Source organism: Panthera leo, chromosome E1, assembly GCF_018350215.1.
Source record: "Panthera leo isolate Ple1 chromosome E1, P.leo_Ple1_pat1.1, whole genome shotgun sequence".
Lineage (NCBI taxonomy): Eukaryota > Metazoa > Chordata > Mammalia > Carnivora > Felidae > Panthera > Panthera leo.
The window spans coordinates 10,500,369-10,622,264 of NC_056692.1; the positions used below are offsets into that span (position 1 = coordinate 10,500,369).

The following is a 121,896-nucleotide window of genomic DNA, read 5'->3' on the forward strand; positions in this document are numbered from 1 at the left end:
GGCAATAAGGAGGGCACTTGTTGGGGTGAGCACTGGGTATTGTATGTAAGTGATGAATCACAGGAATCTACTCCTGAAGCCAAGAACACACCGCATATACTATTTGTTAGCTAACTTGACAATAAATTCTATATTTTTAAAAAGTATATCAAATGAATGGGACAATATCAAAATCATATAAACAAAAATTCTAACAAGTACCTCTAGAGAAGATTATATAACTCTGGGAAGGAGATGTTCACTCTTTCTATACATTTCTATTTACTTATCTATGTTTTTACAAGTTTGCTACCCAATCATCATGGTATGAGAGTGCCTGGGACCCTTACTCCTTTCTCATGGCCTTTGGTGGGATTAAATACAGAGACCAAACTTTTAATGTTTATTTATTTTTGAGACAGAGAGAGACAGAGCATGAACAGGGGAGGGGCAGAGAGAGAGGGAGACACAGAATCGGAAACAGGCTCCAGGCTCTGAGCTGTCAGCACAGAGCCCGACGCGGGGCTCGAACTCACGGACCGTGAGATCATGACCTGAGCCGAAGTCGGACGCTTAACCGACCGAGCCACCCAGGCGCCCCGAGACCAAACTTTTAAACCATGAATGGATGTTACACTTACACAAGTGCATCTGTTTTTCTGCATCTGTTGAAATGATCATATTGGTCTCTTGCTGATGTGATAGGTCATGTTGATGCATTTACGAATATTGAACAACCTTGCATCCCAGGAATAAATTCCACCTAATTGTTGTGAATAATTTTTTTAATGTATTGTTACATTTGATTTGCTTATATTTTGTTGATGATTTTTGCATCCATGTTCACCAGAGATATTGGCTTCTCTCTCTCTCTCTCTCTCTTTGATAGTGTCTTTACTTGGTTTTGGTATCAGAGTAATTCCAGTTTCATAGAATGAAATTGGAAGCTTTCCTCCCTCTTTTTTGGAAGAGTTTGAGAAGAATAGGCATTCACTCTTCTTTAAATGTTTTGTAGAATTCACCTGTGAAGCCATTTGGTCCTGGACTTTTCTTTGTTGGGAATTTTTTGATTACTGATTCAATTTTGCTGCAACATAGCTGGAATTCTTAGCTACAGAAATTAGGCAATAAAAAGAAATAAAAGACATACAAATTGGAAAAAGAGAAGTAAAACGTCATCTGTTTGCAGATGACATAATCATATGTATGGAAGATCCTAAAGACTGAGGCAAAAAACCTTAGACCTAATAAGCAAATTCAGCAAAGCTGCAGGATGCAAAATCAATACTCAAAAATCAGCTACATTTCCATACACTAATAATGAGCAGATCAAAAAGGAAATTAAGAAAACTATTCTTTCTATTGACAATAGCATCAAGAAGAACAAAATACCATGGAGGCAAAAAAAACAAACAAACCCAAAAAAACCCTTATACACAGAAAGTTATAAAACATTTGCCAAAAGAAATGAAAGAACACATGCACACAAATGGAAAAACATTTCCTGTTCATGATTGAAGGAGTTAATATTGGGGGCACCTGGGTGGCTTATTTGATTAATTGTCTGACTCTTGATTTCGGCTCAGGTCATGATCTCACAGCACCCCCCCACCCCATGTCAGGCTCTGCACAGAGCCTGCTTGGGTTTCTCTCTCCCTCTCTGCCTGCCCCCAAAATAAATAAATAAACATTTACAATAACAATAAAAAGAAAGAATTATTGTTGTTTAAATAATGTCAATACTTACCCAAAGCAATCTATAGATTCAATTCAATTCAATCCTTATTAGAATCCCAATGGCATTCCCCCCCACCCCCCGCCGGAAATAGACAAAAACATCCTAAAATTCACACAGAATTTCAAAGGACCCTGAATAGCCAAAACAATGTTGAGAAAGACCAAAGCTAGAGACCTCACACTTCATAATTACAAAATACATTACAAAGTTACAGTAATCAAAACAGTATCAGACTGACATAAAGACAGACATATAGGTCAATAGAATAGAAGAAGAGTCCAGAAATAAACTTTCATGTATATGGTCAAATGTCTTCAAAAAGGGTATTAAGAATACACAGAGGGGAAAGGATAGTCTCTTCAACAGATGGTTCTGGGAAAACTGAATATCCCCATGCTGGAGAATGAAATCGGTCTCTTATCTCGCACCATATACAAACATTGGCCAAAGTGGATTAAAGACCTAAAATCAGACCTGAAACCATAAAACTACTAAAATAAAACATAGGGAAAAAGCTTCTTGACATGGGTCTTTGCAGTGATGTTTTTGGATATGATGCTAAAAATACAGGCAACAAAAGCAAAACTAGACAAGTGGAATTGCATCAAACTAAACAAACAAACAAACAAAAACCAAACTTCTGCACCACAAAGGAAACCACAGAGTGAAACAGCAGGGAATGGAGAAAATATTTGCAAACCCTACGTTGATAAGGGGTTCATATCCAAAACATAGAAGGGATTCACACAACCCCGCAGCAAAAACAGAACAAAAACCAAATAATCCAATTAAATGAGCAAAGGACTGGAATAGATATTTCTGAAAATAAGACATACAAAAAGTCAGCAGGTCCATGGGGAGGTGTGCTCAGCCTCACTTGTCATCGGGAGAACGCAAATCAAAACCTCAGTGAGATCACCTCACACCTGTCAGAAGAGCTGGTATCAAAACGACAGCGGACACTCACAAGCGTTGGTGAGGACGCGGAATAAAGGGAACCTTTCGACAATGCTGACGGGAATGTGAGTTGGCACAACCATTACGGGAAGTAGTGTGGAGGTTCCTAAAAAAATAAAAATTAAAAAAAAAGCACTACCCTGTGATCCAGCAATTCCATTTCTGGGTAGATCGACAAAGGAATTGAAGTCATCATCTCAAACACCTATCTGCACCCATATTTCCAGTTGGGGCAGGCCTTCTTTCTTCTGTAAGTAAAACTTGAATCTGAAGACATTCGTGTGATCTGACTACCGAAATTGCTCTAATGTCTCTTTGCTTTTGAGAGAGAGCGCAGGAGAGGGGCAGAGAGAAAGGGAGAGAAGAGCCAAAGCGGGCCCTGCACGGACAGCAGAGAGCCCCGTGTGGGGCTCAAACTCACCCACTGTGAGATCATGACCTGAGCTGAGGTCAGACTCTCAACCGACTGAGCCATCCAGATGCCCCTGACTATAGGATTTTTTTTTTTTTTTAAACAAACAGGCATTTAAGGCTAAGATAGCAAGGAATTTCTCTGAATTTCTAACTCGGAAGTAACGATCACAGGGAAATCTGCTTTATTTTAGTATTCTGGGGTCAGTTTTTCCGCAACTGGTCCAGTTGGAGGAAGACAGAGGTAAAGAGATAAAGAAATAATTGTATAATGACAAAATAGATGAACGTCCTGAAGACAGAGTTTTATTCAAGAGGACAGGCGGGGAGAATGGAAAGGAATGGGACTCAATGTTGAGTTCAGAGAAGGGATTTCCAAGGAATTAACATTGAAACTAAGGCTGAAAGAAAATGGGAATGGGATGAGAATATGTCTGTGGGACTTGAGTGGAAATGAAGGATGTCAACAGGGCTCGGTGTAGAGACAACACCAACACTTAATTGTATTTGCATAGTTCTGAGAAGGGTTGCAAAGACTGATCCCTGGGTGCCTATCTAGGGACATTATTAACTAAGATTAGTAACTAAAGGAAGAAGATGTTTTACTTGTTTGGGGAGAAGGTAATGGCTTCACTATATGACAGATTTCATTTTAGGTTTCTATAGCACAAACACGTAGGGATTGAAACTCAGAAATGAAATCCATACAAAAGTTATGGACGCTGTTATAGAGAGACAGTGATGGAATAAATAGAAGAATATTCTGGATACTAAGCCCTTACTAAATAAATGATTTGAAAATATTTTCTCACCTTCTTTGGGTTGTCTTCACTCTCTTGATAGTGTCCTTTGATGCACAAAACCCTTTAATTTTGGTGAAGTCCTATTTATCTCATTTATCTTTTGTGGCTTGTGCTTTTAGTGTCGTATCTAAGACTCCATTGCCAAATTGAAGGCCATGAAGGTTTACCTCTATTTGTTTTTCCAAGACCTTTACACTTTTTAGCCCTTATATTTAGAGACTGATTCCATTTTTAGTTGATTGGTATGAGGTAAGGGCTGAACTGCATTCTCTGTATATGAATATGAAGTTGTCCCATCCTCTTTTGATGAAAAGTCTATTCTTTCTGCACTGAAGAGACTTGACATCTTGTCAAAAATCACTGACTAAAGATAAATGAGTTTATTTCTGCCCCGTAAATTCTATTCCATTGATTGATATATCTATCCTTATGCCAATACCACACTGTTTTGATTACTATAGCTTGGTAGTAAGTTTTGAAATTAAGTGTAAATCCTCTACCTTTGCTGTTCTTTTCCAAGATTTTTTTGGCTATTCAGGGGCCCTTGAAATTCCATATGAAAAATGTTTTAAAGCTTTATTGAGGTATAATTCACATACTACACAAGTTACCAATTTAAAGTGTATAATTCAGTAGATATTAGTATATTCACAAATATGTGCAACCATCACAATTTTAGAGCATTTTGTCACCTCAAAAAAAACCCTATACTCTTTAGATTTTACTCTCATACAATTGTGCACACTTGCATGCACACACATGCGCGTGCGCACACACACACACACACACACACACATCTGGCCCAGGAAACAATTATGTATTATGTTTCAACCTATTTGTATCTTCAAATCTAAAGTCTATCTCCCAGGGGTGCCTGGGTGGCTCAGTCCGTTAAGTGTCTGACTCTTGATTTCAGCTCAGGTCATGATCCCCAGGTTGTGGGATCAAGCCCTGTGTAAGGCTGACCATGGAGCTTGCTTAAGATTCTCTCCCTCTGCCCCTCTCCCCTGCTCATGCTCTCTCTCTAAAATACAATGAAATAAATACGATGTGGAGCACCCGGGTGGCTCAGTCAGTTAAGTGTCCGACTTTGGCCACTTTGGCCACTTTGGCCACATTTTCTTTATCCATTCATCAGTTGATGGACACTGTTTCCATGTTTTGTCTATTGTTGATAATGCTGCTATAGCCATTAGTATGTATGTGTCCCTTCGAATTAGTATTTTTGTGCCCTTTGGGTAAATACCTAGTAGTGCAATTGCTAGATCATGTAGTTCAATTTTTAACTTTTGTTATTGAGTTGTAATAACCCTATATATTCAAGATACAAGTCCCTTGTCAGATATATGATTTGCAGATATATGATTTGCAACTAACGTCTCCCAATCTGTGGGAGATATTCAGGGCTAATGTCCTTTGAAGCACACAAATTTCTAATTTTTTTTGAAGTCTAGTTTATCTAGTTTTCTTTTGGTGCTTGTGCTTTTGCTGTCATCTATAAGAATTCATTGAAAAATTCAACTTCCTGAAAATTTACCACTTTTTTCTTCTATTTTTCAATTTTTTCTTTCTTTCTTCTACCAATTCTTTCTCCATTTATAGTCTTGGCTCTTACATTTAGGTCTTTGATCCATTTTGACTTAATTTTGTATATGGTGTGAGGTAGGGATCCAAATACATTCTTTGGCATGTCAATATCCAGTACCATATGTCAAATAAATATATACATATATATACATATATATACATATACATATATATATATATGTATACATATATACATATACATGTATATATATGTATATTACATATACATATCCTGATCCCAGCTGACGTCCTCGCAGAAATTGAGATGCTTAGTAAAAAATTCATAGGAATTGCCAGGGGCAACCAATAGACAAAGACACGGTAACTGAATATATATACAATACTGTATATATACAATATACACTGAATATTACAATATATAATGGTGTGTGTATATATATATACACACACATATATATAATGGAATATTACTCAGCCCTAAAAAAGGATGAAATCTTGCCATTTGCAATGACATGGATGGAGCTAGAGAGTATTATGCTAAGTGAAATAAGTCGGTCGGAGAAAGACAAATACCAAATACTATTTCACTCATATGTGGAATTTAAGAAAAAAAAATGGTCATAGAGGAAAAATGATCATAGAGGATCCTCTCTGATCATAGAGATCAAAGAGGAAAACCAGGAAACAGACTCCTAAATTCAGAGAACAAATTGATGGTCACCAGAGGGGAGGTGGGGAGATGGGTAAACGGGCAATGGGGATTAAGGAGGGCACTTGTCATGCGCACCCAGGGTTGTATGTGAGTGTTGAATCACTAAATTGTACACCTGAAACTAATATTACAGTGTATGTTAACTAACTGCAATTTAAACAAAAACTTGAAAAAAAGAGAAAGAAGGGCACCTGGGTGGCTCTGTTGTTTGAGCATCTAACTTTTGATTTTTGGCTCAGGTCATGATCCCAGGGTCATGGGATTGAGCCCCGTGTTGGGCTCCACGTTGGGAATGAAGCCTGTTTAAGATTCTCTCTCCCCCTCTACCCCTCTCCCCTGTTTGTGCAGTCTCTCTCTCTCAAATTTAAAAAAGAGAGAAAGAAAGAAAAGGCATCCAAATCAGTAAGGAAGAAGTAAAGACTTTCACTGTTTGCATACGACACGATATTACATAGAGCAAAATCAAAAGACTCCACCAAAAAATTGCTAGAAATAATAAATGAACTCAGTAAAATTACAGGATACAGAAATCAATGTCCAGAAACCCTCTGCCGTTCTATACGCCAATAATGAAACAGCAGAAAGGCAATTTAAGAAAACAATCCCATTTACAACTGCATCAAAAGCCAAAGAGGCGAAAGATCCATACTCTGCAACTATAAAACACTGATGAAAAAAATTGAAGATGATACAAAGAAATGGAAAGACATTTCATGCTTATGGACTGGAAGAACAAATATCGTTAAAATGTCTTTACTACCCAAAGTAATCTATACATTTAATGTAATCCCTATCAAAATATCAACAGCGTTTTTCACAGAACTAGAACAAACCTAAAACTTGTATGGAACCACAAAAGACCCGGAATGGCCAAAGCATTCCTGAAAAAGAAAAACAAAGCTGGAGGCGTCACAATTCCGGACCTCAAGTGATAGCTGTAGAAATCAAAACAGTATGGTACTGGCACAAATACAGACACATAGATCAATAGAACAGAATAGAAAACCTAGAAATAAATCCACAGCTATATGGTCAATTAATCTTCAACAAAGCAGGAAAGAATATTCAGCGGGGAAAGGACAGTCTCTTCAAAATGGTGTCAGGACAACTGAACAGCGACGTGGAAAAGAATGAAAATGGACCACTTCCTTACAGCATACACAAAAATAAATCCAAAACAGATGAAAGATCTAACTGTGAGACCTGAAGCCATAAAAATCCTAGAAGAGAACACAGGCGCTAACCTCTTTGACATCAGCCGTCGCAACTTTTTTCTAGATATGTCTCCCAAGGCGAGGGAAACAAAAGCAAAAATAAACTCCTGGGACTACATCAAAATAAAAAGCTTCTGCACAGTGAAGGAACAATCAGCAAAACAAAAAGGCAACTATGGACTAGGAGAAGACAGTTGCAAATGACATATCTGATATAAAGGGTTAATACCCAAAATTTATAAAGAACTTATAAAACTCAACACCCCCCAAAAACAAATAATCTGATGAAACTCAGTGTCTTTTAAAGAAGCTTAGAGAAGAAAGGAGAACAAGTATATATTTATCACTTTAGTCATAATAACCTTCTATTTATCTTTTCTGCTTATCTTTATTTGTTCTTGTAAATTCAAGTTACCATCTGGACTCATTTCCTTTTGCCATTCACCTCTGTTAAAATAAAAAACAAATGGACACCAGCCTTGAAAATTCCCTGAGCAGACAAAACCCGTTTAGTCATACAAACAAAGCTTAATTTAGCTTATTATGCAATGCTAACTTGACCAGGGTCACTTTTGCTTATGCCTCTGGAAATCATAAGCAAAACTTCAACTGTTTCCCAAGACTGATATAAGGTAACCACTGACCAATTCCCTATCATTTAAGGAAATTCTAATATTATAACCAATCACTGTGAAAAGTAAACAGTCACTGCTTTCTCTCCATATATAGGCTGCTTTATCACAATATACCTCTGAGCCTCATTGACATGTTTTCGTTTGTGTGCTCCTGGCTTGCAAACTGTCTTTTTGGTGTGTGCACAATAAACTTACTGATTACTGCTTCAGCGATTCATGGTTTTGCTTCTGTTATTTCTGAACTTTTGGCACCTTTAGCCAATAACATATCACATTTTTTTTTTTTTTGTTACAGGCCTAAGAGTACATTATGTATGTATTGCTTTATATAATGTCTCTCTAAATAAGAGATTAAAGGAGAAAAATGTGCATCTATGCTATTCTAATTACATAGTTGCCTTTACTTTTGCTCTTTGCTTTTTCATGTGGATCTGAATTACCATCTGGGATCACTTGCTTTCAATTTATTAAATTTTTTTTAAACGTTTATTCATTTTTGAGAGACAAAGTGTGAGTGGGGGAAGGGCAGAGACAGAGGGAGGCACAGAATCGGAAGCCCGCTCCGGGCTCCGAGCTGTTGGCACACATGGGGAGGGCTTGAACCCATGAACTGTGAGATCACGACCTGAGCTGAAGTCAGATGCTTAACCAACTGAGCCACCCAGGTGCCCCGTCCCTTGCTTTCAATTTAAAGAATTTCCTTTAGAATTTCATGTAAGTTTAGTCTGCTAGTAACAAATTCTCTATTTTTGTTTAGGTGGAAATGTCTCATTTCGCTTTCATTTTTGAAAAAAAGCTTTTACAGTGTTCATGGTTGACTGTAGTTTTCTTTAAGCACTTGGAATGTTATCCCACTTCTTTCTAGTATTGTTTCCTGGGAAGAAGTTAACTGCTAATCTTACCGGGGTTCTCTTGTAAGGGATGTGTCTTTTCTTCTCTTGCTGCTTTTTCAAGATTTTCTCTGTGGTTTGCTTTCAGCATTTTTGCAATGATGTGTCTGTTTACGGATCTCTTTCCATTTATTCTACTTTGAGTTTGTTGAGTCCACTGAACATTCTTCCCCCCACCCCAAGGAATTTGGGAAGTTTTAGCTATCATTTCTCAGATGATTTTTTTTTTTTTTTTTTTTTTTTTTTTACCGTTGTGCAGCCCTAGTGATTTTTAAATTTCAGATAGTGTCCTTTAAATGCCAGAATATCCAGGGGCGTCTGGGCGGCTCAGTCAGTTGAGCGTCCAACTTCGGCTCAGGTCACGATCTCACAGGTTGTGGGTTCGAGCCCCGCGTCGGGCTCTGTGCTGACAGCTCAGAGCCTGGAGCCTGTTTCAGATTCTGTGTCTCCCTCTCTCTCTCTGCCCCTCCCCCGTTCATGCTCTGTCTCTCTCTGTCTCAAAAATAAATAAAACGTTAAAAAAAATTTAAAAAAAATAAAAACAAAAAAAATAAATGCCAGGATATCCATTTGATCCCTTTTTCAAACAATTTCCATCTCTTTGTTTATATTCTCTATTTGACACAGTACCTTTATGACACCTTCCTTTAGTCCTTGAACCTACTTATAATGGCTACTTGAAGGCTTTATCTGTTAAAACCAACATCTGTTCTTATTCACCGGCGGTTTCTGTCCTTGCTTTTTTTATTTTCCTGGTATATGGATCAAACTTTCCAGTTTTTTGGCATGTCTTTTTTTTTTTTTTTTTTTTTTTTTTTGGACCCTGGACGTTTTGGACAATACATTGCAGTCACTCTGGGTACTGGTCCTCCTCCCGGGCACGTTATTGTTATTTGCTTATTGTTTCATTTAGTGACTGGCTGGGTTATTTTTGTGGCGTCTATTTCCATCCCTGCAGTGGTAAGCCTGGGATGTTGCTTCTCAGTGGGCACAGCCTTGGCCGTATCTACTCACAGTTGCCTTGGAATGACACTGGTCTGGGCAGGGCTCTCTTTTCTCTTTTCCTAACTACATCCAGCTGTTAATTTGTGCCTATCCCTCTATTATTTCGACAATAACCTGAGGGCAGAAATTCCTCCACAGACCAAACCCATCACATTCCCACTCCTTTAATGCATATTTGTAGAGGTCAGTATTAGGGATCTCTTCTGACCCCCAAGTGGACTCCTCCCAGCTCTTGGTTCTCTTGGGCAAACCAGCCAGCCTACAGTTTAGCTTATATTGCCAGTTGCCTTCCAGTTGCCTTTCACCACATCCTCTGCTGCTGAGAGCCCCCTCGGGCTTACACTTCTCCACACCCTACTGCAGTGAAGTCAGTTCCTCTGGGAAAAGATGAGGATTTATCTGCTTCTGTGACCTGTTTCCCTCCCCACCTCCCCACCTCCCCCACCCCCGTTGGGGGAGAAAAGGAAGCCCCCACCTCTTGGCCACAGTTGTACAGAATATAGTTCCACAGCAAGTAGGTGGGAACAAAATAAGCAAGGCTGAGTCCTGCCTTATGGGAAATCAGCCCTCTGGTGGGGAGTTGGGGGGAGAGGGAGCTCTGTGTTTTTGGCTGCCCCAGTCTAGAATGGGTTTTCCATCTCGCCCAGCTGGGAGGGAGTAGGAAGTGAGTGAGCCCTGATTCAAACACCACCACTGTTTGGCATTCTTACTCAACTGTAGTAGATCTTCTTGAGTGAATATGTCCCCCGACCATTTCTAGAGACTTTAAATGGCTGTACTTTTCCAATTTTCACTAGTTTCACTGGAAAGTGGGCCCACGGAGTTCCTCACACTGTCATGTCTATTATGTTTTTCTTCATATACATGTTCCCCTTTTTAAGTTTTTAAGCTGCTTTCATTAGGGAGCAAACCACCACACCCCCACCTTGCTCTCATAACCCTTCAGAAGTCTTGCTCACCAGTTATCTGTGACTGTCACCCATACACTGGCCAATGAGTCCTGGCCCTGTGTAGGGACAGCCTGTGCCCCGTGATCCTGAAAAATACACAGGGATCCCTATGAATTTTACAGTCTGCCTTTCCATTTTTGCAAGAAAGGACCAAGGCACCGAGTCAATGTCTCACTGGGGGTAGCGACATCTTAACGTTAAGGGTTCCCCTCCATGAACAGAGGGTGTCCTTCCACTTATTTACGTCTTCTTTGATTTTTTTCGGCGCCGTTCCGTACTTTTTGGTTGTACGAGTCTTACACCTCCTTGGTTAAATTTATTCCTATGTATTTCATTCTTTTAAATATTATTGCAAGTGCAATTGTTTTCTTACTTTCTTTTGAGGATTATTCATTGTAATTGTATAGAAACACAACCGATTTCTCTCTATTCATCTCGTAGTTGTACATCTTTGTTACATTGATTAGATTTAGTAGTCTTTCTGTGAATTCACTAAGATTTTCTATATATAAGTTCATGTTATCTGCAAGCGGCAACAATTTTACCTCTTACTTTCCAATATGGATGGTTTTAATTTACTGATCTTGCCAAACCGCTCTGACTGGAGCTGCCCAGGAGAACATTGAGAGGCGTGGCAAAAAATGGGCATCCTTGTCTTGTTCCTGATCTCAGAGGATAAACTTTCTTTCCTTCGGCTTGATTATGTTAGCTTGGGGTTTTTCATCTATGTCTGTATCAGGTTGAGGATATTCCTTTCTATTTAGAGTTTATAGCATGATTTTATCATGAAAGAGTTTTGGAGTTTGTCAATGTCTTTCTGCATCAATCGAGATGATCGTATATTTAAAACCTTCATTCTATTGATATGGTGTATTACATTGATGAATTTTCATATGCGAACCATCCTTGCATTTCTGGGATAAATATCACTGGTCATGATATACAGTCCTATTAATGTGATGCTGGATTTGGTTGACTAGTATTTTGGTGAATATTTTTTGCATCTGTATTCATAGGGGACATTTGCCTGCGGTTTATTTTCTTGCGATGTCTTTGTCTGGCTTTTGTATCAGGTTATCATAGTATGAGGATGTGTTTCCTAATCTTCAGTGTTATTCAGAGACTTTGAGAAAGATTGGTGTCAGTTCCCCTTTTCTCTTCAATCATCCAGGAAAAAAAAGAGGAGTTACAAACCAAAATACAATCATAGTTTTTAATATTACATTTTCTCCCCCCTCCTTCACCAGTGTTACTGTTTTCCTCATATTGTAAGGGTTAAATTGTAGTGTAGGGCTAACCTGTAGCCTTGGGAAATAACAGCTTTGTTTTGACACTGTAGGTTAAGAGATAACAGCCTTGTCCTATCAATCAAGGGGACAAAAGTTCAAGGGAAATCAACTGGATTAGTGTTTGACTGGATTGGGGTAAGGGCATGTTGAGAACTTTGAAAAAGTGGCACTGGAGGCAGGGTCAAGGGGGTCAACTGGTTGCGGCTTAACCACAGAAGGTCTGAACTGTTTCCACCCCCATCTGGGAACTATTTCTTTGTTCTGTTCCCAGGTGATGATAAGACGATGTGGTCGGCTATAAAAACTCTGTTCTCCGGCCGTTCGAGGCCGCACTCTGATCAAGAGTGTTGGTCCCGATCGGTCGGCCTTGCCTCTTGTTGCAATAAACTTTGCTGTGACTGTCACTGGTGCCCTTAGCATTCTGTTTCAGGAGTCGTGTGGATGCAACAATATGACCTTGAATTGCTGTCTAATTTCCTTTCTTTTCAGCCTGAAGGATCCTCATAGGTTTTCTTGTAGGGCATGTTTGCTAGTGACCAACTCCCTCACTTTCTGTTCTTCCAGGAATGTCTTAATTTCTCCTTTTTAAAGTTTATTTTTATTTATTTTGTGAGAGAGAGAGAGAGAGAGCAAGTGGGGGAAGGTCAGAGAAAGAGGGAGACAGAATCCCAAGCAGGCTCCACACTGTCAGCACCGAGCCCAATGTGGGGCTTAAACTCATGAACCGTGAGATCATGCCCTGAGCCAAAGTCGGACATGTAACTGACCAAGTCACCCAGGCACCCCTTAATTTCTCCTTTTTAAAGGATGGTTTTACCAGGTGTGGAATTCTTGGTTGGTATGTTTAACTTTCAGCACTTTGACTGTCTTTCCACTGCCTTGTGATCTCTGTGGACTCTGATGAGAAATTAAATGTTAACATTATCAAGGATCTTGGGGCCCCTGGGTGGCTCAGTCGGTTAAGCGTCCTACTTCGGCTCAGGTCATGAACCCGCGGTTCGTGAGTTCAAGCCCCGCGTCGGGCTCTGTGCTGACAGCTCAGAGCCTGGAGCCTGCTTCTGATCCTGTGTCTCCTTCTCTCTCTGCCCCTAACCCAGTCACGCTCTGTTTCTCTCTCAAAAATAAATAAACATCAAAAAAAATTAAAAAATATATTATCGAGGATCTCTTGTATATGATGAGTCGTCACTTTCTCTTGCTGCCAAGATTTGCTTTTTGTCTTTGGCATTTGACAGTTTGATTATAATGTATCTCCGTGTGGATCTCTTTGACTTTATCCTTCTTGGAAGTTTGTTGAGCTTCTAGAATGTGTAGATTCATGTGTGTTATCAAATTTGTGAAGTTAGGCCACTCTCCACGTAGTTTCTCTGTTCCTTTCTGCCCATCTTCCTCTGGGAATCCCATTGTTTGTATGTCGGAGCTCATAGATCTCTTAGGCTCTGCTCATTTTTCTTCATTCTTTTTCTTTCTGCACCTCAACCTGGATAATTTCAATTGAGCTATCAAGTTTTGTGATTCTTTCTTCTGCCTGCTTAAACCTGGTGTTGAAATACCATACTGAATTTTTAAATTTCAGTTATTGTACTTCCAGATCCAAAATCCCTATTCCTTTTTAAAATTTTCCACCCATTTAATGATCCTCTATTGTCTCCTTTGCGTTTTTGTCCTTGATTCCATGTAGCCCTTTGAACATATTTAAGACAAATAATCTAAAATCTTTGTCTAGTAAGTCCAATGTCTGCGTTTCCTCAGGGACAGTTTCTATTAATTTTTTTTTTTTTAACCTGTGCATGGACCTAGGAATGTCCATAATTTCTGCTTCCTTTACAGGCTTTGTCATTTTTTTAACTAAATTTTTTTTTTTTTTTTTTTGCTGAAAATGGAACTTTTTGGATATTATAATGTGGTAACTCCAGAAATCAGATCCCTGTATCTCTCTATTGCTTGGAGTTGTTTGGTTTTTTTTTAAGGAATCTTTCTAAACCATTTTTGTAAAGGATGTAGTTTCTTGTTGTATAGAGTCTCTGAAAGGACTGTGCCTTTAGTGAGTCCAGTTAGTTGGTTGACAGAGATTTCCTTCAGCATCGGGAGAGAAAAGAGGAAAAAGAAAACACTGTCTCTGTATTTAGCAGATTGGCTCTGTGTTGGGGGCACTCCTTCAGAGCTTAGCCTAGCTGTCTACAGCTCTGCCTGAGTCTTTACTTCTTGCTAATGGGAAGCCTAAAGATCAGCCAGAAGTGAAAATGGTGGTCTTCTCAGATCTTTCCCCAGTCACTCAGAGCCATTATTACCGGAAGTCCCTGACTGCCCATTTTCCTCCCAGGTTTTTGGCCTTGAGTGTTATCTTGTGCCACGGGCAGCCGCAAATTGCCCCCTTGTCTTTCAATGTTTTTGAGGGATGCCTTTCTATGTAATCATTTCCACACCCTAAGAGAGTTCTGAGTTAGGGAAATAAAAGCAAGGCTCTTCGAGCAGTATGTCAGGGGAATTCCAGACATATGAACACAGACAAGCACAAATCATTTAGAAGATTGTTGTGGGCTGACTTCTATGCCCCTAAAACTCATGCATTAAATTCCTAACCTCTGGTACCTGAGAATACGACGGTATTTGGAGATAAGCTCTTTAAAGAATATGGGGGGCAAGTAACCCCATATCACTGGTGTCCCTATAGAGCAAGAAGAGATTAGAAATGCACCCAAACTCTCTTCGTGTGCTTCGGTCAGCCTGTCCTCCGTAAGCCATCACAACCAAGGTTGTGCTAGGCCTTTGGCCATTTTCCAGAGCTGACAAAGTTGATACTGACTGCTCTTGCCCATTTTTGGTTTGTTGGTGGGTTGGTGTGGTGTCTCTTTGGAAGGATCGGTCCCTGGGGCCTCTTGACACTGTCATCTACTCCCCTGGTGCTGTTCATTTTTCCTCATTATTTTTCCTTTCTGCTCTTCAGAGTGGATCATTTCAGGGGGCCTATCTTCAAGTTTGCTGGTTCTTTTATACTCAAGCTGGAGTTGAAGCACTCTGGGGAATTTTTTGTTTCAGTTATCGCACTATTCAGCTCCAAAATTTCTATGTGAATCTTTTTTTTTTTTTTAAGTTTTTAATTTCCAGTTAGTTAACATACAGTGTAATATAGTTTCAGGTGTCTAATCTAGTGATTCGGTGATTCTGTACAACATCCAGGGCTCATCACATGTGCACCCTTAATCCCCATCACCTGTTTCACCTGTCCCCACCCCCCAACCTCCCGTCTGGTAACCATGAGTTTGTTATCTATAGTTAAGAGTCTGTTTCTTGGTTTCTCTCTGTCTCTCCCTTTGCCCATTTGTTTTGTTTCTTAAATTCCACATGTAAATGAGATCATACGGTATTTTTCTTTTGCTGACTGACTTATTTTGCTTAGCATAATACTCTCTAGCACCATGCATGTTGCAAATGGCAAGACTTTCTTTTTTAAGGCTGAATAATATTCCTGTGTGTGTGTGTGTGTGTGTGTGTACCTCATCATCTTTACCCATTCATCAGTTGAGGGACACTTGGGCTGTTTCCATAATTTGGCTGTTGTTGATGCTGCTCCTATAAACATCGGGTTGCATGTATCCCTTTGAATGAATACTTTTTTATTCTTTGGGTAAATACCTAGTAGTGCAGTTGCTGGGTTGTAGGGTGGTCAATGAATCTTTGACAAAGCAGGAAAGAATATCCAATGGTAAAGCAAAAGTCTCTTCAAATGGTGTTGGGAATACCGGACAGCTACAAGCAAAAGAAAAACTGGACGGCTTTCTTACCCCATATACAAAAATAAATACAAAATGGATTAACGACCTATATATGTGACTCAAAACCATAATAATCCTACAGAAAAACACAGGCAGTAACTTTTCTGACATTGGCCATTGAAACCTCTTTCTATATATATCTCCGGAGGCGAGGGAAACAAAAGCAAAAATAAACTATCGGGACATCAAAATACAGAGCTTCTGCACAGTGACAGAAATGATCAACAAAACTAAAAGGCAACCTACAGAATGTGAGAAGATATTTGCAAATGATATATCTAATGAGGTTAACACGCAAAATACATAAAGAACTTCCAAAACTCAACACCCCAAAAATGAATAATCCGATTTAAAAATGGGCAGAAGACGTGAACAGACATTTCCCCAAAGAAGACATCCAGACGGCCAACAGACACATGAATAGATGCTCAACATCACTCATCATCAGGGAAATGCAAATCAAAACCACAAGGAGATATCACCTCACACCTGTCAGAATGGCTAAAATCAACAAAACAAGGAAGGACCGGTGTTAGGGAGACTCCAGAGAAAGGGGAATCCTCTTGCACTGTTGGGAATGCAAAGTGGTGCAACCACCCTGGAAAACAGTATGGAGGTTCTTCAAAAAATTAACAATAGAACTACCCTACAATCCAGCAATTGCGTTACGAACTATCTACCCCCAAGATGCAAAAATACTAATTCCATGTGGATCCTTTTTAATAATTTCTACCTCTTTATGATCTTTTCTGCTTGTTGAGACATTATTCTCCTGGTTTCCTTTAGTGCTTTTCTAGTGGTTTCTTTTAGCCCTTTGAGCATGTTTAAGACAGTTTATTTAAAGGCTTTGTAGGGGCGCCTGGGTGGCTTAGTCAGTTAAGCATCCCACTTCAGCTCTGGTCATGATCTCACAGTTCATGAGTTTGAGCTCTGTGTCAGGCTCTGTGCTGACAGCTCAGAGCCTGGAGCCTGGTTCGGATTCTGTGTCTCCCTCTCTCTCTGCCCCTTCTCCACTCGTGCTCTGTCTCTCTTTCTCTCTCTCTCAAAAATAAATAAACATTAAAAAAATGTTAAAGGCTTTGTATAATAAGCCCAATGTCTGTGTTTCTTCAACAACAGTTTCTTTTTTTTTTTTCCTATATGTAAGTCTTACTTTGTTTCTTTGTCGTTTTTGCTGATAACTAGACATTTGACTCTTACAGTAGGTAACTCTGGAAATCAGATTCCCCACCCTCAGGGTCTGTTTTTGCTGCTTGCTACAGGTTATAGTTGATTGATTGTTTAATGACTTTTCTAAGTTATTTTTGCAAAGACTGCATTTTTTGGTCACGTGTGGTCAAAGAAGTCTCTTTCCACTGGCTCAGTTGTCAGCTAGTGATTTGACAGATGTGTCCTCGAACGCCTGTATCCAACAAAAATCCTAACCCTAATAGCGTGTTTGTTGTCACTGTGTGATGTATGCACTCCTTTCCTTGTGGCACGTGTTGGGACCCTATAAACAAGCGAGGTGAAGGGAAGCCACCTATGGGGAAGTCACTGTGAAACACTGCTCAGCACCGTGTGGTGGAGGACGCCATTGTTGGTGACCTTATGTTGAAATCACAGAACTAGGGGCGTGACTGATTCAGTAGTGATGTCTCTGAAAACTTTTCTTTGGCAGGGTATGGTGTCTGAACTTCCTTTTTAGTGATGTCGAAGCTGTGCATTCAATAGGGAGCAAGTGATTTTGTTTTCAGTGAAGTGACATCCCTCTTTGAATCACTTTGTTTAGCACTGTGTCATGCATGTAGTCTACATTTAGTGACATGCTTCGAAACTTTGGGTTTTATAAGACTAATTTCCTGATTCATCCGGTAATGTAATGTCTCTGAAAAAAAAAAAAAAACACAAAACATGCTTGGCAATGTGTGACACAGGCACATCCTTTCCTTTCTTTTGAGACATATTTTTGAACTCTGGTTTTATTTATTTATATTTTATTTTATTTTATTTTATTTTATTTTATTTTAGAGAGAGAGAGAACATGTGAGTGGGGGAGAGGGGCAGAGGGAGAGAGAAAGAGAGAGAGAATCTTAAGCAGGATCCTTGCTCAGCACAAAGCCCAACACGGGGCTCGATCTCACGGCCCTGGGATCATGACCTGAGCTGAAATCAAGAGTCAAATGCTCAACCAACTGAGCCACCCAGGCACCCCCCGAACTCTGTTTTAAAAGCTCTGTGTGCATGATTGATGACGTCTCTGTGACGCACCATGGTTAGCAATCAATGGCGTGCGTATCTTTCCCTTTAGTGACGTATGTTGAAACTTGGGGTTTATCAGATGTCGGTGCACGAGAGATTCTAAGTGATGCCTTTCTTTCACACAGAATTTCAACATATGTTACTAGAGAAAAGAGTGCTTGCACATTTCAGTACTATACACGGTCTTTCAAAGAGACATCATTCTACTGAATCAACCATGCTCCTGGCGGAGCTAAGTGTGTAGTTTAAACATATGTCACTAAAACCAGAGCATGTGGACCACAGAGTGCTAAACAGTATTACAAACACACATTTCTATACTGACTCAATCAACCACCACCTTCTTTTAAATGCACCTTCAACATATGTCATTAAAAAGTAGCACATATAGGGGCACCCATGTGACTCAGTTGAGCAACCGACTTCAGCTCAGGTCATGATCTCGCAGTCTGTGAGTTCGAACCTCGCGCCGGGCTCTGTGCTGCCAGCTCGGAGCCTGGAGCCTGCTTTGGATTCTGTGTCTCCCTCTCTCTCTGACCCTCCTCTACTCGCACTCTGTCTCTCTGTCTCTCTCTCAAAAATAAAATAAACATATATTTTTTTTTTTTTACGAAGGTAGCACATGCATCACATAGGCCCAGACACAGATCCCTCATGGAGATCTGTTGAACATGAGTTTCAATATATGTGACTATAGAAAGGACTCTTTGCAACCACTCAGTACTAACCACTGTGTGTCCCAGAGCACCATACTGAACTGATCGTGCATCAAGATAGATGAAGCGCAGTGTTTTAACTTATGTCACTCGAGATGAAATTATATGCACCACATAGCGTCAGCACCATATGGACTCAATATGCTGGTTCCATATTGATTCTATATCCGTACCCGTGCACACATACGCACTGAGCTCTTTTAATAGAGTTTCATTATGTCACCCTAAAGAAAGAAGCCCACACACCATAAAAGCCTAAACTCAGAGACATCACTATGCTAAGTAAATAACAACACAGAGCTATGTTACTACAATATACAACAGCTATTCCTCAAGAAAGGACTCCAGGCACCACACAATCTTAAGCATAAAGCTTTTCACAGAGACACCACTCTACTGAGGACGACACGCACGTGACTAGCGTAAAAAACAGTTTCATCAGATGTTATCAAAGAAAGGGCCACATGCACTGTATAATGCTAAACACAGGGTTTCACGGGGACATCACCATGCTGAATCAGTCACATACCTAGCTCTGGTAACACAGAGCTTCAATGTTTTTCAATAAAGAATGAGCATATTTCTGCACAGCAAAGGAAATCATCAAGAAATGAAAAAGCAACCTCCCAAATGGGGAGAAAATAGTTGCAAACCGTCTATCTGATAAGGGGTTAATATACAAAATATATAAAGAATTCATACAACTCAATAGCCAGAAGAAGAAGAAGAAGAAGAAGAAGAAGAAGAAGAAGAAGAAAGAAAGAAAAAGAAAAAGGAAAAAAATCAAACCAATTTTTAAAAAATGGCCAGAGGATCAGAACAGATTTTCCAAAGAAGACCTGCCAATGGCCAATAGGTACATGAAAAGCTGTTCAACATCACTGATCGTCAATGAAATGCAAATAAACCCCCCAGTGAGATAGACCACCATACCTATTAGAATGGCTAGAGTCAAAAAGACAAGAGATAAGTGTTGGTGAAGATGTAGAGAAAAGATGTAAATAAGTGTTGGTGAAGATGGGTTCAAGCCCCACATCAGGTTCTGTGCTGATAGCTCAGAGCCTGGAGCCTGCTTCCGATTCTGTGTCTCTGTCTCTCTCTGACCCTCCCCATTTGTGCTTTGTCTCTCTCTCTCTCTCTCAAAAATAAATAAACATTAAAAAAAAAACTTAAAAGAAAAAGATATCTGTACATCCATGTTCATTGCAGCATTATTTACAATAGCCAAGATATGGAAACAACCTAAGTGTCCATCGATGGATAAATGAATAAAGAAAATGTGACATACACACACATGTGCATACAATGAAATATTATTCAGCCATCAAAAAAGGAAATCCTGCCACTTGCAACAACATGGATGGACCTTGAGGGCATTATGCTAAGCGATATAAGTCAGACAGAGAAAGCCACATACTGTATGATCTCACCTATATGTGGAATCCTGAAACACACACACACAGGGGGAGAAGCCAAGATGGAAGAACAGCATGGAAGTTTTGTTTTTTTTTTTTTTTGCATCTTGCGTCCATGAGATACAACCAGATCAACACTAAGCCATCCTGCACACCTATAAAACTGATCTGAGGATTAACACAACAATCTGCACAACCTGAACCACAGAATTCAGCAGGCATGTGGCATGGAGAGGTGAACTGGGAGAGAGCGAAGCCACAGAGGGCAGGGAGCTGTTTTTGCTTGTGGAGAGAGGGTGGAGACGGGGGAAGAGTACAAGAAAAGCACCCCCCACCAAAAGCAGCTGGAGAGAAAGTGGGAAAGTGGAAACAGCCACAGAGACTGAACTAAAACAGGACAAAGGAAGGAGAGGGTTTAAATTCCATGAAGACTCTATAAACAGGGGGAGCGCAGAGTCTGAAACTCCGCAGCTCAATACCTGGTGGTGCTCTGGTGGGAAGGGCGAATCCCCAAGAGTGGAGAGTGAGGTCTAGGTGTCCTCAGGCCAGCAGACCCCGGAGAACAACCACATTCACTGGTGCTGGACAAGGTCATTAAGGGTGAAGCCTGGCACCAGATGTGTGTTGTGATTCTCCATAATCCCGGAACCGCTGCTGCTACATGATCGCGTGAACTTTTTCTGGGGTGGGCTGGCACCTGGCTGCAGTCTCTGGGCCTCGGCAGCAGCACGGTCCCTCAAAATGTCCTGGATGCGGCAGGCACCTGGCCATTGCTCAGTGAGACCCTCCCACAGAGGGTCTGAGCGGGTTAAAGCCACAGTCCCTCAGAAGTGAGGGGTCGGGAAACACAGCCGCATCTGAGATAAAACTCAGGAGGGTGGGGCCACCTGGCAACCTGACAGCTTGGTCAAGGACTGTGTAAAAGTGGGGAGTGGACGGAAGCCAAAGACAAAAGACGGGTGCCTGATTGCTGGTCAGAGTTCTGATACTAGAGACTGGGTAGCTGGGTGACGCCATTTTCACCGCTCCCATGCATGCACATAAGCACCTACGATGCACCACAACAATCCACCCCAGTAAGCTGAGCAGCGCCATCTAGTGGAGAACGGAGCCATTACGCTAAGCTCCGGCCAACTGGGCAAACCTCATTCTTCAGGAACACAAGTCTCTCCACCTGCTTAGGTGCTTTAGCACTTTAGCACTTTAAAGTGCTTCATAGTTTGACTTCTAAGGGAAAACGAAGTAATTTCAATCATATTTCAGTCTGTTTGCTGATCCATCTATGCAATTTTCTTTTTTCTCTTTTTCATTTCTTTTCTTTTTCTTGAATACAGAAAGAGAAAAAATTTATTTTTATTTTCAATTTTTATTAAAAATATTTTTATTTTTTCTATTATATTTTTTACTTGTTTGTAAATTTTTCAAATTCTATTTTACTTCCAACATTTCATTTTATTCTATTTTATTGTATTCATTTTTTCAAGTTTTCAAACGTTTTATTCCCCCCCCCCCCACCTTTTTTCTCTAATCTATTAAGCTTCTTTTGACACCCGATCCAAAACACACCTAGCATCTAGCATCATTTATTTGATTTTGTGTGTGTGTTGTTTTTAATTTTTTAATTTTTTTTACCTTATTCCTTTTCTTCCTTCAAAATGATGAAAACAAAGGAATTCACTCCAAAAGAAAGAGCAGGGAGAAAAGACAGCCAGGGACTTAATCAACACAGATACAAGCAAGATGTTTGAACCAGAATTTAGAATCACGATAATAAGAATACTGGCTGGGGTAAAAAATAGATTACAATCCCTTTCTGCAGAGATAAAGCAAGTAAAACTTACACAGGATGGAATAAAAAATGCTATAACTGAGCTGCAATCTCGAATGGATGCCACAGCGGCAAAGATGGATGGGGCAGAGCAGTGAATCAACGATATAGAGGACAAACTTATGGAGAATAATGAAGCAGAAAAAAAAAGAGGTAAACTAAAGCAAAATAGCATGATTTAAGAATTAGAGAAATCAGTGACCCATTAAAAAAGAACAACATCAGAATCAGAGGGGTCCCAGAAGATGAAGACAGAAAAAGGGGTAGAAGGGTTATGTGAGGAAATCATAGTGGAAAACTTTCCTAACCTGGGGAAAGACACAGACATCAAAATCCAGGAAGCACAGAGGACTTCCATTAGATTAAACAAAAACCTACCATCAACAAGGCATATCATAATCAAATTCACAAAATACTCAGGCAAGGAAAGAATTATGAAAGCAGCAAGGGAAAAAAGTCCTTAACCTATAAGGGAAGACAGATCAGGTTTGCAGCAAACCTACCCACAGAAACTTGGCAGGCCAGAAAAGAGTGGCAGGATATATTCAATGTGCTGAATCAGAAAAATTTGCAGCCAAGAATTCTTTATCCAACAAGGCTGTCATTCAAAATAGAAGGAGAGATGAAAACTTTCCCAGACAAACAAAAATTAAAAGAGTTCGTGACCACTAAACCAGCCCTGCAAGAAATGTTAAGGGGGATTCTCTGAGGGAAGAAAAGATGAAAAAAGAAAAAAGAAAAGAAAAGAAAAGACCAAAAGCAACAAAGACTAGAAAGGACCAGAGAACACCACCAGAAACTCCAACTCTACAAGAAACATAATGGCAATAAATTAATATCTTTCAGTACTCACTCTAAACGTCAATGGACTAAATGCTCCAATCAAAAGACATAGGGTAATAGAATGGATAAGAAAACAAGATCCATCTATATGCTCTTTACAAGAGACCCACTTTAGACCTCAAGACACCTTGAGATTGAAAGTAAGGGGGTGGAGAACCATCTATCACGCTAATGATTGACAAACGAAAGCTGGAGTAGCCATACTTGTATCAGACAATCTAGACTTTAAAATAAAGACTGTAACAAGAGATGAAGAAGGGCATTATATCATAATTAAGGAGTCTATCCACCAAGAAGATCTAACAGTTGTAAACATTTCTGCTCCAAATGTGGAGGCACCCAAATATATAAATCAATTAATCATAAACATAAAGAAACTCATTGATAATAATACCATAATAGTAGGGGACTTCACCACCCCACTTACAACAATTGACAGATCATCTAAACAGAAAATCAACAAGGAAACAATGGCTTTGAATGACACACTGGACCAGATGGAGTTAACAGATCTATTCAGAACATTTTATCCTAGAGCAACGGAATATACATTCTTCTCCAGTGTACATGGAACATTCTCCAGAATAGATCACATACTGAGGCACAAATCAGCCTCAACACGTATGAAAAGATAAAAATCATACCATGCATATTTTCAGACCACAATGCTGTGAAACTTGAAATCAACCACAAGAAAAAATTTGGAAAGGTAACAAATACTTGGAGACTAAAGAACATCCTACTAAAGAATGAATGGGTTAACCAAGAAGTTAAAGAGGAAATTAAAAAGTACATGGAAGCCAATGAAAATGATACCACCACAATCCAAAACCTCTGGGATGCAGCAAAGGCAGTCATAAGAGGAAAGTATATAGCAATCCAGGCCTTCCTAAAGAAGAAAGAAAGGTCTAGGTACACAACCTAGCCTTACACCTTAAAGAGCTGGAAAAAGAACAGCAAATAAAACCCAAAACCAGAAGAATACCGGAAATAATAAATATATTAGAGCAGAAATCAATACTATCGAAACCAAAAAAAATAGTAGAACAGATCAATGAAACCAGAAGCTGGTTCTTTGAAAGAATTAACAAAATTGATAAACCACTAGCTAGTTGGATCAACAAGAAAAAGGAAAGGACCCAAAGAAATAAAATCAAGAATGAAAGAGAAGAGATCACAACCAACACAGCAGAAATAAAAACAGTAATAAGAGAATATTATGAGCAATTATATGCCAATAAAATGGACAATCTGGAAGAAAGGACAAATTCCTAGAAACATATAAACTACCAAAACTGAAACAGGAAGAAACAGAGAATTTGAACAGACCCAAAACCCATAAAGAAATCGAATTAGTAATAAAAAATCTCCCCAAAAATAAGAGTCCAGGGCCAGATGGCTTTCCAGGGGAATTCTACCAAACATTTAAGGAAGAGTTAACACCTATTCTCTTGAAGCTGTTCCAAAAAATAGAAATGTAAGGGAAACTTCCAAATTCTTTCTATGAGGCCAGCATTACCTTGATTCCAAAATCAAACAAAGACCCCACTAAAAAGGAGAACTATAGACCATTTTCCCTGATGACCATGGATGCAAAAATCCTCAAGAAGATACTAGCCAACTGGATCCAACAATACATTAAAAGAATTATTTACCACGACCAAGTGGGATTTATACCTGGGATGCAGGGCTGGTTCAATATCCGCAAAACAATCAATGTGATTCATCACATCAATAAAAGAAAGGACAAGAACCACAAGATCCTCTCAACAGATGCAGAGCAAGCATTTGACAAAATACAACATCCTTTCTTGATAAAAACCCTCAAGAAAGTAGGGATAGAAGGATCATACCTTGAGATCATAAGATCATAGGATCATAAACGCCATATAATGCTAATATCCTCAATGGAGAAAAACTGAGAGCTTTCCCCCTAAGGTCAGGAACAAGACAGGTCAGACAACACAAAGAAATAAATAGCATCCAAATTGGCCAGGAGGAGGTCAAACTTTCACTCTTTGCAGATGACATGATACTGTATGTGGAAAACCCAAAAGATTCCACCAAAAAACTGCTATAACTGATCCATGAATTCAGCCAAGTTACAGGATATAAAATCAATGCACAGAAATTGGTTGCATTCCTATACACCAACAATGAAGCAACAGAAAGAAAAATCAAGGAATTGATCCCATTTACAATTGCACCAAAACCCATAAAATACCTAGGAATAAATCGAACCAAAGAGGTGAAAAATCGCTACACTGAAAACTATAGAAAGCTTATGAAAGAAATCGAAGAAGACACAAAAAAAAGGAAAACGATTCCATGCTCCTGGATAGGAAGAACAAATATTGTTAAAGAACAAATATTGTTAAAATGTCAATACTACCCAAAGCAATCTATATATTCAATGCAATACCTATCAAAATAACACTAGCATTCTTCATAGAACTAGAACAAACAATCCTAAAATTTGTATGGAACCGTAAAAGACCCTGAATAGCCAAAGCAATCTTGAAAAAGAAAACCAAAGCAGGAAGCATCACAATCCCGGACTTAGAGCTGTATTACAAAGCTGTTATCATCAAGACAGTATGGTACTGGCACAAGAACAGACACTCAGATCAATGGAACAGAATACGGAACCCAGAAATGGACCCACAAACGTATGGCCAACAGATCATTGACAAAGCAGGAAAGAATATCCAATGGAACAATGACAGTCTCTTCGGCAAGTGGTGCTGGGAAAACTGGACAGCGACATGCAGGAGAATGAACCTGGACCACTTTCTTACATCATACACAAAAATAAACTCAAAATGCATGAAAGACCTCAATGTAAGACAGGAAGCCATCAAAATGCTCGAGGAGAAAGCAGGCAACAACCTCTTTGACCTTGGCCTCAGCAACTTCTTACTCAACACATCTCCGGAGGCAAGGGAAACAAAAGCAAAAATGAACTATTGGGACCTCATCAAAATAAAAAGCTTCTGCATAGAGAAGGAAACAATCAGCAAAACTAAAAGGCAACTGATGGAATGGGAGAAGATATTCACAAATGACATATCAGATAAAGGGTTAGTATCCAAAATCTATAAAGAACTTCTCAAACTCAACACCCAAAAAACAAATAACCCATTGGAGAAATGGGCAAAAGACATGAATAGACACTTCTCCAAAGAAGACATCCAGATGGCCGACTGACACATGAAGAAATGGTCAACATCACTCCTCATTAGGGAAATGTAAGTCAAAACAGTAATGATATACTTCACACCTGTCAGAATGGCTAACATCAACAACTTAGGCAACAAAAGATGTTGGTGAGGATGTGGAGAAAAAGGAACCCTCTTGCTCTGCTGGTGGGAATGCAAACTGGTGCAGCCACTCTGGAAAACAGTATGGAGGTTCCTCAAAAAATTAAAAATAGAACTACCCTATGACCCACAATTGCACTACTAGGTATTTATCCAAGGGATACAGGTATGCTGTTTTGAAGGGACACATGCACCCCAATGTTTACAGCAGCAGTATCAACAATAGCCAAAGTATGGAAAGAGCCCAAATGCCCATCGATGGATGAATGGATAAAGAAGATGCGGTATATATATATACAATGGAGTATTACTCAAGAATCAAAAAGAATGAAATCTTGCCGTTTGCAACTATGTGGATGAAACTAGAGGGTATTAAGCTAAGCAAAATTAGTCAATCAGAGAAAGATAAATATCATATGACTCCACTGGTATGAAGAATTTAAGATACAAAACAGATGAACATAAGGGAAGGGAAACAAAAATAATATGAAAACAGAGAGGGAGACAAAACATAAGAAACTTAAATATGGATGGGGCACCTGTGTGGCTCAGTCGGTTGAGCGTCCGACTTTGGCTCAGGTCATGATCTCTAGGTTTATGAGTCCGAGCCCTGTGTCGGACTCTGTGCTGACAGCTCAGAGCCTGGAGCCTGCTTCAGATTCTGTGTCTCCCTCTCTCTCTGCCCCTCCCCCACTCACGCTCTGTCTCTCTCTGTCTCAAAAATAAATAAACATTAAAAAAATTATTTAAAAAAGAAAATTAAATATGGAGAGCAAACAAAGGGTTACTGGAAGGTTTTGGGAGGGGGCGTGGGCTAAATGGGTAAGGGCATTAAGAAATCTACTCCTGAAATCATTGTTGCACTATATGCTAACTAAACTTGGATGTAAATTTTAAAAAAATAAAAAAAAAAAGAACATGATAAAAATAAAAAATAAAATAAAATAAAATTAAAATAAAATAAAATAAAAACACACACACAACAAAAAAACAAAAACTGAGTCCATAGATACAGAGAACAGATTGGTGATTGCCAGAGGTGAGTGGTAGGAAATGTTCAAAATGGGGGAAGATGGTCAAAAGATTGCACAACTCCCGGTTAAAAATAAATAAGCCTTAGAGATGTAATATGCAGCATAATGACTATAGTTAACATACTGTATTATATATGTGAAAGCTGCTAAGAGGGTATATCTTTTTTTTAATGTTGATTTTTGAGAGAGAGAGAGAGAGCGTGAGCAGGGGAAGCAGAGAGACAGGGGAACAGAGGATCCAAAACAGGCTCTGCACCGACAGCAGAGAGCCCAATGGGGGGGCTCGAACTCACAAACTGTGAGATCATGATCTGAGCTGAAGTCGGATGCTTAACCGCCTGAGCCACCCAGGCACCCCTATATCGCAATTTTTATTTTATTTTATTTTTTTATTAAAAAATTTTTTTTCAAATGTTTATTTATTATTGAGAGACAGAGACACAGACTGTGAGCAGGGGAGGGGTAGAGAGGGGGGAGACACAGAATGTGAAGCAGGCTCCAGGCTCTGAGCTGTCAGCCCAGAGCCCGATGCAGGGCTTGAACTCACAGAGTGTGAGATCATGACCCGAGCCGAAGTCGGTTGCCTAACCAACTGAGCCACCCAGGCACCCCTATATCTCAATTTTTAAATAGAACCAGGGAACAAGAGAAGAAGCCCAGGCAGCTCAGGCTGCTAAACACAGCGCTTCCCTGACATGGTACTGATTCAATCACGTGCGGGCTCAGATGCAGAGTTTTGTGACTTAGATAGTAACACACTACATACTAAGTAAAGAATATTTTAGTTACATGTTACTAAAAACAGAGCAACCCCCCACCCTCTCCAAAACACAGTGTTTCACAGATCTATCACCCCTGCATCAATCCTGCAAAGAGCTCAGTTAGACACTGTTTCCACATAGGCAACTAGAGAAAGTTGGACACCTATGACACCGCGGCTAAACGGTAAAACAAGCTTTAGAAGAGAGGTCGTTAGGCTGACTTTATTCCAGAGGGGGCTTGCGGGACACAGGTTTCAATCCATGGCACTAAGCCAAAGAGCCCATATGCTAAACATTTCTCCACGACATCGCTGTTCTGAGTCAACTATGCACCCAGCTCCGGTGGGATGGTTTCCACGCATACCAATAAGAGAGGAAAGAACACCTGCTAACCAGAAATTCACAGAGATGTCACTGCACTGACTCAACCTCTCCCAGAGCTCTTTCAAACGTGGAGTCTCAGGGCGCCTGCGTGGCTCAGTTGGTTAAGCATCCAACTTTGGCTTGGGTCATGATCTCACAGCTCATGGGTTCGAGCCCCGCGTCCGGCTCTGTGCTGACCGCTCGGAGCCCAGCGCCTGCTTCGGATTCCGTGTCTCCCTCTCTCTCTGCCCCTCCCCCACTGCACTCTGTCTCTGTCTCTCTCTCAAAAATAAATAAAAAACATTTAAAAATTTTTAGAAAAACACTGAGTTTCGACACATGTCGCAAATGACAAAATACGCGAGTCACACAACGTTAAACACGGTGGATATCACTATATTTCATCATTCATGCACCTAGTCCTTCAAACGCAGAGTGCCAACACTGATCACTAAAAACAGAGTGCACACACAACCGTGTGCTAACGTCACTAAAGAGGAGTAAATGATGCATAAATTCTTTTTTTATATGTTGAAAAATTTATATTTAGATTTAGCCAGCTGGGCTTAGCTCAGATGATCCCAATTTTGCTGGCAACGTCCAAAGCATCATAGTCAGGAGTCAGCCGAACATATGCCTTCTTCTCTCCATCGGGCCGGATCAGCGTGTTGACCTTGGCCACGTCAGCGTCCTAGAACTTCTTCGTAGCTTGTTTGATCGGGTGCTTGTTGCCCTGGACGTCCCCAATGAACACAAGTGTGCTGTGTTTTTCTATTTTCTTCATGGCCGACGCGGAAGTCAGGGGGAACTTGGTGATGGCATAGCGGTCAAGCTTGTTTCTCCTGGGGGTGCTCTTTGGAAGCTATTTGGGCTGCCTTCGGAAGGTGGATGCGGATCTTCTTCTTCGTATGTGACTTTGGACACCTTTCAGCACAGCTTTCTCGGCTTTCAAAGCCTTTGCGGGCTTTGGCTTTGGGAAGGGCAAGGGCTTCCTCCTTCTCTTTCAGTTCCATCCTCCTGAAAGGGCCATGATGCACCAATTCTTAATCATAATGGTTCCCAGAGACTTCACCACGACAAAGAAAACATGCACCTAGTTCTGGCAGGACAGAGTCTCAACAGATGTCAGCAAGGGACATGCGTGACAGAGAACTGAACACAGCGATTCAGTCATCGCTGTACTGAATCGGTCACGCACAGAGCTCTGATGAACAGAGTCTCAATATATGGCGATAAAGAAATGAGTACACACGCACACCGTGTCGCACGCATCCTTCCACACGGACATCTATGTACCAAGCCGGTCACCACCTGTCGTACTTGTGTGAAGAGTTTCAACGTATGGCACGAGGTCAGGAGCAAATGTACCACACAGGGCTCCACAGAATGCATCAGGCAGACGTCGTATACGAAATATTCAGGCCCCCAGCTCTGTTCTGCAAAGTTTCCACTCCTGGAAAGGAGTATGTGCATAAACACGCTCTTTTACAGGGATGTCCCTCCAAGGAATAAATCACACGCGCTGGCCTATTATTCCAATGCCAACATGCGTCAGTTGGTGACCTGCACCATGCATTTCTAAGCAGTTTTTCACAGAGACTTCACTTTCTGGAATCAATCATGTACCCAAGCTTTATATATATATATAAATATATATATATATATTTTATATATATAAATACATATATTTTATATATATATATATATATATATATATTTAAATGATGGTTTCTAGATCATAGGATAGTTTTTCCTTTTAACTTTTTCAATGTTTACTTATTTTAGGGACAGACAGAGACAGAGTGTGAGCGGGGGTGGGGCAGAGGGAGAGGGAGACACGGAATCCGAAGCAGGCTCCGGGCTCCGAGCTTTCAGCCCAGAGCCCGATGTGGAGCCCGAACCCACGAGACACAAGATCACGACCTGCGCCAAAGTCGGACGCTTTACCCACCGAGCCACCCAGGCGCTCCCCTACTCTATTTTTAAAACGCTTTAAGCATGCGCCACCAAGAAAGGTATACATCCGTTGCAAGTTGCTAAACACTGTAGGTGTGTCCGTGATTCGGTACAGTGCTGTCTCTGATACACTGTGGTTAGTGCCGTGTGGCACATGCACCTTTTGTTCAGTGACACGTGCTGCAACTTGGCTTTTAAGAGCGAGGCGTGTGATTGATTCAGTATATGATTCCTCTGTGAAGCAGTGTTTTTAGCACTGGGTGGTGCACAAATGAATTGCTTTGTTGAGATACGTGCGAACGCTGCGTTTAACAGGGCATGGTGTGTAATAGCTTTGTGAAACACTGTATTTAGTTGTACTGTTTCACGGATGTACTTGCTTAACGGTATATGTTAAAACTTGGCGTTTAACAGAGTCCAGTGTATTTAGATTCTGTGTAGCATGTCTCTGTGTTTAACACTAGTATGGTGGGATATGTGTAGACCATTCCTTAATGACCTATGTGAAAATTCTGTGTTCAGGGCCCTTGGGTGGCTTGGTCTGTTAAGCATCCAGACTGTCGACTTCGGCTCAGGTTGAACTCACGGGTTTGTGAGTTTAAGCCCCGCATCGGGCTCCATGCTGACAGTGCAGAGCCTGCTTGGGATTCTCTCTCTCTCTCTCTCTCTCTCTCTGCTTCTCCCCCTCTTGCACACGCCTGCTCTCTCTCACTCAAAATAGATAAATAAACATTAAAAAAAAAAGAAATTATATGCAAGAATCAAATGGTGGGGGGGTTGCCTGCGTGGCTCAGTCAGTTGAGCATCCGACTTTGGCTCAGGTCATGGTCTCAGAGTCTATGATTTCAAGCCCCTCATTGGGCTCTGTGCTGACGGCTCAGAGCCTGGAGCCTGCTTTGGATTCTCTGACTCCCTCTGTGTCTGCCCCTCCCCTGCTTGTGCGCACTCTCTCTTTCTCTATCAAAAATAAATCAGCATTAAAAAAAAAAGACATACTGAAGAATATTCTTCAGGCTGAAAGCAACTAAACTCGGATGGGAATTCATACACACACACACACACACACACACACACACACACACACAAACAGAACTGATAAAGGTATCTCTAATCATAAAAAATTATATAAATGCATATTTCATCTACTCTTTTCCCTTAATGATTTACAAATTAAGTTTTAAATCGATGATCAACATATAAGAGCTGAATCCATGAAACTTTTAGGAGAAAACATAGGGGTGAATCTTCACGACTTTGGATTTAGCAGTTGATTCCTATATAACACCAAAAGCACAAGTAACAAAAGAAACACAGATAAATTGGACTCCATAAAAATTAAAAATGTCTATGCATCAAAGGACACCATTAAGAAAGGGCAAGGACAACTTATAGCAGGAGAAAAAACATTTACAAATCATATATTTGATAAAGGTCTAGTATCTAGAATACATAAAGAACTCTTCTCCAAAGAAGATGTATGAATGGCCAATAAGCCTATGAAAAGATGCCCAGCATCATTAATCATTAGGGGGATGCAAAATGAAAATCACAGTGAAATATCATTACAACCTATGAGAATGGCTATTAGTAAACAAAACAAAACAAAACAAAACAAAACAAAACAAAACAACACAGGGCTGCCAAGGGTTTGGAATAGTTGAATCCCTTGTGCACCGCTGGTGGGAATGGAGAACACTGCCGACTACAGACAAAATGGTGGTTCCTGAGAACATTAAATACAAAATTAATATACGATATTCATAGCAGCATTACCAACAACAGGTGGAAATGTCAAATATCCACCCACAAATGAATGGAGAAACAAATACGTATATACACACGATGGAATATCATTTTTTAAATTTTTTTAACATTTATTTATTATTGAGAGAGAGAGAGAGACAGAGCATGAGCGAGGGAGGGGCAGAGAGAGAGAGGGAGACACAGAATCCGAAGCAGGCTCTGGGCTCTGAGCCGTCAGCACAGAGCCTGACACGGGGCTCGAACTCACGGACCATGAGATCGTGACCTGAGCCCAAGTCGGACGCTTAACCGACTGAGCCACCCAGGCGCCCCGACAATGGAATATTATTAGGCCATAAGCAGGAATTTGATTTTGACACGTGGTAGAACAGGGATGACCCTTGAGAACATTATGCTAAGTGAAATAAGCCAGACACAAAAGAATGAATACTGTCTGATTCCACTTATATGAGTACCTAGAATAATCAGATTCATAGAGACAGAAGGGAGGGTGGTGGTCACCAGGGGCTGGGGGAGAGGGAAGGATGGGAAGATATGATTTAATGGGTCTGAAGTTTCCGTGTGAGATCATGAGAAAAGTCCTGGAGATGGATGGCGGTGATGTCTGCACGAGAACGTGAATGTACTCAATGCCACAGAATTGTACACTGAGAGTTAAAATGGTCAAGCTTATGTTATGTGGATCTTACCACCATAAAAATAAATAGATTTTTTAACTGAAAAAGAAATGTTAAAGGGTGCTGCGTGAATTGCAACTCGCAATCCATTGCTGCATCGTGGGGAAAGGATACAGGGCTGGGCTGGGAGGAGATGTCTGCTGCAATCCCCTCTCTTCTGCTGAGGGAGGGTGGGTTACAGACAGGGCTCAGCCCTCAGTAGAAGGTGAGGTCTGACCACCTCTTTCTTTAAAAAAGCCGCACCCTTGGGGTGCCTGGGTGGCTCAGTCGGTTGAGCGTCCGACTTGGGCTCAGGTCACGATCTCACGGTTCGTGAGTTCGAGCCCTGCGTCAGGCTCTGTGCTGACGGCTCAGGGCCCGGAGCCTGCTTCGGATTCTGTGTCTCCCTCTCTCTCTGCCCCTCCCCTGCTCGTGCTCTCTCTCTCAAAAATAAATAAAGATTAAAAATAAATAAATAATAAAAAGCCACACCCTTGTGGAATTAGAAGATAATCTCTAGATTCCGGAAGGAGTTGGCTATATAGACATTAAAGCTAACGGCAATGCTTCCATCCATGGTAGGTGTGAGGGGAGCGGGGGAGGCTGGCTGAGTTCTACAGGAGATGGAGGGGAAATAGGTCTGTGAGCCTTTCTGCTTCACTTGGAGAATGAGCCTGCCCTGAGCCAGCCTGGCCCACTTGGATGGCTTAAGGAGCCGCAGTAGTGGCTGTGACACTTGGGGCCCTGCCTGGCGAGGTGCTGTGCCTAAACCCTTGAAGACTGTGGCCAGCACAGCCTGCCCTACCCCCACCGCCTGGACCCAGCTCCCATCTGACCCACTCCGCCCAGCTCATGCCAGGGAAGAAGTGGTAAGGACCAGAGGGGCAGTGGGCAGGGCTGAGTGCAGACAGGCATGCTCCTGGCCGGCTGCAGTCCTCTTACAGGGCCCAAATTAGTTTGGCCTCCTGGGAAGATCTGCATCTCTGGAGCCCAGATCTTGAGCTGTGGATGGGATGATTTACGATAGTAACAATTAAGAATGGTAAACAGTCCCTGTTTGTGGCCAGCTCCCTTTGAAAGAGAATGCTCCTAGGTTTTTTTTGCGTCTGGGGAAACTGAGACAGGGAGAGCAACAGTGTATGGGACACGGGCACACAGCGGGTAAGTGGCCCAGCTAGAACCCTGGCCACGCCCGCTCCACAGCCCCTGTGCTAGGCAAAAAAAAAAAAACCTGTTACAGGATTTGGGCATTGGGTGGGTCATTTGGTGAAGGGTTCAAGGAAGCCATGGATTTGGTCCAGATGAAGTGCTATTAGAAAGCCGGCAACATGGGGCGCCTGGGTGGCTCAGTTGGTTGAGCATCCGACTTCAGCTCAGGTCACGATCTCGCGGTCCGTGAGTTCGAGCCCCGTGTCGGGCTCTGGGCTGATGGCTCGGAGCCTGGAGCCTGCTTCCGATTCTGTGTCTCCCTCTCTCTCTGCCCCTCCCCCGTTCATGCTCTGTCTCTCTCTGTCTCAAAAATAAATAAACGTAAAAAAAAAAAAAAAAAATTAAAAAAAAAAAAAAAGAAAGCCGGCGACAGTTTTATCATTGGGCACTTCGTGGGATGGACAGTGGCCTTATTTGCATCCGTTCTTAGATGAAATTATGAAGCGGCTTTGTTTTGTTTCATTTTTACCCCTGGTCTCAGAGTAACCTCTGAGGCTGGTAAGTCTATGAAGGTCCTTACATCCAACAGAACAAAATGGCCTGGCTGTGAGCCTCAGACGGGCTCATGATCATGCTGAGATCTAGCTACAACTGTTAGATCAGTTCCAGATGTCAGGGGCTGCTTTTCCCCTCTCAGTTTCTCTTTTGGCCAAGGACAGATGACGTCAGGCTCCAGGACATGAATTCATGATGTCTAGATTTTCACTCTTGTCAAGATGTTGTTGATTAAGATCAAAAGCCTGTGCATCGAACATACTCCATAGTTGACCCAAGGTCAATTTCTGTTTTTCTCTCTGTCGTAGGACCTGATGTGACAGTGACCACGCAGTAGCATTTAAAACTCTGGACAGGACAGGGGCGCCTGGGTGGCTCAGTCGCTTAAGCGTCCGACTTCAGCTCAGGTCATGATCTCACAGCTCAAGGGTTCGAGCCCCGTGACGGGCTCTGTGCTGACAGCTCAGAGCCTGGAGCCTGCTTCGGATTCTGCGTCTCCCTCTCTGCCCCTCCCCGACTCACGCTCTGTCTCTCTCTCTCTCTCAAAAATAAATAAACATTAAAAAACTTCTTTTTAATAAAAAAAAACCACAACTCTGGACAGGACATATAAATCAACAGTAACATAGGCAATTAACACAAACAAAATGACTATTAACGCCGGTAATAGGTCTCCAAGCCAATAGGTCCCGCAACCTAGTGGGTCTGTTTTAGAGAGTCAGGTCTTTTCCTTTAGCCAATCACGGACCTTTCTACTTGCCCCATAGCACTTACATAGGTATCACAAGATGTGCTTTAGCGTTAGCTCCCCTTGTCTGGCTAGGAGCAAATCAAAGCTTACAGGATTGCCATGGCTACGTTAGCTGATGCATTTAGATTGGTTTGTTGGGCCTTCAGAACAGAAGGGTCCTCTTTTATAACTTTGGTGAAGGTTAGAGGAAAGTGTGAACACGTTTTCTAGTTGTTTCGTTCCCTTTGTGGGCGTTGTATTTTGGGGGAGTGTGCAGGAAATGAGAACCGATGATCCCTTCTGGAAGCTTTGAAGAATAATTTGTGTTTCTTTTGTTTTAGGAATTTCTGGATGTCCCTTTTAGGACGCATGATTGACTAGAGGGGTGGTGGTTTTAAATATCTGGATACCTCTAGGGGCGCCTGGGTGGCGCAGTCGGTTAAGCATCCGACTTCAGCCAGGTCACGATCTCGCAGTCCATGAGTTCGAGCCCCGCGTCAGGCTCTGGGCTGATGGCTGGGAGCCTGGAGCCTGTTTCCGATTCTGTGTCTCCCTCTCTCTCTGCCCCTCTCCCGTTCATGCTCTGTCTCTCTCTGTCCCAAAAATAAAATAAAAAACATTGAAAAAAAAAATTAAAAAAAAAAAATCTGGATACCTCTAACCATTACTCAGGTTACACAGAATAAATGAGAATGTGGTAGACAAGTATAAGCCTGATGTCCATATGAGAAGTAATATCCTAGTGAAGTTTATATTATATTAGGAGGATAAATATCATTTCTTATAATAGGAATGAGCCAATTAGGACTGTGTTTCTAGATTTATGGTGTCTTGAGTCTTCGTGGATACCAATACAATATTTAAAATTGGCCTTTGGGGGCACCTGAGTGGTTCAGTAGGTTAAGTGTCCGACTTTGGGGTCACGTCATGATCTCATGGGTCATGAGTTGGAGCCCCGCTTCAGGCTCTGTGCTGACAGCTCGGAGCCTGGAGCCTGCTTCAGATTCTGTCTCCTTCTCTCTTTGCCCCTCCCCCACTTGCGTTCTGTCTGTCTCAAATATAAATAAACATTAAAATTTTTTTTTTAATTGGCCTTTTGCTTAGTGCCCCTAAGGAAGCTTTTTTCTTTTTTTTTTTTTTTCCCCAGAAATCTGATTTGGAACTTGTAGACTGAATAGTCATTGGCACTCACGCAGAGCTGGGAAAAAATCCAGCATGGAAAGAGGCCTTGTAGTACACGAGACTAGATATTGTCTTTCTCGAAAGACTGCTGTACTTTGTTCTGGAAAACAGCTAAGCTACTAGAGATCCATTTGATCCTTTCAAGCTGTTTGTTAGAAGAAAATCCCACACTCTTTAAAGGAATTCAACAACATTTGGGACCTGACAATGGGACCTCACAAGGTCTAGCATTCGATTAAAAATCAGTAGGCCTTGGGGTACCTGGGTGGCTCAGTTGGTTCAGCACCAACTTCGGCTCAGGTCATGATCTCACAGCTCATGGGTTCAAGCCCCGTGTCAGGCTCTGTGCTGACAGCTCAGAGCCTGGAGCCTGCTTCAGATTCTGTATCTCTCTCTCTCTCTCTCTCTCTGTGTCCCTCCTCTGCTCTCACTCTCTCAAAAATAAATAAACGTTAAAAAATCTTTTTAAAAATCGGTAGGCGTGGGGCGCCTCAGTGGCTCAGTCAGTTAAGTGGCGAGCTCTTGATTTCAGCTTAAGTCATGATCTCGGGGTCGTGGGATCGAGCCCTGTGTAGGGCTCTGCACTGAGTGTGGACTCTGCTTGAGATTCTTTCTCTATTCCCCCCACCCCCTGCTTCACTTGTGTATTCCCTCTCTCTCTCTCTCTCTCTCTCAAATATAAATAAATAAATAAATATCAGTAGGCCTGACTCAAAAAGGGGAAAAATCCTGTCACAGGCTACGATGTGGATGCACCTTAAAGACATTATGCTAAATGAAATAAGCAAATCACAAGAGGACAAATATTGCATGATTCCAATCATATGAGGTCCCCAGAGTACTCAGACTCATAGAGACAGAAAGAGTGGTGGCCGCCAGGGCTGGTGGGGGGGGGGGGGGAGGGACATTATTTTTTAAGGGAGACAGGGTTTCAGCTTTGCAAGTTTGGAGTCTGGCAGTGATGGTCACACAGTAATGTGAATGTAGTTAACACATTGACTAGCACACTGAACGGCACACTTAGAAAACAGTTACGATGGTAAATTTTGTGTTATATATATTTTACCAGTATTTAACTTTTTTTCAGAAAAAAATCAATAGGCATGGAAAGAAGCGGGAAGATATTACCCATAATCAAGGGGAAAATCTATCAGGAGAAGCAGATCGCTAAGTGGCAGAGATGAGGCAATTAATGGACAAAGACACAGAAACAGTTATAAATATCCTCTGTGTACTCAAGAATGCAGAGGATCGGGAGTGAAAAAGAAGATACTTTAAAAAGAAAGACTAGATGGGATTTACAGCAGAGTGGATATTAGAGAGTAAAGATCAGAGAAGGCAAATACAGAGACGGGAGAAAAGAACTTCAAGGACTTGTCGGACAATAGCAGATGGTCCAGCGTTCATGTCATTGAAGTCCCAGAATGAGAAGAGGCAGGAAAAAGTTCAAAGAATAATGTCCTGAAATATTCTGAATTTGACAGAAGCCAACAGATCGAGGTTCAGTGAACCTGAAGCACAAGGAAACATAAAGAAAACCACACTGAGGCACGTCCGATTAATAATTACTTTAAATGTAAATGGCCTAAAGACTGCAAACAAAAGGCAGGTATTATCAGACCGGGTAAAAAAGCAAGACCCGAAATATGCCCTCCATAAGAACCACGCTTTAAATATAAAGACACGGCTGGTTAAAAGTGCAAGAATGAAAGAGATATACCAGCCAAGCACTCCATAATACACACATGAAGCAGCTGTATCAGTATCAGACAGAGAAGACCGCAAAAGGACTATTAGCGGGGTGATAGGGAAACATTTCATAATATGCTGCATTCAGGGGAGGACAGGACATTCCTGAACATGCACGCACTTAAATAACAGGACTTCGAAACGCACGAGGCAGAAACTGATAGAATTGCCAGGGGAAGTAGACCACCATTTATGCACATCCTATTTGGAATGTATTTATAAATAATCCACCATTATAGTTAGAAATGTTCACATCCCTCTCTCAGTAGTTGATAACTGTAGATAAAATCGGTAGGGACACAGAAGGTTTAGCAATGCTGTAAACAATGTTGACCTAATTACCATTTTTTAAAAGACTCCACCCAAAAGCAAGAGTTCTCAACGGTTCCTCTTTCTCTGTGGTTCCCTCCCTGGCTGAGGAACAGCATTCTTACTCTCTCCTGATTCCCGAGTAAATCCGCAGGGGACATGCTTGCTGTGCACGTGAGAACCTACCGTATTCTGTGCTCCAATGGAGTGTTTGTGGACCTCCCTGGACAAAAGGCTGACCCGGCGACCCTGTGCCTCCTGAAAGAAAGGGGGAATCGCAGAGTGGCAGTCTCAGACCATGCTGGAAAAGCACCCAGCTGAGACAGATCCATGCACCACTCTGGGGCTTTGGGATTTAGTATCCTGGTTTAACTGGGGATATAGAACTGATAAAAATACCTTACCGAAAAGGTAAGCCAGGGCCATGTGGAAAACCAGATCCTTCGTCAAGGGCTCAGCTGGAGAAAATCAAACACGTTATTGAAAAAGATCAGAAAACAAGCCATCATTTTTTCAAAGGGACACTCACTCTGTCATATTCCCATACCTCCAGCAAGGAGGGAAGGTGACCTTGAGATAGAGAGTTGGCCCCTGTAGGGCTTTGTACCAGATCTGAGAGAGGTGAATGAGTTTGTCGTTTCATTAAGCTCCGTGGTCCCCCTGCAACTTTTCTGACTTTGATTCTGTCGCCTACAGTTTTTCTCTACATTCTGCTGTGTTTTTTTTTTTTTTCTTTCTTCTGTTCCTCTAGCTAATGAGTTCCAATTCCCATTTGCTTTTACCTTTGAAGGAGTCCAGTGTTTAGAGCAAAGTGTTCCTCAGGATTTGGGGGACTCCTACTGTTTTGTCTAGCCCGTTTAGGGAAATCTGTCTCGCCGAGTGATCTATAATTATTCGGTATGGGGATGATTTGCTGGTAGCTTCAGAAACTGAAGTGTAACGCAGAAGTGATACTTTGGCTTCTCGCCATTCCTCACCTGGCGGGGACATACGGCCTCACTAGACAAACTGCAATATTGCCAAACTGGGGTCACGTATTTAGGGAATTTGTCGTGGAAGTCCACAAAGTGTTAGAATGCCGGAGTTAGCCAATTTCTCGGATGAAATAGCCAACAACAACAACGAAGCAACAATTTGGGGGACAAGTGACATATTCTCCACGGTGGATTCCAGCTTTTTCAAGAGCGGGCAAATCCTCTGCTAGACCAACCGACTGATAATACTCTAGACCCTTGTGTCGGATCCCTAGAATCCACAGGAAGCTTTTGAACCATTGAAATTGGTCACGGTCTCTCTCCACGCTGTGAGGATTCCAAATTTTGAAAAAGCTTTCCACGTGATTTACCATGGAAACCAAGACACTGACTGCCGGCAGAATTGAGCTCTGAAGCTGGCATTTGACTCTAGACCGATAGCATTATTTCTCAGTTCTTCTGGATGCCTCCACGCTGTGGTGGTAGCAGCCACACTTACGCAAACAGCTCAAGCCTTTCTTTGGATCGTTTGACTTCTGTGTATGTCCTGGACCGTCTTTTAAGTGCAGAAGCGCTGCAGGTGCACGATCAGACCAGTAATGTGTCATCAACAAAATCATCTGAGTCAAACATCTGAGAGGAATTTTAAAGGCACTAGACTCTTACCAATGACGACCAAACAGGTGACCTTATCCAAAATGTATCAGAGACGTGCTGTCTGTCGGCAGAATTCTTTTTGGGCCACTGCCAAGGTGAGCACAGGAGACACTTGGTGGCAGTTCAATTCCATAGAATTGACACCTGTGGAAAGTAAGAGATCTTTGTCTCGTTATGTCTGCGGGATTTGCAGGTGACCTGACGTCCGCTGTCATTCGGGAGGCGTGCAAATCATGCTGGGATCTGCCCTGTCCCCTCAGCCCTGCAGACAAGTGGAGTGGATGAATCCAACACTGAAAACTTCATTTAGAAGTCTATAGGTGAGGGGATGCCTGGGTGGCTCAGTCGGTCGAGTGTTTGACTCTTGCTTTTGGCTCAGGTCATGATCTCACAGTTGATGGGATTGAGCCCCGCATCAGGCTCTGCTCTCTTTCTGCCCCTCCCCTGTTCGTGCTCTCCCACTCTCTCTCTCTCTCTAAAAATAAATAAACATTAAAAAAAAAAAAGATGTCTATAGGTGAAAATGGCCTATAGCACCCCCTCAGAAAGTATGGTGTCTCTCCCTTTGAACTTATGAACTTCAGTTTGATAGGCTGATGAATTTGGGTCTGTGCCCAATTTGGTGAATCCTCTCATAATCATGTTCAATACTTAAAAGGGCTGTGAGACCTAAAATCATAAGGACCTGGAAGGGCCCATTGCAGGACATCGGAGGAGGCCTGCCATCCTCTGCTGGGGGGATTTCATGTACATAAAGGTGTTCCAGAGGAGGGGTGCCTAGGTGGCTTGGTCAGTTGAGTGGCCAACTCTTGATTTTGGCTCAGGACATGATCCCAGGGGCGTGGGATCGAGCCCCACATCGGGCTCTGCGTGGAGCATGGGGCCTGCTTAAGATTCTTTCTCTCCCCTCTGCCCCTCTCCCCACTCACATGCACACTCTCTCTATAATCTAAATAAATAAGCACATAAATAAGTAAATAAGTAAATAAATAAATAAATAAATAAATAAATGGCATTCTAGAGGAAAGATGCCTGTCACCACACTGGGAGGGACCCTTTTACATGTTTTGATATGGTTATCAAACTGAAAGAAAAATCCAGTTGGATTCAGGCTTCTGATGTGAAGTCAGCATCTCAGGAGGAAAGGACTGGGGTTCCCACAAGGACTTGAAACAAGTTTTCTAGAATCACTGACATTGATACTGAGCTCAATAGAAAAGAGCTTGCTTTTTTTTTTTTTTTAAGAAAAGAGCTTTTCTAGTGAAATTATTACCATTATCATAATATTTGTTTAATGATTCAATCGAGTAGCATCTAATCTAGCAGATAGGAAGGAGCTCCACAGAGCTGTATGAAACAGAAGACTTTTATAAGCAGAAGGGAGCAGGAACAAGAAAGTTCTACCAGGCAGAAAAGCAAGTTGCTTATTACAAGGTCACTTTCCTTTAGGAGATTACCAAGGGTCTATCAGTAAGGTCTGATTTCTAGAAGAGCCAAAACTCTAAGTTAAAGTCTCAGTTTGTTGACATGGGCTTAGCATAAGCAATTCCATTTAGGGCCTGTTGTTTTTAACAAGTAAAACGAAAAGATATTTTTTCCTCCCTTACGTAATCAAATATTTGCTTTAAGTAAATTAAGCATATCGTTGGTACACACATTTAAAGACTCTTCTTCCTCAAGTCCATATCGTACTGAATTTTCTAATTTATCCCAACGTGATTCTGATAATTACTTTGCTTCACATTTCCCCACACAATCGCTGAATATTTCAGTGGCTGCAAAATGCCAAGAGAAACAGAAATGGAGATCATTAGAAATTATGCTATTACAATAAAATAGTAACAAAAGGGTAAATAAAAATAAGGTTGAGTTTCCTTTCCAAAAGGAATGAGATCTTTTCTCCTCCTTTTTCTTAGAACATTTCAGAGAGAAAACTTGTATTTGTAAAGAATTCCTGTGGTGCCTGGCTGGCTCCGTTGGAAGAGTGTGTGATTCTTGATCTCAGGGTTGTGGGTTTGAGCCTCGTGTTGGGTGTAGAGATCACTTAAATAAATAAGACTTTTTTAAAAATAATAAAATAAAGATAGAAAAAATTCCTCTGTCCTTTTGATACGCATGCAAATCTTATTGGCGGTTAAATAAGCCTCTTATCAGAGTTAAAACCCAGGAATATTTTTCAGCAGGGCCTGGGAGCCATCTCTTTTCAATGTCAACATCAAGGAAGACAATGCCCCATCGCCCTGTCACTGTGGGAATCTAGCTGAGGCATCTCAACTACCTGCTCGTCGTTGTAGAGGTACAAGAATTTTCTTTTCTGGGGCGCCTGGGTGGCGCAGTCGGTTAAGCCTCCGACTTCAGCCAGGTCACGATCTCACGGTCCGTGAGTTCGAGCCCCGCGTCGGGCTCTGGGCTGATGGCTCGGAGCCTGGAGCCTGTTTCCGATTCTGTGTCTCCCTCTCTCTCTGCCCCTCCCCCGTTCATGCTCTGTCTCTCTCTGTCCCAAAAATAAATAAAAAACATTGAAAAAAAAAAAAATTAAAAAAAAAAAAAAAAAAAAAAAAGAATTTTCTTTTCTTTCTTTCTTTTTTTCTTTTTCCCAGATAGAGGCCATTAACTCACACAGATGGCCACCCCAATGACCAGGTGAATGCAGAGTGAACTCTGAAAGCACGTGGAGTGAGCAGGCCTGTTGAGTCTCCTCACCCGACAAGTGCTCATACCTGGGAACATGCAAACGAGTTGTATCTGCTTGGCTTATAGGGAAGCAGGATGGGGAGGGTGCCTGGCTGGCTCAGTCGGTAGAGCATGTGACCCTCGAGTTGTAAGTTCAAGCCCCACATCGTGGTTGTTTGTTGTTTTTTTTTAATTAAAAATAAAATCTTTTTTTTTTTAAAATGGTGGGATTTCTTTTCTGTCTTAATAATTTTATTTTTTAAATAGCAGGTCACCTGGGACACAGGCCAGTCTGAGCTCATGCTTACTCAAAACCAGAACTATTCCTTTTCGACATTTGCGGGGAGGGTTTTCTGGGCTGGCAGGTTTTATTTTTAGAAATGAAAATACAACAGTGTAAGGGTCTGTCTTCAGTGTTACTGTAGAGGATAGTTTTACCCAATATTTCACCAGGCCATAAAACGGATCCAGCACTGTGTTTCCTTACTGCCTACCACCCAGCCAGGACTATTTCAGGTCTTCGCCCCATTTCCGGGAGCAAATTTCCATGTTAGTGAGGGTAGGACAGGCTGTGGTGCAGTAATAAGTAAACCCATACATCTCATTCACTTCATGCAAGTAGTGTTTCTTCCTTGCTCAGAGCATGGTTTATCGCAGATCCGGGCAGGTAGGGGGACCCCTGGGCCACGCGATCGAGGGGCTGCTCTAACCACCGCAGGATGGGAAGCATACAAACAACAAATATCTCTTTCCCACAGTCCTGGAGGTAGGGAAAGTCAACATCAGGATGCCAGCAGATCTGGTGTGGTGGCTGGTGAGAGCCCACTTCCTGGTTCCTGGACGGCTGTGTCCTCACATGGGGGGTAGAGACCAGAGATCTCTCCGGGACTCTTTTATAAGGGCACTAATCCCATTCGCGAGGGCTCCACCCTCATCATCCAATCACCTCCCAAATGTCCCACCTCCTAATACCAACGTATGGTGGATTAGGAAGGGGTGGGGGGTGGGGTTCAGCCCACAGTAAGAATTAAGAATGCAGGTTCCTTCAGGTTGTGGTTCCACCATCTCCAACATGAGGACTGGCCTCAGAAACTGGAGCCGCAAGCCAAATCACCAGATCGCCAACCCTGAGAATCACCTGAGAATCTTCGAGTCAGTGACCTTCAACAGGTCACAGAGGAGAAACCAGCCAGACGTCAGCACCCTGCTGGGACCTTGACCACAGAGTCGTGTGGGCTCTTGTGAATTCCAGAACCGACCTTGAAAGTCCAGGAAGCCCCCTAATTGGGTTTGGGACCCAACAGCCTGGCCGAGGAGCCTGGAGAGACTTGTGCGGTGAGGGCTCACCTAAGCAAGGAACCTGGCATCAGAAAACATTGGGTTCAAGTCTTGGCTTACGTCTGACTAGTCATGTGTCCGGGCTTCTGTAGAAATGGACACTCCACATGCGGCATGAGATGGTGTGGAGACTTAAGGAAGCTGCTGTTTGGGAGGATGCTTTGAACTACAGGGCACGAGACAAATGCTGTACCACTTAATGCGACTCATCTTGCTTATGCAGAGCATTTCCACTTGCTTCCGTCCAAAGTAGATCACGGCAACTCCTTGCAGCGCTATTGGGTGGGATTCTCGCGAGACGAAACCCTCCCTCAGGGTCTCCTCGGAGGCTTCCCCCATCCAAGTTCTAAGCCTCCCAGCCCCAAAGTCCGGGAGGTTGTGTAGCTCACGGGTTCACCACCTGATGATGGCAGGGCCCCACAGACGCTTCTAGGAAGCTTTTCTGGGCACACACCAAAGTCTGGACCCTATCCCCACCTCTGCCCCAGTCTCCAAAAGTTAGGATCACCCTCGGCCCTCCGTCTTCGCCCCTCCTCTCCCCAACTCTGGCTTTGGGATTTCTTGGCATCTTTATTTTGCCCCCAGCTTGCTAACTGAAGCTTCTACTGTGAAGCCACTTGTCCCACACCGAGTCCCTCCGTCTCAGTCCCCGCAACACTGCTTCCCAGAGCTGAACCAGAGTGGGAGGAAATCACCTAAGAAGAGCACCTGGATTTCAGGACAGCTGACCTTAAAAACTCTGCGGCGCCTGGGTGGCTCAGTCGGTTAAGCGTTCGATTTCAGCTCGGGTCATGATCTCGCGGTTCGCGAGTTGGAGCCCCACATCGGGCTCTCTGTGGTGACAACCGGAGCCTGGAGCCTGCTTTGGATTCTGTGTCTCCCTCTCTCTCTGCCCTTCCCATGCTCATGCTCTGTCTCTCAGTAATAAATGAACATTAAAACAACAACAACAACTCTTCTGATGGATGTGGGGGAACACCAGCTGGGGAATCGGAGTTTGGAGCTGCCCTACTCTGCCACCAGCCAGCTGGGGGGCATTAACTGAGACGTCCCTTCTCTGGGTTTGCATCTGTAAAAGGCAGGGCTTGGACACGGTGACCTCTGCTGAAATTCTGAGGTGGGGAGCTGAGGCAGGGAGGAGACACAGCATGGGAATGCCTGGCTGGCTGACCACCCCCCCCCCCGCCCCCGACCAGAGGTAGGCCTGGGGTCCTCCTCCCTCTAGTTCTTATGAAGCAAAGACTCCTCACCTACACCTCCAACTCTCTCCTTCTGCCAGGACAGATGCCCGGTGACAATCTATTCCCAGGGCCATCTGAGGCAGGAGAGACCAGAAGAGCAGGACCCCAAGTCTTAGTGGAAGGTGGCTGTGCCCTTGGCCTTTGGCCTGAGCAACCCCCAAGTGGGGTGTTGGACACTCAGGTCCCAGATCTCCTGAATTTCAGTCTTGCTCTCCCTATCCACAGGTCCCCACCATGGAATGCCTTGGTTTACCTCCCCCGCCCCTGTGCCCCAAAGCCCTTTGGGGGCTGAATTCGAGTATTGTTTCAATAATTTACTGGGAAATTGACACTCAAGCACACACAGTTTATTTTTCATATAAGGCGCCCATGAATACTTTACAGCTTTATAGCCTAGAAGTCTTCCAGCAGGACTTTTCTGTCCCATGGAAGGACGCTGGGCCCTCTGGGTTCCTGTGGCGGGTTGCACCCAGGTCTCCTGCAGACATGGGCTCCAGAAAAAGGGCGTGTTCGTGTTCGGGATGGAATGTGTTCTTCCCTTTGCTGTCCCTTGCAGGACTTTCATAGACTCACGAGGGCTGTCCGATTTAGCTCAGAATGCAATTACTGGCATTTTTCTTTGGCATCTAACCCATTGCTGGGACAGCATTCCAGAAAGAACTTGGGCACTCTGCTGTCTGAGCTTGCTCAACAAAGGACACACCCATGAGGGAAGATCTACAGGGACCCCCATTCAAAGTGCATATGTGGACTCCCTGGGGCTGCGGAGGGTCAGGGAGGCCACCATTATCCTCCTGGGGGCAGCTCTGGGAAAAGTCATCAGAGCAAAGTGTCTCCACTCTGGGGATTAGGTCGCTGTCCGCCACACTGGACTCTTTGGTTCTGCCCAGTGGCCGCTCCTTCTCTCTCTCCCCCAGCCCCTCATTAGTGCTCCCTGGTCCTGAGCACCAACGTCACCCGACCCCGCGGCTTCTCCCATCTGTGAAGGGACAGATCCTCTCCACCCAAGGGAGACTTCCAGAATGGTGCCTGCTCAGCCTTCCTACAATTCAGGGTCATCAGGAGAATAAGCCAGGACAGGGAGGCCAGTGGAGCCTCACTCTGGGTGGGAAACCCTGGGGTCAAGTTGGTCCGGGAACCACAGGCAGGTTAGCAGTGGTCTGCAACCAGGAACGGGCCCTATCCTCTATCCACTGCCCCCAGACACTGCCTCCTGGCCCCAGGCGGCCTCCCCAGGATCCTGGAGCCACCTGGATTGTCCAGCTCGGCCAGCCACCCGGACACTGGGCATTGGAGCAGGGCGGTGCGGCACGCCGTGCTCTCCACACCGCCCCCAAGCCCTCCCCTCCGGCACCTCCTGCCCTCCCACCAGGCACCTCTTCCTCCCTTGGGTCTCCTGGGCCCCGTTATTCTTCCTGCAGTAGGGGCTCTCGGTCCCCTTCCTGCACCCTCTCGTCCTCCTCCTTCTCCATGCAGCCCACGGTGGCAGCCAGCCCGGCGCCCACGCCACCCCCGACCACCGCAGCCCCCGTGGCCCCCACCGCCGCGCCGGCCGCCACCATCCCGGCCTCCGCGGCCAGCGCGGCCGCGGCCATGCCGGCGCCCACCACGCCGCCCGCCAGGCCCATGAGCCCGGCGCCCACGGCGCCCCCGACGGCGGCCAGGTGGCCACAGAAGCGCATGGTGTAAGAGTCCATGAAGACCTTGGCCTCGGCCTGCAGCTCGGCCTCCAGGGCCTCCAGGGTCTGCTCTCTGCCCTTGCACAGCAGGGCCGCCCCGTGGCGGGCCAGGATGGCATCTTTCTGGGTGGCGAGGAGGGTCCGCATGGTGTCGGGCAGTACCCGGAGCGCAGAGAATATGCGCTTGGTGGCCACGTCCTGTGGCGGGGAGGAAGGAAGGCGCGCTGACCTTCCGCCCCGGAGCCCTGTCCCGGGGGGGGGGGGGGTGGTCCCCGCCACCCGAGGCGCCGCCCCCCGCTCGAGGCTGGCTCACCTGCTGCCGCACGTACTCCTCAAACTCCTTCTTGGCAGCTTCCACCGTCCTCAGGTCGTGCAGCTGGGCGGCCATCTGTCCACGGCAAAGCCAGGCTGCCTGTCTCCTCGGCCGCCCGCGCCCTCCGCTCCATCCCGGGGCCCACGGCCCCGCCCCCGCCCGGCCCCCCAGACCCTTCCCCGGGGTTGGGGGTGGGGAGGGGCCCCTACCTCGTCCGGGGAGGCGAACCCGGGCCCCGTCCTCCCCATCCAGCCTGAGAGGTTCTGTAGAGACATCACGGGAGGGGTCAGGGAGGGCGTGGGGCGCGGGGCGGTTTCTCCGGGGCCTGGGGCTGGGGGCTGGCCCACCTTGATTTCCTGAGCTAACTGCTGCCCGGTGAGCAGGCGTCTGTCTCCCCTGGCCGCGGGGCGGCCCTCGCTCCAGTACCCCTGGCAGCGGCTCTTGGCGTGCTGGGGGGCCGCACTCAGCACATCGGCGACGTAGGCACAGAGGTGGCGGACATCGTCATCTGTGTCTGAAGAAGAGATTCCTCATGCTGAGGACCGGGGGCTGAGCAGGACCGGGCTTTGGGAGGAGAAAGGGTGTCAGAGGCAGGGAGAGGCTCGCTAGGGCAAGGGGGGGGGGGGGGGTCACCCAGAGGAGGGCAGGCGGGGGAGGCCTTGCTCCCGGGGACGCTCACCGCCTGGGCTTCCGTGGTCTTTGCTGGCCCACCGCCTCTCGGGAGCAGGCAGGAGGTAGCAGCGGGCTCGCCTCCCTCGGAGCAGCTCCTGAACCTTGGGGTATTTGCTGGAGGCTTTCTGAGAGCGCAGAGGGGAGACCTGTGAGCTAGGGGCCACGCTCCTGTTCTTAGCTCCCTGCAGGCGCCCTCCCCAGCTCCCCTCACCTCCTGCCCAGCTCCCCCACCACCACCTTCATCCCCGCCCTCTGCACCCCTCACCTGGATGACGTCACCCACGCGCCCCAGCCCTGCCTTGTTGGGGTGGGATGAGTCCCGGACTAAGAGATCCAGGTGCTGGAAGAGAAGGGGTCCTGACACCAGCAGCTGTGGGGTGTTAGAGTCTGGGGTGACGTGTCCGGACATGGGTGTCTCACCTGGATCGGCACCATCCCATAATGCCTGCCCATCACCTCGGCCACGTGCACAAACATCTGGGGGTGAGGCACCGAGGGTCATGGCTGGGCCACTGCAAGGACTGTGGCCCCCTCCCCTCTGGGCACACTGGGGAACCCGCGCCCCCCAGCTCCCGGCTCTGGGACTCCCCTGCCTCTCCCAACCAGGCCTCCCACACGTCACCCTCTGCCCTTGACCCCCCCCCCCCCCCAGCCCAGCTCCGGGTCTTGCATGAACTCCTCGGCCAGAAATGGAAGGCACCTCTCTGATTGTGGCTGATCCAGTCCCCTGGCCTTACGGTCAGGACAGGGACAGGGTGGCACCCCAAGACCAAATGCCTCCTCACCTCCAGATATTCCAGGTCCGTATCCTTCAGCTCCGGGTCGGTGTTGAGGATCTGGAACCAAGGAGAACAAGATGGAAGAGGGTCTGCAAAGGCAAAGAGATACTGGGAAGACCCCGGGGAGGAAGGAGCTCGCAGGCCGACTGTGAGGCCGGGACCTGGGAGACACCTGCCTGGGAGCCTGCACAGCCTGCAGGGCCTGGACTGGCCTCGAGGGGGTGGAAGGTCCTGCTGACCTTCAGCTGCTCCCAGCGGCTGTTGACTTCCCTTTAGAACAAGCCATGTTCCCACCTTCACTGACCGGGGGCAACCCTCCCTTGCAGGGGCAACCCCAGAGTCCGTGGGGACCCTGGACACGGAAGTCTATGAGATCAGGGTAACCATCCCTAGCACTCCCAGGGCTGGACGGGGCTGAGATGTCCAGTCTGGAGAGATTCCTGAGCTGGAGCCGGGCAGATGGGGCCGATGACCAGGTCACAGCGCCCTCACCTGGTAGGAGCTCAGCATCGTGGTGAGGGCACAGAGCTTGGTCCTGGTTTCCCTGCTCAGCTCCGGGCTCATGGCGTCCCCTGTGTCCACCAGGAACACAGCCACCTGCACGGGGGGTGGGGGTGGGGGCTGAACCACGGGGTCAAGCCCGCCTCGCTCTTCCATGTGCTCCCCCCAACCCTGCCTCTCCCTACCCCGTCTTCCCGTCCCTGTCCCCAAAACTTTCTTTCTCCATTTCCCCTCCCCTTTGTCCCTGCTCTCCCCCACCAACCCCCCACCCTCCACGTTCCCCCTGATACCCACCCCCCCCCATCCAATCTTCACCTCCTCTGCCCTTGGGCCCCTCACCTTCCTCCCCTCCTTCCCCAGCAGGAAGGGGTGACTCCACATCCATATGCCCCTGGTGAGGCTATTGGCACCCCACCTGAACCCCTGCAGGGACCCTCCTCCTCTCGGCCAGCCGCCCTCCCCTGACTCCTGTGGGGCAGAGAAGAGAGCATCAGGTGGACCCTCCAGCCCCCACGCCCCTCCCAAAGCCGGGCGGGGACCCCTAACCTGCCCTCACCAGGCCCGGCAGGCCCCGGAGCAGGTGGTTGAGGAGGAAGGTCTTCCCTGAGTGCTGCTCCCCCAGGACAGCGAGGAGGCAGACAGGGGTGTCCCTGGCCAGGGGGTGCTTCAGGCAGCGGTTGATGGCCCCCATCCTCAGGATGAGGCCTCCGGAGGCATTGATGCGCACCAGCAGCAGCGGCTCGGCCCTCACGGAGCAGGTCTCCTGGGCCGAAGAGGGGGTGGGGAGAGGGTTCCCTGAGCACCCAGGCGGTGGGAGCCGGGCCCCAAGCGGGGAGCGTGTCCAACCCCAAACTCCGCTCCCCGCCCTGACATGCTAGAATGGAGACGGAGCACCGTCAGACCCGGGGGCCTCCACGCCCCCTCCCCACGCCGAGGCCGGGACCCTGGACCTGCAGCACAGCGGGCAGAGGCCTCTGCGGCAGGAGCTTCATCTTCTCCCCCAGACTCCGGAGGCCCCTCTTCTGCTTGCAGATCTTCCGGCACTCTGGACAGCAAGGCGGCTCGCAGCCCGGGACGCGGTGTGTGCTGAAGCACCGCGCGCAGAAGTCATGGCCACAGTCCAGCGAGACGGGCTCCCGCAGCCTCTCCAGGCAGATGGAGCAGGCGGGGAGCTCCCGCGGCACTGCGGGCCGGGACCCCAGGCCCAGCTCCAACTTGGGGAACGGCGCGTGAGACCTGGGGGTGCAGAGCAGGCTGTTGGGAGCAGTGTGTGGGGCGCGGGGAGGGCGGGTCAGGAGTTTGGGGGGGCGGGGGGCTCCCAGCGAGGCCACGCCCTGCTCGTTCCTCACTGACTTGCACCCCAGAGCCTGGGACCCCAGGGCGGGAGGCAGCAGAACAGCGGTGACAGCGCTCCCGGCAGGGAGAAGCCTGGATGGAGTCACCGTGTGTCCATGGGCAAGCTCCCGCACTGATCTGGGCCCCGGTTCCCTGACTGTCCGAGACGGGAGGTTAGCGGTCCCTGCCTCAAGGGGCCACTGGGGCGATCGCACGAGCTGGTGCATGTGCAGAGCCCTGCCCGGTGCCCGGCACGAATACTCACTGAAAACCGTCTCCCACAGCCTTCTGCTGAAAGGGCTTCCTCAAGGAGTTACTGGCTTCGGCCGGACCCCCCAGGGGTGATACCTGCATATGCTACACTATGGGACCATAAGGAGTGGATGGGAGCCTCCCAGCGGTGGGGCAGATGGCTCCGATTCTTAGAAGATTCCTTCCGCTCTCCCATTCTGAGCTGGATTTGGTCTCCGTGCGGCACCCGCCGGATTTTCTCCGTCCCTCCCTCCACACCCTGGCAGATCCCGCTTCAGGCCCTCCCCTGGCACAGCCCTCCGGAGGGAGGCCGGGTGGCCCCAGGCCTCCGGTTCCCGGACCAGCCTAGCGAGCAGGATCTGGGGCAGTCCGGCCGGGTGGCCCTGCCACTCACCAACTGTTGCGGCTGTTTCCCATGAAGCTCCGTTTTCTCTCCTTGGAGACATAATTGGGGGTGGGGGTGGGGGGGATAAAACGTTATCTAGAAGAGAATCCAGATTTCTGTCTTCCTCCTAGGTCTCAGTGGCCCCCATCCCCCCTCCAAAGACCCATCCCTCCCTGTCCCCGGGTGGCCCTTTCCACCCCCCACCCCCGACCCTGCACCCCAGATCTCAGGACCCAATGCTTGCCTGTTTGCCAAGCCGATGACAGAAGGAAATGATTGACAAGGCGGACCTCGGCATGGGGGGCTGGGAGCGGGGAGAGGTCTGGAAGCTGAGAGCCGAGGCCCCGAGACACTGTCAGCTGCAGTGAGGATGGCTCTCCTCCTAAGGGCTGGCCGAACAGTGGCAGGTGGACGGTGGGTGGGGGATGGTCTCCCCAGAGGAGCCGGCAGCGACTCGTCAGAGCTGGAAAATAGATGTGACAGTCGGGAAAGAGGAGGCTGCCTCTGGACTCACCCCAGGGGGAGGAGACAGGACTGCGGGAACCAGGGCTCCGGAGGAGGGAGGGACAGAGCCGGGCTCAGAATCCCTGGCAGAGGCTGGGATGCAGGCGAGCCGAGGTGGTGAGTCGCCATGGTGACGGAAGGGAAAGATAAGGACAGGGAGGGGGAGGAGGGATGGAGAGAGAGAAGCCATATGGGCGCGTGGCAGAGATGGAACTGTGGGCAGGCACTGCCCCTACTGGCCCAGCCAGGGTTCTTCCCAGGCCACTGAACAGGGTGTGCCAAAGGGGAGGTGTGGGAGATGAGATATCGCACCCCCGGAGAGTGACGCGGAGCCTCCCTTGGGTCCCTGGAGGGACAGTTTCCTGAGCAGCCGGTTCTGTGTGGGGCCCCGGGATGCCAGCATATTGCATGTGGTCCGGCGCATTCCCTCCTGCCCCGGGCATCTCACTGGTGCCAACGGTGAAAAGCGGCAGCTTTCCTGGCCCCCTGACTTCTCTGACACTGGCTGTGTGTTCCCTGGCATCTCCCCTTCCATGAAGCTTTCACGTGCGACTCCTGCTTCAAACGTGTGACTCTCACCTCTAGCCCCTCGCATCTACTCCCCGGTGCACGGCCAGCAGAATCTGCCTGAACACAGCCGGGTCCCATGCTGCTCCAGCACCGGCCATGGCTCCCTACAACATCAGATCAAAATCCAAACCACCTGGCCTGCGTCTGCGGGCCTGAAACTTCCTCTCCAGCCTCCGCCCTCTGTCACCCTTCTCTGCCTCTGCACCTCTGCACCTTGCCTGCGGCGGGGCTCCCCCTCATCCCTCCTGAGAGACCCTCGCAGGTCCAGCTCAGATGCCATCCCCTCCTGGAGCTTCCCCGCCTCCCCCTTCCCGACTGGGCGTGATCTTGCCATCAGGTAGCTCATGGTCAGGCTCCTGATTGTGACGGTTTCCGAGGGGCCCAAGTCCTGGAATCAGACTTCCCATCTGACCCGTATGAGCCAGGGGCCCTGGGCGCTTTCCTTCACTCCTCTAAGCTCTGAGGTCACAAGTATGTACAGAAAGCCACTTGCCCAGAGGAAGTTATTCTTAAGCCCCGGGAGCTTGGTGCAGAGGGGAGGGGGCGAGGGTGGGGAGGGGTGACGGATTCACCAGAAGTCCACTGGAGACCATCCCCAGCAGGTGGGGCTAGATATGGCTCGCTCCTGTCTTTCCCACCAGGATGGAGAAGCTCAGCTGGCGGACCCGAACCCACCGTGGGCCGGCAGCAAAGCCCCACGATGTTTGTTGGGTGAACGAATGGACAAATGGATGGAATAATGAACGAGTCTGTCTCCAGGGCCTGAAATTCAACTCCATCCGCCCCGCCCCAGCCTGAGCCTCGGCTTCCCTCCCCAGCCCCGCATCCCTGTCCGGGGTCCCCCTCCCTAGATGCAAACAGCTCTCTCTGGCTGTGGCCCAGGCAAGAGTCTGTCACTCCTTGCCTTCTCCCACAGCTTCTTCCTCCTGCACCATGTCTCTAGTAGACTTCTGGGTTGCTCCTGCCCTGGGAAGCCTGTGAAGGTCTCTGCTGCAGCTGCTCCTGGGAGAGCCCAGAGACCCTGATCACTGAGCAGGATGTGCTGTGTACTGACTCCCCCCAACGTGTCCCCGAGGCCTGGCAGGTGAGTGGGGGGTCCACTCACCCACCCGTCCATCCACCCACCAATTCACTGTCCGTTCCTCCAGCCATCCATTATACATGCACTGATTAGCTACCCGTTTATTATCCACTTACTTATCCACCCACCCAGTCAGGCATCCACTCCTTCATTATCCTTTATTAATTCACCCACGTATACACAACTCACGTCCTGTATTCTTTCGTCCATCCATTCCCTGGATACTCATCCATGCGCCTTTGTGAGCATGCGCACGTGTATGCTTTCCTCCATCCACTTACCCACTCACCCATCCACTCGTGCACCTACCTGCCCTCCATCCAGCCACCCCCACCCACCTGCCCCATCCATTCACTCCCCCACTCCCCTTCCCCCACCCACCCATCCACTCGTGCAACCACCTGCCCCCCCTCCTCCCCAGCCATCCATCCATCCTTTCAGCCATCGCTCCACTTTATGTCTGTCCATCCAATCATCCATTCTCGCACTTATCCATCCACATGGCAAACATGGATTAAGCACTATATACCAGGCATCATGCTGGCCCCAGGCGTAGGCTAGTGAACCTTCATGGTGCTTCCAGTCTAGTGGTGGGGAGGCAGAAAAATCATTAGACAAGTCCTGGGTGATCTGACGAGGGTGACGCAGGGGTGAGGCAGGAGGACCAAACAAAGGCACCTCACGCAGATCTGGACATCTGGAAGGCATCCTCCACAAGGCAATGCCCAAGCTAAGCCTGAATGACAAACACGAGATGGCCGGCAAAGCTGTGGGAGCGGGAAGACATTTCTGGCAGGGACACCAGTACTCGCAAAGACCCTGAGGTGTGAGATAAAGAGCCTAGTTTGTGTAGCTTACGAAGCGACGAGAGGCAAGGGGAACAGGGGCCAAGGCCCACAGGGGCACATGAGCCCCCAACCCTTTGCCATCATCCCTCGTGTCCCGCCCCGCAGTGCTCTCTTGCGGGGCTCAGGAGCCCACTATCTTGTCAAGCCAACAGCCCTGGGCTGTCAGGTGTGGTGAGCTGGGTGCGGCGGGTGCTGCAGAAGCCCCAGCTGCCCTGGTGCCCATGCCAGCACAGCTGCCTTCATGCCCTGGCCCTCGCCCTGGCCCCCGAGGTGCTCCCCACGCCCTGTGGGCCCGGTGGTCGCCCTCACTCTCACCGTGGCCTTTGCCAAGGTGCCTCCGTGCCGGGCCCCCTTGTGCAAGCCTCAGAGCCCCGGCCCACACAGCTGGGCCCAGGGGTCAGGCCTCCTTCAGCTGAAGGAGAGCAGTGGAACGAGAACCAGACCGGAGACAACGGAGCTGGAAGAAGGCGCCAGCTCCCGCAGCACCTGCCATATTGGCCGGCATCTTTGAGTTTTGAGTAAAGAGCAAGATAAGGCCGAGCATGTGTGGGATTCCTGCTTTTGTGGAGACAAAACAAAGTAGCCACTAAGCGGACGCCCCCCCCCACCCCCGACAGTGTCCGTCAGTCCTCTTTCATCACAGGTGCCCCGGGCTTGCCCTGAGACACCCCCTTGGATTGAAAGGCCAATTCCAGGCTGCAGCCCAGATGCCTGAAACCCTGATGACACGGGGGAGGCTGCGGCCAGCTCAGTCGGGAGGCCACATGTTCCCACTCCACAGATGGCCGTGCTTATAAGTGGTGCCTAGTTTCAACATCTGTGTTCAGAGCTGGGGTCCCAGGGGGACAGTTAGCAAAGAGCGATATCAAGGCCAGTCCCAGAACTCTACGGATGGGCAGGAGACAGTTCAGATGCTAGAGGGGCCAGGCCCAAGTGTGGCTGCTCATGACCCCGACCCGTAAACCTGGCTGCACCTCCCTGCTGTGTGCCAGCGTATGGGACTTCCCGTCAGAAGCTGGAGGAAAGTCTGAGCTCCCCCCGCCTCCTTTTTGAAGCCCCCATCATCAGTTTGATCCCAGGCTTCCTGAAATAATTTTCATAAAAAAAAAAAAATCCAACATTTACTTAGCAGTATAGGATTCGTATGTTGCCACACGAACCGCCTCAGTGGATTCCCACAACACGGTGATTATTAGCCTCATTTTTTGGATGGGGAAACTGACGTTCAGAAAGCTGAAGAGACCTCCCATGCCAGGCCTGGCAGGGGGAACCAGGCTCCCTGACTCCCAGGCCTGTGTCGCCCCTTCGAATGCCCACCCAGTCCCGTGGGCTTTACGGCGTCCAGAGGGTCTCTCAACATCTCACCTCCACGTTTTTACCCCTGCCACTCCCCTGCCTGGGACACCCTCACCATTCTCACCCGGGTCCAGGTTGGCTCCCACTTCCTGCAGGGAACTTTCCCCAGCCTTCTCTCTCCTGCCCTTTGCTTCTCGGTCAGAAGATGCCTCCTCTGTACCAAGCAAGCATGGAGCCCGATGCTGGAGCTACAGGTAACAAACAGGGTCCCTGCCCCGAGACGCTCGAAGACTAGGCTCAAACAAGGAGGCAGGCAGCTTGACCCTCAGCGCGGTCAGTGCTGGTACACAAGCCCAGGGACCTGTGGGCCCCCAGGGGAAGCCCCTGTCCCAGACTTGGGGGCCACTGAGGCTCAGCGCTGTAGGATGAGTGGGAGTTAACCCCACGAAAGATACCGGGGGGGGGGGGGGGGGGGGGATTCCAGGCCACGTGCAAAAAAGGCCAGTGCGGGTATGGCACCGCAAGGGGGCTAGTCAGAGCAGAGGCAGGGTGGGGGGACCCAGAGCGCAGTCCACAGGGCACAGGTTGTAGGGGGCCAGGTAGAGTCTCTCGCTGCGTGACAGTGGGAACCATAAATGATATTAAGCAGGTGGCATGTGATCAGATCCGTGTCCCTGAACCATTACTTCGCCTGAATGGACCGGAGCAGACCACTTGTGGTTCTGGACAGCTACCTCTCTTTAGGCACCTTTGAGTATATTTAACTAGTCTCCCACAAGTCCTCTAGTGACAGACATCAAGGGCATCACTAACGTTTTGCTGTCACACGCGGTGCTGTAGCGAATGTTCCTGCTCTGATGCGCTTCCCACCCGGATGATGTGATCTAAGGACGTCCTTACCGACACAGCGCTTCATCACATGCTTTGATCTTTGCCAACTGCAGCCACACAGGTTAAAAGACGCTTCTTGCGGTCTACTGGGCTTTCCTAGTTTGCTCCAGAGTTTTGAGGTCATCTATCTGTCTTGTGGCCAAAAACAGGGTTGTTGTTGTTGTTGTTGTTTTTGTCCTTTTAAAGGGGAAGCTTTAAAGCATCCTAAATACCCAGCTATAAATAAGTAGTTGATGAAGTAACGAGACATAACTCAGAGACTTAGGCAAAGCTGTTGTTGATTGCTGAGTCCATTTCCGTTTAGAACCCAAGCTGTTGGGGCATCTGGGGGGCTCAATCTGTTAGGCATTGGACTCTTGGTTTCCCCTCAGGTCATGATCCGAAGCGGGCTCTGTGCCGATACGGGGCTCAACAGCCGAAGTCAAGAGTTGGGACGCTTAACCGACTGAGCCACCCAGGTGCCCCTTTTTGTTTGTTTGTTGTTTGGAATTTTGGGGGCAGGGCTGGTTTCTTCTGAGGCCTCTCTGCTTGACCTATAGATGGCTGCCTTCTCCCTGGGTTCTCACGTGACTTTCCCTGTGTCTGTGTCCCAGTCTCCTCTTCTTATATGGGCACAAATTATTGGATTAGGGCTCACCCCAATGAATTTTACCTTAATTACCTATTTAAAGGCTCACCCCGGGGGCGCCTGGGTGGTTCAGTCGGTTGAGTGACCACCTTCGGCTCAGGTCATGATCTCACGGTTTGTGAGCTCGAGCCCCGCGTCAGGCTCTGTGCTGACAGTTCAGAGCCTGGAACCTGCTTCTGATTCTGTGTCTCTCTCTCTCTCTCTGCCCCTCCCCCACTCGTGCTCTGTCTCTCTCTGTCTCCGAAATAAACATTTAAAAAAATTTTTTTAAAGGCTCACCCCAATTAATTTTACCTCAATTACCTATTTAAAGACTCTGTCTCCAAATAGAATCACATTCGGAGACACTGGGGGTTACGACTTCAACATGTGAATTTTGAGGGAACACCATTCAGCTCATAACAGGCCCCAAGTGGATAACTGTGAAAAGTAAGGGTGATGATTCATTTTCAGAAATGCCAAACAAAAGCTGTGCTGTCTAGTTAACATTAAGTTTACAACCTATTGGAAATATGTACAACCCCCCCAACCAACAACGGGGTCCCAAACCCTTAGACACTTCACTTCCTGGTTCTACTTCCCTCTCCATTTTGCAGGCTTTGCAATGAGCACGCACCAAAGAACTGAAGTCTCTGCGTCACCCCAGGAATGAACATTTGTTGCAATCAGACTACTTTTTGTCTTACATGGGCATAGGTGACTTCCGGGTAAGGCTGTAAGCTCTGTAGTGCTCAGCCAATGAGGAACCAGGGGAGGGACTCACCTCTGTAGTGCTCAGCCAATGAGGAGTCAGGGCAGGGCCTTGCACGCTAGGAGATAAATTGCCTGCGGTAACTGCCCCAAGTGTGCCTGTCCATGAGACACCTGCTCTTGCAAGAACGCTGAGTAAAGCCTTGCTTCACTGCGCTCCGAGTGTCGGTGTCCCTCCTCTGATTGGGTCGGTGGCCTTATTTCTCACAACTAGCATGTGAATGTGGACAGAGTGAGGAAAGAAGCTTGGAGGGGCTGGCAGGAGCCAGAAAGGTCCTGGCTATCAGGCTAAGAAAACTAGACTCTGTCCCCTAAAAATAAAACCTGGAACCAAAAGGGCAGAGTTTTCAGCAGAGCATCTGGGCCCTCGCCCTGGCAGCTGGTGTGGAAGATCAGAAGGGGAGAGAAGCTGGGGGCCAGTCTGGGGGGTCGGGAGGACGGGCCAAGAGGCACCTGGAGACGGGAGCCACCTCTTGTTAACCCTCACGACCCCTGACGTGAGAATGAACCCTTCCCCCATTTTACAGAAGAGGAAACTGAGGCTTGGAGGGGTTAAGTGACTTCCTCAACACTCACATCAGTTTCTTCACTGATGCTTCAGCAGCTGAAACAGTCAGGCCTAAGGTGGCCTAACAGACATTTGCTGAGTGTAATGAAAAAGTGGAGAAGCCAAGATTCAACTATCAAGAGATAGGAAGGTCTGTGGCAAAGGCAGGGTCAAGCAGGATGTACAGGTTGGGGAGCATTAACTGACTTGGGGGACAGCAGGAGAGGAAGAAGGAGGTGATAGTGGTGACATCAGAAGATGCCACAAGCACCCTTCTGGAGGTTCACACTGGCTGGCAGGGGGCCTTGGCTGCGGGCAGCCAACCCACCCTCATGTATCATCTCCCCCCCGGATCAGATTGGAGACTTGGCTCCAGACCCCTTCGCTCCCCTGCTCCACCCCCTTTCCGACTCCCATGCCGCCTACCCAGGTCTGGAGCATCCAGGCGGCCAGCCAAGAAGCTGGGAGTCGCAGCCAGCTGGCCCCTGAGGAGCAAACTTCCCATCACAGATTCTGCCCAGTTGGACCCAGGTTCCCCCGTGCCTCGCAGCTGGACATAAGCAGACAGTCAGACTGAACAGAGCCGGGGGCCGGCTGCGGTCCAGACCTCTGCGTATAGACCTCCCCGGCCAGCTGGCCTACACCTTCCTTCAGCGGGACCAGACCAGCAAGGTTGTGGGGGGCACTGGATAGCACCCAGGCTTTGGCATCAAACAGGCCTCAGTTCAAATACTGGTTCCACCCAGCTCCCCAGGCCAAGTAACTCCTCTCACTCGAGCTCAGTTTCCCGGCAGTAAAACTGAAGGTAATAATTGCTCCTGTGCAGGGTTATTGCAGACAGCCTAACGTGCAGTTGGCGCCCGATAAATGCTAGCTCTTAAAGAGCCTTGGAGGCAAGCCTGGTGGCTCACCCCACTGTGCCCACGTGTCCCCAGCTCCATCCATCCCCGCCTTCTGACAGTGAGTCTGGCGGCAAAAGGGCAGGAACCCCCCACCCTGATCAGATGACCCAGTGTGCAGCATCCTAACGATGTCCCAGTGCCAGAGCAGAGGGACCCAGTCAGCTGAGAGGCCTGAGCAGCCTTGGGAGCCAGACGCAGGGCCGAGGCCACAGGCCACTCCCGCCCCACCCACGGTGACCCCTGGGAACGGATGACCGGCCTGAGAAGTCCACTCCTTCCCCTGCCCTTTACCAACCCACCCTCCACCCAGCCAGCCGGGGTTTTTTAAAGACTGTGAATCAACATGAGTCCTTCCCAGGACCAGGGAAGGGAGCCTGCCGGGTATGTTTCAACTGGGTGGTGGTGAGCGGGTGTACCTGTCTGTGAAGACGGGTCTGCCGCACTGCATGGACGTTACACCTCGTTATAATTCGGTTTAAGGGACTTGTGCTTTGCAGAAGATGGAGAAGATACGCTTCTTCCTCTTCCTGTGCAAGATATGAGACACTGTGGACATTAGAGACGGTTAAAGAGCAAAAATTCAACCAAGTAGTCTTAAATATCTAATTGGCTCTATTCACCATCCCCCCCTAAGAAACAGAAGGGGACTCCAAGGAGTTGCACAAAATGGAAGGCTTTTATGGGCCAGTAATGGGTGGGACAGGATGTTATTAGCAAAAGAAAAGACTGTTTCAGGCAAGGTCACCTTCCCTTAGGGGAAGGCAGGGGGATGGTATCATGCAGATTACCTCACTGGTGCTGACCAGAAAAATTCCAGATTGATTGGTTTAAAATTCTACTCATGGGAGAGGCTGAAACTGCAATTACGTTCGGTGTTAAGTCTTGATGGAGCTTAATATAGTGACTCCATTTTGGCTCTGTGGTGCTTTTTTTGTTTGTTTTTTTAGAAAGAGAGACTCAGCATGAAAGTGGGGGAGAGGGGCAGAGGGAGAGAGAGACAATCTCCAGCAGGCTCCACACTCAGCGCAGAGCCTGATGTGAGGCTCAGTCCCATGACTGCGAGAAGCGAGAGGATTCATCTTCTGAAATACCAAATAAAAGCTGCGCTGTCTAGTTAACAGTAAGTTTACGACCTGTTGGAAATATGTACAACTGCATCCCCCTCCCCCGCACTTGGAGTCCCAAACCCTTAGACACTTCACTTCCGGGTTCTTCTTCCCCTCTCCATTTCACAGGCTTATTTTTGCGGGCTTTGCAACGAGCATGCACCAAAGAACTGAAGGCTGTAAGCTCTGTAGTGCTCAGCCAATGAGGAACCAGGGGAGGGACTCACCTCTGTAGTGCTCAGCCAATGAGGAGTCAGGGGAGGGCCTTGCACGCTAGGAGATAAATTGCCTGCGGTAACTGCCCCAAGTGTGCCTGTCCATGAGACACCTGCTCTTGCAAGAACCCGATTAAAGCCTTGCTTCACTGCGCTCGAGTGTCTGCGTCCCTCCTCTGATTGGGTCAGTGGCCTTATTTCTCACAATGACCTGAGCTGAAATCCAGAGTCGGTTGCTCAAATGACTGAGCCACCCAGGTGCCCCTGGTTCCTTTTTGACAATATAAGAAAGAGACACGGAAAGAGAAAAGAAAGCAAATGGGTTGGGAACCTCAGAACCCAAGGAATGACACAGAGGTGCATGCCCTGGGTTTTCCTTTTGTCTCACTGTCACAGACTGGGGGCTGGCAGAGCAAGCATTCTGGAAATGCCAGTGGGCACAGACAAAAACAAGAACAACGACAACAACAAAAGCCTGTTTCTCTAGCCAAAACCCCAGGAAAGGGACAGCCTGGCAAGTCAGGAAGCTTTCTTTTTTCTTTTTTCTTTCCTTTCCTTTTTCCTTTTCTTTTTCCTTTCCTTTCGTTTTTTTCTTTTCTTTCCTTTCCTTTCCTTTTTTCCTTTCTTCCTTTCCTTTTTTACAATTTTATTTTATTATTTTATTTTATTTTGAAGTCAGGAAACTTTTAGATAATAATACTTCAGCCAGAAACACAGAAAAGATGCAGCCCCACCCCCACTCATACCAGTGGAGACTGGGTGGAAAGACCAGACATCCTGGCTGTTGTCAAGAGAAGGCCAAGTGGAGAGGTTTGACTTTCCTCCCAGCCGGAAACAAGTGCTCTCCCTGACCATGAAGTGTTAACAGAGGCCACATGGGGAGCCAAAACTCTGATCCGCCCAGCAGTCTCAGGGAGCCCCTGCTGGCATTGTCAATGAGGCAGAACGAGAAACCTGGACTTCTCCCTCACCGGGCATACTGAGGCAGTGCCCCTTTCTCCCTGCCAGAGGGGAGCCAGAGAAAGCCAGCTCAGATAGGTTTAAATAGGACGCAGTGTCTCACAACATAACTAGACATTTTCCAGGTTTCGTTTGAAAATCACTGATCACACTGACGCGTGGTCTGCAGACCCAGAGGGGGTCCCACCGGACCGGCCAAGAGGGTCATTGGCTTCGCACGGCACAGAAATCAACCGTGGGCCAAGAGGAAATGAGAACACAGCCTGTGAAAGTTGTAGAGGGAGTGCAGAGACAGACAGGGTGTCTGGGAGACTCAGAAAGAAGAGGGAGTCTTTTTACTGAAGACGGAGGTGCACGTGTCCTCTCAGCAATCCAGGAACAAAGGTCACTTGGTCACTCCTTCGATGTTATCTATTGTGCTGAGAGACTCCGGAGAAATCATGAACTCCCTGACCCTCACAAGGGGAACATACATTATCTGCTCTACAAGGCATATGTAAGGTGGGGGTGCAGGTCATAGCGAGAACAGGGGCAGGAAAAAGGGGAAAGAAAAAAATTAGCTTTTCTGCATGGGGTCCCTCCAGTTTCTCTGTCTCAATACCAAGAATCAGGAAGATCTCACCATGAATGAAAAGACCAATCAATAGAGGCTGACAGAGATGTTAGAACTACCTGAAAAGATTAAAAAAAAAATTTTTTTTAATGTTTATTTGTGAGAGAGAGAGACAGAGTGTGAGTCAGGGAGGAGCAGAGAGAGGGAGACACAGAATCCGAAGCAGGCTCCAGGCTCTGAGCTGTCGGCACAGAGCCCGACGCGGGGCTCAAACTCACGAAACGCGAGATCATGACCTGAGCTGAGGTCGGACGCTTAACTGACTGAGCCACCCAGGCACCCCTAAAAAAGTTTTAATGCTTATTTTTGAGAGACAGAGAGAGCATGAGCAGGGGAGGGGCAGAGAGAGACAGAGACCCAGAATCAGAAGCAGGCTCCAGGCTCTGAGCTGTGAGCACAGAGCCCGACTCAGTGCTTGAACTCACAAACCTTGAAATCACGATCTGAGCCGAAAGTCGGACGCCTAACCAACTGAGCCACCCAGGCACCCCACTACCTGAAATGATTTTAAAGCAGCCATGATAAAATGCTTCAACAAGCAATTACAAACACACTTGAAACAAATGAAAACCTCACTTTTCTCACTTTGGTGAGAAAGCCTCACCAAAAAAGATAAAAGCTGTAAAGAAGAATCAGATGGAAATCTTAGACCTGAAAAATACAATAACAGAAATATAAAGCTCAGTGGGTGGGCTCAGCAGCAGAATGGATGGGACAAAGGCAGACCAGTGACAACTCACAGAAAAAAAAGATGGGAAAAAAAAATTTAAGAGTCAGGGACCCATGTAACTGTAACAAAAGATCTAACATTTATGTCATAGGAGTCCTAGGAGAGGAGGAGGGAGGGGCAGAAAAGGTACTCAAAGAAATAATGGCTGAAAACCTCCCAAATTTGACAAGAGGCATAAACCTACAGATTAAAGAAGATGAGCAAATCTCAAACAGGACAAACCCCCCCAAATTCTAGGCAAGACAGTTCATAATTAAACTTCTGAAAACTGAAGAGAAGAAAAAAATATTTAAAGCAGCCAGAGAAAAACAACACATATCTACAGGAGAAAACAATTCAAATGACAGCAAATTTCTCTTCAAAAGCCATGGAGGCACAAGAAAGTGACACAGTATGTTTTCAGGAAGGAAAAGATCTCCAGGAGCAAGGGGTTTCACTGGAGAATTCTACCAAACTTTTAAAGAATAAGTAACATGAATTTTATACAATATCTCCCAGGAAAATGGAAGGAGGAGGAACCATTTCCCAATTCATTTATAAATGTTTTTAATGTTTATTTATTTTTGAGAGAGAGAGATATGACGTGATCAGGGAAAGGGCAGAGAGAGAGGGAGACACAGGATCTGAAGCAGGCTCCAGGCTCCAAGCTGTCAGCACAGAGCCCGACGCGGGGCTTGAACTCAAGAACCATGAGAGCATGACCTGAGCTGAAGTCAGACACTTGACCAACTGAGCACCCAGGCGCCCGATTCTATTGTTTTTACCAAACGATCTTCAGGAAGAAGGCTCTTGAATACGGAGGGCACTTCACAGTTTACAAAGCGACGTCACTTTTGCTCCAGGCTTACAGCCCTCCTGTGCTATGAGCTGACCCCCAACACCAGCTCTCCCTTTCTCACCCTTCCCTCCGCCAGGCCCTTGGACTCCCCATCCCCTCCCAGAAACCCCTCCATGGCTCTGCTCCTTCCTTCTTGGGACCCCAGAACCCAGACTTCTTTCCTTTAGCAGGTGTTAGCATCTGGAGGGAAAGCTGCCCCCACCCTGCCCATCAGCACCTCAAGGTGGCTCTCCGGTGTTTGCCAGGTGCCAGGGGACAGGCTCAGGGCCAGCTCCCGTCCTCAGGGAGCTGACAGGCAGGCAGGTACGGGAAACAAAGCGACAGAAGCCAGGACCTGGCTGACCAGGCACTGTGGGGCAGGTACCACGGAGAGTGCTGTGTGTACCCGCAAGGGCCTGTGTCATGCCAGCCGCCTGGGGCCCTAAGAAGCCTTCCTCACCCTCCATGGGCTGGGAGTCTCTGTCTTCCTCCATACTTGGATCTCCCTCTAACCACGGCCTCACTGAATGTGGCCTGGCCTGCTCCCACACGTGTCCCACGTACCTAATGTCCTCCTGTCCCATGGGATCACAAGTCTCTTGGGGGTCCCAGAAACATGGGAAAAGAACGGGCTTCGGGTTCGAGCCCCGGTGCCGCCACCTCTTTGAGCATCAGCTTCTTCATTGATAGGAGGCAGAACGTTGTGCCAACAGCAAGAAATGCTTTAAAATCAAACGAAATACGCAAATAGTCCGGGGGGGGCGGTGGTTTTAAATCTGGTGGATTTATCTCTTACATTCGTTTCCTCTTCCTTCCAAAATCCACCGAAAATACAGGAAGGAAATGCAAAAAGTTACAGCTTCTCAAGTAGCCCTGCTCTGTCCATTTCTGTAGTTTGTTACTTTCTTGTGGAAAAACAGAAACAAAATACCTCCAACTGGTTGTGCTACTATAGTGAGGTTTCCTGTTCTATGGAGGATACACCTTCTGACCCGTCAGCCACAGCGAGGCCCAGCCCCACCGGGGTCCACAGAGCTTCCTAACAGGTTCCAGAGCCTTCTCCCAAATTTGAACAAATCAGCAGCAGGTGTTTGAAGAAAGCCTCAAACACACGAGACGGCCACCAAGTCAAATAAGCAAAATGGAGGAGGGGCACCTGGCTGACTCAGTCGGTGGAACGTCTGACTCTTGATTTTGGCGTGGGTCATGATCTCGTGGCCATGGGATCGAGCCCCACATCAGACTCTGCACTGAGCATGGAGCCTACTTAAGATTCTCTCTCCCTCTCTCTCTGCCCCTCTCTCCAGCTCACACGCACACTCTCCTTCAAAATAAGTAAACATTTAAAGAATGGAGGAAGTAGAGATAACTCAGGAAACGGAAGAAAACCTCACAGTTGTGATTGATATCTCCAAAGAAGAGAAGATGCACATTCATAAAACACAACAAAACAAAGCAAAACCAAAAACATTGCATGCGTTAAAAAGGAGCAATTGACTCAACAGCACGAAAACAACCTGATTTAAAAATGGGCAAAAGATCTGAAGAGATGCCTCACCAAAGAACACATGCAGATGAGGTGGCTGGGTGACTCAGCTGGTTGAGCATCTGACCGGCTCAGGCCACGACCTCACAGTTCATGAGTTCAAGTTCCGTATCTCGTGAGTTTGGGCCCCGCTTTGGGTGAGCATGCTTCTCTGTCCCTCGTGAGGTTCTCTCCCTCTCTCTCCTCCCTCAGTCACTTGCACCCCGTCGCTCTCGAAAAATAAAATACAATAAAAGTTTTTTAAAAGACATGCACATGGCAAGTAAACATGTGGAAAGGGGCCCCACATCACATGTCATTAGGGAATTGCAAATCAAGACAACAAAACCACAAAAGCCAAAATACCGACAACACCAAATGCTGGCAAGGATGTGGCACGACAGGAACTCTCAATCATTGCTGGTGGGAGTGCAAAGGGGTGCAGCCACTGGGGAAGACAGTTCAGCCGTTTCTTACGTTGCTAAACGTACGTACTCTTTATCATATGACCCAGCGACCACACTCCTTGCTATTCACCCAAACATAGCAGCTTCGTTCACCACTGCCGACACCTGGAAGCAGCCGAGGTGTCCTTCTGTAGGTGAGTGGGTACACTGTGGTCCATCAGACAACGGAATATTATTCAGCACTACAAAGAAACGAGCTACCAAGCCACGAGAGGCAGCGAAGAACCTTAAATGTGCATCACTAAGTCAGAGAGGTTCCTCTGAGAAGGCTACGTACTGTATGATCCCAATTACGTGATACTATGAAAAAGTCAAAGCTATGGAGACGGTAGAAATATCCGCGGTTGCCGGAGGGGTACGGGGACGAATCTGTGGATCATGGAGGGTCCTTAGGGCAGTAAACTATTCTATATGATGCTTAGTGGTGGGATGTGGTTATACATCCATCCAAACCCATAGAATGTACGACACCGAGAGGGAGCCCTGTGTGAACTATGGACTTGCGGTGACGATGATGTGTCAGTGAAGGTTCACCCACTGTAACAAATGTCCCACTCTGCTAGGGGACGTTGATCGTGCATGTGTGGGGGCAGGGGCTACATAGGAAACCTCGGTACCTTCCTCTCAGTTTTGCCGTGAACGTAAAAGTCTTCTAAAAAATAAAGACTACTGGGGCACCTCGGTGGCTCAGTCATTAAGCATCTGACTTTGGCTCAGGTCATGATCTCACACAAGTTCAAGTCCAACATTGGGTAAGCACGAGCCCCACTCTGGGTAAAACACAAGCCCTGCTTTGGGTGAGCCCCACTCTCTCTCTCCCTCTCTCTCTGTCTGCCCCTCACAGGATTCTCTCTCTCTCTCTCTCTCTCTCTCTCTCTCTCTGCTCCCTTGCTCACTTGCACCCCCCTCTCTTAAAAAAAATAACTAAAATAAAATAAAGACTATATTTTTTAAAGGAGCGGGTAGATTTTATGATATGTAAATTATACCCCAAATAAAGCCTTAAAACAAGAGGGACCTGGAAAATAAAAATAACATGAAAAGCTAATATTGTAGTCAATAGGAATGTTGGACATTAAGGGTGTGCTCCACAAATTAGAATTAAAAACACAGAGATGAAAAATGTCAGACAAAAGATAAGAACAAATACAGGATTGATTTGGGAGGTCCAGCATCTAACTAGTAAAATTATAAGAAAGAGAACAGAGGGGTGCCTGGCTGACTCAGTCGGTGAAGTGTGAGACTCTTGATCCTGGGGTCATGAGTTTGAGCCCTACACTGGGTGCAGAGATTACTTAAGAATAACATTTTTAAAGCTAAAAAGAGAGAGAACAGAGAAAATGGAGAACGGGCAACAGAGCCGAACATTCTCAGAATGAGGACACAGCCTCCAGTATGGAAGGGCCCCCAAGTGGCCACACAATGAAATGGAAAAGACCCACCAGAAGGACTCAAACACCAGGGTGGGAATGCTGTTTTTCAAGGAAGGGCCTTTCAGCACACCTTTTTCCCAACTATGCCTATGCATTCCTTTATTTTATTTTATTTTATTTTATTTATTTTATTTTTTTAAAAAATTTTAACGTTTATTTATTACTGAGAGGCAGAGAGAGCGAGCAGAGCAGGGGAGGGGCAGAGAGAGGAGGAGACACAGAATCTGAAGCAGGCTCCAGACTCTGAGCTGTCAGCACAGAGCCTGACGTGGGGCTTGAACTCACGAACCATGAGATCACGACCTGAGTCGAAGTCGGACACTTAACCGACTGAGCCACCCAGGCGCCCCTCCTTTATTTTAAGAAAGGAAGACCAACCTATCACCTGTATGTTTTCCCTGGTAAGCAGCATGCACACCTCTCTCCCACCAAAATAAAATCAAGCTCCCAGGTTACATAAATCCCAGGGGGCAAACAGGAGACGCAAGATCATGCCTCAACACACCCCAGTTCCAAAGGCCTCGGGGTCCGCTTCGAGTGACTTGGCCTGGCATTCGATTCCCTCCGCATCTCCAACCTGCTTTACTCTTGGCCACCCTCTGAGCTCCATCAACTGAACTTGCCCCAAACTACCAAGAAAAGCGGGGAGAGGCACCAAGTGCTTCCTCATTGCCCCCTTGACAAAGAGGGAAAATACAGGGAGGGAAGCGTCCCCCACCACAAAAGCGACGGCGGACCTGGGACCCCGAGTCAGCCGTCACCCCTTCTCACCATGGCCTTCCTTCCCACCCCTCCTCTGCTTTCTTTTTCACTATGCTCATCATTTCACGTTGTCATTTTTTCCCCCTCTAGCTCCAGGAGGGCTGAAAGTCATGTCTGTCCGCAGCTGCCTACATAGGGATTAAAGGATGCCTGATGTGTCCTAGAGGTGCTCAAGGGACACTACATCCTTGTCCTGCCAGTGACCCTGAGGGCCCCAGCCCTCTTCCCAACAGCCCCTCCCCCTGCTGCAGTAGCAGCCCTTTGCAGCCACTCAGCCAGGGTCTCTCCTACAGGCAGCCTCACCCTTCTTGGAGCCCCCTCGCATGGCCCGAGTTGGGGGACACACCCTCTCCCCTCCTTGAGTGCCCTCTGCTCCTAGGAGTTCCCTTCAAAAACTCCCCTCCTCAGCCCTCTCCCGGTTCAGGCTGAAGGCCAGGTGATGAGCCGAGGAGCAGTTAGGAAAGTCCTATGGAGACACGATGCCCGGCACCCACAGACAGTGTGGGGGTCTTGTCTTTGGCTGTTGTCTAAGACAGTCCACGGGAGCTGGGCTTTCAGAACAAAACCTAAGAAAGCCCTGGTGTCCGTCAGGGTCCTGGCAAGAAACAAAGGCAACCTCAGCTTTTGTTTGTAAGGGAATTTAATGGACTACTTACTTGGGCGTGGGCATTAAGGAAGCCACCCTGGGACTAGCAGTGGTGGGGGCCTTAGCATCCCAGGCGGCAGGGGTAAGGGGAAGATATGGAGTTATCAGGGCCAGTGAAGGGGGTTACGGCAAGAGCTATAATTGGAGGTGGGGAGGCGGGCACAGCCATTGCTGAAACCACAGTCCTAGGCAGGGTGGGAGCCAGGGACAAACACCCCAACCTCCCTCTTCTTCCACCTCCTGTTGGTGCCTCCCACTGGCCGAAACCAGCCAGAAGCCAGGGGCCACGGGAACCCAGTGATGAGGAGGTGGAGGGGCAAATGCCAAGTGGGTAGGCAAGCGACCGAAGCAAGGCCAGTGGGACGGGTGCTCCCCACCTCCTGGCTCGCAGGCTGACCAAGACCCGGCCTGTCCAGGGAGCAACACCACCCTGACAGACTGTCCCCACTACAAGACCACCACTGAGGACCTTGGAGCAGCCTGAGCAACCACTGGTCCCCAGTCTTGCTAGTTCTCCACAATTCCAAGGCCCCGAAAGCCTTCCAACAAAGTTGGTCAGGGTTGGCATCTGCTGCTGGCCGTGAAAAAGCCCTAATGTAAACATCTTCACTCATGAGAAGGGGTCTTTTGCAAGCAGATCGTGGGCACAGAAAACCAATTGCCAAGAGGTGCTGAGAACCAAGCTCAGGGCTTTGCAGCCCGAGCCAGAGTCTATGTGACTCAGCACCGTGCTTGCAAAGCCACCACCAACCAGCCAGAGGACCAGAAGTCAGATGCCTCAGGGGTCACTACCGCCCCAAGAGTGAATTCTTCAATCTCCTGCTTCTTAAACCAAGCTCTCCCTAAACAAAGCCCAGGGCAATGCTTTTGGTTGGCTGAACCGAGGTCAGGTGCCCTCAACAGAACCGCAAGGAAGGCTGGGAGAGCAAGCACAGGTATTCCAGGTGGGGGGGAGGGGGATCCCCCAAACACGGGAAGAAGGTTCCCACGGTGGGCGGCCCACGAATATGCCCACTGACCAGTACACGCGCCTTGTCAAATGTCAGAGTATTTCCTTCAGACGGCAGCTTCAGAGAGGTGTTCCTGACTCTTGGTATGTACCAAGCCTCTTTCTCTGGAAGGTTCAACGAATTCCCGACCACATCCAGTGAACAGAGTGCCTGCTTTGCCACACCTACATATGTTCTTGTGAAGTTAAAAAAAAAAAGGCAAAATATGACTGATGCCTCCCTGCTTAATTTTTTCTGCCTACTTTTTTTTTATTAGTTGTATTCTACTACATATTTTATTATTTGTTTTGATGACTGATTTTTCATGATTTTCCTATTTGTAGCCTGTGCTAAAATTAGCTGGCATTTGCTGAAAGGAGAGATGTATTAGGATTAGATTCAGCTGTGTGTAACAGGAGAAAAACAACGGAGGCTTAAGCTAGATAAAAGTTTCTTTCTCTCGCACGTAAATGAGGCTTAGGGAAGGGCAGTCCAGAGCTTGGCCTTGGACCCACTCCACGAAGTCCTGAGGGACCCAACTCCTCCCTGATCATGTTCCACCATCTCTCTCTCTCTCTCTTTTCTTCTTCTTTTTTTTTTTCTTTTTTGAGTGCTCTCTACACCCAACGTGGAGCTCAAACTCACAACCCCGAGGTCAAGAGTTGGATGCTCTACCGAATGAGCCAGCCAGACACACACACCTTCTGCCATCCCTTGACGGGGCCTCATCCTCACTGGCCAAAGAGGTGGCTGGAGCTCCAGCCATCGTGCCCGGCAACAGGGCAAATGGCAGGAAGACGGAGTAGCTCCCTGACTTTACAAAGGACTGAGGGAACGATGGAGGGTGTGGAGAGGCAGGCAACTATCTCTTCCACAGGCAAGGATAAAAATCACATGGAAGGCACACCGTTCACCTGAGATCACAATTGTGACGTTAACGATGATAACTAAAATTTCTTACTTACCGATTGTAGGTAGAGTCACGCATCGTGGGTATCGTGGCATATGGTATATAGGCACTTGTTATAGATTACTTCTTAGCACAGCCCTGGGAAGGAGATACTATTACTATCCTCATTTTACAAAGGGGGAAACTGAAGCAGAGAGCACTTGTCCAAGGTCTCCCAGCTAACAGGTGGCACAGCCGGGATCTGAAAGCTGGCAACCTGGCTCCAGGGCACGACACAGCTAGGGGGAGAGACAACTCTTACCGGCAATTACACAGCCGAAGTCAAGGAAGCCAACTGGGCTCATCCAAGGGGCTTACTGACTTAGGAGAGGGGACCTGGGCCAGAGCCCTTTCTTACTCTGTGCCTCTGGATACCTCATTTGTTCATCCACTCCACAGAGGCTCCTGTATAACCACGTTAACATCTGCAATGAGCTAATGCCGGTGTTTGCCACTCCTTAAGGGCAGAAACTGTGTCCCCAACAGCCAGCACAAAGTGGGTGCTCAAAAGATATTTGATCTGTGACCGAACACACATGCCAGTCTGTGATGTGTGCAAAGCGTGCAGGAATGACACTGACCTGGCCCGTTTGCACCCGTGACCTGGTAGAGAAGACTCTACCGGGTGGGCCCCTCAAGGAACAACTGAGTGGGCAAAGGGGGCGGAGGGGGGAGCTCCACGGCGAGAAATCTGGTGTGGCCAGATTGTACTTGAGGAGTCACAGGCAGTCAGGGGATGAGGTCCTTAAGGTAAGTCTAAGCCAGGACTTAAAATTCCTCTCAAGTCCAAGGTGAGCAACAGTCTCAGCCCTGAGGCGATAGGGAACCACCAGAGGCTTTAAACAGGTGATGACAAAGCAGCCCTCCAGAAAGATTGTGCTGGCAGCCTGCGCAGAGGATGGAAGGAAGGGGAGGGAACGGAAGCAGGGGCATCCATGAAGAGGCTGGGGGTGACGAGCACCTGGGAGGGCTCGAAGGACGCCTGGAACCTAAATGGAGAAAGGAGCAGGTGGGCCCCAGGAATGCTTGGGAGGCGGACAGGAGGACACCCGGGCTCAATGGGGGCGAGGAGGCAAGAGGCAGGCTTTCAGGGCTGAGAAAATGAGACACTACTTAAGAGGGGTCTAGTGGGGAGGCTGAGGTGGGATGGGGGCTGAGGTAAAAGGTTTGGGAGAAGGAAGGGGGGTGGGGTGAGGTGAAGAGAACAAGAGGCCCCTCGCTCAGTGCGCTCAGTGCAGGAGCCAGACGGATCCCCGGGGAACACTGTGGGAGGGGAAAGGAGGGGGCCTGAGGGGCCAGAGCAAGGGGGGCTGGGAGGGGGCTGGAGAGGGGCCCTGGCTTGAGCTGGGGCAGACAGCAGTTGGACGCCTGCAGGCTGTGCTCATGGCTCAGAAATGTCCCAGCCCTGCCAGGAGACGGCCTGGCCCCCGCTGCCCCTATCCCCCTCCAGCCCCAGACAGGCTCCCACATCAGGAGCTCCTAAGCTGCCTCTCCAGCCCTCTGCTCCCCCATAACGGGCCTCCCCTCCCCAGAACCCAGGCATGCCCACACCCTCCCCACCACTCCTTAGCCTTCCCCCAAAGGCTGATGAAACACAGGCCGGGGAAGAAAATAAACAGACATCTGGGGGGTGTGTGTGTTGGGGGGGGGGGGGACATTGGGAAGCAGGGGATGGGCTGGGGGTACCAGGTCCAGGGGGTGGGTGGTAGAGGGGCTCCAGGGAGCGGGGTGACTCAGCAGGGAGTGAACTCCCCAGTAATCTACCCCTGACAGGCCTAATGAGACGCAGGTGGTCCCCTGGCCTGGGCCCCACATCCCCTGGCCCCCCTGACCATGAAAGCAGATGCTGGTTCAGAGCCGGGGAGGGGTGAGGGGGGCTCTGCAGCTACAGGGGGCGGGGCCAGGGCGGCTGGCCAGGGCCCAGCACATAACTCTGGGCGGGTGCAGTCTGGGGCGCAGTCTGGGGCAGCAGACACCCAGCCGCTCCGAGCTGAACTGGCAGCATGAAGGTACCGGGCCCGGGGCAGGGGACTCACGGCACCGGGGGCCCGAGCCCCCTTGGGGGAAGAGGGCCCTTACCAGAGAGGGGGCTATGAAGGCACAGGACATTCCTGTGATCCAGGGGAGACTCTTAAGCTGTGAGGCCCCGGGCCTGTCCCAGAGCGTGGTGTTCCTCTGGCGGGGAAAGAGGGGCCAGAGGGGGAAGGCAAGGGGCTCCTGGCAGGGGGTGGTCTGCTTGAGGGACCGGTGCAGAGAACGCAAGGAGCTCTGGGGCTGGTTGCGGGGGGTGGGGGGGGGGGGCTGCGGTGAGGTGACCCTGTCGTCCTGTCCCAGGCCCTCCTGGCCCTGCCGCTGCTGCTGCTTCTCTCCACGCCCCCCTGCGCCCCCCAGGCCTCTGGGATCCGGGGAGACGGTAAGCAGCCCGGCCAGCAGGCTGGGCGAGGAGAGAGTACTCTGAGCCGTCATTTCTGGGAGCCGGGATGCCATCCCCTCCTCTACAGCACGGGGCAGGTGGAGGTGATCTTTGAGCATCCCCCCTGCCCCACCCCGGAAGAAATGCCGTGATTGCTTGTGCCCCTAGGAACGGGGGCAAGCTGCGGGGTGCCGGGTATGCCTTGGTCTCCTCTCCTCACCCTCCCCGCCCCTGCCCCCAGCTCTGGAGAAGTTTTGCCTTCAGCAGCCCCTGGACTGCGATGACATCTACGCCCAGGGCTACCAGGAGGACGGCGTGTACCTCATCTACCCCTCGGGCCCCAGCGTGCCCGTGCCTGTCTTCTGTGACATGACCACCGGGGGCGGCAAGTGGACGGTGAGTGGGAGGAAGGAACGGAGGCCAGGTTCTTGCCCCGGCTGCGTGACGGAGCTTCACCTCCGGGAGCTTCGGTTTTGTCATCTCTAATGGGGTCACGATATCCGCGGTGTAGCTTGTGAGGCGCCGCCAACACTGAATTCCAGGTGCCTGAGGCAGGCTAGTGCCTGTATCCTCACAATAATCCTGGGAGAAAGGTACCTTCTATAGAGGAACTGGAGCCCAGAGAGGTGAAGTCATTTGCCCAAAGTCACACAGCCCACACTGGAACTCACTGCCAGCTGCCTGAACTCTAGAACGACTTACTCCCCCTCTTAACCCTTCCCTGGCACTCGGGAGCTGCTCACCGAGGGGCCTGGTGCCAGCGTGTGCCTCGTGTTAGGTCCCAGTCTGGTCCTTTAACGAAGCCCCTCAGCACCACAGGGTCCGTGCCTGCGTGAGGCCCCCACCCCCTGGACTCTTGATCGTCCAGGCCTGTCCTCTGTGCTCCAGGTTTTCCAGAAGAGATTCAATGGCTCCGTGAGTTTTTTCCGGGGCTGGAATGACTACAAGCTGGGCTTTGGCCGTGCCGACGGGGAGTACTGGCTGGGTAAGGCGGGGGCAGGGGCGTCCGGTGGGCTGGGGGCCGCCCTGAGCCAGAGCTTTGCTGAGCAGCTGCCCCTCCCCCCACCCCCACCCCCTACCCAGGGCTGCAGAACCTGCACCTCCTGACGCTGAAGCAGAAGTACGAGCTACGAGTGGACCTGGAGGACTTTGAGAACAACACGGCCTCGGCCAAGTACGCCGAATTCTCCATCTCGCCCAACGCGGTCAGTGCTGAGGAGGACGGCTACACCCTCTACGTGGCAGGCTTCGAGGACGGCGGGGCAGGTACCCCCTGCTGCCGCCCTAACAAGGGGCTGTGGGGGGGGGGGCGGGGAGGCGGGGAGAAGGCAGGGCTGGCACTGCCCAGCTGGCTCCCAGCCCCTTCTGGGCCCCTCCCTCCCCGCTTGGCCCGAAAGGGCCCTGCTGGCTCCCACCCAGCTTGGGCCTCGGCCCTGGGACAAGCCGCGTCCCCTCACTCCAGGCAGCGCTGCGGGGAGCAGCTGTTTCCCTTCACTGCAGGAGCACAGCTACCCAACAGAGGACTCAGGGAGGGTGCCCCGTCCCGCCAGGCTGCCACGTGACGCCTCGCGTAGCGTCCCCCGTCCCCGCCATCCCCGTCCCTGCCAGCACGGGGCCCTGCACCCCGCCTCAGTGGCCCCATCCCTCCTCCCCTCCGCCAGGCGACTCCCTGTCCTACCACAGCGGCCAGAAATTCTCCACCTTCGACCGGGACCAGGACCTCTTTGTGCAGAACTGTGCAGCCCTCTCCTCGGGAGCCTTCTGGTTCCGCAGCTGCCACTTCGCCAACCTCAACGGCTTCTACCTGGGCGGCTCCCACCTCTCCTATGCTAATGGCATCAACTGGGCCCAGTGGAAGGGCTTCTACTACTCCCTCAAGCGCACCGAGATGAAAATCCGCCGGGCCTGAGGGGCTGGCCCCTGTCAGGCCCCGAGTTCCCCCTCCTAGCTGCTCCAGGTTTCCATGAGTGCTCCCTCTGCGCCCTGGCCTCACCCCTGCCTACTGCTCTCTTAGCACCTGCTTCTCACAGGGGATCTCGCGGCTCTCGCCCCAGCGGATCCCGTCGCCCCCAGGGTGTCCATCTCCAGGCCAGGCCTCTGTTCCCTTCGTCACAGGCCACGCGGCCAGCAGCTGACCCAGGCCTCCTCCGAAAGGCGCGGCCGTCCCGGCCCAGACCTGACTGGGCTCCGCGAGACTCTTCCTTGCCTCTGCCCTACCCCAAAGGCCGAACCGCTCTCCTCGGCTGTGGGCTTCCGCATTCCACCTCAGCCAGCTTCCTCACCGCGGGCTCCTCGGTCTGGAGCCACCCTAGTGTGCTAGACTGAGCTGGCGTAGCCTGACCGATACCCACGGCGTGAGCCAGGCTACCCACGTGTGGCCACTGCCGCCACAGCCCGGCGCTCCCCGCACCGTTCCGAGTATCTCCGTCCTCCGCTTCCCTCCCACCGACTCATCCCCCAACGGTGAGCACCATGGACCCCCAGCCCCATCTCACTGTCATACTCAGCTTCCCCTACCTGCCTGTCCCGGCCCCCAGAGCCCAATGCCAAAACTGTATTTCAGCACAGTTACCGCATGCCGCTCGAAAACAGGTACAACCACGGTAGGCATAGACACAAGGTCCCCCACCCACCCCAGGGTTGAGGTTTGACCACATGAGGGGGCAGAGGACCACCTCCTGTGGGGCTGGAAGCAGGTGGGGAGCGAAGATCTCAATAAACCTCAGGATCTGAATGAAGTGGTTTTGGCTGTTGTGCATGCAAGTGTTGTCTGCTCGGCCCCCAAACATGGGGGGACCCAGCTCCCCCTTGCTCCCCTACTTATGACACCCTGCTCTCAACTCCAAAAAGACACCTAGAGTTAGGCACTAAAGGGAACCTTATATTTCACAGGCCTCATTTTGATGGCAAAAAGACTGTGTAATAATATTAATATAATAATAATAATAATAATAATAATAATAATAAAAATACAATACTGAAAAGGATCGCTCAAGGAGTAGAGGTTTCCTGATCCTTCCATGGCTTGGTGGTGGCTCAGGTGGCTGCTTAAGGCTGCAGAGTGTGTCTGAGATGAACCTGCAGAATAATCTAGCCAAGCTTCTGCTGCTGGGCCCAAGGCTCCAGCCCTTGGAGACGTTTCTGTGAGTCTTGTAGCTGGGTCTGCCCCCGCAGCAAGGCACGGGCCGTGGGCCTCAGGGCTCCTGGAGGTCAGGCAGGTCAGCCAGCAGCATTGGGGAGTCCATCTGGATCTCACGCTGCAGGGACTCAATGTCGGCAGGGTTCATGCCATGGCCCTCCAGCCAGTCAGCAAGCAGGGAGGCCGAGAGTGAGGCCGAGTCTGCCTGGCTGCGGGGATAAGGGAAGCAGGGAGAGTGGAGGGGAAAGGCACTGTTAGCCTAGGCTGGCTCCCTGCCCATCCCACAGGCGAGCTCCTCCCCCAACAGGAAACCCTACCCACAGCCCATTCCAGAAGCTCGGTCCTGCCATCTTACCCATCCTGTGGCCCGTCAGCCACGCCCATGTCGAAAGACTGGTTTAGGAATTCCTCCAGGTCAAAGCCAACACCATAACCGGCCCCACTGCCCTTCGGAGTGCCCGAGAAGACCGGGGGCAAGGGGTCCTCCACCTGCAACGGATGATGGCAGGTTACGACACAGGCACCATCAAGAGCGGACAGACGTCTACATAAGTCCGTCCTGATGCTGCCGGCGACTCTGCCTGGACACCTGTGGGAGATGACAGCACCACCCTTGACAATCCTTGACAATCATCGAGTGCTAATTAGGGACCAGCTTGGTCCAAGCCCTCTTCCCAGGAAGCATCTTATTTGTCTCCCGACAGCCTGCTTGTTGGCATTACGCTTCTTCTAAGAGCAAGAGAACAAGTTCAGAGATAAGCCCCATCTGCCACTCAGTTTTCATGGAATAAAGATACACCAAAGACTCTCCTATCCCCCATCCCCACCAAACAGCAAGGACTCCCCAGACCCATCTTCCCTGGGCCCAGATCCAGGAGAGCCCACAGCCTGGGCCTCGCCTCTCACCTGTGACTTGGACAACTGCTGGGTCACCAGGTTGACATCGGGCGATTCTGAGGTGGAGGGTTGAGGGGCCCCTCCGGGGTCTGGAGGGGGCGGGCCAGATGGGAAGTAAGGCAGAACACCTACGGAGCCGGGGCCAGGCAGCCCAGCGGGTGGCACAAGCGACTGGGGAGCCAGGAGGCTAGAGGCGGCATTCTGGAGTGGAGCAGGGCCAGGGACGGGCCCCGGAGGGCTGGCAGGGTGGGGAGCAGGGCCAGGGGGTGGGCAAGCAGGCTGCGGTGGGGGGCCAGAGGTGGAGCCTGCAGGTTGTGGTGGGGGGCCAGCCGGAGGACTGGTGGGCTGGGCTGGGGTGGGGGCCGGGACTGGGGCGTGGGGCGGGGCCGGTGTGGGGGCCGGGGGCCGGGCCATGCGAGTCCAGCGCTCCAACAGGCTGCGATCATTGTCACTGAGCACCAGCCCAGCCAGGGGATCAGTGGAGGGACCCCCAGAGGCCCCGGCCCCCCGCTCCTTGCGCTCCCGCTCCTGCCGCCGCTTCTCCCGCTCCTTGGCTCGCTCCTGCCGCCTCCGCCGCTTCTCCTCCCGCTCCCGCTGGCGCTCCTGGGCTGTCACCGGCTTCCGAGGCTCAGGAGCTTCCAGAGGAGCACTGGGGCCATCTGCAGAGAAGTTGGCAGGGGGAGGGTAAGAGTCTGTGGCCTGTCCAAGCTGGGAGTACCCCCTCTGCAGCCCCACTCCCTGGCCAGCCGCTGCCTCCACAAGGCACCTCGGAGTCGGCTCCGCAAGGACTTGAGCAGGGCAGCTTTGAGGGCCGCCTTGGTGTTGTCTGAGATGGCGCCCTCTTTCTTCGGAGGGGCTGGTTCACTGGCGGGCAGGGGTGGCTGCAGGGTCAGATCGATAGTGTCAGGTGCCGGGCCCGGACACGGCGGCGGGGCTGGCGGAGGGGACTCCATGGCACAGTCCCCGCTGGGAGCCCAGGGGCTGGGCATCTCAACGTCGGGGCAGCCAGGCTCACTGGCCACAGGCTGCAGGGAAGGCTGGAAGCGGATCTGCTGGCGGATGCCCTCGCGTCGCGCGTGGAAGTCCTCAATCTCAGCCACGATGGCCTCTTTAATGCGCTCCCGGGTGAGGGCTTCACGGTCAAAGGCGAAATCAAAAGGCGGGGCGCAGTCGGGCTCATCATCAGGATCGTGGTACTTGGCCAGGAAGGGGTGGCGAAGGGCAGCAGCTGCGGAGATGCGGGCGCTGGGCTCAAAACGCAGCATGCGCCCCAACAGTGAGAGGGCCTGGCGGTCAGCGCCCGGGTACACTGTCTCCCAGGGCACGGGCTGACGTGGCGGCAGGCTCTGGATATAGGCCCGCACCCTCTCGGCCCCGACGGCCTGAATCACGGCCGGCGATGGAGTACCCAGCACCATCATGATCAGCTGCAGTTGGTGCACATAATTTTTGCCTGGGAAGAGCTGGCGCCGGGCCAGCATCTCACCAAAGATGCAGCCCACAGACCACAGGTCGATGGCCTGCGTGTACTCATGCAGTGAGAGCATGAGCTCAGGAGCACGGTACCAGCGCGTGGCCACATACTCAGTCATAAAGTACTGGTGCTCAGCCGGCGAGGTGCACAGGCCGCGGGCCATGCCGAAGTCACCGATCTTGAGCTCACAATTCTCATTCACCAACAGGTTGGAGGGCTTGAGGTCGCGGTGGATGACCTGAGCCGAGTGCATGTACTTGAGGCCCCGAAGCAGCTGGTACAGGAAGTAGCGCACGTGCTCCAGAGTGAGTGGCTGGGAGGAATGGATGATCTGGTGCAGGTCGCTCTCCATCAGGTCCAGGACCACGTAGCTAGAGGGGGCAAGAAAGACGGGCATGGCTGCCTCGCCGGCGCGGCAGCCCCAGCCTCAGCCTCACTACTCCCTCCCAGCGCCGACAGGTAATGGCCTCATCCTTGCACTCTGCAGGGGCCAATGGCATGGTATGAAGAGTCAGGATCTTCTCCAACTCTTCCATAACCTCAAGTGAAGTTAAATCATTTTTCTGTCTAGATCCAGTTTCCCCAGGGTTGGACTAAACCAGGGCTGGCCGACAGGTCTAGTTTGGGGGCCGTCTCCACTGTTTGGTGTGGCTGCTTGAAAGACTATGTGAAAACTGCGCAGGCTTGCCCAGGTTTTGTTAAGAAAGTGCTCTGTGATTGACCAGTGATATCTGCTATGAGAACAAAAGGGTGACGTTATCTCATGAAGGTCCCACGTCTCCCATCCCACATACCGAGATTTCATAAAACCGTAACGTCTGTACTCTTCACGAGTAATCACGGTTGTCCTGGGCAAAAGCCTAAGGGACACTGGTCCTGGAATCACGGGACATTTCCCAGCCTGCCTTCAGCTGCCCTTCGGAAACTTCAGCAACATGGCCCCGGCCTTCAGAAAAGGTCCCGCCTCTGCCTTTCTCTCCCATCCCTGCTCCTTACACAGATTTGAACTCCCCGTAGGGCACCGTGGGCCTCAAGATGTCCTTGATGGCGATGATGTTGTCGTGCTTGAAGTGTTTGAGGATCTTCAGCTCCCTGAGGGTCCGCTTGGCATTGGTAACCACGTCAAAAGCATTAGGGATCTTCTTAATGGCCACCTGCTGGCCTGGGGAGCAGGGAAAAGGAAGATACCATGACGTACCTTAGAGTGGCTGCAGACTGGCAAAAGGCCACTCTCAGCATCTCCCGTCTATTTTTTTTTTTTTTTTTTTTAGTGTTTTATTTATTTTTGAGAGAGTGTGTGCAAAGGTGGGGGAGAGGCAGAGAGGGGGACAGAGGATCTGAAGCAGGCTCTGGCTTTTAGCACACGACCCTGTGCGGGGCTCCAGCTCACGAAACCGCGAGGTCATGATCTGAGCTGAACCCACTGAGCCACCCAGGCCCCCCAACATCTCCCTTCTAGAATGCGGTTACCATATACTGAATAACAACTACCCTATAACAAGAACCTACTATGTGCCAAGCCTTGTCCTAAGCACACATTATCAGATTTCCCCTTCACATCTATCCTGAGACAGATACTAGTAGTTCAATGTTGGACATGATAACCCCCCATAGTAACCTAGTTACCTGCTAGTAACTAGCTAGTTGTGCAGCTAATCAGTAGCAGAGCCTTGACTCTAAATAACCTGTGCTCGTTCTCCCTACCTACACTCTCTCTCCATCTCAGACCTCACCCATCCCACCACCAATTCCTTGCGCCAGTCTCTGGCTCCGGAACACTCTTCTCTTTTAGAAACCAAAGATGGGATCTCCATTCTGGTCTAACTGGTATTGTCATTTTTTTTTTTTTTTTTTCTAAAGAAATAGGCAAAACCACCAATGGCAGCTCCCGAGAACTGTGCCCAACACAGAGCCTGGCACCCCAGAAGACACTTCATCGGTATTTGTTGCCTTCAGCCAGAATGTAGATCCCAGCTTTCCTGGCTGTTTGAGATGGAGCAGGTTTCTCACTCTCTAGGGAACCGGCTTCCAGATCTGTAAGCGGTTCACGATAGGGAAGCTCACCGGTGAGACGTCGGCGCGCTGAGGACACCACCCCATAGGCCCCGTTGCCTATGGTCTCAATGATCTCGTACTCGTCCCCCACGTCAAAGGTCACATCGAAGGAGCGCGCTTTCAGCAGGGCCAGGTTCTTGGCCGCTACACAGGCAGCGGTGTTGGTGGGTTCCGCCTTCACCGGCCCGGGCGGCTCCCCAGAGCCGTCCTCGCCTTCTTCCTCCTTCAGGGGTTCGGCCATGGCTTCTGTGCGGAGACGCTGGTGAGGAGGGGCCCGCCGCCCTCCCAGGCCTCAGTTTCCCCTCTATGAGGCTGGGGAGCAGTACCAGGGAGTTACCAAGTTCCCCAAGCCGACGGGGGCCAGGTAGGGAGCGAAAGAGAGCGGCTGGCACGCAGTCGTCGTCCCACACCCGGACTTGGAACCCAGAGCTCAGGTCCGGGGTGGAACGCAGGGTGGGAGGTGGGGGAGGCGCCGCCAGGCGCGGTCCAGGAAGAAAGGGAGGGGCGGGGCACTTCGCTTTTCTCGGTCAACACTCACCGAATGGCGCCCCACTCCGACACCTCCTCGGGGCCTTCGGAGGTCGCCGGTGCCCCCTGCCTCCCCGGTCTCCCGTCCCCCGTGGAGGGGTACTAAAAGAGTCGCTCGCTCACTTGTTTAAGGCCGCCGCCACCACCTCAGCGTCGTGCTCTGCCCAGCCGGTCCCCCCCGCCCCGCCTCCCAAGACCACGCTCCCTCCAGCCTCTAGCCAATCGCTGGGCGGTCTCTGAGGAGGTTCCCACCCCTTCTACTGGCTGCGTCCAATCCGAACCCACCTGCAGAGGAAGCCACGCCTCCGCCCGCGCGCGCGCGCCGCTGTCCAGCTTGCCCGAGGGAGCCGCCCAAAGGGCTCTCGGCGCTTCGCAGGGGTGCACCCTCCGCCCAGCGCCGACTTCTGACGCATGCGCAGTAGTAGCCCCGGGCGCCGCGTGAATGGAAGGCAACGTCCCCGTGCGTGCGCGCGCACTGCCATCCGGCGCTTTGCTCGCTAGTCACCTCTGGTCCCGGGAGCTGGAAGAGCTGAGGTGCGTGGATCTGTCACCTTCTCGGTCGGCTCATGAAATCACCCTTCTTAGGCCCCTTTCCCTCTATCAGTCCCCATCGCCCGAGGAATTATGCACCACCCCCTCATTTTCCCGATCGGCTGGGAGCTCGGCTCTTGGTAATGCGCCACCCAAACTATAGGGTTGATCCGACGCGTCCAACCACAGAGACCCTGGGCCTCTGGGATTCTAGAGCGGCCGGCCTGAAGCCGCCACTGACTTCCGGTGGTTGGTCGTCCGCCCAGCTTCCGGAGTCCCCGGGCGTCCGCTCGGGTTTTCCCGGCCTCCTGCGTGTTCTCTCCGTCGGTGGTTCTGCGGTGGTCTCCGCTCTTTGGGCTGCGGCGGAGCTGAGGGGGAGAGCGAGCGGGGCGTCCAGCCTCTACCCCTCCGCGGAGCCCGCGGGTCAGCCGAGCCCAGAGAGGGAGGAAGCAGTACTGGGATCCAGGTGCCCCACCCCACTCCGGAGCCGGTAGTTCGTTCGTCCGTATAGCAAATACTCATCGAGCACCATCCCTCAAAAGCTCAGTGCGGAGGAGGCAGCGGTGACACGGGGACAAGTATGAACATGGTGGGGAGGAAAGGTTTTCAGGAAGCTCGAGGTAGTGCTGTAAGGAAAAGGGCTTTGGAGTAGGGACTCCAAAGGTGGCTCTTTCCGCCGAGTGAGAAGAGGGAAGGGCTCAGACAACGATATGGAGGCGAGAAGTACAGGATCGCAGGCTCTGCCCTGAATAATGATCAATGACCGGTGGGTGGAACCCCATGGTTAGACTCCGAGTGCCGGGTAGAGAGGGTCTCTTCCTTACCTCACTAACTAGCGGCTGAAAAGTGGATCCAGACCAGAAACGAATTTTGGCAAGCCCTACACTCTTCCTAAAAATTTTGTTTTGTTGGGGCGCCTGGCTGGCCCAGCTGGTAGAGCGTGCCAACTCTTGATCTCAGGGCTCTGAGTTCAAGCCCCACGTAGGGTGTAGAGGCTAAAAAAATAAAATCTTAAAACCTTTGTTTTGTTTATATTCCACACTGTTGTGTTTCGTTTTGTTTTGTTTACTTTTTACGTACAGAAAGTCAGACGTAAGTGTATAGTTCAATCAGTTTTCACAAATTTAACACAACAGTTGTATTGAATTCAGATAAAAAAACTATCAGCTGCTCAGAAGCCCCTTCTCTTTAATGGTGACAGTTCCCCCCCACCCCGCTCCCGCCCCTTGGTAACTCTTCCATACTTTTTTTTTTTAGCACTGAATTTAAAAAAAAAAAATTTTTTTAACGTTTATTTATTTTTGAGACACAGAGACACAGCGTGAACGGGGGAGGGGCAGAGAGAGAGGGAGACACAGAATCGGAAGCAAGCTCCAGGCTCTGAGCCATCAGCCCAGAGCGGGACACAGGGCTCGAACTCACCAACCGTGAGATCGTGACCTGAGCCCAAGTCCGACGCTTAACCGACTGAGCCACCCAGGCGCCCCAGCACTGAATTTTAAGAGGTTTAATTGGGATCATACATTAAAATGAAAAAGTAGATACTGCATCTTTTAAAAGTCAAGGAAAAACATACTTGTGTTAGGTCAGCCCCTGGAAAAATAGCTATCTAGTATTCAGACATATAAAGATCCCATATGGGTCTCCCCAGTTAATTAAGGTTGAACTATGAATTTGTTTCTGGTTTTTCTCACAGCATAACAAAAAACCATATTAACTGTTGCACTGAATATTAATAAACCGTACTTGAGGAAAGGGAACATTTTCTGTCACTGAGGTCTGAAAATAGTACTTGGATGGCCTTTCTTTAGGGGGCACAGTAGACAATCTTCCCTAACTCGAGTATGTCTAATATGAGGCCTGCAGTGACCTTCAGTATAGGTAGAGGGTCATAAAACAGCAAGACACAGAAACTCACGTGGTCAGGGGACTGGGTGGGCATCTGTGTGATGGTCCTGTCTGATTCAGGAAGAAAACAAAGTATCGTAAGAGAGTCATACATAGACTTTAATTACCGCTCTATAAAAACTTCAGCTAGGCTGGGTATACAGTTATAGGCTATTCAACATTCTCTGACAAAAACTGATTCTCATCCACTTTTTTTTTTTTTTTTAATGTTTATTTTTGAGAATGAGAAACAGTGTGAGCTGGGGAGGGACAGAGAGAGAAAGAGACACAGAGAATCGGAAGCGGGCTCCAGGCTCTGAGCTGTCAGCACAGAGCCTGATATGGGGCTCGAACCCACGAACCGTGAGATCACGGCCTGAGCCGAAGTCGGCCCCTTAACCGACTGAGCCACCCGGGTGCCCCTCTCATCTACTTTTCCGTCTACTATGAGCTCCCTTCTTTGCCTCTACCCTCACTGGGCCCTGACTCTGTCCTGGAAAAGTCATCAATTATCTAACTATAGGCAAATCCAATGGATGTTTTTCGGTCTTTGCCTTACTGAGCTCTGCTGCATCGGACACAACTGACCATTTCTTTAGGAAAAAAGCATCTCGAGGCGCCTGGGTGGCTCAGTCAGTTAAGTGTCCGACTTTGGCTCACGTCATGATATCACAGTTTCACGAGTCCGGGCCCCGTGTCCGGCTCTGCACTGACAGCGTGGAACCTGCTTGGGATTCTCTCTCTCCCTGTCTCTCTCCCCCTCCCCTGCTTGCACTCTGTCTGTCTCTCTCTCTCAAAATAAATAAACTTGAAAAAAATTACAAGCGTACAATTTAGTGGGTTTTAGTATTATGTTCATAAAAATTGTGCAACCACCACCTAATTTTGGAACTTTTTTCTCACCCCAAAAAGAGCTCCTTCAGGAGTTGCTCCTCATTTCCCCTCCCCAGCTCCTGGCAACCACTCATCTACTTTTCTGTCTCTCTGGATTTGCCTATTCTCAACTCACAATATGTGATCTTTTGTGTGTGATTTCTCTCACTTAGCACAATGTTTTTCTAAGGTTCATCCTTGCAGCATTTATCAGAACTTCATTCCTGTTTTTTTAATTTATTTTTTAACTTTAATTTTATTTATTTTTAAAATTTAATTTAATTTTTTTAAATTTGCATCCAAATTAGCATATAGTGCAACAGTGATTTCAGGAGTAGATTCCTTAGTGTCCTTTACCCATTTAGCCCATCCCCCCTCCCACAACCTCTCCAGTAACCCTGTCTGTTCTCTATATGTAAGAGTCTCTTATGTTTTGTCCCCCCCCCCGCCGTTTTTATATTCTTTTTGTTTCCCTTCCCTTATGTTCATCTGTTTTATCTCTTAAGGTCCTCATATGAGTAAAGTCATATGAGTTTTGTCTTTCTCTAATTTCACTTAGCGTAATACCCTCCAGTTCCACCCATGTAGTTGCAAATGGCAAGATTTCATTCTTTTTGATTGCCGAGTAATACTCCATTTTATATATATATAATATATATAATATTTATATATTATTATATATTATTATTATATATATATTATATATTATATATTATTATTTTTTATTATATTATTATATATTTATTATTTTATTTTATATATATAATTTTATATATTTTATAATATATAATATTATATATATATATATATATATATATATATATATATACACATATATATATACCACATCTTTTTTATCCATTTTTTATCCATTCATCCATCGATGGACATGTGGGCTCTTTCCATACTTTGCCTGTTGTCGATAGTGCTGCTGTAAACATGGGGGTGCATGTGTCCCTTTGAAACAGCACACCTGTATCCCTTGGATAAATACCTAGTAGTGCAATTGCTGGGTCATAGGGTAGTTCTATTTTTAGTTTTTTGAAGAACCTCCATACTGTTTTCCAGAGTGGCCGCACCAGTTTGCATTTCCACCAGCAGTGCAACAGAGATCCTCTTTCTCCACATCCTCACCAACATCTGCTGTTGCCTGAGTTGTTAATGTTGGCCATTCTGACAGGTGTAAGGTGGTATCTCATTGTGGTTTTGATTTGTATTTCCCTGATGTTGAGTGATGTTGAGCATCTTTTCATGTGTCGGTTGGCTATCTGAATGTCTTCTTTGGAGAAGTGTCTATTCATGTCTTTTGCCCATTTCTTCACTGGATTATTTGTTTTTTGGGTGTTGAATTTGAAAAGTGCTTTATAGATTTTGGATAGTAACCCTTTATCTGATATGTTGTTTGCAAATATCTTCTCCCTTCTTTTGGTTGCCTTTCAGTTTTGCTGATGTTTCCTTCACTGTGCAGAAGCTTTTCATTTTGATGAGGTCCCAGTAGTTCATTTTTGCTTTTGTTTCCCTTGCCTCTGGAGATGTGTTGAGTAAGAAGTTGCTGTGGCCAAGATCAAAGAGGTTTTTGCCTGCTTTCTCTTCTAGGATTTTGATGGCTTCCTGTCTTATGTTTAGGTCTTTCATCCATCTTTTAGTTCATTTTTGTGTATGGTGGTCCATTATGAGTTTATTTTGTGTATGAGTTTATTTTTGTGTATGCATGTCGCTTTCCAGTTTTCCCAGCACCACTTGCCGAAGAGACTGTCTTTGTTCCATTGGATATTCTTTCCTGTTTTGTCAAAGATTAGTTGGCCATACGTTTGTGGGTCCATTTCTGGGTTCTCTATTCTGTTCCATTGATCTGAGTGTCTGTTCTTGTGCCAGCACCATACTGTCTTGATGATTACAGCTTTGTAGTATAGCTTGAAGTCTGGGATTGTGATGCCTCCTGCTTTGGTTTTCTTTTTCAAGATTGCTTTGGCTATTCAGGGTCTTTTCTGGTTCCATACACATTTTAGGATTATTTGTTCTAGCTCTGTGAATAATGTTGGTGTTACTTTGGTAGGGATTGCATTGAATATGTAGATTGCTTTGGGTAGTATCGATATTTTAATAATTTGTTCTTCCTATCCAGGAGCATAGAATCTTTTTCCATTTTTTTGTGTCTTCTTCAATTCTTTCATAAGCTTTCTATAGTTTGCAGTGTATAGATTTTTCACCTCTTTGGTTAGATTTATTCCTAGGTATTTTATGGTTTTTTGTGCAACTGTAAATGGGATCGATTCCTTGATTTCTCTGTCGCTTCATTGTTGGTGTATAGGAATGCAACTGATTTCTGTACATTGATTTTATATCCTGTATCTTTGCTGAATTCATGAATCAATTCTAGCAGTTTTTGGGTGGAATCTTTTGGGTTTTCCATAGAGTATCATGTCATCTGCAAAGAGTGAAAGTTTGACCTCCTCCTGGCCGATTTGGATGCCTTTTATTTCTTTGTGTTGTCTGATTGCAGAGGCTAAGACTTCCAATACTATGTTGAATAACAGTGGCGAGAGTGGACATCCCTGTCTTTTCATTCCTTTTTAAGACCAAATATATTACATTGTATGGATAGACTACATTTTGTTCATTAGTTGGTGGACATTTGTTTCCACTTTTTGGCTATTGTAACAATGATGCTGTGAACATTCAAGTACAAGTGTTTGTGTGGACGTGTTTTCATTTCTCTTGGGTAGATACCTTAGAGCGAGCTTGCTGGGTCATACGGCAAACTTTCACATTTAATTTTTGGGGGGAACTGCCAAACTTTTCCCCAGCGGCTGTGTTCATGTTACAAACTGACCAGCAGTTTGAAGGTTCTCATTTCTCCACAGCCTCACCAACACTTGTCATTTCCACCCTCCTTTTTTAGTAGCCCATCCTAGTGGGTGTGAAATGGTACGTCATTGTGGTTTTGATTTGCGTTTCCCTAATGACTAATGACGTTGAGCATCTTTTCAGGTGCTTATGGGCCATTTGCCTTTTGGGGGGAAAATGTCTATTCAAATGCTTTGTTTGGTTTTTAATTGTGTTATTTCCCTTTGTATTGTTGAATTGTAAGAGTTCTGCATATATTCTGGAAATAAGTTCCTTATCAGATATATAATTTACAAATATTCTGCAGATTGCCTTTTCACTTCCTTGATGGTATCATTTAAAAGCACAGAGGTTTTGGGGTGCCTGGGTGGCTCAGTCGGTTAAGTGTCCGACTTCGGCTCAGGTCATGATCTCATGGTTTGTGGATTTGAACCCCACGTTGAGCTATGTGCTGACAGATCAGAGCCTGGAGCCTGCTTTGGATTCTGTGTCTCCCTCTCTCTCTCCCCCACCCCCCGCTTCCACTCTGTCTGTCTCTGTCTCTCAAAAATGAATAAATGTTAAAAAATTTTTTTTTAATTTAAAGCACAAAGGTTTTTAAAATTTTTAGTTTTTAATTGTGATGAATTCCAACTTACCTATTTTTGTCTCTTGTCCCTTGTGCTGTTGATGTCCTATGTAAGAAACCATCTCATTCTTTACAGCTAAATAGTATCCCTTTACGAAGTAATCTCTTTAACTAGCACCCTATAGGTGGACATTTAGATTCACTCAGATTTTCTGCTGTTGCAAACAGTCCTGAAATAAATTATCTTGAACACATCATTTTGCATGTGGCCAGTATACCTGCTGGATGGATGTCCAGAAGTCCAGGTGCCAAGTTACAGACTACGGCACTTATAATTTTAATAATTAATGTCAAAATTCTGTCCTTGGAGATCGTACCATTTTGACTTGCCAACAGGATGGGGGAATGACTCACACAGAGCTTTTTTAAAGCTTGGAGTTATTTGCCTATGTTAAAAATGGGGAGGGGCACCTGGGTGGCTGAGTTTGTTAAGCGGCCGACTTCGGCTCAGGTCACGATCTCACAGTTTGGGAGTTCAAGCAGCAAGTCAGGCTTTATGCTGACAGCTCAGAGTCTGGAGCCTGCTTCACCTTCTGCGTCTCCCACTCCCTCTCTCTCTTCCCCTCCCCAGCTCATGCTTTGTCTCTCTCTCTCAAAAATGAAACATTAACAAAAATCCTGATCTCTGGTTTCTTTCGGAAAACCAGAAGATCTGTCAACATCAGATCCGCATTTACACGTGATAATGATGGATTATAACTGAGCAGAACCCCCCCCCCCCACTGGAAGGGCATGGCTCTCTAGTTCATTACAGTCCCCACCATTCCCTAATGCCCTCCCCAGCATGGTCCAAGTGTCAGTGGTCAGATGCACCACTGTTTTCTACATGTATTAAAAGCAGGAAAACAAATGAGGCCGAGAGGACGTGTGTCTCAAAAAACAAACAAACAAACAAACAAAAAACCATGAGAGCAAGTAAAATGTTCCAAGTAGCCTAAAGGCTACATAATTCAAATTCACTGACCTGTGCCCTCTAGCCTGGGGTTTGACTAATTATAGCTTCTTTGAGATTTCAACAGAACACTAACCCTGGGGAAACAAGGACCCAGATGTCCCTAGAAGATCAAGCTTGACCACACTAGAAATTAGCCTTGGGGTGCCTGTGTGGCTCAGTTGGTTGAGCATCCGATTCTTAATTTCTGCTCAGGTCATAATCTCTTGGTTCATGGGGTTGAGCATCGCATCGGGCTCTGCACGGACAGCACAGAGCCTGCTTGGGGTTCTCTTTCTCCCCCTGTCTCTCAAAATAAATAAATAAATTTTAAAAGAAGGAAGGAAGGAAGGAAGGGAAAAGAAAGAAGAGAAGAAACGAAAGAAAAGGAAGGAAGGAAAGAAAGAAAGAAAAGGAAGAAAGAAAGGAAAGAAAGGAAGGAAGAAGGAAAGAAAAGAAAATAGCCTTTCCTGACACCAGCAGGTCTGCTTGAGGTCCTTTCGAGAATACCACTGTTTCCCCTGCACGCTGAGCCCCCAACACTTCCCTGTGCTTCCCTCTTCTAGACCCACTGCTCGGAGACTTCAGAGATGGTCTTTGGACATTGGTCCGCCATATCTTCCCAGGTTGCTGGCCTCCTGAATAAGCAGCCTTTCCTTTCATCATAGCCATCATAGCCATCACTATCTCTCGAGCATTGGCTTTCAAGAGACAAGCGACCGAACTTGGGTTTCAGTAACACAAACGTTATCTTTGTGGGAATGAAGACCAGCATGTGCGTTAGATACACAAACTCAACTCTCTTGGCTCGTGTCTCCTGTCCGACCGTCATGGGCATTTGGGTTTACAATTCCTGGTTCAGAAAAATAATTTTGGCAAACGCTATGGAGGGCATACTCGAGAAAGAGACTGGAGGCCAGGAGGAGGTCATTGTGACAGTCCAGGTTGACAGAGATGATGGGGGTCTGGACTGGGTAGTGGCAGCAGGAATACAGAGCAACGTCCCTGAAACAGGTGTGTGGAGAGAGAGAAGTGCAGGAGATGTCAGAGTTTCTGGGCAGGTAGTGGAGATGTCCCCCAGATGGGCTCCCTGGAAGAGGAACAGGTCAGGGGTTGGGCGATGAGCTCAGCGGTGGATGCTTTGGTCCTGTGTTATCACATGATCTCTGACCCAAGCCCTGAGTGCCTTCCTGAGCTGCAGAACCTTAACCCTCATCACTTTGGGAACATCTAACATCAGACTCCTTCAAACAACCTCCAGGAGCCCCCCGTTGCGGCAGTGGGGGTAGTCAGAAGTCCCAGTAAAGGTTCAAAGTGGGCTCTCATTGGGCAAGCTAAGCCCAGGGAGAGAGTGTGGGTATCCCTCTCTCTATTGCATCTCATAGGTAGTGCATTTTTGTTTTTTTTTTTTTTTACAAATTGGAGATTTAAGACCAGCAGAGGAGGCCACTGCAGATGCTGTTGTGGAAACAACAAGAGAACCAGAATCAGAAGTGGAGCCTGAACACGTGATCAAAGGGCTTCAATCTCTGGATAAAACATGAATGGGTGAGGAATTGCATCCTATGGATGAGCAAAGAACATGTTTGGTTTTTTTTTCCTTCTTTTAATGTTTGTTTATTTTTGAGAGAGAAAGTGTGAGTAGCGGAGGGACAGAGAAAGAGGGAGACACAGGGTCCGAGGCAGGCTCCAGGCTCCGAGCTGTCAGCACAGAGCCCGATGCGGGACTCGAACTCATGAACCGCGAAACCGTGACCTGAGCTGAAGTCGGACACTTAAACGACTGAGCCACCCAGGCGCCCCCATCCAGTCCCAGAGCTTTAAGAAGATGCGCTTTGGGATCAGAAACACCTAGATTTCAACCCTGCCACATCACGACCAAGGCATTCTTTATTGTCTGTGCTGTGCACTAGAGTCACGGCCCCAGCCTGCTCCCAGGGGAGACCACATCTCACCCAGGCAGCCACGGTCCCCTGTGTTAAGTGCCAAGGCGAGGGGTGCTGAGACACCGGGGAGCCGGGAGGAGCCTCTCGTCCAGCCGGGGAAATCAAGGATGGACGTGTAAGTTGGGACCCAAGGGACCAGCATGTGTCGGCCGGGCCAAGGGGCCCAGAGAATGGAGGAGAGAAGGGGGCCAGAGAGGTGGGCAGAGGCCGTGGGGGGGCCAGGACCGGACAGCCCTGACCTCCATGCCCTCATCTGTGCAGTGGGGATGTTCAGACCTCTCTGGCTGAGTGGTTTTACGGACTTAGGAAGTGACAGCCAGGCAGGCGCCTGGCATTTCAGAGGCGCTAGACCAGCCATCGTTACCCACACGGACTCCTCCTTAAGCCCGGGGACATTTGAGCAGCATCTTAGGTATGTAACCATTTCTGTCTTCGCCTTCTCCTTCCAGACGGAGTCATCGTCACAGTTTACGTCTAAGCTCAGCTCAGGAGAGAAAGCGACCCAAGGCCACAAAGCACAGGGATGAGGGGTTCGGTGGGGGACTGTGTCTGCGTCCGGGACTCCATGTACCCGGTTCCCATTCTTTACAGACGGACACGCCTCTCTGACTAAGGCAGGCAGCAGTGAGTAATCTGGTTCAGTCACCCAGTGAGTGGTGGGGGCATCCAGCAGAGAAAGCCCACGTGGCCCGGCCACGGTTCACACCCACGTTTACAGGGGCCAACGGAAGCTGCTCCCGGGGCCCCCTCTTCCAAGGGGAGGCGACTGTCAGTCTGCTGGGTCCCCTCCACTCTCTCCTTCCCTGCTTTCTTCAGCAAGCCCTCCTGGATCCAGTGCCACCCACCGGAGAGGGTGCCCTGAGGACACCATAGACAGAACGCGCCCTCCCAAGAAGGGGGCAGTTCGGTGGATGAACCTGCAAAGGACACTGCCTGTTCTCCATGGGGGCATTTCAGGCCCCCATGAGGCAGGTGGGCGAGGGGAGGTGGGAACAAGAACTCCCTCTAGGGGCCCATAGAACTCACCAGAATTAAGGACCAAGTTGTCATCTCCTCAGCTGGTAACTCATGGCAAGCCCCAGCCCTCTCTGAACCTCAGTCTCTTCTTTGTCACGAGGGTAGCAATCTATTCTCCTGTCACTCAGCAGGAAGCCTCTCCGAGACTGGAAATGGAGAGTCGGTCTAAATGATAACTGATTCCAGGCCCGATCTGAACACGGATCCCGGTGTTAGTGGCAGCGGCTGGAGGCGGGAAGGTCTCTGAGGAGGGAGGCAGGGCCCACCGCGGGCGGTGGGGAGTGCCGGGCATCCTGTCCTCCCAGCCCTCAACCTGGAATGATCGGTTAAGATTGCATTGGGCTGCCAGCAACAGAAAACCACCAACATGGCTTATGCACTTGAAGGTGTCTTTTTCTTTCATTGGGAGAAATCCAAAGCACTTTGTTGACCTCGGTTTAGTTGTCAGGGACTAAGGCTCTCTTTCCACTTTGCCGTTATACTCATGACAGTCTCCTTCTCTTAACTCATGACTGCAAGACAGCTCCTGGGATCCCGCCATCACATTCATGTTCCAGGCAGAATAAAAGAGGGAGAAGGACCTGGCACGCTGTGTGTCCCCTGTCGTCAACAAGAGTAAACCCCTTCCTGGTCACCCCCCGCAGACAGGCGCATACATCTTAGAACCATGTCACAGGCCATCCCTAGCTGCAAGGGAGGCTCAGAAGTCAAGTGCTTACATAGGCACGTTGCTTCCCCACAAATTGGGGTATGTTAGAAAGGAAGAAGTGGAGGGGGACCCGGGTGGCTCAGTCAGTTGGGCATCCAGCTTCAGCTCAGGTCATGATCTCATAGCTCGTGGGTTTGAGCCCCGCACCGGGCTCTCTGCAGACAGCTCGGAGCCTGGAGCCTGCTTCGGATTCTGTGTCTCCCTCTCTCTGTCCCTTCCCTGCTCACGTTCTGTCTCTCAAAAATAAATATAAATAAATAGTAAAAAGAGGTACAAATGAAATAAAACTTAAAAAAAAAAAAAAGGAAGGAAGAAATGGAGAGCAGATACCGAGTGGGGGGCTCGCAGGTAAACGGGGAAAAGCCAGATCTACCGGTCACGAGGGCAGGGGGGGAGGTGCCCTAGTGCCCAAGACCAAGATAGGCGTCTTCTAGAGGATGCTGAGGGCTGGCAGCCCGGGTGGGGGCCTAGGTTCCCCGACTTGGGGTCCACAGTCTCCCTGGCACAGCCACCCTCCTCATCTCTCCCAGCCTTTGGGACCCCCCTGCTCTGTCCCAGTGGTGACAGGTCACGAGGTCTCACACGGCCCGTCGCCTACTGTCTCACAGGTGACAGGCAGGGCTGGGCGTGAGGCAGGTGCCGGCTGGCAGTCTGGCCGGCCCCTCCAATCTCCACCCAGCATTGCCAAGCCCCACGGGCCACACAGGGTCACAGAAACACAGACGTGCTCATACCCACACAGGGAGGGTCTCACAAAGTACAGGGACCCTGCCACGTACACACTCGCACGCACAAGAGCACAGGGACACGCTCCTACACGTTCACACGCACAGAGGCTCACATAGGCTCACGCGTACACACGAGAACAATACACACACGGGGACATGTACCCATGGAGATGCAAGCTACTGGGACGCACATTCGGAAACACATGGGGGCTTGCACACGCATGCAAAGACACACACACACACACACACACACACACACACACACACACACACACCTTCCTTCTTCTGGTGCTTGTACTTTGTTTTTGCCTCAGCACACGGTGGCCAGGACAGGCTGCCTCCACTCCAAAGGTCATGAGGCAAATAGGAAGGAGCAATTTCTGCCTGGAAGTGTCAGTGCCTAAGTCAGAGAGGCTTGTAAACTCCCAGACTCGGGGAACAGGGAGGGGACGTGGGGGAGCCGCTGCCGGGGGCCCAGCAAGCCGGACATGGGATGTGACCACGCTGGACCTCAGTGTGGCCGGGGGGATTTGAATGCCGGCACTCCCTGCCCCTGCCCCACCCCCCCCCCCACCCCCAGGAGAAGGGACTGCCCCCAGGCCAGCCTGCGAGTTGATTGCGGTTTGGGTGGAAGGGAGAGCCAGGAGCCTGCCAGGAAGTTGCTGTCCTTGACTTCCAAAAGCCTGGATGGCTGGGTGGGCTGACCTCATGGCTAGACGGCTCCAGCTTGAGGTCATTTGTGGTTTCTCGGCACCCCTCTTCTCCCCTGCTTCCCTCACTCGGCCCACCCCGGCTGACCGGGGGACCTGGGCGGGGATGCGGGGGGTGGGGGGGAGATGGCATCACATCTGTCACAGACTCTGGAGCTCCGCCCTTGGTGCTGCAATCCATCGTGGTCCCCGGAGAACCCACTAGCTGGGCGAACACACTGCACCGATCTTACCCATCCCAGAACATTCCTGAGGCCTGCCCGCGATTACCCTGGCTGTGGGCTGGAGAACTGCATCTGCTCTGTCCTCGCAAAGACTGGCCCGGGATGAATGTCATCGGGGACATCAACCTCATGGCACCCCGCCTCTCCTGACTCCCCCCCCCCCCCCCCCCGCCCCAGGTCTGCCCTTCTCTGGAATGTTGTATCTTGGGGCTTGGCCCGGCCCCTGTCCCCTCCTCGCTCTGTTCCTCCCTGAGCTTTGCACGGACCGCTTTCAACGCTGCTCCAGCCCGGCCCTCTCCCCGAGCTCCAGGTCCCGACAGCCAGTGCTCCCCAGACATCTCCCCGCGGACCCCCCACAAGCCCTCCAATTCCTGTGACTAATACCACGCTCACCAGCGCCCCACCCTGAGGCCCCTCATCTCAGCAAACGGCACCTCCATCCAGGGCAGGCACCTGGGAGTCACCCCCCGCCCCCACCTACGCCTCCAATCTACAACCTCCAACAGGCCCAAATGCGGACATCCAGTCACTGACTCAATGGTGTGGAGCACCTACCGTGTGCCAGACGCTGTTCCTGGTTCTGGGGATTCGGCCGTGAGACAGACAGAAGTCTCTGCCCTTGAGGAATTCAGATTTTGGCTGAAAGAGAGCAGCAGAACAAATCAACTCAATTACACTGGTCTTAGAAGGTGATAAGCACCATGCGGAAAAATAAAGCAGGGGGCAGCAGTAGGAAGTAATGCGGGGGTGGGGGGCAGGGAGGGGGGTGTTATTGTAAACAGGATGGTCAGGGAAGGCCGACAGAGACGGTGACGTTGCAGCAAGGATTTGAAGGAGGAGAGGAAGGAATCCCCTGTGGAGATTTGATGGAAGAGCAGTCCAGGCAGAGGGAACAGCAGGTGCAAAGGCCCTGAGGCAGGAGTGTCCCTGGAGCTGGAGCAGAGTGAGTAGGGGAGCCCGAGTTGGAGAAGCGCCATCCTCCCGGCTCACGGCCTAGTCCCGGCCACCATCATTTCCTGTTGCATTGTCCCCTGGGCTCCCTCTCCTGCTCCTGGACCCTAGTCTCTGCACAGCAGCCAGAGAGAGGTTTTGGGAAACACAGATCAGATCGTGTCCCTGCAGTAGCTTCCTGCTTCCATAGGTCAAGTCCCTCACCTGGCCCCGCACGCCCCACTCGTGAAGAATGGAAGGGAGGTATAGGGATCAGGTTCCCTGAGGCCAGAGGTTGTGTATTTTCATTTGCTAAATCTGGCAATCCTTTCTGGATTCACATCTGCCCCCTCACTGGCCTCCCAGACCCCCCGACCCCCGACCCCCAAGGCCCATGGTCTCTTCCCCACGTGGTGGCCGGAAACTCTGTTAAAACCCAAGTCACTTCACATCCTTCCTTGGCTCAAAACCCTCCACTGCCGCGAGGCCCTGGTGAGCTCTCCAAACCCATCTCCCGCCCCCAGTGCCGGGCTGCTGAGGGTGGCCCTCCGAAAAACAATCAAATACAAAAACCCAAAAGCCCCGAGTTTAGCATTTACCAATTTCTGTGGTGTAAATGCTCCCTCTGTGGCTGAGTTCAAGCTACCGATGTGACATCACCGAAGGCAAAGTTGGGCACAGCTGTCTTTGTGAGTCAGTGCAAGTCAGTGCGAGCGGGCTCCAGCCTGCCTCTCTGTTCCTTCAGCAAACGCCACCTCCGGACCTTTGCACTGACTGGGCTGCTTCTGGAAGTGCTCAACCCCAGGTCCTCGCGTGGCTCACCCCTTCACTTCTCTTGGGATTTTGCTCAAACTTTCCTCCTCTAAGAGGTCTTCCCTGGGCACCCACCTACAATAACCCCCATCACTCTCCAGCCCTTTGCACTGTTTTATTTCTTCCTCCTAGCACTTATCCCTGCCTCACACTGTTGGGAACATCCGTTTACTCTTCTCGGTGTTCATGCCTTCTACCCCCACCCCCCACTGAGGCCACGCCCCTGCAGGAGCCAGCCAGAAGCCGACCTGGATTCTAGCCCCGCCCACTACCACCCTGCTGTGCAATTTAGAGAGGTCCCGTCCAGCTCTGAGCCTCTTGGCTTCGTCCCCTGCGGGGGAGCTGTTACCTTCCACCTCTGCAGCTATTGTGGGGGGCCATGCAGCTGAACAGATGGGAAAGCACTTTGCAATATCTACCACCCCAAAAATGTGGCACCAGGAACCCCATCCACCCCACCATTTCTCAGAGGGGAAACATTTCATAGCTATGAGGAAGAAACACTCTAGAACTGTCAGAAGTCCTAATTATTGGCCATATAACAACATACATACAAACAACTCCCAGTTGTTTGTTTTTTTACATGTTACGTTGTAATTCTACATGTTATGATGTAAAAACTCACACTTTTTTTGTTTCCCGCCCCCCCCCCCCCACGCCGCTTTCAATTCATTTAATTTCAACACTGTCAAAAAGAGCCAACAAATATCAGATTACATTTTGTTGGACTGATCCTGTAACAACATTTAAAAAATTTTTTTAATGTATTTTAATTAAAATTTTTTTTTCTTTTGTTAAGTTTATTTTTGAGAGAGACAAAGAGAGAGAGTTTGTGTGTATGTGTGTGTGTATGAGCAGGGGAGGGGCAGAAAGAAAAGGAGACACAGAATCCCAAGCAGGCTCCAGGCTCTGAGCTGACAGCACAGAGCCCGACGTGGGGCTCGAACCCACGGACCGTGAGATCATGACCTGAGCCGAAGTCGGAGGCCCAACCAACTGAGCCACCCAAGCATCCCTAAAGATTTTATTTTTAAGTAATCTCTACACCCAATGGCTTGGACTCAAAACCCCAAGATCAAAAGTTGCACGTTCCACCAACAGAGCTAGCCAGATGCCCCCGCAGCAGCATTTTTTTAGACAATGTTGTTTTATTTTATTTTTTTAAAGTTTGCTTCTTTAGAGAGAGAGCAAGTGAGCAGGGGAGGGGCAGAGAGAGAGAGAGAGAGAGAGAGAAATCCCAAGCAGGCTCCATACTGTCGGTGCAGAGCCTCATGCAGGGCTCAAACCCATAAATGGTGAGATCATAACCTGAGCCAAAGTCAAGAGTCAGACAGTCAACCGACTGAACCACCCAGGCACCCCTATGACAGCATGTTTTGAAAGCACGAATTTTCATCAAGTAGAGGAAGTCACTTAAACAATGCAATCTCCACTTGGATTCTTCTCAAGCACCACATGGAGACACTTACATGGATTTGTCATCTGGGACACTTAAAAAAAAAAAAATCATCCTTCTGTTGTCCCTTTTCCCAGCCTGGGTGACTTTGGTCCATTTAAAAGTGACATCTGGTGGGGGAGGGCGCCTGGAGGGCTCAGTCGGTTAAACGTCCGATTTCAGCTCAGGTCATGATCCCGCATTTCATGAGTTCAAGCCCTGCATAGGGCTCTGTGCTGACAGCTCGGAGCCTGGAGCCTGCTTCGGATTCCGTGTCTCGCTCTCTCTCTGCCCCTTCCCCTCTCGAACTCTGTCTCTCTCTCAAAAATAAATAAACAATAAGAAAGTTTTTTTTTTTTTTAAAGTGACATCTGGGAATGCAAACTGGTGCAGCCACTCTGGAAAATAGTATGGAGATTCCTCAAAACATTAAAAATAGAAGTACCCTACGACCCAGCAATTGCACTACTAGGTATTTATCCAAAGGATACAAAAATGCTAATGTGAAGGGTCACATGCACCCCAAAGTTTATAGCAGCACTATCTACAATAGCCAAAGCATGGAAAGAGCCCAAATGTCCATTGACTGATGAATGGATAAGGAAGATGTGGTATATACATACGATGGAGTATTACTCGGTGATGAAAAAGAATGAAATCTTGCCATTTGCAACTACGTGGATGGAACCAGAGGGTATCACGCTAAGCGAAATCAGTCAGAGAAAGACAGATATCCTGACTTCACTCATATGTGGAATTGAAGACACCAAACAAATGAACACGAGGGAAGGGAAGCAAAAATAAGATAAAAACAGAGAGGGAGGCAAACATAGGAGACTCTTAAATACAGAGAACAAACTGAGGGTTGCTGGCGGGGTGTTGGGTGGGGGGAAGGGCTAAAGGGGTGAGGGGGATTAAGGAGGGCACTTGCTGGGATGAGCACTGAGTATTATATGTAAGCGATGAGTCACTAAATTCTATCCCTGAAAACAAAAACCACTGAATTCTATTCCTATGTGAATTAAATAAACAAATATAAATAAATAAATAACACCATACTAGGGGTGCCTGGGGGGCTCAGTCAGTTGAGCGTCCAACTCTTGATTTCAGCTCAGGTCATAATCTCACGGTTCGTGGGATAGAGCCCCGCGTCGGGCTCTGCACCGACAGCACTGAGCCTCCTTGATGTTCTCTCTCTCTGGCTCTGCCCCTCCCCTGCTGGTGCGTGCATGCGCTCTCTCTCTCCCTCTCTCTCAAAATAAACTTTAAAAAATAAGAAATCAGGGGCGCCTGGGTGGCGCAGTCGGTTAAGCGTCCGACTTCAGCCAGGTCACGATCTCGCGGTCCGTGAGTTCGAGCCCCGCGTCAGGCTCTGGGCTGATGGCTCGGAGCCTGGAGCCTGTTTCCGATTCTGTGTCTCCCTCTCTCTCTGCCCCTCCCCCGTTCATGCTCTGTCTCTCTCTGTCCCAAAAATAAAATAAAAACGTTGAAAAAAAAAAAAAAAATTAAAAAAAAAAAAAAAAAAAAAAAGAAATCATCCTAGATTCTCTTAGTCCGCAGCAGCCTCTCTCGCCAGAGAGCGTCCCCACCATCTCCTGGGGAGATCACCTCTCTCCCTTCCCTTCACCACGCATCTCCCTCCTGGGCTGGAACTCCGGGGAGGCAGGGAAGGCTCATGAGGAGCAACCGGCACCTGCACGCCCTCCCACAAGCCAGTCAGGCCACGGGCATGCCACCCCTGACCCACCCATGACCCCCGACCCACCCATGACCCTGACCCACCCTTGATCCCCGACCCACCCATGACCCTGACCCACCCATGACCCCCGACCCACCCATGACCCCTGACCCACCCCTGACCCCCGACCCACCCCTGACCCACCCATGACCCCCGACCCACCCATGACCCTGACCCACCCATGACCCACAGGCCAGGGATTACACATCAAGAGCCACAAGGCTTTCTTTGACCGACGTAATGTCATCTGAACATTCACCCAACATGACAGGATTTTCCAGCTGTGGAAGTTGAGGCAACCGTGGATCGAAACACCTACCGCGGGGGCCGGCATTCTGCCGGCGTGAGGCAGTCCGGCCCATCGACAGGTGTCCGCGCGGATTGGTCGAGCATGTTTTGAGCCACTGGGCATCTGATTGCATCAGTGGGTGCCCACGCCACAAGAGTTAGTCCGTGTTCTAAATACCACCCCATCCACAACAACTGCCTGAGGCAAAGCTTGATGCGTTACTCCCTTATTTCCATGCCCGCACGGTCATGTTCTCCTGAAGCAAAGAAATACTCCTGGCATCCGTGTCTTTCAAAGGAGGAAAACAAAAGCTAGATGTGGAGATGCGCTTAAGATCAACAGAAGCAGCCCTGGAATTGAAGAATGGGCTAATGCAACGCTCATTCTAACTGCCCTGTCTCTTGCTGTCCTATCCTGGGCAGCCCGGACAGAAAAACGCTCAAGTTCCCAGACTCCCTTGCAGAGAGACATGCCCTGTCAAGTAGTTCTGGCTGATGGGTTGTGTCCGAAAGGCCTCCTCCAATCAGTGGTTTGTATGGGATGTCACATGCTACACAAAGTCTCGCCGGAACGAAGCGGAATCAGCCACCTTGTGGTTATGAGGACAAAAGCCACATGTTAAGAAGGTGGAGCAGGAAGATAGAAGGAGCCTGGGTCCCTGATGGCATAGCCGAGCCGCCCTGTCAGTTCTGGACTGTATGTTTGAGACAAATGACCTCCATGTATGTAAGCCCCAAATGAGTTTTCTGTTACGTGTGGCCTACGTGTCATGTGCCCGACATGTGAACATGCTTCATGTAACTTGCCTGGCTTCGGCCAACGTGTTTATTTCCTCCGGATTAAAGATGAACGGTTTTCTGTTTAAGTAGGCTTCATGCCCATTTGTGGAGCCCAACGCAGGGCTTGAACTCACGACCCCGAGATCAAGACCTGAGCTGAGATCAAGAGTAGGACGCTCACCGACTGAGCCATCCGGGCACCCCTAAAGACGAATGTGTTTTTAAACATTTTTTAAATGTTTATTTACCTTTGAGACAGAGAGGCGCCACCCAGGCACCCCAAAGATGAATGGTTTTTAAAGACTTACAGTGTTTTGGGGCATCAGGGTGGCTCAGTCGGTTAAGCATCTGACTTCAGCTCGGGTCACGATCTCGCGGTTCGTGAGTTCAAGCCCCGCATCGGGCTCTGTGCTGACAGCTCAGAGCCTGGAGCCTGCTTCACATTCTGCGTCTCCCTCTCTCCCTGCCCCATCCCTGCTCACGCTCTGTCTCTCTGTCTCTCTCTCTCTCTTTCTCTCTTAAAAATAAATAAACATAAAAAAAAAAAAAGACGTACAGTGTTTTCCAGAATTTGGCCAGCAATTCCATTTGTCTACCAGCGATGTGGACTCCAATCACATCCCCATCCTCACAGTGGAGACCCTTGCTACCATTTACTGAGCCCCACTAGACAGGTGTGCCTGGAAAGCTGAGGCTCAGAAAACTTAAGCACCCAGCCCAGGTTCACACAGCTAGTAAGGGGCAGGGTCTGGATTAGAACCCAAGACTGTGTGACCCATTTCTCCACAGCTCCCTCTGCTGGCTAACTCCGGAAGCAGCCACTCCACGCACTTCCTCCCTTGAACATCAGGGGTTAAGAGGGCATGCCCCAGTCGCGGAGGTTGATTTGGAGGGGCCAGGAAGCCCCCCCTCCCCAGCCCTTCCCATGACTCAACAGGAGAACGAGATAGTCCAGGCATTGCCCCTCTCTTACTAATGCAAACACTGAGATCCTGAGTAAGGCAATGACTTGCCCGGGGTCACACTGAAAAGCGGAGACAGGCTGGAGACGGAAACTGAGGGCCCTTTGTTCTATGTCGGGCTCTGCCCCAGACCCGATTATTCTGTCATGCTGCTGGAGGTTGGGGTCCCCGAGTCTTCTTCTCCCCCCTTCCTGAATCTACACCTCCCCCCTGCGGCTGGAACCTTAAGGCTCCAGCCCTACCCCCTCCAGTATCCCCCAAAGACTCCCACCCATTCACTCGCTCATGCAGTCATTCCACAATTAGTAAGTGGCTCCAATGTGCCCTCTCTCCACGGGCACTCACAGAGTTCTCAGCGTGGTCTGGGAGTCCGGGTCAGACCGCAGCCTTTTCGGGGTAGGGCTGTGACTAGGGGGCTGAGAGGTCCAGAGAAAGCCCCTGGACCAACATGGGGCAGGGGGACAGAAGAAAGGCAGGCTGAAGGAGGGGACATTGATCCGGATTTGAAGTTCAGTAAGGAGCTTTCAGGCAGCAAAGGCGGAAGGGATATTCCAGGCTTGAAGAATAGAGCATGTGCAAAGGCACTGGGGTACACTGAATTGTAACTTAAAGAATGGTTATGTGAATTCCACCTCAGCGAAAACAAATACATACGATTTGTAAGAAGGCGGTGTGCATGCAGGCGTCCAGCACCGTGAGGCTGGGGGCCGGGGGGGCAGGGGGACAGCCGCAGGAGGGGCCAGAGGGGCGTGACACGCCACAAAGGGCCTACCTTTGCATTGCCTGGGGGATTCAGCTGTGGTCTGGCCTGTGCTGCATCTGGCGGGGAGCCCACAAGCATTCTTGGCGTGAAGAGCCCAGCGCCTGAGCCAGGAAGAAAGACCGAGAAGAGCTGTGAGAGGGAAGGATGTGGTGATCTGGAGTCACACAGACTGGTTTGAATCCAACTCTGCTTCCAACACTGATCTCGGCAAATCACTTCACCTCTCCGAGCCTCGACTTCCCCATCTGTAACAGGGACTGGCAGGTGGCAGGACGGCTCTCGTGGAGTTGCTGTGGGGAACCCTCGGCGTGGGCACCCCAGAGCTCGCTGGGGCATCAACAGAGGGGGGTTGGGATTATCAGTGCTGCTGTGGGTTCGGGCCAGCTGCCCTCTCCACCTGTCACCTGAGACTGGAGGCAGGGCGGGATGTGAGTCCCTGCTGCGGTCACCAGGATGGGCCTAGGTCTGTCGCCAGGACGCCCGCCCCCTGCCAGTCCTGCCATGGCCGCTTCCTCTTTCCCAGGCCAGTTCCCCCTGGCCTGGTGACGTGGGCCTTGTGTGGGTGGTGGGGAGGGGACGCCGGAGACGTTAAATGTCCTGGGCTGGCGGGGAAGAGACCAGACCCGGTGGGGACGAGACCCGGGGCCCGCTATGCAAATGTTGCCGGTGCTGCTGCTCCTGTCTGGTAAGAGGCTGCGGGAAGGGGGCTGGGGATAGAGGGTGAAGGAGGTGGCCTCCGCAGGGTGGGGGGGACACCCATCCCTGGAGGGCTGAGAGTCCAGGTTCTCTTAAAACTGACGACCCAGACTTGGGTTCGAGTAACAGGAACTCGGGTGCAGGACAGACACGGTGACAGGCAGTGGGGGGTGTGTAGCCTCCAGGGAGGAGCTCCGTGTGGATGGGGCCTGACCTGTGAAGATCCTGAGGGTCAAACCACACGGACAGGGTGAAGGCACCTAAATGAGGCCCAGCTGCCTTAGCAATGAGTGAGCTCCCCATCTTGAGAGAAAAGCAAGCAGAGCTGGATACCCACCTACACTGAGCTTCTGGGCAGGAAGGTGAGGCAATCTTCCCCACGAGGAAGATGGGGAGGGGCTGGGGACAGGCAGGCAAAGAAGACTTCACAAAAGTGGGCTTTGAAGGCTGAATAGGAGTTCTCTCGGTGGGCAGGGGCGGAGATGATGTGCTCAGTCTCTGACCTACATTCCTCCCTCTAATCGTCACAAGACCCCTCGGGGTGGAACTAGGAAACTGAGACCCTGAGAGGTTAGGTAGCTTTCTCTGGCTCACACAGGATCGCATCACAGGCAGCCTGGCCTCGGCGGGAGGGGGCGAGAGGTCGGATCTGGGGCTGCAGAGGTTAGCAGGGGCCTGGATGGAAAGGCGGCGGGCCAGATAGGAAAGAAATGAACGCAAGACCACCCCCGCCCCCCCCCCCACCGGGTGTGGGGGTCCCGGAGCGGAGCTGTGAGGCCTCATTTCCTGAGGTGCGGGAATCAGGCCGGCGGAGGCCAACAGCAGGAAGGGCCCGGCCGCGTGGCCTTGGCAGGCAAGCATCTTCCTGGATGCCCGCTACCGCTGCGAGGGGGCCCTCATCTCCCAAGAGTGGGTGCTCGCAGGAGCCAGCTGCTTGGGCAGGTGGGTGCAGGGCCCGGGAGGGTGGCGGAGAGGGGCTCCAGAGGGGAGGCCCCCAGGCTCACTACCTCCTGATCTCTACAGCGGGCCTCGGTCCCAGTTCAGAGTGACCCTGGGCCCAGACCGCCTGGTGCTGGACAGTTGCAAGAGCATTTCCCGTGTGGAGGAGCTGCTCCTGTCCCCGGGAGGGAGTGAGGGCTCTGCGTCCGGTGGCCTGGCCCTGGCTCGACTGGCAAGGCCACCACCTCTCAGCAGCGCCGTGCAGCCGGTCCCTCTGGCCACCCGGCCCCAACCTTTCCTCCCACGGCTGCTCTGCTGGGCCCAAGGGTTTGAGGCTGATATCGGTAGGATGGGAGAGGTGCCTGGGATGGTTGAGGGCAGCAGGGGGCGCTGGACTGGGCGAGGCAGACAGCCAAGGTGGAGATTGGGGCACCTGCGGGGGCACTAATCCCCACAGCCCCCGAGCCCGGAGAACAGCCTGGCTCTGGCCAGCCAACGGTCAGCACCAGAGATGCCAGCATGCAGGGGAGAGGGTGAGCAGGGACGCCCCACTATGCCTGAGTCAGCTCCCAGCCCCAAAGGCTGGCCCTGGGCACGCTCCTGGCCTCCTCCCCAGGCTTAAAGCTTCCCTGGGAGCACCGTGAGAATGCAGGGGAGGATGGGGCCATAGCAGAGGGAGGTGGAGGTGAGGAGCGTCAGGGAGGACTGGAAGCTCAGGACTGGGTTCAGGGCAGGGAGGCTTGGGGCAGGGAGGGAAACTCTGCGGTGTGCCAACCGGCAGGGCAGGGCTGGTGCAAACCTGCCGGATATCAGTCCTGGCTGAGGGTCCGCCCATCGCAGCCCTCCCCTGCCCGCCCCCCCTCCCCGCCCCCAGCAGATCCCTACATCCCACCCCGAGAGCTGCACAGTGTCCCGCTGAGACCACTGCATATCCACACCTGCAAAGATGCCTTTCGCCTCCACCCTGACTGTCCTGACCCGGAGGCCAGCCTGCCTGAGGGCTCCCGGTGCACCAAGCCCCCCACCGGCCCCTCTGAACTGGTGGTAAGGATTCGAGCTGGGCCCAAGCAGGCCCCGAGACATGCCCTCCCCTACAGCCCCTCCTAATGCCTCTAGACTCGGTAGAGCCAGGCTGGCCATCCTCCCAGGGTCTCCTATTCCATAACACCCAGGCAAGCAGCTAATGTGCACCCCTGATTAGGGGCTTCCCACCCCCTGGGGAGACTTCCCGTTTAGGTCCTGCTTGAATGCGGGGCAGCCTTTGACATAGTCAGGTTTTGAACCTCTGGAAAGCCCCTGGTTATCTGACAAAACACAAGCGTTTTGTTAAAAACCGACTTTTGTGTAATACTGAGCCTCAAAAGCCACAAGGAGGAAAGGGTCAGGCAAGAGTGGTAGAATTTGTGGGAGAAAGCATTTTAACTGGCAAGAGGGTGTGAGCGATGGGGGGAGGGGGGATGACCGAGTCCACCCGAGCTCTGAGCTCTGTGTGTTGCACTGGGGCCCCTAACCATCTGGCCTCCCCAGCGTCAGCATCTCCTGTCAGAGGTGGGAACCCTGGCTGCCGCCCCCCCCCCAATCAGGTATCTCTGCTCGCCTCTCAGGGAGTGGTCAGTGGGTCCCTGCTGGCTTTGACCCCTCCTTCCCTCTCCCGCACAGGTGTCTGATGGGAGCCCCCTGGTCTGCTTCCAAGCTAACAGCTGGCTGCTACAGGGGGTGATCACCTGGGGTCCCTGCTGGGGGCCTGGCCTCCCAGAAGTCTACAGGCCTGTGCATCCCTTCATTTCCTGGATCAGAGATAAGGTCTCTAATGCCACTTTTCCCACCCTGGCCAAGAAGCGTCCTTGGGCCCGGCCTGGGACCAGACAGAGGAGGCACTGAGGATCTTTAGCCTGTGAAGTCCTGGGTTTGAACCCTGATCCAGCTACTTACCTGCCGCTGTGACTGTTCCCAGCAAACTCCCCTCTCTGGATCTGCTTCCTCTTTGAGTAATTGAGATGTATTCACAATTATTCCTTCATCCAACAATGTTACCAGTGCTTCCTATGTGCCAGGCAACCAGAACACAGGATCAGTGGGGCCCCTGGTCTCAGGCAACAGGCGGGCTTGTCTAGAGGAGGGGAGGCAAGCAATAGCCCGAGTCATGACAGTAATAAATGTGCAAATACAAACCACAGTGGGTGCTAAGGAGGATCGGATTGCTGTATTAACAGAAACCATGACCTACGCAGGACGGCCAGGGAGTCAGTTATTTGAACAGTAACCAGGCAGAGCCATGGGTTCTGGCTCACTCTTCCCCCTACGGCCAGATGACTGGGATGCCAGGTGCTGCCCCTCCGTGCCCCTCAGTTTCCCCCCTTCACATTGAGGAGCCTTGGCTTGGACTAAAGTTTTCTGGAGGTCCCTCCCAAGTTTGTTTACACAACTTCTTGGGGGGCGAGGACCTCAAAAGCCCCAAAGGGGCATCCCCTTGACCTGACGCTGGGCGCTGCTGGGCCCCAGCTGGAGACTCTCCAGAACCCGGGCGGCCCCGAGCCTCGTCTGACTCGCGGTCTTCGAGCGTTGCCTGCGACACGCGACACGCGGTGGTCGCGCACCAGGGTCCCTCCTCCGCACTCCCTGGCCGCCATCCTCCAGGTAGCGCCACAGCGACATCTCGTGGTGGAGAGCATCTGCACCACTTGGCTCCTGGCCCGCCTGAGTCAGGGCGGGCCTCTGCGCTTCGGGGCGGGCAGCGCCGAGGCCGAGTGGATACACACTCCCTGCGGGTGTAACCGGATCGGACGGCGGGGTTGGATTCTACACAACGGGCCCACGCTCCCGCCCAGCTGCGTGGACGGTCCCGGCTCCCCCGGAGAGGGGTGGGACTGCCGAGCCCCTCCCCCCAAAGCCCCGCCCCTCGCACCAGCAGCCGCTGACTGCGCCTGCGCACTGTCTCACACATGCTCGCCTCCGCGAAGGTGCGGCTCCCAAGAAGCGTGTCCCACGCGCCACGCCGTCTGTTTCCAGGGCAACCCGGCGCCTCTTAGCAACCCCGCGCGCAGCCTGGGTCGTTTCCAGGCGCCCCCAGCCTGCCATGGCGGCCGCGGGTCCCAGCGTCTTCCTACTCATGGTCAACGGGCAGGTGGAGAGCGCCCAGGTGAGCGGCCGTGGACCTTGCCCGGCCTTCCCCTTGTCTCCCCCCGGGGCCTATCCCGCGATCTCCCGGGCTGCTGTGTGGCTCCGGAGAGGCGCGTCGTTCCTGCGAGCCTCTCTCTTCCTGGGTTAGACGGGGGAGGGGAACCAGCCCTTGAGAGGCTTGGCGGAGTCTTCGCGCCCGACGTGCGCGTGTGGAAACAGACCTCGAGAGGTTGAGCTGGTACCGAGGGCACGCTCGGCCGAGCCTGTGACCCCTGGTTCGGATCGTGTCCACTCTGTTGAGTCACGGGCAGGAGCCTAACGCGGGTGTAACGGGACGAGCCGAGACCCGACCGGCACGCTGGGCCTCGGTCCTCAAGTGCTCCGCACTCTGAGCCCTCGAATCCTTAAACTTGGATTAGAATGGAGGTGATTTAGGCGATCCGATACAACGATGGTGATGGTGGAAAGATCCAGGGAGAGTCTGTCCAGTCTGACAGAAGGAGACGCTACCCTCCATCCCCCGACACTTGAGAAGAACCATTTGTCATATTTATATACGCACAGAGATATACGCACCACGTATTCCTTATGCGTCAGACTTGGCGCCCAGCACTGCTCATTCAGTCCTCACAACAGTCCTGGGAAGTGGGTATTACTAACACCACCATTTTACAGATGGGGGAACACTTGCCCAAAGACAGTGGCAAGGCTGAGATTTGAACCCGGTCTGTCTTGTGCCAGAGCTTTGCTGCATTACCCTTCCAGGCTGTTGGAAGATGGCGTTGATTATATCCTTGTGAGGATTAAGTGAGATGGTTTGGGCAAAGCCTGGCCACGATCTCTTAGTAGGTGTCTCTTGCCTTCCCGTTTCATTGGGATTATGCCCCCGTGCACCCACCCGGTCCCCGCCCCCCCCCCCCCCCCCTTCCCCGGCCTTGGTCCTAGTGCCCAAGACTGTCTGCTCCTCTTCTGTCCCCGTAGGGGCCTTTGGCTGGGCAGCATCACAACTACCTCTACTGACAGCCCGCTTGCCACCCCCACTGTGCCTCCCACTCAGTTGTGGGCCCCTCCCCCTCTTCAGGCCTTGAACTCCAGCCCTGTGTTTGCTCTCTGTCCCGCTAGCATCCGGGTTCTTAGACCTTTCACTTCACCATTCCCTTAGACCTCCTCTCTATGCCTACCCTCGTGCCAAGCATCGGGGACACCAAAACGTCATCACTCTTGTTCTCAGCTCGCAGTCAGATGGGGTTGGCAGAAATAAACACGGGCAGTCAGAGCTTTGGCGGAAGGAAGGACCAGGGGCTGGCAGCGCGAGGCGGTGGCCCTTGAAACAGCCTGGAGGTTAGGGCGGGCTCTCTGGAAGGTGAGTTTTGAAGGACGAACGGGAGTCTGCCAGATGAAGGAATGGGAAGGGCATGTCAGACGGAAGGCAGAGGCTGGGCAAAGGCTCGAGGGCAGTAGCAGCCTGGGACTCTCCCTTGGACCCCCACATCTCGGGCCCCGGCCCCTCTGCCGAACTCCTCGTCCGGCTGTCTCTTAGACGCCACCCCAGGCGCCCCGTGTTCAGAACTCCCGTCAGCTGCCCTTACCTGGCCAACGTAGCTTCACCACGAGTCCCTGTAAACAGAACCTGTGTGTGTTTGTTTCCACAGTTTCCTGAGTATGATGACCTCTACTGCAAGTACTGCTTTGTGTATGGCCAGGACTGGGCCCCCACGGCGGTAAGCTGGGCTCTCGGGCCTCCCTCACTCACAGCCCCCACGACTGTTGGGGTTTCTCAAGGTGTCCATCGTACGTCCCTTCCTCTCCCAGTTCAGAACACACTGAGAGGTAGACACTGAGTTCAGGGGGTTCTAAAACACGACTTTGTTCCTGGTAAAGCTGGAGTGGAGGACGCAGCCACGGGCGGGCTCCCGGATCCAGGCTGAGCTTGCCCGCGAGCCTCACCCCGGGAACTTACACACGGCAGCAAGGAGGCATGTGTGGGTGGCGCAGGCACGCAGGCCCCAGACGGCCAGCCTGGAAGTAGCCACCCTGTGGTGCCTCTGGGCAAGTCCCTTCATCACTTGGCCTCTCTTAGCTCATGGGGAGGACCCTGGGGAGTCAGGAGGCAGAACGGAAGCTGTCCTTGCAAGACTTCCCTGGGAACAGTCTGTCTCCACCAGGAGATGGGCTGGGACGACCATGTCGGCTCGCTCCACACTTTACTGTGTGCAGCACTTGACGAAGCCTCGCTGAGCCTGTCTCCTCCTCTGCACGGCGAGGTGACAATACTTACTTTCTCTTAACCCCCTAACTGAGTAACTGTTGGCAGCCTTCTGGGTGACGGGGAGACAGTGGTGAACGAAGCCAGACAAGAGTCCCAGACTTTGTTGAGTGCCCATTCTTGTGGGGCAAGACAGACACTAAATACTAGTGTTCTAGTATGTTCTAGTGAAAAGTGCCAAGGAGAAAGTAGTGTCGGGCAGGGAGGTGTGCGGGATAGAGAGAAGCTGGAATCTAGATCAGATGGCCAGGGAAGGCCTCCCTGAGAAGGTAACTTTGGGTAAAGACCCGAAGGAAGTGCGGGAATAAGCCATGCGGAAGTCTGTGGAAAGAACTTTCCAGACCAAAGGAGCAGCGGCACACGGGCCCTGAGGCAGGGGTGCGCCTGGCGTGCTTGAGGAGCAGGAGGGAGGCCAGTGAGGAGCATGAGCAGGAAGGGGAGTGACTGGGGATGAAGCAGGGGGTGTCGAAGATGGGGCAGGCCTTGAAGGACACGGTAAGTCAGAGTGAGGACCACAGCCTCACTCGGGGTGACCTGGGACCCCCTCAGAGAGTCTAGAACAGAGAGAAAGTGACCCGTCTTGTGTTTTTCAAAGCCCCCTCCAGCTTCTGTGTTCCCAGTAGACAGGGGAGCAAGGGCCAAAGCAGGGACGCCATGGACGGTTACCAGAAACAGACGAGCAGACACGGCACGTGGACAAGGCGCGGCACGGGGGGTGATGACAGGTGGTCGAACAAGACGGGAGACAACGGGGTTTCCTCTCGGACAGATGTGCGGCATGACAGAAAGTAGTTAAAAGTAGCACCAAGCTTTCTAGCCTGGGCACTTAGCACAGCTGCCATTCGATTGAGAAGACTAGAGAGAGCAGATCTGGAAGAACTTTCCAGAACTCGGCCCGGCAAGTGTTGAGGTTCCCACTAGATATCCAGGCGGAGGTGCCGGGTGGGCATTGGGGGTGGGGCCGTGCTGATCTGCAGGTCGGAGGCAAGGACCAGGCTGGAGACACGGGTCTGGGAATCAGCCACACCCAGACCACATCGGTGGCCCCGAGATGGCTGAGGTCACGACTGCCGGTTAGAGGAGCGTCCCAACACGGAGCCCCGGGACGCTCCCACACGACAGGAGCAAGTGCTGAGAGCAACAGTGGGGACCACCCCTCCCGTGAGGAGGAAAGACCCAAAGACGTACGTACGTACCGTGTCCCAGAAACCACGCAGGGGGAGAGCGTGTCAGGAAGCGATCGGCCGGGTCCAGCGCTGCCACTGGGTCAGGTGAACTGAGGACAGAGAAGTGTCCATAGATACAGCGATGCTGGGGTCACTGGTGCTACGCCACAAAAACACGTTGGTAGAGTGGGAGCCTGTAGCCAGACTGAAGTCGCTTCTCAAAAGAAAAGCAGAGAAGGAACTGGAGCCAGGGAGTAACGGACAGACCTTTCAAGGAGTTTTGCTTGGCAGGGAGCATCGAACAGGTTGACGGGTGGAGGAACAAGGAGGGCAGGACTGTCTGGTGATGGGGAAAATCGCACGTACTTGTGCCCCGACAGGAAGCGTCGGGGTGAAATCGGTGACATCAGAGGGGCCGGCCGGCCGGAGCCGGTTCCTCGGGCTGGCGAGGGGAGAACTTGCTTGCGCCCAGTTGGCTCCAGGCCGTCAAGCTCGAACGAAATAAAACCCGGAGAGACCTAGGAGCTGCTCCGTGACCTCGCAGACCCTGTTGTTGGGAAGTTAGCATGTGGGCAGAAGGGAAGGACACAGCCCTCCCGCCCGCCCACCCAGGTAGGGGGCGTGCATGGCAGCTGGAGCTCGGGCTGTCACTGTCTCTGTGCTCACAGGGTCTGGAGGAGGGCATCTCACAGATCACATCCAAGAGCCGAGACGTGCGGCAGGCGCTGGTGTGGAACTTCCCCATCGACGTCACCTTTAAAAGCACCAACCCCTATGGCTGTGAGTCCCCGGGGGCCCTGCGGGGACCGGGACGGGGAGGCGCCCCCAGGACAGTCCGGGCCTCATCCTGCCACCACTGTCCGCTCTCGGCTCTCCACTGCCCACCTCCGGGACCCTTATGTCAGCCTTGCCGTGGGCTCTCTTGACACCTGGCCGCTTCCCCCCACTTCCCCACCCCAGTTCGTCTACATGCTGTGCAGTTGACATTTTGGGAGCTCAGAGCCGATCGGGTGAGGCCCCGGCCTGCGCCTTGGACAGCTCTGGGGCTGGGAAGGGCACAGCCTGGTGTCCGTGGCTGTGGCGGTCTGGCCTGCAAGGCTCTCAGCTTGCGATCGTGTCTTGTGCTGCGGCCAGACCGGAGCCGTCCACACCTCCTGTGCACATCCCTCGAGTCACCTCTCCGAGGCTTGGTTCGTACTGTCCCCTCTGCCTGGGACACCCCTTCCCGCCGCCATCTCTGGCCTCCTTCCCAGCGCCCTCGTTGCTTGCAGTGTTTACGATCTGCCTTGTCCAGTAGTTGGAATTCGCTCTCGCTTAATAACCGCCTACTGTGTGCAAAGTCTGGGGTCGCTCCAAAGGGGCTGTGAATACTCCCCCCATGTGTGCTTTTCCTAGCTTCCTAATCCTATGTGGTGGACAGATTGCATTCCATTTCTTTTCCCACATTAGGAAACTGACACAGAAAGTGACGTCATTTGCCTTCAACTTTATAGCTAGGAGCTGAGTGTGGACCGGCTTTCAGGTCCATCTGATTTCATAGCCTGGGCCTTTCTGCCTCGTGTGGCCTGGGGCCTAGGCTTACTGGGTACAGAGGGTCCGGAGCAGGGCTGCCTGGACTGCATCTTGTCTTTATCCAGGAGTAAGATGCTTCAATAGATGCTTTTTTTTTTTTTTAATGTTAATTTATTTTTGAGAGAGAGAGAGAGCACAAGTGGGGGAGGGCCAGAAAGAGGGAGAGACACAGAATTTGAAGCAGCTCCAGGCTCTGAGCTGTCAGCACAGAGCCCGACGTGGGGCTCGAACCCACGAACCATGAGATCACGACCTGAGCGAAAGTCGGACGCTTAACTGACAGAGCCACCCAGGCGCCCCATTCCATAGGCTTCCTGGAACGGGGCTCTGGATTACGGAGCAGTCTCCTGCTGCTGAGGAAAGCTAGGAGAGGTGGATAAACTACTAAGAAGCAAAAACAAACACGACTCTTTGAAGGCCTCAGGGAGCTGGCCAAGTATTGGAGAGTCACCAGGCCAAGAGCCGGGGGAAAACAAAATCTAGAGACATGATCCCGCTCACATCACCCCTGCAAGTATTTGCTGACTCCACCAGAGGTGACTGAGAGGCTGACTGAGACTTTTGACAGCTGCACTGGGTTCGGGGCACAAGAATCAACAAAGCCCCTGCAACTCGGACGGAGACCTCGAGGTGCTGCACCCTGGGAGGAAGGGAGAAGCAGCCCGGCCCCAGATCATTCCAGACCCGGAACATGGTGGCCAAAACTCCCAAACGAAATATCCGTAAGCCAAGTCTAGCAGGATGGAAGGGGGATAATACATCCTGAACAAGTACGGTTTATTCCAGAAATACAAAGCTTGTACGTGGAACATCTGAAATCAACCAGTGTGATTCACTGCTTTAAAAAGAAGGAAAGTCACGATCATCCCTATAAATGAAGAAACCAAGATAAAATTCGACATCCATTCGTGGTAAACACTTAGCAAACTAGGAACAGGAGGAAACTTTCTTAATCTGATGAAGGTTCTCTATAAAACACTTAGAGCAAATATCACCTCTCCCAAGTGAAATTTCCTTCCTGCTGGCACCATCACAAACAAAAGGCATAAGAATTAGGGAGAACAAAATTGTTTTGCACAGGTAACCTTGTGTATGTAGAGGGTGCAAAATGGGGGCGCCCGGGTGGCTCAGTCGGTTGAGCATCTGACTCTTGGTTTAGGCTCCCGTCATGATCTCACGGTTCATGAGCTTGAACCCTGCATCAGGGTCTACACTGACAGTGCAGAGCCTGCTTGGGATTCTCAATCTCTCTCTCTCTCTCTCTCTCTCTCTCTCTCTCTCTCTCTCTCTCTCTGTGTGTGTGTGTGTCCATCCCCTGCCCACCCTCTTTCTCTCTCAAATAAATAAACGTAAACAAATTTTTTTAAAGAATGTGCAAAATGACCTACAGAGAAGTTAGAATTAATAAGTTTCCATGGATGCTGGATATGAGATGGGCACACAAAAACCAGTGGCTTTCTGTATAAAAGTAACTAAAATGCGTGCATAAAAAGTGAATCGAAAGTGGCATTTTAAAAAGAAATTCCTTACAAGATCAAAATGGAACTTGTTCCACCACACATCGAGCTTCAATTTAATTTTAAAGCAGAATAACTAAGTGTAGTTCTGGCACGTGGACAGACAGACAGATCCAAAGAGAGCCCCAAGACAGACCTAAGCCTACGTAGGCAGTTGATTTGTGACAAAGGGCACTGTGGAGCAGGAGGGGAAAGCCGGGGTCTTTGATAAAAGGTACCGGGACAGTCAGATATGCGCAGGGAAGGAAACCGGATCCCCGCATCCTACCACACGTACACAAAAGTCAGGTCCAGGTGGATGTGTAAATCGAAATGTGAAAGCAAAGTAGTAAAGCTTCAGAAAGACAGCCTAGGACGCTAGAGCCATGATAGCAGGGAAGGGAAGACTTTTTCAAAGAGAGGGGGAGAGAGAACGAGCAGAGGAGGGGCAGAGAGAGGGGGGGACAGGATCCAAAGTGGGCTCCAAGCGGATAGCAGAGGGCCCCACGCGAGGCTCGAGCTCATGAACTGTGAGATTATGACCTGGGCTGAAGTCAGACGCTTAACTGACTGAGCCACCCAGGCGCCCCTTCAAAGGACTTCTTAAAGGAAAGATCCAGGGATTTGGCCATACTCAAACTAAAGGCTTCTATTCATCAGAAGACGGCAATTGGCCCGAAAAGACAGGCCGCAGAATTCACACATGTACACATTACACGTCAATGAGAAAAAGATCCATCCGGTAGAAAAACGGGCAAGAGACTGAGCGGGTACTTCACAAAAGGGGACATCTGAGTGACAAGACACAGAGCAGGGCCTCAGCTTTGTTTTAGTAAGAAAGATTACAGTTAAGGAAAATGCAAATGAAAGCCACCGTGAGGGGCGCCTGGGTGGCTCCGTCTCAGCCTTTGACTTGGGCTCAGGTCATGATCTCACAGCTTGTGAGTTCGAGCCCCGCGTCGGGCTCTGTGCTGCCACCTCGGAGCCTGGAGCCTATTTAGGTTTCTGTGTCTCCCTCTCTCTCTGCCCCTCCCCTGCTCATGTTCTTCCTCTCTGAAAAACATAAATAAATATTAAAAATTAAAAGCCACCGTGAGGTGCCGCAGCCCACGCACCAGAATAGCTCAGGGGAGAATGCTGGAGGAAGGATCCTAAGCTTCGTGAGCATGTGGTGTGAAGGGAACTCCAATCACGGGCGGGAGTGTGTGGGTGACACGACCCCTTTGGGAGACGGCCCCGCGTTCTCTTTTCAGCCCGAGTGTGTGCGTACCCCGCGGGACGCCCCGGACACGTACCCAGCAGAAACGTGCGTGCACAGGGGGCCGGAGCTTGGACGAGAGTAGCAGGGAGCGCATAGTCTCCCCATCGGGGGGTCCCCCAAGGAGAAACCACCCACGTGTCCATCGGCACTAGAGTGAACCGCGTCCTCATTCTCTGTCCGGAGCTAGAATGTTACCCAGCGTTGAAAACGAGCAAAACCCCATACATGACAGTTTGATAGAATCTCACAAACGTGATGTGGAAGTATAAAGAAGCTGGATCCCGGGGCGCCTGGGCGGCTCAGTCAGTTGAGCGTCTGACTTTTGATTTTGGCTCATGTCATGATCCCAGGGTTGTGGGATCGAGTCCCGCATGGGGCTTGGTGCTGAGCCGCCTGCTTAAGAGCCTGCTTAAGAGTCTCTCTCTCTCCCTCTGCCCCTCTCCCCTGCTCATGCTCTCTCTCTCTAAAATTTAAAAAAAAAAAAAAAAAAAAAAAAAAAAAAAGAGGGGCGTCTGGGTGGTTCAGTCGGTTGAGCGTCCGACTTCCACACAGGTCGTGATCTCATGGTTCATGGGCTCAAACCCCGCATTGGGTTCTGTGCTGACAACTCGGAGCCTGGAGCCTGCTTTGGATTCTATGTCTCCCTCTCTGTCCCTCCCCTGCTCGCACTCTGTCTGTCTCTCTCTCAAAAATAAATAAAACATAAAATAAATGAATAAATAAAAATAATTAAAAAAAGGAAAAAGCTAAGTAACAATACACATACTATAGGATTCCGTTCGTATAAAGTTTTTAAAAAATGGGTAAAACCAAAGTACTATGTTCGGCACGCGTTGTTTGGTACGATCCTCTCCCTAACACGGAGCACTTCTGTGTCAGGCACTACTCTCCTGGTCTTAGGAGGAAACCGAGAGGCTGGGAAGGCAGGTCATTGCCTGGGGGCCGCACCCACTCACCTCACCTGTCACCTGGGGCAGTGATTTCATCCCTACATTCAGAGGATGAATATACGGACCCAGGGGACGGGACCCGTGTCCACTCCTGCCCTCTGCGCAGCCACAGCCCCGAGGGCTTTGAGCACCATCCGTGTTCTCTGCCTGGCACCTTCCCCCCACCCCCAGTTTCGTCACCTGCTGACCTTTCGTCTTGTCCTTCCCAAGGGCCACAGATCGTGCTCAGTGTGTATGGACCAGACGTGTTTGGGAACGATGTGGTTCGAGGCTATGGGGCAGTGCACTTGCCTTTCTCGCCCGGCAGGTAGGTCCTGGCTCTGACTGGTCCCTGGGCCGCAGTCCCTCCCTTGCTGGGCCGTGCTGGCTGAGAACCAGGGCAACCCCAGCAGGCCTTTTCCTGGGACGGATGTCACCTCTAGGCTGGGGATGCACTGGGGTCCCCAGGCGCCTGGGCAACTCGGCTTGGGGGCTGTGGGTTAGAGTCCATATCTGGAAGGAGACCCACATGGGTGAACCTAGGGCTGCCCCCCACCCCCTGAGACAGCGGGTGGGTGGGGGGAGTGTCAGAGGCCCCGGCAGGAAGCACCGGGGGGTATCCTGCGAGGGGCTGGGCCCAGCGACAGAGTTCGCAGGCAGTTTGGGGCTGCGGCTCAGACTCCATCCACGCCTCTCTTTCCGCGCCACTCAGCGTCCCGCGAGCTCTCGCTAATACCCCTTCTGTGCCCGGCCCTGCTGGCGTTAGTGTGACCGCCTGGGCCCTTCCTCGGAAGCCCCCAGACTAGTAGACACAGACGGAGAGGAGCGAACGTGTTCTTAAGCACGGTGACAGGGTATGGACACAGCGTGTTCTGGGGCCCAGAGGACGGGAGTTTGTCTGGAGATGGTGGAGGAAGATGGAGGGACAGCGGGCACCAAATGCCCTGAGGAGTCTCGTTGCCGAGACAGAAAGTGCAAGACGTGAGGGGAGGTGTGTGGAGAGGAGTGGGGGACGGGGTGTGAGGGGCAGGCCTGGGGCAGGTGGCCACGGCGGGGAAGGTCCGGGGGATTGTCAGGGGCTTCCCGGAGGAAGGGCGTCCAAACTGGGCCGTGGAGGTGGCGGCACCTTTGGACGTGTGGAGGCCGGAGCCTCGGAGGGGCACGTGAGCCGGGACCCCGGGCCGGACGGCTGTAGCCGTCTGTATCCTCCTGACCCTTTGAAAGAAACAAGACTCGCGGGGCCTCGGGCCTCTGAGAGGCCGGGCCCGCTCTCCCCACCTTAGCCTCCCGGCTCTCAGCACCCAGCCCGGGCCCGGTGGGTGCGGGCCTTGCCGCTGACCTGGCACCGCCCGCCTGACAGCTCCTGCTCGCGGGAGGCTCAGGAAGTTCGTCACTCTTCTGTGACTCGACACACGTGTCCGTGAAAACATTTGTTTCAGGCACAAAAGGACCATCCCCATGTTTGTCCCAGAATCCACGTCTAGACTGCAAAAGTTTACGAGGTGAGTTTCGTACGCGTCGCCTCCAGCCCCTCCTTCTGACCTAAGGGGGGGGGGGCGCAGGGAGGGCTGTCACGGTCCCCCCCTCACTTGTGCCGGGCAACCTCGTCGCATCCTCCTGCTGCTCTGTCTCTGGGGACAAATGGAAGCGGGGGCTGTGTGGTTTCCGGGGGTCACTGGGCTCCCTTCAGCCACCGTTCCGGCCGCGTAAGGCCGTGCGCCGTTACCCTGGGCCGCGTTAACAGCCTTTGTTCAGAGCAGAGCAGATGGGGAAATGCTCGTGGCATAATATGACGTTAAAAAGATAGGACGCGGGAGGGTACAGCAGTAAGAGCCGAACAGAACGGCAACGATACTCCTGGTCGGCAGTTTCCGTCAGGAAATGCCTCACAGCGGGGCCTCTTCAAGGGGGTGACATCTGTGCAGAGACTAGAGCAGAGGTAAGGGCCAGGGTGGGCGATGTGGGGAAGGAATGTTCCAGACATAGGAAAACTGCATGTGCAAGGCCCACGGGCTTCGTGTGTGAGGAGCGGCAAGGACGGGGTGTCGCTGGTAAGTGGTGGTGCGGGGGGGAGGGGGAGGGACACCCGGGAGGCAGGGAGGCTGGCGCACGGATGTGGGGGAGACCGGGCCCAGGCCTCTTGCCCCTCACCGCCTCCGCGTCGAAGCTCGGAGGGCCGGCCGACTCGAGGTCAGGGCCAGAAGCTCCTGTCAGCTTAGCGCGGCAGCCAGCCGCCCCTGCTCCCCGCCAGCTCAGCCAGGAGCGGGCCCCGGGCCCTCTGCTCACAGGCAGGACGACGTGGGGGAAATGGAGGACCGTCTGGCTCCCCGGGTGGCAGCCGACGAGCAGCCCCCGGCAGGCCTGGCCGGTATCGGGGTGAGCCTTGGCCGGAGCCCTGCTGCGCAGAGGGACGGCGCTGGACCTGAACCAGGGAGGCCCCCCTGAGTTCTGGGTCCCGGGGGAGGGGCGAACTGGGGTGCCCCCTGCCCTCTGGGAGGCCACCGTGACTGGAAGGGGCTTATTAGCCGGTGCCCTGGGCCAGCGGAAGCTAGAGAGGACGCCACCCGCCCCGTGGGACCGTCGGGAAAGTGGGGGCGGTGCCCGTCGGCGGGTCCCGGGAGGTTAAGGGCTTTGAGCCCACACAGCTGCCCGGGGCCGGGGCATTCATGCCGCGCTGAGGGCAGCCTGGGTCTCAGGGCCAGGGCCCTCTGAGGAAAGGGTTTCGTTGCTGAGGAAGTTAGGCCTTACGGCTCACACGGCAGGCAAAGTTTCTGCCGGTGCCCCAGGGACAGCAGCTCGGGGCAGGGGACCGTCTCCTCTGGGCAAGGCCGCGTGTGCTTGGACTGCAGACACCAGAGGAAGGTCTGATGAGCGAAGGCGGTTTGATCAGAATCTACCCAGACGTGGCCCGGCGCGCATGGAGGCCGGCGTGTAACTGCCTCCCAGTGGCCTTTGCTCCCGCAGGAGACTTCTCGTTCCTGCCCCTGCGGCCGCCTGGCCTGGCCTGGCCCGGCCCACTCAGCCCCGTAATAGTTTCCTGGGCTGCTGTAACCAATCACGACCAACTCGAGGCTTAAATGACAGACATTTTTTTCTCATGGTCCAAAGTCAGTATCACTGGGCTGTGATCAAGGTACCCGGCAGGGCGCGCTCCCCCCACCAAGACTCTAGAGGACAATCTGTTCCCAGCCCCTTCCCGCTCCTGGTGGCTGCAGCTGCATCGCTCCAGTGTCCTCTGCAGTCATGTGTATGACCTCACATGTCACCTCCTCCCCTGTGTCACATCTCCCTCCGCCTCTCTTAGGACACTGGTGATGGCATTTAGGGTCCATCCAGATAATCCAGGACAGTCTCCCCACGTTAAAGATCCTCACCTTAATCTCACGTGCAAAGGTCCTTTTCCCAAATAAGGTCGCATTTGCAAGTTCCAGGGATTAGGACCTGATATCTTGGGGGCCATTATCCAGCCTATGACAGCGCCTCCCATCTAGTCTTCACGTAGCGACAAAAATGGTTTTCTAAAACAGCTTTAGAAACCACTCGAGCACATCTCCGTTAACTTCAGCTAGGATGTTGCGAGGCCCTGCGTTCTCCTGCCCTGCTGCCCTCGGGCCCTCTCCCCTGCCCGCACGTGCCCTCTGACTTGGTTCCTCCAGCCCCCTGCAGCCCTCCCTGCCTCAGGCCCTTGCCTGGACGGACGCTCTACCCTACCCTGAAGCGTCTGCCCTCCTGGGCCTCAGGAGAGGAAGCAACGCACTGGCTCTGGTAGCTCTGGGTATGGGTGCTCGGGGTGTGCCACGCTCGCGGTGGCTGCTTCCCGTGCCTGCGAGGTGCACAGCCCCACTCCTCAGATGGAGACGCCGAGGCACAGAGAAGTGGCGATACGCCCATCCAGCCCTGGCTGGAACCCTGGCTTCCCAGTCCCCCTCCCATCTCTCTCTCTCTCTCTCTCTCTCTCTCTCTCTCTCTCTCTCTCTGGGTGTCGCTGGAGCTGCAGAAAGCAGGGGGCAGACATTGCTTCCTCCCCTGGGCAGCAGCCGGTGGGCTGGGGGCCGGGGCTGTCTCAGTCGGGGTGGCCTGGGCCAAGGGGTGACTCCAGCTGGAGCTGGAGGGGTGTTGCTCGGGAAGGGTGGCTTCGCTGGGCGCGGAGTGCAGGCCACCGTAGCGGGAGGCAGGGCAGAGCCTGCTCTGGGAATGCCGGAACCTGGGCCTGGACCGATAGAGGGGCCTCCTTCCCTGTGGGGAGCCCACCGCCCACAGCTACATCACTGGTCCCCCCTGCCACCAGCCGGGGCCCAGAACGCAGGCTGGAGGCGCTCCTGCATGGGACACCTGGCCCACCCGGCCGGGAATGGGCCCCGGGAGGGTTTCCCTGGCCTGAATGCATGTGTTGGAGGCGAGGCTCTGGCCGCAGGGCCTGGGGCTGAACTGGGACGGAGGGGAGGCCCCACCTCACCTCCCTGCCTGTAGCCTTGGGCATGTCACCACACCGCCCTTAGCCTCTGACAGGCGGGGTTTACAGACCAGGGCCCCTGTGAGGGGCAGGTGGACAGTGGGCATGGCAGGGTCCCTGGCACTGAGTGTGCACCCCTCATATCAGTGACTGCGGAGTCAGGTGATCGTGTCGGTCACCCCAGAGCAAGCCCACCCTTGGGGCAGGTGCATTTATGCGAGAGGCATAAATAGGAGGGTTAATGTTTCTCATGGTAGTTGACAGAGTGCGTTCACCTAGAGCCCGGGGAGCTAGGTGCACCATTAGGTACAGGTGAGAGGCACTGGGGCTCAAGGGTTCAGACATGGCAAGTGACTTGCGCGGGATCCCGCACCATTGAGAGGAAAGTGGAGAGCCCAGGTCTGGCCCCTCTGCCCGCCCCAGGGATGCTGAACTCCCACATGGGGGTTGGGGGGGGGGGGCACCTCATGCTGCCATCCTCTTTCTGGGATTTCCACTTGGGCTCCCACTGTGCCCCCAGCCCCACATGACCCTCAAAGCCATGGGTGACTGTGATGGGAAAGCCCAGCATCCAGCTGAGGAGGGGTGGGGCACAGAGCCCCACACGCCTGCTGGAAGCCACACATGGCACCCAGCCTCGCCTTCCCGGGCAGAGGGAGGTGGCGTGGGAAGGTTCTGCCCAGGGCCCGGCCCTAGGACAGGGCTTGGAGGAGGGCTGCTGGTTTCTGAAGTAAGCGGAGAGCCCGTGTCTCGGGGCTGAGGGACGGCCAGGCGAAGGATCTGCTCACCCAGGGTCTCCTGTCTTCCAGCTGGTTCATGGGACGGCGGCCCGAGTACACAGACCCCAAGGTGGTGGCTCAGGGTGAAGGCCGGGAAGGTAAAGCTTGATCCCCTCAACCCCACCCCCACCCCACAGGCAAGCTGGAGCCTGGGAGAGACTGGGGAGACCCCCCACGCAACAGGGTGGAAGCCAGAGACCCGCCAGGCACGCAGAGGGACTGCAGGGGCAGGGCCCAGGCATTTCCCCAGAGCACCTCCCAGGGAGGGGCACGGGCCGGCAGTCATTCCCATTTTACAGGAGAGAACGCTGAGGCCGAGAGATTCCCAAAGCAGCCCAGCTGATGCTGCCCTTCTCTTCCCAGTGACCCGCGTCCGCTCTCAGGGCTTTGTCACTCTCCTCTTCAACGTGGTGACCAAGGACATGAGGAAGCTGGGCTATGACACTGGGCCTTCTGACACGCAGGGCGTCTCTGGGCCCAGCCCGCCGCCAGGACTCCCCCTGTGAAGGCACCCAGCCCGGACCGGTCGTCCTCAGACAAAGCAGGTTGTCCTTCCAGAGAGTTGGCCTCGGATACATCTGCTTGACGCGTGGCCTCATGGGACTGGGAAAGGGGTTGGGTGGAGGTTTTTATATAATAAAGCATCACCTTTTCACAGAACCCGGGCCTGGAGCTGCCTCCTCTCCCCTTTGGCCCCTCCCCCGACCCTGTCCGGCGAAGGGACTGAAGCTGCCCCGAGAGAGGCACGGCCGGCGGGACAGCCACCTAGGCTGTGAGCCTCGCTCCAAGCCCGGTTCTGCCACTCGTGGCTGTGCGGCCTTTTCTTCGCCTCGACATGCTCATCCCTAACACAGGTGTGTCCCCCGGGCCGGGCCGGGCTTGCTGGGTGCCCGGCCACGGTGCCCGCTGTGGGGTGTGACCGCCTGCTTCCCTTGGCAAGAAGACAGAGCCCCGTCGGTAGGAGCTGCAAGGAGGGGCCTCCCGTCCTGCCCTCTGCCGGCCCCCAACCCCGCAGCCCAGACGACTGGGCTGCAGTCCTCCCAGAGGTGGGGAGGTGCCGGAATCCCAGCTTTCTGGTCTCCCACGGGACAGGAGGGTGCGCCGTGCAGCCCAGCAGCCCGCACTTTGGGAGCTGAGCCCTCTCAACGCACAGGTCCCCGTGGCTTGGTGGTCACCCAGCCTGCCCTCAGCCTGGGGACGGGAGCCAGAGCTCGCCCGGGGTTCCTCGCCGCCTGGCGCTGCATGGGCCTGATTTAAGGGAAGCCGCAAGGTGCCTGCGCCCAGCTCTTGGTAACCCCCTGGCTCCCGGCCTGAAGGCCACCAGCCTCGCCCCTACACACTGCCCTGCAATTGGAACCTGGCCTCCGACACTACTGAGCCGACCCCGTTCTGTCCTTTACCTCACTCAGTTCTCTCTGCACCAGAACTTTGTGCTGCCCGGGCACCCCCGGCCCCAGCCCCCAGCTC

General features: G+C 50.7%; 5 protein-coding genes and 2 long non-coding RNA genes across 16 annotated transcripts; 5 read left to right on the plus strand and 2 right to left on the minus strand.

Annotated features, from left to right (window-relative positions):
• The first annotated feature begins 37,511 nt into the window (after window positions 1-37,511).
• Window positions 37,512-42,414, plus strand: LOC122205828. Its single transcript, XR_006196286.1, has 3 exons — window positions 37,512-40,204; window positions 40,303-40,429; window positions 42,290-42,414. It is a non-coding gene; the product is annotated as an uncharacterized LOC122205828 (long non-coding RNA).
• A 3,282-nt stretch (window positions 42,415-45,696) lies between these two features.
• On the minus strand, window positions 45,697-51,592 carry RNF112 (ring finger protein 112). The gene is made up of 14 exons (XM_042914414.1): window positions 51,522-51,592; window positions 51,287-51,327; window positions 50,256-50,541; window positions 49,862-50,068; window positions 49,645-49,773; window positions 49,297-49,401; window positions 48,811-48,861; window positions 48,446-48,502; window positions 48,291-48,365; window positions 48,033-48,150; window positions 47,701-47,867; window positions 47,563-47,616; window positions 47,354-47,428; window positions 45,697-47,238 (listed from the first exon to the last, which is right to left on the minus strand). The coding sequence occupies exons 1-14, from the start codon at window positions 51,573-51,575 to the stop codon at window positions 46,768-46,770; spliced, it is 1,890 nt and encodes a 629-aa protein (XP_042770348.1). The 5' UTR covers window positions 51,576-51,592; the 3' UTR covers window positions 45,697-46,767.
• Window positions 51,593-51,684: 92 nt separating this feature from the next.
• On the minus strand, window positions 51,685-81,356 carry MAPK7 (mitogen-activated protein kinase 7). 6 transcript variants are annotated; one of them, XM_042914410.1, is made up of 8 exons: window positions 80,494-81,203; window positions 79,426-79,591; window positions 77,722-78,800; window positions 76,965-77,614; window positions 76,414-76,547; window positions 75,898-76,267; window positions 70,523-70,605; window positions 69,701-69,753 (listed from the first exon to the last, which is right to left on the minus strand). In XM_042914410.1, the coding sequence occupies exons 1-6, from the start codon at window positions 80,723-80,725 to the stop codon at window positions 76,114-76,116; spliced, it is 2,415 nt and encodes an 804-aa protein (XP_042770344.1). In that variant the 5' UTR covers window positions 80,726-81,203; the 3' UTR covers window positions 69,701-69,753; window positions 70,523-70,605; window positions 75,898-76,113. The 6 variants fall into 6 exon arrangements, with proteins under 6 accessions (XP_042770345.1, XP_042770344.1, XP_042770347.1 ...); XM_042914413.1 differs by lacking the exon at window positions 69,701-69,753 and adding an exon at window positions 81,298-81,356 and having other exon boundaries at window positions 70,539-70,605; window positions 80,494-80,730; XM_042914412.1 differs by lacking the exon at window positions 69,701-69,753 and having other exon boundaries at window positions 70,539-70,605; window positions 80,494-80,730; window positions 81,136-81,214.
• Window positions 72,443-75,765, plus strand: MFAP4 (microfibril associated protein 4). Its single transcript, XM_042914415.1, has 6 exons — window positions 72,443-72,515; window positions 72,841-72,919; window positions 73,161-73,315; window positions 73,808-73,904; window positions 74,003-74,185; window positions 74,581-75,765. Exons 1-6 carry the CDS (start codon window positions 72,510-72,512, stop codon window positions 74,826-74,828), a joined length of 768 nt encoding a protein of 255 aa, XP_042770349.1. The 5' UTR covers window positions 72,443-72,509; the 3' UTR covers window positions 74,829-75,765.
• Window positions 81,357-81,467: 111 nt separating the features above from the next.
• On the plus strand, window positions 81,468-92,485 carry LOC122207196. 3 transcript variants are annotated; one of them, XR_006196710.1, is made up of 4 exons: window positions 81,591-82,121; window positions 90,135-90,257; window positions 91,105-92,058; window positions 92,192-92,485. It is a non-coding gene; the product is annotated as an uncharacterized LOC122207196 (long non-coding RNA). The 3 variants fall into 3 exon arrangements; XR_006196711.1 differs by lacking the exon at window positions 81,591-82,121 and adding an exon at window positions 81,468-81,546 and having other exon boundaries at window positions 91,105-92,485; XR_006196709.1 differs by having other exon boundaries at window positions 81,599-82,121; window positions 91,105-92,485.
• Window positions 92,486-102,327: 9,842 nt separating this feature from the next.
• Window positions 102,328-105,573, plus strand: LOC122206948 (serine protease 33-like). 2 transcript variants are annotated; one of them, XM_042916604.1, is made up of 3 exons: window positions 102,328-102,437; window positions 104,265-104,431; window positions 105,047-105,573. In XM_042916604.1, exons 1-3 carry the CDS (start codon window positions 102,404-102,406, stop codon window positions 105,266-105,268), a joined length of 423 nt encoding a protein of 140 aa, XP_042772538.1. In that variant the 5' UTR covers window positions 102,328-102,403; the 3' UTR covers window positions 105,269-105,573. The 2 variants fall into 2 exon arrangements, 1 of the variants encoding a protein (XP_042772538.1); XR_006196628.1 differs by lacking the exons at window positions 102,328-102,437; window positions 105,047-105,573 and adding an exon at window positions 103,578-103,731 and having other exon boundaries at window positions 104,265-104,399.
• Window positions 105,574-106,300: 727 nt separating this feature from the next.
• Window positions 106,301-121,089, plus strand: B9D1 (B9 domain containing 1). 2 transcript variants are annotated; one of them, XM_042916472.1, is made up of 7 exons: window positions 106,301-106,526; window positions 108,160-108,228; window positions 110,608-110,719; window positions 115,429-115,525; window positions 116,637-116,699; window positions 120,460-120,527; window positions 120,793-121,089. In XM_042916472.1, exons 1-7 carry the CDS (start codon window positions 106,464-106,466, stop codon window positions 120,933-120,935), a joined length of 615 nt encoding a protein of 204 aa, XP_042772406.1. In that variant the 5' UTR covers window positions 106,301-106,463; the 3' UTR covers window positions 120,936-121,089. The 2 variants fall into 2 exon arrangements, with proteins under 2 accessions (XP_042772406.1, XP_042772405.1); XM_042916471.1 differs by having other exon boundaries at window positions 106,303-106,526; window positions 115,437-115,525.
• Window positions 121,090-121,896: the final 807 nt, after the last annotated feature.

Coding starts and splice junctions, on each gene's coding strand:
- MFAP4 (XM_042914415.1), top strand. Junction 72,920..73,160: donor CTCTGGGATCCGGGGAGACG/GTAAGCAGCCCG, acceptor CCCTGCCCCCAG/CTCTGGAGAAGTTTTGCCTT. Junction 73,316..73,807: donor CCGGGGGCGGCAAGTGGACG/GTGAGTGGGAGG, acceptor TCTGTGCTCCAG/GTTTTCCAGAAGAGATTCAA.
- MAPK7 (XM_042914411.1), bottom strand. CDS start 80,725: ATGGCCGAACCCCTGAAGGAGGAAGAAGGCGAGGACGGCTCTGGGGAG. Junction 76,548..76,964: donor AGCAGTTGTCCAAGTCACAG/GTGAGAGGCGAG, acceptor CATCCGTTGCAG/GTGGAGGACCCCTTGCCCCC. Junction 76,268..76,413: donor GCTGACGGGCCACAGGATGG/GTAAGATGGCAG, acceptor TTATCCCCGCAG/CCAGGCAGACTCGGCCTCAC.
- RNF112 (XM_042914414.1), bottom strand. CDS start 51,575: ATGCCGAGGTCCGCCTTGTCAATCATTTCCTTCTGTCATCGGCTTGGC. Junction 48,151..48,290: donor GCGTGGGTGACGTCATCCAG/GTGAGGGGTGCA, acceptor CTGCGCTCTCAG/AAAGCCTCCAGCAAATACCC. Junction 47,429..47,562: donor GGTTCGCCTCCCCGGACGAG/GTAGGGGCCCCT, acceptor TGCCGTGGACAG/ATGGCCGCCCAGCTGCACGA.
- B9D1 (XM_042916472.1), top strand. CDS start 106,464: ATGGCGGCCGCGGGTCCCAGCGTCTTCCTACTCATGGTCAACGGGCAG. Junction 110,720..115,428: donor AAGCACCAACCCCTATGGCT/GTGAGTCCCCGG, acceptor GTCCTTCCCAAG/GGCCACAGATCGTGCTCAGT. Junction 120,528..120,792: donor TCAGGGTGAAGGCCGGGAAG/GTAAAGCTTGAT, acceptor TTCTCTTCCCAG/TGACCCGCGTCCGCTCTCAG.
- LOC122206948 (XM_042916604.1), top strand. CDS start 102,404: ATGCAAATGTTGCCGGTGCTGCTGCTCCTGTCTG. Junction 102,438..104,264: donor GGTGCTGCTGCTCCTGTCTG/GTAAGAGGCTGC, acceptor CGCCCCCAGCAG/ATCCCTACATCCCACCCCGA. Junction 104,432..105,046: donor CCGGCCCCTCTGAACTGGTG/GTAAGGATTCGA, acceptor TCTCCCGCACAG/GTGTCTGATGGGAGCCCCCT.